This window comes from Coffea eugenioides, chromosome 11, assembly GCF_003713205.1.
Source record: "Coffea eugenioides isolate CCC68of chromosome 11, Ceug_1.0, whole genome shotgun sequence".
In the NCBI taxonomy this organism is placed as follows: Eukaryota; Viridiplantae; Streptophyta; class Magnoliopsida; order Gentianales; family Rubiaceae; genus Coffea; species Coffea eugenioides.
Genome location: NC_040045.1, coordinates 45,017,701 through 45,155,878, shown reverse-complemented (window position 1 = coordinate 45,155,878; position 138,178 = coordinate 45,017,701). Strand labels below are relative to the sequence as shown.

Below are 138,178 nucleotides of genomic sequence, written 5' to 3'. Positions count from 1 at the left end.
AATAACATTCACTACATCTATTTTAATAATATCCCAATATCTTTGAAAGAAAATTGGAGACATACCGTCTGGCCCAGGAGATTTGTTGGAGTGCATGGAGAACACAGCACTCCTGATTTCCTTCTCAGTGACAGGTCTGGTAAGTTGCAGGTTCATCTGCTCAGTGATAGTCTTAGGAATACCATTTAATATCTCATCAAATTCTGATGGCTTCGAGGATGTGAACAACTTGCTGTAAAATTGAGCAATTTCCTCCCCAATCTCATCCTCAGTTGCACACCATCCTCCCTGTTCCTTCTCCAGTCTGGAAATTCTGTTCCTTTTCCTTCTACCCTTCACGACAGCATGAAAATAGGCTGTGTTCTTGTCCCCATTTTGAAGCCAATTGATTATTGCCCTTTGGTTCCAATAAAGTTCCTCTTGCTTGTAGGCATCAGACAATTGTTTCCTAAGCATCCTAATGGTTTCTTTATTATCACTACCATGTCTGGTCCTCAAAGCTTGAATCTCTTCTTTGATCTTTTTGATTTCTATCCTGCTATTTAACCTCAACGTTCTGCTCCAAGCTGAGAGGGACATCCTACATTGCTTTATCTTCCTGCTGATTCGCATACCTCTGGACCCCACTTGATTTTTGCCCCACGCCTCTTGGATTAAGCCTTCTACTTCCCTAAATTGTAGCCATCTGGGATCAAAGTGAAATCTCCTTTTTGGCTTCCTAATTCTAGGTTCTGTCTCCAGCAGGATGATGTTGTGATCAGAGGCTTCAACCTCAATATGAGTTACTCTTGCATCTTTAAAAACCTCACACCAATCAGCACTTGCAAGAGCTCTGTCCAATCTCTGTTTAATTTCGCCCTCACCCTCCCACAGGTTACTCCAAGTCCAAGGTAGACCCTCAAACCCGCACCCAACTTGGGCTACCCTTTTTCTGACTCTGTGCTCCGTTTCCTGCTTTATTGTTGTGTTGGGTTAATGGGTCCGTTCCATATTTGATATTTCCCCCTCCCAAATTTCGTGCCCAAATTACCCTTGACCTAAGCAAGTTCAGCAAGACGTTTGAACATTGAAAGGATGCTTATGGTCACCAATTTTTTGGCATATTGCAAAAAGTTACTCAGAAAAAATAGAAAACTATCCTCCAAACGCCAAAAAAAAAAAAAAAACTCATATAGGCAATAATGTATATCGAATCACGATTAGATACATAATACATACGTATAATTTGAATTTCAAATTTAAATTCAAATTAATTATTATGTTTCCAACACAGTGATAATATGCACATTATTCGTATGTAATAAATTAATAAAAAAAATAAAAAGAAAATTCCTAGTTAGTAGTTTTGGAACGAACTTGTTGCACTTTGGCATGCCTAAAATGTTGTATGCACAAGGATAAAGAAATTTGGATAAGCAATAACTAGATGTGGTGCTATAATAACTGTATGTGGTGCTATCATATATTCTTCACAAAATAGAATATGAATCAATGCGGGGAACTAGCGCAAAGTAAAGTAAACAAAATTGTTGGGAAGATTTATCTAAGTCTAATTTTGGAAGTCAACGACACCAACAGTTTCCTCGTTGATAAGGAATGTTGCACTTTCTCCACTAGAAATTTGGGAGATGCAAATGTAGTTTTAGACACCGATATTTAGTCTATGTACCAAATTGGTCCTGAATATTTCAATCAAAATAAATGTAGCCTCCAACGTTTATGATATTAGGCATATTTAGAACAATTGACAAAAATTCAGTATTAACTAACAGTCAAAATCTAAATGCCATCAGTCAACAATTTAGGCTTTGTATTTTAGGTCCCTAATATTTGGAAATTAAATCATTATAGTCTCATAAAATCTGAATAGCAGTATCGAGACTTTTAGAATGAAGCGAAACGCAAATTATAATAAAATTATATAAGATGGGTAATAAGAATTCCAGTTAAACTTCTTTTTCTTCTTTTTTTTTTATTCCATTGCATTTGTCATTCCATTAATTTCTAATATACTTCTTCTCTTTTGCATAATTAGTCTCAAATTTGGTATAATATCTGTAATTATTATTAAATAATTAGCTGATAATAATTTCTATCATTTCTTTTACCTTTTAGTGATAATCAAACGATTTACTTAAATCATTTTAGAATGTGAAAAATATATATTATAAGTAAATTAAGTTGATCCTTTTTTTTTTACTTTTGTATTCATTGGGTTGTCAATTGAATTTGAAATGAAGTTTATATATTTTATAAGATTATTAGAATTACTCATAAATATCAACGTACATGAATACCAAACTAAATATTGAAACTTTAGATTTTAACAGTTAGGAAGACAACAAGAAACAAAAAGAAGTGTTTTGAAAAGTTCCTAAAAGCAATTCATATCGGTACTCACCTTGATTATATTTTATAATCACAACTTCTAACTACAGCAATTTGAGGCCTATATCCACAAGTCATGCAAGAATTTGTGTAGTAGTCATGATAATAAACTTTTACATTAAAACTAGAATTTCCCTTTTATATTTGAGTAAATTTATTTTGTATGTTACTTGCATATTGTCATCTAATCGTAACTTATTCAACAAGAAGATACTCCTTGGGGTTAATATAATGATTATTTTTTAGGTAAAGTGTTTTCATGAAATTTTTGTAGGAATTTAGGAATACATTTTTAATAGATTGAATTCAAATGACATTTTATTTTATCTTAAAATTCCTAATTATGACTACTTGAGATTCAAGGGACCATATTGATCGAAAGTTCAAACACTGGGGACTAAAAATGTAAAGTCAAAACTTTTGACTAACACTAATTTAGTTTTGACCGTTAGTTATTACTATTTTTCCGTTAATTGTTCTAAATTTGCCCAAAATTAGAAATTGTGGGAACTAAATTTGTTTTGACTAAAACTTTAGAAACTAGTTTAGCACGCAACCAAAATATTAAGGATCAAATTTGCAATTATCTCTTTAAGTGCAGCAATCGATATGCTTATTCAAAAGTTGTGCGTGCAGCATTTAGAAAACAGGAGTGATTAGTGCCGTGTGCGGCATTCCTTTCACACAAATCATTCAGGAGTAATGAAGGACTATAATACATAATCAATTTACGGTCGTTGCTTATACATTTCAACCATTATGGTAGTGCCATCATGCATGCAGTGGAAGAAACCTACTACTCATTTAAGCAAATTAATCTTGTTTAGAAATCAAGAACCTGGAGTTGAAATACAACCTAGGTGACGAATAAAGAAGGCATATATGTCAAGAAAAACCATTTCATTTTTAAACCAAAACTGACTTCCAATGGAAAGATTTTCAGCATCAAAATCCCACCGAAAGCTGGAAATTTGTCAATCCGAATACTTGTCCAAGGACTACGTCCATATTTCTAGATGGAAATACGTTCCACCGTGCAAATGTTATGGTGACTCATGATTTGTGGGTCTTCAATGCGCATCCGATTCTTTCTTGAAATTATTAGGTTGTGATTGGAAGCATAACTCATGGTTGTTGATTATGATAATCAAAACTCCATCATTTGGCGCAAGTAGGACAGCCTCTACCTACTTTATTTGAATTGCAAATTAGGCTCTCACACTAGTAATTTTTCTTTCTTTCTTTCTGAAGAATCAAGTGTTGACAGCTTAAATACGTCTCCCAAGTCCCAAGTCCCAAGTCCCAAGTCCCAAGTCCCAACACAACATTTTCATTTCCTAGTCAACCTTTTCACCAAAAAAGAAAATTAATACTTACAAAGCAGCAAGGGTCAGTATAGTCATATTGAATTGCAAAATTTCCGACCATATCTTGGTAGAGGTGGTGGTGGGAAAAACCGGAGGGGTAGATTGGAATGACAATTAATAATAGCAACAACAGGGTGCTGAGTCAGGCTGAGGGAGGGGAAGACAATGAATAATGAGAGAGAGAGAGAATGAATCAATATGCATCCAAAAGAACGGAAAAAAAAAAAGGGATTGCTAACTACCAGAAAAAAAAAGAAAAGAACAAAATCTACCAGGAAAATGAAGAAAGTTTTATCAATTTTTAGGGGAGCATCATTTTAATTTTTACCTCTCAATAATGAAAGAGATTTATATTTTAAATATTTTAAATTATTTATTTCATAATTTAATGACGAATCTAATTGAAGACATGATAATTAAAATGGTCGGTAGAATATTAATCATAATAAAAAAAAGAAGAATAGGAGGAGAAGATGAGTAGTCAGTGATAGCAAGCGTTAGCGTGATTCCAGAAGATTTAATTCGGTGAATGCGTGCATCGAAAATTTATCATATATGCCCTGCCGCAACGTGCCTCCTCAGCTCTTGGGCCCGCTCCACAACGCTCCACGCCCCCCCCCTCCGTTTCTTTTCTTCTTCTTCTTCATATTCCTGTTCGTCCTCACATTTCCCGTAAATAATTACTAGTATTTATTTATCATCCATTTTCTTTTTCATGTATATTCCTGATCCCATCTATTTCTCCATCTCTTCTTTCTCCAATAAATGATAAAACCATTCTGATTCCATTCCCCCATCGGTTACTCTCATCCTTTTCTCTTCATCTCCGCTCTCCCTTTCCTCATTTATTTTACAGCATATATTTCTCTAGTTCCAGAACGCCCTTTTCTCTGTGGTTTTGTCTTGGGGTATGCTCCTTCTGATTATTGCATTGCTTTTTCTTTTTTTTTTCAAGTGGGTTCTTTTTTATTTTTCATTTTCTGAAATGTGCTGATTGGATTCTGCAGGATTGATTTTGAGTGGGATTGAATTCCTTGTTGGCTCTCCCCAAAGGTGACTTCCAGGTAGTTTTTTTTTGAAAGAACCCTCCTCTATTTAATCTGCGAGAAGTAGCCAAAACAGATAATGAATAGATCTTTTAACCACTGCGGAGCTTTGTAATATTTCTTTCTTAATATTTCTGAAGATCAACGTTTTCCGTTTCCTATCCATTTTCTGTTGAAAAAGTTGTGATTTGATTAGAATAAATTGGCCTTTGGTTTTCATGATTTTATCTGAAGAAAGGATTTGCTACAAATGAACCATTTTGTTGTCTTGTAGTGTTTAAATTAGTTTCGGTTCCGTTTTGTATATTTTATTGTACTAGTATATTGTATGATGACTGGAAAAAAGCGGCTGTGGAGAGAACCTTAAAAGGAAAAAAAAAAAAAGAGAGAAAAGATCTTTAACTGCTGAGTTTGTTGCATGCATATGATCTAGATGTAAATGTAGTGATGCCATGGGGAATTCCAGGTTTTGCCATTTTTTAAGCTCATCTGATGAGATGGGTGATGTGCTTGTATAGAAAATGGGGCACTGACAATGGCAGTTTTCTCGGGAATTTGATTTGTTGCCTGACTTTTTGCTCTATAAATTTGTTGTTGTGGAAAATGTGCTGCCAGAGAAGTTTAATCAGCATTCTATTTGCTGCAACTTAATCAGCATTCTGTATAGCATTAGTTATTTTTTCTTTTTCTGCAGGTAGATTATTGCTGGTCATCATAAATTTTGTTTAGTCGAAAGAGCATCCTGGTGAATTACTTGTTGGTCCTAAAAAATGTTTGAAGAAAATAATGGTAACTCATCACTACCAGTTTTTATTGATGAGAGTCGTGTTCAGTTCCCTGCTACTGCAGCAAATCAGCTACAGCTATTTGGAAACTGTGAGTTTCTGTTTATGTGACTGGCAAAGTATGACAGTTTGTGCAGTTTGCCTACTCTTTTGACTGCAAAATGACTTGATGCCATGTTGATTTTTTACCTGGATTCACATGATTTTAGTAATTCCCTGGTAACCCCCCCCCCCCCCCCCCCGGGGGTGGGGGGGGGGGCGTGTTGATGGACTTTTATATATTTAGTTGTTTGTTGTTGTTGACTTTGTTTATTCAATTGTTTCTACGTGGAGTATATAATGGATGTAGACAGTATCTCAAACTTCTGAGCTTTCACTTGCATGTGGCTTGTTGAAGTTAGCATGATATTTGCCTTAAGATACTCTTTTTTTTTTTTTTCAATTTTCTTGTAGCCAGTGAGTAAATTAGATATTTGTTGTGTATTGGTGGTTTGATGTATTTAATGTCCTCTAGAAAAAACACAACTATTGTTTTTCTTTCTTGCTATTTTGGTTCTTAATGTCTATATAAATCCTCAATATCTCTCTGCAAAGTTGTCATTAGCCTTTTTCAGTTTGTGCAAAACTGTTATTTTTTGGATCTTGTCTGTGAAGTTAATGGTGGTGTTGTCTCACTGTCAGTCCTGGACTTCTGTTTTTTTTTTTAAATTTGTCTTTAGTAATTAGATGAACCATCTTCATCAATGTGAAGCATGTTTCTGTGAAGAAATACTGCCACATATAGCATGTCTGGTAGTTTATTTAGGCATTGGCAAGAACTGGTTGGCTAATAATTGCCTTGTAACCGATATTCATAAGCATTAATTAGACAAGTTGACTTGCCAACTAATTATTGAATTTGGTAAATCATCAAAGTAAATGGTCTCTGATGGCTTCTACTTCTGCATAGCTTGCCAGTATTCCCATATTAGTTACTATCATGTAGTAGACTTAGTTGTAAGTGAAAAAGAAGCCAATAACATATTAATCGTCTTGGAGAACTTTCTTGGAATATCAAGGCGGGGCACACCAAAGCTATTCCAGTTAGATACTAAAATTTGTTTATAGGAGAAGAAAATGTAGGTTACTGCATAACTGATCATAGATAAGAGTTCTCTTTTGGATACCTTGTGCTCAAGAATCGTATTAACTATGACCTATGACAACAAGGAGAGTTTGAAAATTCCCTCTTCCATGTAGCTCTATTACTGTTTCAATGGTTGTTTTGTGCTACATATCTTCTTGTAAGTATAGTTGTTGATCACCTTCTATAACGTTTTGGTCTTATGACTCTTAAATAAATTCTGACGAGCATTTTACATTTTGTCTTTGTGTGACAGTGTCCTATGGATTTAATGCTGATCCAGTAAATTATTTTGGAAATGAGCATAATGCTACCCTTCTTCGGCCTAATAAACGAAGCCGGGAAGCAGAAGCAATTGCAAGTCAGCAGAAGCTTCACATTTCTTTGAATAACAACATTTATCATGATGAAGTGGATCGAAAGGCACGCATTCCTAACCAGAATCCTGTATCAACTGGTTTAAGGTTATCATATGATGATGAAGAACGTAATTCTTCTGTAACCTCAGCAAGTGGAAGTATGACAGCAGCATCATCAATTATCTGGTCAGCTGGTGACAGTATCAGAACTGAACTTGACCGGCAGAAAGAAGAACTTGATCAGTATATTAAAGCTCAGGTATTATTGGACTCCTCCTCTGCACAGGCAACTGTCTGTTTCAGTTAATGAAATAGGTTAAAATGCTTAGGCTTTTGCTATTCCCCTATGCTGGATAGTTTAATGACCTTATATTCTCGCTTTTACATTGAATTTCTCAGCATCATTGTTTGGCTACTCGGTCTACATTTCACTTTTCTTACATTTTGGTTTTTTAAATTTTGATGGACTCCACCACTTTCAACTGAAAGTTTACTTGATCCAGTCCTAGTTTTGTAGCCAGCATGTGTTGTTTCTGTATAATCATTCTGTCCAGAATGCGGGAATCATCTTGGTGAATTACATATGGATTCTGAATACTTTATCATATCTAGTTTTGACAGGGGCAGAGAGGGATAGCTATTATTGGAGACAAAATTTAGTTAATCCATATTTTGAGCATCCCAGGTTGTAGTAAGTGAAGAACCATAAATGACCATGGCAGTTTGTGAAGTGCCTCTCTCTTTTGTTTGTTTTTCTTTGTTGGAGAGGAATAGTATTTGCATTTTAATTCAACAATTTGATCAGGTTTCTGGTAAAGTTTTTACCCAGTTAATTATCAAAGACGCAATATGCGGTCATTTGTGGCCTATGTGGAAAAACCTGATGATGGATTTGGGAGGAAAAGTTTGTTTAAGACGCTGAGTATTTCTTTACTTTGTTGTGTGTTAATTTTTATCATGCTAGCATGATGCCTTAAAAATATCATTAGCCCTCGTTAACTTGTTTATTCATTTGGATTCTTTACTCTCTTGCATTCAGTATATGTGGATGTATTATTTACGCATGCTTTTTTCTTTTTGTGCAGGAGGAATATCTTGCCAAAGGAGTAAGGGACATGAAGAAGAGACACATGGCTTCCTTTTTAAGTGCCATAGAGAAAGGTGTCAGTAAGAAGTTACAAGAGAAAGATATCGAGTTAGAGAACATCAATCGCAAGAACAGGGAACTGGCTGAGAGAATGAAACAAGTCGCAACTGAAGCTCAACAATGGTGCTATAGGGCCAAGTACAATGAGTCAGTCGTCAATATCTTGAAAGCCAACCTTCAACAAGCCCTGCAAGGTGCTGCTGACCAAGGGAAAGAAGGGTTTGGTGACAGTGACAATGACGATGCAGCCTCTTGCATAGATCCAAACTACCACCTCAGTGTTCCCGGTGGGTCTGGAAAGTCTACTGCAGCGAAAGGGAACACGATTTGCAGGACATGCAAAGCGAAGGAGGTGTCTGTTCTATTGATGCCTTGTAGACACCTCTGCTTATGTAAAGATTGTGAAGGATTAGTTAATGTTTGTCCTGTATGTCAACTGATTACAACTGCTAGTGTCCAGGTGTACTTGGCTTGAAAATATCCAATAAAAGACCTTAACAGTGAGAAACCATGCAGTGACATCGTGGGACCTGTGATAGAGTTTGGTATTTCCAATCGATACTTTCATGAAGATTATGCCAATGTTGGCCTCTTTTTAACTTTCCAATGCACACTTGAATAGTGGAAAATTATCTACTAACGCTGCCCCGCTCATGATGCAGTTTGGCATTTCCGATCCATATGAAAGTGTGCATCAATTTTGGCCTTGAATTTCCTGGCTAAATTCTTGAACTTTCTCAAACTCCTCAATAAACTATCTGGTGTTGTATGGATGAGCATCCTTTGTTGTGGGATCAAAGGATTTCCATCTGACACTGATCCCGTCCGGTTGAGTCTCATCATGAAACGGGCAGATTTGGGAATGGTTACTAACTATTTCCCGTCCAATTGAGTCTCATCCTTTTGTTTTGGTTGGTTTAGCTCTAATATTCACGTTCATATGCTGTTGTTCCTTTGGAAGCAACCTCTGTCTCAGCCTGATGCAAGATAAATCAATGTTAATGAGAATTCCTGTCTTACGTGCTATTCTTGCTTTTGAATTTCACGAGTGACGACCGAGGAGCAGGAAAGTTTGAAAGAAAAACTTTTACCGTTTAATTGAAGGGATTAAATTTCAGAGTATCTATCCTCAAATTAAAAACTGGCAAAAAATAAAATTAAATGAAATAAAGTTTTCAGTTTCACACACCCGTATCAAGTCAGAACAAAATTCTATTGCATCTCGGAGCTCAGACTGCAACTCAAGGATTTGTAATATTCCTCCTTAAAAGAAAAACAGAAAATTTTAAAATCAATACGCGTGTAATGCAGCAGCACCAGCAGTTATCTTTCCAATACGGAACTAATAGCAGTTTCCGAAACTGCGGGTTTTTGCTTGTTGCCTTATTTGATCTTAAAAAACACAATGAGCTCAAGAATGAGTTAATTTCTTCATAATGCGCTTGCAGATTGTCGGAGTCACCTGTACTTCCCTTGAGGGATCTCGAAAACTCGAAACATGCATGAAGACATCAGTAGCTACCAGCTACCGAAATTCAGAACAATCTGCGCGCGGCATTCATCACCTACCTAGTGGTAGAGTTACCATAATAAGCAAAACTAGAAACAGTATTGACCAGTAATTAACTGCTACAGAACTCCTTCAACACAAGTATGATAGACAAAAGAGGTACTTGCATCCATACTCTCTAGACAATAAAGCCCTGATCCTCTGGCAAGGAAATTGTTATCACAAGGTGTAGAAGCAAGTGTCAAGCATCCACGGGAAAAATTACATCCACCTCAACGATGCCTCATCATTGATCTAACAAGTTCAATGATCCTATAATACTCAAAGAACAAACAAGACTTTGAACCTTCAAGCCCATTCCTAGTAGACCGATTGCCTCCTGCAAGATTATTGCAAGGGCTCCCACCGATGATTAAATCAAAACCGCCAAATGTCGACATGCATTTCTCTAGCTCATGTGCAGTGACCATTCGGATATCATGAAAGTGAATTAGCTTGCCTTGTTGATTGGTTTCATCCCACCAACTTTGAAGTATTTTTCTGCAAGTTTCTGATATCTCAACAGAAACAACATTCCTGAGGGGAATCCCAAGCCGGTGCAATGCCACTTCAGCTCCACCAATTCCAGAGAACAGTGATAGCACGCTAATTCCGTCCGGGAACATCCTCTTCAACACGGAAAGATGATAAGCAACTGTGTCAACCTGACAGAAAAATCCAAATAGTTCAGATAGACTTTATTTACTAAAAACCAAGGAACACAAAATATTCACTTTAAGATGCTAACCTGGAAAGCATTACCAAGGACTGTATACTGTTCTGTGCGAGAAATTCCTCCACCACGTGTGTGGTTTGGCGGGAAGCCCATTAGCATTTCCATTTCATGGGGTTCAAGTGGTGCAACCTTATTCTTTCCAACCCAAATCAAGTTCCATTTTTTGCACTGTTGAATAACATACTTCTTAACACCTGGTAAAGGCTCATCACCCGATTTCTCAACTGCCTTCTTTATCCTATCCGTGAGTTTAGCACTTCCAATACATGTCAGTATACAATTCAACTGCATTCTTTTGTCCCAAGAAGGCCAGTACTGCTTTGTATGTGGTAGTGCCTCATGTATGGTAGAAGGCGGGGTGGGCAAGAGTTGGGATCTATTTTCGATGGGAAGGTTGTGTATGTAGCCTCTCTTTCTTGCAGCTGCACAGAAGAATTTTGAGTCTACAAACTCAGGATCTATGTAATATAGGAAGCGTGACATTGTGTGCCAAACTCCTTTAGGAGCGAGTGCGACATTCTCAAAGTAAAAATATGGCCGGCCTTCAGCTTCATCAGGAATTCTTCTTTGAAACAAAACAGGTGATGGCTGATTTGGGACTCCAAATCCTACCATGGGATTTGGCAGATGAACTATCTCATTATCATGATCCATTGGCTGTTTCTCAAGATACTTGCGTTGTTTCTGGAGCTTCCGCATTTCATTGTCATAAAACTTCCTCTTCTTTTTTGACATGTAAACAGGTCCATTCAACTTCGGGAAACCAATGAGAAACATCGTATAAAGTTGATTCAGAAACCTGAGATCACTTGAGCATGTAAGCTCACTCAGAAAGAGAACACATACCTTTTGGTGCTGATGAATCTTATTGTCGTAGGACAGTTCTCCAAGCTGTGCATCTGTATGATACGCAAACTGAGCAGCACTGATAAACTCTACTAGCTCTGCTATTGGGGTGTCTAGGCCTGGTGGATCAGTTGATGTTTATTATGGACAAGGTACTCAAAAATCAAATAACCCCCAATAGAGAAAAGTTTACATGACCTCCAAAATCCAATCCAGTAGCACAGAAGGTTTTAACCTTATAAATTTACTCATCATTCAGAAGTGCCATTCTTAAGGACAATTCGTTCGTCTAAAATCCCCACGTTTTGCTCCTGGGGTAAAATATAAATAGACATAAAACAGTCAAACAAGTAAAACATAGAATACAAACTGCATCTATCAATAGCAGCCAAAGCCTCCTCAGCTTGGTAGCCCATCTCAACTAGAAGAGACACAGTTCTGTCCTTTTCAGTTGATAGATTTTTGAATTCCTGAACGGAAAAGAATGAGAAAAAAGATCACCATATAGTTCTATCCATGTAAAAGAGCATTATCAAAACAGGAAATTGCTAAATTGTCAAGCTTCCACTTGTGGCTTGCAATTAAGTAGTCCTTGGAAACTCCAAGCTGAACTCCATTGTTCTTTAATTTTACAATAATTTGTAATAACAGGGTAACAAAATTTTATTAGTAACATCAGTCAGTCATGTTATAACAGAAGAAAAGAAACACCTCGTTTTCACAAATTTCCTTGTCAGGGTAGACATCCAAGACATTGCTAGCTAGCTCAGCATGGCATGGATCATCAAGGACATGCTCATCCTCTGGTGATTCCTCAAAGGTCTGCAATTCAGGTACATGTGCATTATGAACACACTCTATAAGGATGAATGGAAAGATTTTACTTGCATACTAGCTTTGTCAAATCATGCTTTTGGCAGTCACAGCTTGACGACGGGTCTAAGATAGAGGATAAGCAATTGAAAAAGGTCTATCAACCAGAAGTGAAAGGATAATACTAGTGCTCTTATGCTGTATAACCACATACCAACTGATTATTCTAGGTGATTTAACATATTAGAACTGTTATGCAATTTCAAAACTAACGAGCAGCAATACTTTACCTTCAGTTTTAATCTACATGATAACATTGTTGATTCCACTATGTTACAAGATATATACTAGCACATCTTGTGAAAATGGAATTACGTTTAAGAAATAACTTTAAACACAGAGTAATTGAATAAATTTTCCTGAAATAGAAAATTATGTTTCAAAGACAACTTCTGATACAGAGTCACAGCATCAAGTTTTCTGGACTATCGACACATAGCTTATCCCCCAGCCTCAAAAAGCTTAAAGAAAAACCATGAAAACGTCATAGATCTTTACTTGAGATCTGTCTTAGCCTGCATAAGTGGATGCTCAAAAACAATAAAAACACCTGGATGCTTATGCATATGCAAGACTGACAAAGTGCTGCAAGTAACTTTAGAGAGAGCAAAGAGTTGCTTACCTTATATGCCAAAAGAGCATCCAGCACTGCTCCTTCATTTTGTCCTGACAATATCAAAACTAAACTGAATTAGATTTTTCCAATGCACAGAAACCCTATTAGCTCAAATCAGGAAAGCAAGAATTACCATTCTCCTTTACTGCTTTGATAACCATTTCCTTTGAAAATCCCATTTGCAAAAACTGATGAATGGTGTTTGAGCCTCGACAGTTACAAGAAGAACTCGACTGGAATTGACAAGTTCAGATACATTAATACGAAATCAGATGGTCCGACAACAAAATAACAACATCACAAATCCTAATAGGGAATCCACTATTTAGCACCAGCTAGCACAGCATGACAACAAATACTAAACGTTAACTGCATTCTTAAAGGTTTACACTCAGATTTTCATACCTGTTAAATGCAGTACGCATCTTATTGGGTATTGTAAGCAAGCAATGTCAGCAAAAAAGGAAGAGTAAGAGAATGTTCAAGTTTAGATCATTACCGGCGCAAAATCTGCAATTTGATCTTGATGTGAACTAGAAGAGGATATGTTATCCACGTCAAGTTCATCTTCGGTATTCCATTCAATGCTATTACTTTCAATGCTTGATGAATCCTTCAAGAAAGACAAATATATAGATGCTAAAGCTATAATGAAATAATTAAACCAAAAATGTAATTACAAACTTCACAAGTTCTATGTTTATGGAAAAGCCACCATATACATGCAATTAAGCAAGCAATACTAAGCAATGATATGAAAAGAAGAAATTGCAACAAAACTAAAAGTTAACCCAAGTTGTCTCTAAATCTGACATGCAATACAACTTCTAAGTTTTCAGTTTCTTGTAGTTTTATAGTGATATATCCCAAAGAGGATTCGCCATTCAATCTAACTTTGGAATAGCTGATAGTGAGCTAAAAAATCTAGAAAAGCACAAGTAATTATTAATAAGTAATGAACTCACACCTGAAATAATCAAGCATTCAGATAAAATATGGTAAAAGCTGCCCACGTAGGTGTTCTCTAAACAAGATATAGGCTCAGCTTACCATCTTTAACTGTAATTTGGATATCCGTAGAAGAATTACAGTCTGTGCAAAAGAATATAGCCAAATATTAGTTTGTAACAGAGTAAAAGCTCTATAAACCGAAAAAGTTTTGCCAGGAACTGAAAAGAATTTGAAGTTACAAGGACTATAACATGCACATCTAGGAACTGAAAAAGCTTCAATGTCAGATCCAAAGTAAATAAAAAATTCATAGTCAAAAAAGAAAACAATTAGAACTTCAATGGAACGGGAGAAAAGGCAAGCTTGAAAGATCAACAGTTTCATTTTTATCAAAGATCCAAACGGCCAATACTTGACTCAATCAGTGGTCAGTAATTAAAGAATCAAAAGGTAAACCAAATTTTTTGAAATCCAATAATTAAATGTAAATCCCACTAATTCTCTAAACAATGCATTCAGTCAGTACACAGTAGACATCAGGTTAATGTTTCTCCAAAGCAACTTTTAAACATTCATAGTTATGGGCCATTAAAAATTAGATTCTTCCCTGATGACTCTTGCTTAATAAGCTATTCTTTTTTGGATACAAAGGAGAGGCAAATGCCTCTTAACACGGTACTAAGCTATTCTTACAGGCATACGTAAAAATCAGCGAAATGGGCACTAACCAAAAAAAAAAAAAAGCGCTGGAACTCGGGGAAAAAAAAAAGAAAAGCAGAAAAAATGATCATTACTTGAACAGAGTTTCTTTTGCCCAAGTAAAATAAGTAAAAAAAAATTCTAAAATGTTTTGCAGCTTCATGAGTTCATCACACTCTTTTCTGGACATACACCGAACACATCAAGCATTCTACAAGCCACCAAAAAAAAAAAAAAAAAAAAACACGAAAAGTCACTAGCTTCCCATTCATTTTATCTACTTTTTTGGCCGACATAGAAATGTTCTAATTAAAACTGTATGAAACTCTGTTTTTTCAGATTTCCAGAGACCCCAATGGAATGCATGCTTTTTCTTTCATTTTCATGTTTTAAAGCCTTTAAGTTCACCCATATCTCTGAAAATTCGAGATGGGCTAAAAACCAACATCTAAATAACCACGCCTTCTTGTACACCTGGCCCATTCTTTTTCCACCGAAACGATGCTTAAATCTTCATTTTGAGACCCACAACTCATCTCGGAGTCTTTTTTTGCATAAAAAAGCCGAAAATTTAACAAAAGGCCATAAAGTATGATCGCCACCTTTGTTGCTAAGATTCAGTTCAAAAGCGTGATTTACCTATTAAGCAGCAAAAAAAACAGAAAGAAAGACCGAAGATGAGTAGAAAACCAAGAACGATGACCCAGAAGGAAGGATTTTGACCTGGAATAGTAAGGGGATGAAAATGGTGGAAGAAAGAGGCAACTACTTGAGAATATGGACGGAAATTTTCGTACACCTTTTCTGCTGCAAGTTATGCAATGCAATGCAAGTTATGCAACGGGCATGAGGAGTTTACAGGCAAGGACGGATGGAGATTCGAGAGGGGGCCACCGCCCCAAAGTCCTACAAATTTATGATTTTGTCCCCTAATGTTTTTCTTTTGATCACAAAGCTTCCTTTTGGTAAATATGAAATGTAACTTAACAATTAACGCTGATTATCATGAGTCATGTAAATAAAAGAAAAACAAATTACAAACCACTCTTTTTCCCTTTATTTCAGCCCAAATTTCTTTTTGGCCCTTGTGATAAGTGATTTCTCAAAAGCTTGCTTGAAAAAAATAAGAAGATTTCAATTACAAAAAAAAAAAAAACTCACAGTACTTCTCAATACTCCACACCTGTAAAGTCGTCATAAATTCCCTTTTCACCCAAAGAGTGGAAAATTTGTAGGTGATTGGACTTGTTTGTGACGCACCGCTAATATATATATATATATATATATATATATATATATAAACACACACACTATTACGTTAAGGAAGCAGATTAGTTGTGAAAATTATTGAGCTTAACTCATTGGCCACCATCAATATTGGTGGGAGGTCAGGGATCAAATCTTGCTACCCCACCTTTGACCACAAAAATGTGACAAACCATTTTAATTGGTCTCCAGACGGATGCACTTGAATAGACTTAGATTTATCGCAGCGGAAAGAGAAAAAAAAAAAAAAACAGACTAGTTGTGTGAGAAATAATACCCCGAACAGACTAGGAGGAGACGTCTGTGAAATATGGTACAGCTCAGCTCTTTTTGATTTCTATTTTTTTTTTTGGTGAATAGCAAGTAGCTGCCACAAAGGCCAATGCCCCATTGTTACTGTGTTAAGAGCACGTCTAATATGTGTGCAGTTTGAAAATGATTACTAATTTTTATAGATATATTAATTTTTCTACAAAATTAAATTTTATATAAAATTTTCATAACAAAAGTGTAATTTATTAGTAATTTTTCTAATATAGTTATAGTTAATTTGGTAGTTACAATATTTAAGGGAGTTATGAAAAATTATATTAACAAATGTGATTAGGTGGTTAGGGTGCAAATTATTTTTTTAAAGACAAAATTAAAAGTTCAAAAAATAGCACAAAATATTTATCCCAAATGTCACCTCTCTCTCTCTCTCTCTCCATTTATTGTATACAGATGCTTATTTCTATTTTTGGTGAGAAGCTAGCGGCCTCCCCACTATTTTTCATGTTAGTGGATTGGCTGAGTTGGCTCGGCCGTAGATTATAGTTATTTTTTCAAGTGAATTCTCCCGAATTGTTTCACTAGCCCTACCCAAATTTTTTTTTTGTGCCTATCTCCATTTTCGAAAGTGATTTAAAAAAAAAAAATCAACAGTGAACTCCATCTACTCCTTAATAACTCGAACTTGAAATCTATGGGTGACACATAAATAAATTAGTCGTCTAAAATTAGATTTATTTGGATAATTTATTATTTACACAAATGTATTCGCTTACATTAAACACAACATTTTTCAATTACTTTTTTATTTTGCATACATCGCATCAAAAACATTTTACAATATATTTTTTAAAAAGTTATATCAAATAATTTCCCATCCAAACACACTCCGAATGAAAGTTAGGAGTATTAGACAATCTCCATATAAAAGTTTTAACAACTTAAGAATTGTACTCGTGGAGTTGAGCATAAATTTTTTTAAACAATCAACCAAAGCTCTGGTCATATATATCTATATTTTTTAAAACCTTCCACCCTTCTCACATTTTTTAATTGTTAAACACAAGATTTGAATCCTAAATCTAATAACTGAAAAAAAAAAAATCTAAAAAACCCTCCCCTGCCTAGCCCAATGGTTAGCTCATTACTTATTGTCTCGTTTTCTTCACTCAAAGCTTGTCATTCGAGTTGTTCATCGGCTCTATGTAGTCGTTACTTTATCCTCAAGGGTTCTTGATGTCGTTTTCAATTTCTTCATTCCCTGTCATAATATGAACGAATCTCAAGCCACCCAAAATTCATCAAGTACAAGACGACAAGATAATACCCTAACACCTACTTGTTTTTCATCGTGGCCTCCCAAGAATGACTAAATGAAACAAATAATCACATCGCATATCGAATATGTCTTTAAAAATCGCAGAGTTTTTTTCTTTTTCAGACGCGTAGAGTTGAATACTACAATTTAGTATTTAAAATTCTTTTGTTCATCTTATAATATAACTCACCAAATACGAAATGTTTCACATGATTCACATGGACCATCTCCAACCAAGAACCAGGTCCACAATCAAAATTTACGTGAGCCCACCTTCAATTCAAGCCCCACGTTTTCCTTCCTGCCAATATCCTTCTAAAGAAGCCGTAATCAAGACCACCTCTGGTTTGAGGCTTTGAGCAATCTTTGGTCTGGGCACTGCGGCCCTTACCATCGAAACAGAAGCTTAGGTCCGTTTGGGCAGTGTATTTTCTAGATATCTGTCTAAAATTTTACTCTACTTCTTTTTCATCAAATAAAACTTTACTGTATAATTTATTGGAGTTTCTTTTATTATACAAAACTAGTAGTTGAAGCGCATCCAGCGCACATGCAACCAATAAAAAGATATTAATATTATTTTTTATTTGCAAGTTGTAGTTTAAAATAATTCAATTGGTTTATTGTTTTATAGAAACGATAGCAAGGAAAGTGATAGTTAATATAACAGGGAGTGGTTGTAGGAGGTAGGTAGTTAAAATGATGCAATTGTGTTTTGGAAATAATGGTAGATTCTACAATACATTATATGTTATAATTTGTTTATGCAAAATCCCTTCCTCCGCTTTATGTATTGCAAGATAGTTAAAAATAGTTTCATTGGCTTATTATTTTAGAGGAGTGGTAGCATTCTGTCAGGGAAGTGATAGTTAATTTAATGTGGAAGAGTTGTACAAGATAGGTAATTAAAATGATATAATTGTCTTTTAGAAATAAGGGTAAATTAATTAAAATATATTGAATAACACAATTTATTTACGCCAAACCCCTTCTCTCGCTTTATATATATTAGTCGAAAACACCCAACATCTTGGGTTGACAGGTACTAAATACAATACAATTGAGTTCAGTTTTCAGGTTCCAAATACAATACAATTGAGTCAACAGTTACAAAGACGATGTAGGTCTGCCTAACTTGTACTGTGCACTAATTTGACTGTGATTAACAGGAAGTGTGCTCTTTAAAGACAAAAACAATTTTTTGAAATAATTGCAAATCCAAACATAGCCCCTATTTTTCCAAAATACCCCTTGTTCCACTCCAACCACCACCTATGTCATTGGCAACCTTCACCACCCACCCCCACTATCTACCTCCACCACCAAAACCTTATTTAATATAACAGTTTTTGCTTTATTTTAAAACTTGTGGGTGGTAAAAACTAAAATACTACTAGTGTAGGTAGTGTTTTATCAAAATTTTGTCCTCCTAAAACACCCCTCTAAAACAATGCCAAACAGACCCGAACACAGCTCGTGTAACAATCGCCCTGTGTTCTGTTTGTTTCAGAAAAATACCCGGAGAGGGATGGATGATGTCCGTGACCAATGACGGAGCTAAGGGGGACTAAATTTTAAAAATTTTAATTTATAATATGTAAATATATGCGTAAAATAAAATTGATCCCCTCTAATATTTTACAATTTTAGGTTTTTTATAAAAGTTTATAATTAAAATTAATATTTAAATGTCATATATTTGAATGAATAGAAATTATTTTGAACATAGCATATTAAAAACATTTTGGCTAGAAAAAAAATCCTCGCTCCGTCGCCGACCGTGACGTAGCCGCCCGTTGTTTCTGTGCTGCTGCCAGCAAAAGCTACTGTCAATCTTAATCCAGACTCGAACGCAACGGACAAAAGTTTCGTGGCACATTTGTAATTAGCGAACAAAGACGTGTTTACGGTTAGCTGCATTTTCTGCCGTTTAGCTGCCAACAAACAACCACAGCGACACCACACAAGCTTCTCCTCCATTGCTCTTCTCTCAGGATACGGCAATCTCACGCCTCCAGGAATATTAGCAGAATTCAAGGTAATTCCTATTTTGAATGCTAATATATCCTCAAAACTCTCAACTCTTCGTATATTGATATAATGACCACCTGGGTTGGTTACGTCTTTCTGATTAGTGCTGTGGTTTCGTGTTTATTTATTTCACCATACCATATTTGCATGACTCTAAAGAGTCGCAAATTCACTGGATTTTATTATGCAGCTGATAAGTAGTAGTACCGGGTAGGCCTTCTTTTTTGGGCTTAGTATTCTATTGTATGCTTTGAATTCTAATTGCTAATGTGTTCTGCTATTATCTTAGTTTCTGATTATGGTAATTTCTTAAGTGTTACTGGTAGTGAGTGAATTATGTGATCTAATTCAAGCTGTTATCCCTTAAACTGGAGATGGTAGTCTGTTTTTCGCTCTATCAAGGACGTCAGCTCAGGATTCAGACTAGATGAAGCCTGGGAAATTCAAGTCTCTTGTTTAAATATAGACACAAATACACATAGCAAATTGATACGATATGAGGAAAGCCATGTGCCAACTCTCCTTTTACCCTATTAAACTTTTGGGTGCTTCAATAAAGACCGGAAACATATTTTTCTGAGTAATTATTAAATTGATGCAAACTTGATATATTACACGTGATGCTTACTTTCCCGGTTTTCTGCTTTCGGTTTGTGCAAATCGTTCGGTATCATGCATTCAGTGCATCTATACTGGTTTGATATAATTTGGATGTAATTTTCTAAATCTTGTTTTGGAGAGTATAAGTGGGTTGTGGTGGCTGGTAGTTGTGATTGTTGATCGAAATTGTTGCTATGAGCAGGTAACGCTTTTCGAGAATAGGGAATTGTCTGTGTGTCCTAAAGGAAGCAATGGGATCCGAGGGGACAAAACAGACAGTAACAATTCATGTGACGGGATTCAAGAAATTTCAAGGGGTTGCGGAGAATCCTACCGAGTTTATTGTCAATAACTTAAGAAGCTATGTCGAAAAGAGAGGATTGCCTGCTGGTGTCAAATTAGGAAGTTGCCTAGTTCTTGAAACTGCTGGAGACGGTGCACTTCCAATGCTTTACAAGGTCTTGGAGTCTGTGGTCCCTGTGGACGGTAGTTTGAGTGATGAACGAGTTGTTTGGGTCAGTTTAAAAATTGCTCATGATTTCGAGAACTGAGGATCATACTTTTATTTGCACTTTTCAATTTGAATTTATTTTAACAACTTGATGTTTGAGAGATTTCAATTTAGCCACCTTTTTTTTTTCTGATTTTATATGGCTTCTTCGTCTTTCGTTTTATTTCTAATTTATTTTTTCCTCATATTTTTGTAAGAAATGTATAAGATTTTGCAATTTAGAAGTCCTACTTCACTTTTTTCAGCTTCACCTGGGTGTAAATAGTGGTTCACTGAAATTTGCCATTGAACAGCAAGCAGTAAATGAGGCCACTTTTCGTTGCCCTGATGAACTTGGATGGCAACCTCAGGTGGATATAATGGTTTTTGGATCGAAGTGATGTTGATTCAACAATGGTTGAGGCTAATGTTTTCTTTTTTCATCCAGCAACTGGTCATAGTTCCTGGAGATGGAGGAATAACTCAAACTAGAAAGGTAATTTTCCTTTGTTGTTTGCTCAAAGTCATTGTCTTGTTTCATGAGATGCACAGTTCCACAACTGGTAGTTACTATATGTTAGATAATGTGATTAATAATTAGCACTTAATCATGATATATAGCCCAAGTGGTACTAACATGACCTGGGCATCCTGTGATTCTGGGTTCGTTCAAGTGCATTTTGATTTGATAATGGACAAGTCATTTAGCATCTATAAGGCATCTTGCAGTTGAATCATGTCAGTGAAGGAAAGTAGATAATAAGAAAATAGATGAGCTTCACAATTTGAATGCTCCAAGCCAGCATCTGCATTACCAGTTAACTGATTAAAAGTTGCTGAAATTTCTGCCCAGCTGAAGACTAATAAAATGCAATTGCCTGCTGCAGGACATAGTTTTTCAAGGATTTATTATATTTTTAGCCATCCGTACAGAGCTTTGAATGCACGTCATTTTTAGCGAAGAAATGCATTAGTCGTCATGTAGTACTTGAGTAGACACTTGTCTGGAGTTGCTTCTGGCAGTTAAACAGTTGACCTTGAGGTGCTCGCTTCTGCCATGCTGTAGTTATCATCAACCCTAATTTAAGACACCCTGAAGCAACTTTGTTTTCTTGTTGATTTGGAAAAATCCCATAATGGTTTAACGAATTTATGTGAATGACTTAAGCCAACCATTTTCTTCAGTTGCTTTGTATTCACAATTCTCTCTCTTATTTGTCCCTAACTTAATTTGTTGTGGTTGTTGAAGACATCTTGCTCTGTTGACGCAATTCTACAGTACTTGAAGAAGAAGGGCCACGATGTGACGATATCTTATGATGCAGGCCGTTTCGTTTGTAATTATGTATACTATCATTCTCTCCGTTTTGCAGAGCAGAAAGGCCATACGTCTCTTTTTGTCCATGTTCCTCTGTTTTCCAAAGTTGACGAGGGGAAACAAATGCAATTCACACTAGCACTTCTGGAGGCTATAGGATCGAATTGTTGATATACTAGCTTGAATTTGACATATACTTTCTTGTGTTTCTGTTGTTTTCTTCTTATGTAATACACACTGATGTGTAAAACAAGAAGGTTTGGCTTTCCTTCGGTTACTGATCCTGGAATGTCTCTGATGTTTCTTCTCAGACTGAATATATATATATATTCGGTGTTCAACAAATAATTGCATTTTATAACTGGACTTTCCATTTGAAATTAAATTCTTCTACTGCGTATAATGTTGCGGTGCAGGTAAGAATTTTTCATTTTTTTCCCAGATAAAGAAAAGTCGTTCGTTCAAGGGAAAGAAGAACTATATCTTTAGCATCTGTCAAAAGAAAACTACTAGTACTTACTATCTTTAGCATGGACAGAGCAAAAATTATGAAACCAGGGGACCTTGCGAGAATGAAAAGAACAACAATAGTAACTAGCCTGCATCCCTTCTCTATAGCTTGCTGTCATGGACAGAAGAAAAGAGAATGTGGATTAAAAAAAAACGGCAGATATAATTTAAATGATGAAATAAGCAAGCGGAACAATTTGTAATTGGAAAAATTTAACGAAGAAAAGTTAAAGCATTAGCACCGTGCTTTAGCTTAAGATCAAATATCTGGCATTGAAATTCTCCTGGAAAATGGGAAGTTTCTAGCTTAAAAATAATACCCTTTACTGTTAGCGCCGCTCACTATGGAAAAACAGAGGATGCAAATCTGCAATCCACTTAATTTTCTCCACTCCAATTAAGTGACCTCAAAAAGCCTAATCAAGGTTCCTCTGTCTCTCTCTCTCTCTCTGATTGCCGATTCAGCTCATTGGTTATGTAGGTACAAGTTCCAGTGATGACCTGCGCTCATGCACAGGTGGGATCCTCGTCTGTGACCTTATGCACAACATCAAATAAAAGGATGCAAGTCTTCTAAATCAGGAAAACGGCGGTGGGCTTTCTGGCGATTAAGCATTTTGGCAGACTTTTTAACGGAAAAAAATTTTTTTTTTTGGTTTACTGGTCGGTTTCACGACTATCAGTACATTGGGGGGCCTGTGGATGAAGAGTAAAGCGAAGGTCTTTAAACATTTTTCAAACCTTACACTTGAAGTGTAGGCATATGGAGAGAAAGTGTTAATACCTTCATGTACTTTCAAGCCAAGCCAGATATTACCACACACAATTTCCCTCTTTCAATTCGTAATCTGAAGATATATATTAATCCCCAATGGCCTCATTTTGTTTATGTAAATCAAACAGTCTAGCAAAGCACTCAGAACCCATAAAAAGATGGCCAAGAAGTTAGTTTTTATTTGTGTGCTTGTTTTGCTTAGTCTGACAGGTAAAGGTGGAGCAGGAGCAAGGTTTTCGGAGGAGGCCAACATTTTAAGGAAAGTTGAGGATTTTGACGTTGAAATAGGAGGAGGAGATGACGATGTTGAGTTCCTTGAGGAGCCATTTTGGGCAAGTGAAAGAGGGAACAAGGTTCTCGTCAATGTGGATACCTTTGGTGCTGTTGGAGATGGAGTTGCGGATGATACCCAGGTGACTGACTATACACAACTTCTTAATACTCTCTTACCAGCAGCAGCGTGTTCTGATAAAAGTAAATGCTCGAAAGTCCAGTTTCTTTCATTTGCTGATATGCATGAGAGAGGTTAGAATATGAGGGGAGGGTTCTTATGGGAATTTTTCTTTTTGTAGGGTAACAAATTATATTTTAAGAGGCTAACTGGCTTTTTACAATAACTGGATCATATATTTTATAGGTGTTTAATCTGTCAAGATTAGAGTGTTCCAATGCAATGAATCGAAGCCCAAACAGATTATTAGCTGAAAATTGTCTGATACCTATTTACAGACTGGTTGACTGATCTGGGCTATGTATCTCAATCAGAAAAAAATACACTTTACTGAAATATCATAGAAACAAAAATATGACAGTTTAGTTCAGTTTAAGATAATCTGGATTTAGACTTTTGGACATTGCGATATATTTACTGGAACCAAATTTGACGGTCATTTGAACCAGCCTAATTCATGATTCTATTAGACATATACTTAACTGGTCACTTCTTGCAACTTCTGGTTAAGACTTTCGCTCTATACTCTTTTCAGGCATTTGTAAAAGCATGGAATCAAGCTTGTTCTACACGAGGATCAGTGCTTTTGGTTCCCCAAGGGCGGCGTTATCTAGTGAATGCAACACGATTTAAAGGGCCTTGCGAAGGCAAGTTAGTGTTTCAGGTAGTAATTTGTGAAAATCTTTACTTGATCCTTCGCTGCATTGAGAATCCTTTTTTTTTTTTTGAGTAGGGGAGGGACGAGATTTAAGTGCTGCATTGAGAAGAGAATTCTAATCTTGCGACCACGTCCTATTTGAGACTTAACTTTTTTTTTCCCTCCCCCCTGTGCTTATGTTTATTGTGACTAACCAACTGCTCTTATGAACTTCAATCCAGATTGAAGGAACAATAGTTGCACCAACCGAGCCCAAAAACTGGGATCCAAAAAACCCACGACTTTGGCTTGGTTTTTACAATGTCAGCAAAGCTCTCTTCCAAGGTCATGGAGTAATTGATGGCTCAGGAAGCAAATGGTGGGCAGCATCCTGCAAAAAGAACAAGTCTAATGTAATTCTCATTTGTTACTAACATATGTATTGCCTACGATTGCTTTAGAGAAATACTGACATTTTGTTTTTGTTGTTCCTTTTCCTTTTGAAAGCCTTGCAAAGGAGCTCCAACGGTAAGAGTCTGATGATGACTTCAAACAATTACACATGAATGATCCTTGTACAGAACAAATAACATTTAAATGATTTGTTGGGGGTAACTATTTAATGCAGGCGTTAACTATAGATTCAAGCTCAGCAGTTAGGGTGAAGGGCCTTACAATTCAAAATAGCCAACAGATGCATTTTGTCATTTCAAGATCAGACTCAATACGTGTAACAGGTGTAAAAGTTTCCTCTCCAGAGGACAGTCCCAATACTGATGGAATTCATATCACTGAATCAACTAACGTGTTACTCCAGAATTGCAAAATAGGAACAGGTCCTACTTATCTGCCTTATTATCCTCTCATGATTTCATGAGATAGCAACATTCGAGCTTGTGATAGATCATTCTCAAATCCATCTGCTTCATTTATCTGATGAAGACGATCTAGCAATTTATTGAATTGGATATTCAGTTTCCTATTCTATCAATTAGCTCTTAGGTAATCTAGTTTGTTTCATTTTTTGTAAATTCCCGATGAAATAAGGTGTGAAAGATCGAAATGTAGAACTCAAATGAGTGGCTTGACGAGTACATTTTACAGAAGGCCCGCATAAGAAATCCACTTTTGCATCTTACTGCATGTTTTTGAGCTAGCGTCTAGGGGACTAAGCGCTAACATAATCATTTTGGTGATCTGTAGGTGATGACTGCGTCTCAATTGTTAATGGAAGCTCTGATATCAGGATGAAGACAATATATTGTGGACCTGGTCATGGTATTAGGTATCTTAATTCTTAGAAGTATTTCTCAATCAGTTAAGGCTCTTTGTAACTACAGTTGAGTCTCAAACTGCAGCATCATATTTTCACGTTGAACCAATTAAGTAGGGGAACTTAAAGTCGAGAAGCTTTAACACGGTACTGATGAGCCTCTTTGTTGAATGGCACCAGTATAGGAAGCCTTGGGAAGGACAACTCTGTTGGCATAGTGACGAAAGTGGTTCTAGATACGGCGTTTCTTCGAGGTACTACGAATGGCCTCCGGATCAAGACTTGGCAGGTAGCTTTTCCTTCTGAAGTCGTAGCAGTACTTAGTATTATGAAGATACTAGTTGTACATGAATGCTGCCACAAAAATGGAAATGAAAGCTTTGGATCTTATTTTCTCCTTTCGAAAAGGGTGCAGCACCTCATTGTCGCTGCAATTTCAGCAAGGCTAAATGTGTTTTAACTAGCTAAGACAGGATATCAGCATGCTAAGTCCAAACTTTGTGGCATGCAACAACTTGAATTCACTCCCTCAAAGAATGCTTTCTCTTAGATTGCTAACTGACAAGAAGAAAAGGAAAAGTGAGGATAATTTCTTGAACACTCTCTCTAGTCCTTCATAAAAAGACACAATAATAATCCTTTAGAAAAAGAGACTATTAGAAGAAGTTAATTTCTGCTAATCATAGCACGTCCAGTGCTCAGTGTGGTCTTGCGATGAGATGGAGAATGATTAAAAATGGTAGCTCTGCAGGGAGGATCTGGGTATGTTCGAGGGGTACGATATCAGAATGTGAGAGTAGATGACGTTTCAAATCCCATTATCATTGACCAATTCTACTGTGATTCGCCGACGCCTTGCCAGAACCAGGTATGATTCACCCTCCAGCTTCATGGTTTTCCAGAATAGCTGGTTAATTGGGAACCAGAAGGACTTTGTATTTTCGGCTCTCTTTGGTGAATAAACTCTGAATGGTACTAAAATTGAACCAAAAAAAAAAAAAAGTGCAGGCAATTGTTTATCTACTCATCCTTAAAATATCCTGACAACGACTTTTTATATCCAGAGTTCTGCAGTTGAAATAAGTGAAATCATGTACAAGAACATTAGCGGGACTTCCAAAAGCAAAAACGCCATGAAATTTGCATGCAGCGACACGGTTCCTTGCAGCCACATTGTGCTGAACAACATCAACCTAGAATCTAGGGATGGTACTGTAGAGACTTATTGCAACTCTGCCATAGGGTTTGGGTATGGATACGTGCAACCCTCTGCGGAATGTCTGACCTCATCAGACAAAGAAAAAATCATCAAGCAGGAGCCTGAGCTTGCCCAAAACAGCCAAGGCTATCTCATTCACACTGAATTGTGATGCAGATGCGTCGTGCAACTGCTACTACATGACTATATATACTGGATAAGTTCTACGATTAGGTGCGGAGGATAATACTAATAGTATACCATTGGTTGGAGTCACCTGAGATTTCAAGTTCCCATCGAGATTTTAAAGTATACCATTGTGTCTTCTAACTTTACCGGGATCATGCTGAATCCAAGTCAGGAGACTAGTAAAACAGACTACATTATTGTAACACTATATAATTTTTTCCGGTTTAAGTTGTAATACGATATTGTTGAAAATTTTCAGTTAAATGAGATTGACTACAATTATGCGAAGTTTTGATCACCATCGTACGTGCATGCAAATTATTGAGAAACTGTTCCCCTTGAAGTCGGTTTTCTGATATCTGGGAACACCAAAGATTCACTTGCATTGCAGAGCGACAAAAGAAACATCCATTGTCATTGCACATGAAGATATGTTGCAATATGCCAATCTATAGAACTTTACAAGAAGAAAACTAACAGTAAGTAGTTTCGCTGGAGCAAATAGTAATGTACTTGTCGGTCCAATTAAGATTTGATTAATGCTACCAAAAGAAAACATCTTCTTTGCTCTTCCTACCTAAAAGGACCCGATCGAACCGACCCGATCCTCCTTTTTTTTTTTTTTTTTTTTTTTTTCAAAAAAAAATTATTTTTATTTTTATAAACTACTTGAACACTAAAAACAGTACGTACGTGGACTAATGCATTAACTGAAGTACTGAACTAAGATACCAAATGAACAAGATACTACTGTCTTGTAAAAGATCTCCTGATCGAGTTTGGAAGGATATGCTTAGAAGATTTTTAGCAGGAAATTCCTGAAGTTGTTGTAGGAGGCCTTTTGTGGTTTTGTATCAAAAGTACTATAAAATTGAACATGGACAGTATTATATGTAGTATGGAAGGGAGCATTAATTAAAGTGTGCCTGGCCTTTTGGTGTCCCAACAAATGTTTGTATGTTTGATAGGATTGACATAGGAGTAGATAGTATTAAACTTAAGAAGGAGGAGACCAAATTAAATACGTGCCTGTAATTTTCAAAAAAGCTGGGCAGGCAACAAGAAGATTTTAGTATAGTTGTTAGACCCATGATTTTCAAAGAACAAATCGACAATCAACAACATAAAATCCCTAATTTTATGGCTAATTGTTATATGGCATAATAATCCATTTCCTACATATGAATATGATAGGGGGTCCCACTAATTTTGTCTTCTTTTCCCAAGTGTTTTTACTCGTCGTCCCCCACCTCCAAACGCAAAAGATATATGCTAGTACTAGTAGTATATATGACAAAATAAAAAAGAAAATCTGGGAATCCAAACTGGGTCCAAAATGCAGTTCCCTATTCCCATTGGTGGCTGTGGGAGGCCATTGTCACTTGTACAAAATGGGATGTGAGGGGCCTGCCTGAGCCCTGAGCCTGGCCATTTTTTTTTTACTTTGGAGGAACATGTTGGTAGTGACATTATTATTATTGTGTATATGAAACTTACATTAATATATACTTTATCCTTCATATATATATATATATGTTTTAACTTTTGGAATATATATATATATATACACACCTAAACCTAATCCTTGATGTACGTACCAAAATTACTTTTGCTGTAGATTTATTTATCCATCCATCAGAAATACAAGAAGGTGTGTGTGTGGCCCCAGGATCAGTGAAGATGATGATATTGATGGTGCACGTGCTTTGGTGTACTGCTGATTGCTGATTATGTGGGTGTACTGCTGGGTCATGAGAGCTTCCTTGCATTATTGGCCAAGTCATGCGGTCGGCACCCAAAAAGCAATCAGGCCTCAATCAAAGAATATATATACATTTATTGCAGAAACATCGATCAGTGTCCTCAAAGAAATCCGTGAATACCATTGGATATGGTTTCTGTTGTTGGCCACGAATTGATAAGAGCCTAGGACATCGAAACAAGCAGGTGAGGACAAATCAGTTTTTTTTTTGGGTTTCGATATACAATTTTAAAAAAAAAAAAAAAAAAACTTGATCATTCACAGAATAAAAACAAATTGTCCAACTGAAGTTTCACATGCTGAACAACAACAAACACCACCAAACCATGAACCAAGAAAACAACGGCACCACCACAACAACCAAATTATGTATTGGTGAATCCATTTCATCGCTTGAAAATGGCGGCAACTTATTATGTTTCCTCTAAGAATTGGAAACGTTATTGCTTTCAACACACGTACTTCCTCAACAATCCGTGAACCCACGACACCTTTTCTTTTTCCCTCTCGTTATCTCGCTACGTTAGGCCAATCTCAATGCTGTGGAAATTTCTAGTATATATGGATCAAGAAACACATGCTAGCATAAATCTGTTTGCATAAAATCTGATTCTCATGTTTACCATTAGGGTGTGCGTGACAGTAGTACTTGACCAGTTGACCACATGCTCGACGTACGTGATCTTCAGATACAACAAGAGTGCGTGGTTAAGAATAAAAGATCGAATTGTCTCTTAATCAGTCTGATACTCATCCATCCAGTAATTTGCAATTTTTTTCTTCGGTGTATATAAATAAATTGTAATAGGGGTATGTAATAATAAAATAAAATTTTACTTTGATTTGCATCCCCAAACGTTTTCCCACGGACGGGGAAGAAGATTGAATTTGAAGCACAAAAAAAAGTTTGCAGCCGCAGTCGGTCACAAATCAGCAATCAGTAAGCTCAAAACATCCCGTGCGTGATGAAATTCACGAGAGGGCCCCAAAGTTCACGAGAACTCATGTTTCTCCTACAAACAAAACAGAAGGCTTAGAAGGCCCAACTCATCGCTCTTAATGCACGTGTATTAATGTTAATGAAATTTATTAAGCCATTTTCTTTTCTCCTCTGTTTACAATTATTCATCATCCCATGGCATCAACCAGGAAAGATGATGCCTGCTGCTAATGGACATGTAAGAACTTGTATCCACGTAATTCCGAGTTTAATCATAATCAGTACAGTATTTTCTCTTTATAAATTTTATGTAATTAAGGATTAGAAGGAAAGATAATCAAGGGTTGTCAAATCTGATCTTACGCTAGGTTTAGTGGACTGCACAAAATCCGAGGTCTGATGTAGTCCATCCATGAAAAAGCTCCACTGTGCAAGCTGAGCTCTGTCAATTCAATTCCGTTCATATAATTTTTATTATATTTGGTGTAAGCTCGTACAATTTTGGTGTAATTGCCAGCTTAAAATTTTATGAGATTATACCCGATATATACGAATCTATTTGAGCTGAATAAAACTCAACTTGTGAGACCGTTGATCGATTTATTTGATAGATCTATCTAGGCAGCAGGTCTAATTAAATTGCTATGTTTCTTCAAATATTTCCTAGCTCTAGCTAACCCGTCCCAGGGAAGTGGCTTCCATTTGATGTCTCTTGTTGAAGTTTATAATAATATTTGTTATGGAGAATAGAGGTCTAATATTTCTATAATAATAAAAAAAAAACAGAAAACGGCACCAGATATGGCATCACTCGCAATAATTTGAAGGGATGTCAATTACATGAACGAAAACATACTAAAATCACCTTAATGCATACTAAATTAATTTTATACCAAGTTTTAGCTCGAAAAAGATTAATATTTTCTAAGGTATGGCTGCTGCTTTTTCATTTTCCTCCACCATCTGCTCTTTCAAGGACGCAAGTTCTTTGAACAACATCAGAAAAAAATTCTGTTTGGATCCACTAGTTTTTCAAAAATTTTTAAAAAGTACTTCTAAAATGTACTCTAAAAAGTAGTCTAAATTTTTTTTAATATTCAAAAAAATTCCAAAATATATTTTAAAAACTCTACTACTCTTAAATATTCTAAAATATTTTCTAAAAGTATCCCAAAATATACTCTGACTACTATAGTAAAATTTTTCAAAAACATCCTAAAAAACAGCTAATCCAAAAACGGAGACTTTTCCAAAACATGTGTCTGGAGGGTTTATCTTCAAAGACCACTGAATTAAGATATTCCGTCTGTGGCTTGCGAACAATGGGATGAGATGTTCAGTGGAAGCAGATTAATTGAGCACGAAAGGACCTCCGAATACTAGTTGATTGAACAGAATGACATCACAATTTATTAAAATTGTCTGTGTCACACAATACAAACAGAGAAAAAGAAATGCTACTCCTACCACAGACGTCGAAAACATTTATTGATTAAAAATACAGGACATCAACGACAAGGGCGAGTACTTGATCGTGCACTGGTGGGTTTCCGTTTTCGATCAAGCTGAATCTGAAGCTCAAATGACGTACGTACATTTGCATAATGAAATGGGCACAAGACACTTCCAATATCATGCATTATTGGCTTAAATCACAATCAGCAAAATTTGCTTTAAGACGTGAGGGGCTAAACATAACCTAGCTCAATTAGGAGGTGCTTGATTCCCAATATATATATATATATATAGGCCGTGGCCATTCCCCTTTGCTTGTTTAGTTTGAAAGTGGAACGGCCATAATTCAGCCAATGAGTTGATCATTTTGGAATCTAAACCAAAAGTAAGGAATGATTGGAGAAAAATGTCTTAACGCTTTAATTTCGATTGAATTCCATAGTGCTGTACCTAATATTTAGTACATTAACTGGGATACCCGATTCTGATCCTCATCCTCATAGGTGGAACCATTTACCCAACAACATCCCCTTGAACCTATTTGACATTAAATGCCAAGTAAAACGATGTTGAGGGTGAAGCTGCTGGAAACTGATGTCGACCCGACATTGGTGAATCTAACATGGCCATCCTTTGCGGTAGATGACTCACTATGTATGGCTGTGGTCTGTTCTGTAGGGGGGGCGTGAAATGCATTAGTGCGTGAGAGAGATTGAATATCAAGAAAAGTGAAGGAGGAGGTCAAAGGACCCAAGGCGATCGCGCTGGGCGATCAATCTGGGCTCGTGCGTGTTTCCCTTTCTCAACCTCTGAGCAAGATTTTGCAGGGCGTAATAGTGTGGCTGAAGCAAGGAAGGATAAGCCAAGTTTAACTACAGATATCATTTCGCTTACATCAAGTCATATATTTTCGTCAGTTTGTTGAAATTCTTAATTGCATTTGTCAACTGTCGCGCTTTTTTGTTCGGCTAATACGTATGTGTTGTTGAGAATGTTCCTACCGTGTCATTTTGTAGGGCAGTTTCCTGTTTCCACTACTCTGATTCCCTAAATTAAAAGAAGGAGAGGAAAATTGTTAACATAAACACAGTAGAGAATATTAGAGGAATTGCAACATAAAATAAATTATGCTGCTACTAACTACTAACAGCTTGCATTCTTTCTTTACACATTCAAGAAAGCTCCTTGCTCACAAAAAGTTAAAGACATGCACACCTAGCTACATTCCATTATGACTATCATAATTCCCAACTTTTGGTTTTCTCTTTTGCATTTTCGGTTCAGGAAAAATAAAAATGAAGAAGAAAAGAAAAAGATCATTCATTTAGCAAAACTACATTAATCGGTCTCCAGCTCCCAACCACATATTATATTATAGTGGTGCCAATTTCGCCTTTCCGCTATGTATTCAGTAAATTCATCAAGTTCATACGTACGAGCCCCACAACCCTTTCCAACCCAGAAAACATTGCAAGCGAGGAAGAAACGAAAAGGGCATTGGGGAAATGCCAAAAGAACCATCAAGGGAAGAATATGGAAGAAAAGCTAAAAGGGAGGCATTGAAGCTTAGACTTATCAGAAATGAGAGGGGATTTGAGGCTTAGGCCAGCGGGAGGCCAGTGCTGCCGGTTCAGAAGACAAAGTACAAAACTGAAGCCCGTGAACGTTGCATGTGATCATAAAGAGCTGTTATAATCAGTGCCCTTGACAACTTATAGACCCACTCACGTGTTCTTTTGGCTTTTTTAAATGCCATGGAAAAAAAAAAAAGAACAGCATTAACTATATCAATACCAAACGTCGCTGGTAATAACACATTCCATGAAAGAATTGCAGAGAAAGGTACTAATATTAAGACTATAGATGATAACTGTGGAGTGTGTTGGATCCGATAGAAGATTTCACCAAATGCAAAAGCACCCACAAAAGAAAAATATGCACCACACGATATTTTGAGATTGATCACATGATTACAGGTCATGCTTAACCAAATTAAAATGCGAAGATGAACAAAGAAAAATAGCTTCATTACACCAAGCTACCCTTCTTTCTTTTTTTCTTTTTTTTTTAACCAATGCTTAATTTGCCATGGTTTTGAAAAAAATTGGAAGACAAAGGCAATAATGATGATGCTACTTTGAAAACAAGTATATATAGCAACTCAGATGACTTTATTTAAGAACTCAATATTCAGGACATTAATCAAATGGCTAAAAGTGATATGAGCTACTAAAGCGCTCAGAGTCTAAATATTTGCGCAATTCAGTGCCTCGAATTTTGTAGTTATATAAGCCAATAGTTCTTAGCATTGTTTAGTGGAACAAAATGCCTAAACAGGCAATGAAAAAATTAAGCTGATAGGTTCTGCATGGGACATTGGACGAGACACATTTTAACATTACATTTCCGCATGCCAACAAGGGACCTCCGAGTTAGTTTTAGTTACTATATAAAAGTGAAAACAAATTCACAAAAAGTGGAAAAAAAAAATATTACAAATAATGAATGAAAGAGAAAAAGGAGAATTGAGAATATAACATAAATGCCTAGCATTATCAAATAGTGTTTGATCATCTACCTAAGGACTTAGACTTTTATTAACCTATAAATCCTCCTTTCTATATAAACCCCTCCGTTGGTTATACTTGGAAGTAGAGAACCCAAACCCCCCTACCCCCTCCTCCACCTTTTCTTCCCCAATATACAGCAACCATGGGCTCTATCAGCTGCAGGCACTTCACATTCTTGCTGATCATTGTTCTTCTTATTTGGTCTTCAAGCATGGAAGGTTGCAATGCAAGAAGAGGCAAGCATTGGAGGCACAGCAGAGGCATTGGAGTTTCTTTGTCCAAGAAGAAAGGAAAAAATCATGGCACTAGTTACCATCATGGCCATGTTAACAAACCGAAAAAGAAAACTCCATCTCCACAAGCACCACCGGCATTCTCGCCACCCTCTTCAACACCATCACCAAGGCCATCACCTCCCATCCTCGCACCAAGGCCACCACAGAAAGGTTATGGAAATGCACCTTCTACTTCCATCTTCAATGTGTTAAATTTTGGAGCCAAGGGGGATGGAACCACAGATGATACCAAGGTAATTCAAATTATTTTCATGCTTTTAACTTGGACAGCAAAGCTTACCATACCATGCATTGATAATGCGGCCATCACTCGATAAAAAGAACCTGGACCACCGCCACCACCACCACCACCACTCGTTTCTTTTTCTTTTCCTTCATCACTGGCAGGAATTGACTAACTAAACAAATGAAAGCATTTCAATGCAGTCACCCTATCTATGCTCATAAACTTTCGTACTAAACTTGCTTCATTTCAAGCACAGTGAGCACCATGCATGTCACTTCTAAAGCAACTTTATTTATTTATTTATTTTTTTGCATCAACAATTGTTAGTACACGTGGCTCTGAAGTCTGGTATCAGAGCCAGATTCTAAGGAGAAACCTGGTATCAGAGGGCATATGGTCCGATACAGAGTCACTCTAATTAATTATAGTGAATCCCACAAGTATTTAATGTATGTACCAAAGGCTTTAAATGTTGCACATATACAAGTGAAGTTCAAATTCTTCAAAATTCATTAACTTCTGCTAGTCGATCAACAACACATTAAGTACTCTGTCACGATCCAAATGCATCGTCGTTTTCATGTCATGATTTCCAAGTGAGAATATTCATCAAAAAAAAAAAGAAGCATCCTTTCTTTAGGACAATGTAGAATGACAATAATATATTTACAAGACGAGAGAAAAGTAGTGTGACCCATCCATGCCATGGTAGCCAGCCAGCCAGCCAGTTCAGAAAGCCCTATCGTAGAGGGTATTATATTATCCCCTTGATTCTGTGGTCAACTTTCATCATAATCAAGTTCGATCGCTAAGGTGAGGACAAAAAGGTAGGTAACTGTGACATATTCTAAGCTGCACAGAATTATATAGTGGCAAAAAGTAACCGTAAAAAGGACGGCCAGACACTTGCAAACAAAATCATGGAGGGACCACGCATGTGATTCTCGTTATGGCAGTTTGCACCAGAGATACTAAGAATAATTGCATGTATGCTGATATAATCTTGCCTAAATTTTGTATAAAAATTAGAAAAAGAAAGACGAGGAGCTATAGAGAAGGAAGAATTTTTATAGTTAATTCTAACCTGAATCGTGGAGGCTATTAACGAATTGAAACAACAAACACTGATGAGTCTCTCGTGGAATAATAATATTTATATTACAGGCGTTCGAAGCAGCATGGGCAGCCGCTTGTAAAGTTGAGGCATCAACGATTATTGTCCCATCAGATTCTGTATTCCTTGTGGGCCCAATTTCGTTCTCTGGCCCTTATTGTCAGCATGACATTGTATTCCAGGTAAATTCTTCCTACAAACATCTGCAGAGAAATGAAGAAAATTTTAGTCACTTCTGAACATACTGAAATGTTTTGATTCACAATTGATTCAGCCCCCCCCCCCTGATTGCCACCAACACCCAAATGCCCAATGCTCATGATTACAGTAAATTTGATCTGTATGACAATCCGAAGCTTCAATCACCAAGAAACATGATTTCAGAAACTTTAGATGAAAAAACCAATGACATATTTCTGCCTCCAGCATTGCATTATAAAATATTCCACCCCAGGGTGGTCTTGTGTGGTCAATCAGGTTCTCTACCTAGGTTGAAGACTCGCCTCCCCCTTCCTTCCATTAGACATTTCTGTAGCAACTCATATCACAGGTTACCCATAACTAAGCCATCAAATCTTTTGCAGTTAGATGGCAAAATAATTGCACCAACAAACACTCGTGCCTGGGGCTCAGGTATTTTACAGTGGCTTCAGTTTACAAAGCTGGTGGGAATTACAATTCAGGGAAGTGGCACAATTGATGGAAGAGGTGCAGTATGGTGGCAAGATTCCCCACTTCAAGATCCTGTAGACAGCGAATCAAAACTAATTGTCCCGTTGAACGGAACAGTAGGAAGAAACCCATCAATTCCTGTAATTATCACTCTTCCTTCTCACTGCTATCTGCATCAGGTCTATTTTGTATCTGATTTTAAGTACAAATTCTTTGCACCAGATCCAGGGCTCTCTAGGTGGAAAAATGCCGAGCATAAAACCAACGGTAAGAGCAACTACAACAATCAGGACTTCAGCCTCGAACTTCCTGACCCTTCAACCTTTACAAATCACACTTTCTTACTGCAGGCACTAAGGTTTTATGGAAGCTTTAATGTGTCCGTCACAGGCATAACAATTCAAAACAGTCCTCAGTGCCACCTCAAGTTTGATAATTGCATTGGAGTTTCAGTGTATAACTTCAGTGTTTCATCTCCTGGAGACAGTCCCAACACAGACGGAATTCACTTACAGAATTCAAGAGATGTGCTTATCCGTAGTACCAACGTTGCTTGCGGTAATGCATAGTCAAGTTTTTTTTCTAACAATTCATTAGATTAACAAACAAAATAGAATCTTTAGTCAATTGATTTAATTGTGTAGATTCAGCATTTGACAATTATCTAAATTAGTTCTGCACCTTATCCAGTAAGACAACTTGTAAATTCCAACCTTTACATTTGCCACCTGGAAGCATATACATCTATTACTTGCACCTAGTTGACCACCAGTTTTCTGTCCGAGGCACAACAACACTTGTCACAGCCTGAGTGTTAAAAGAGAGATCCTTCACAGGATTTGTTGGTCAGCCCCACAAAGAGAAAATAACATTCCCTTACCACATGTTTTCCTCATTTCTACTCGCTGTCAAATAGCACTTCTGTTTATGATTCTACTAGTAGATAAGGAAGCTCTAAACCTAAACAAGGGCAACTCTAACAGATAACATGAAATAAAATAGAATTCTTTGCACAGGCCAGTCTTAAGACATAAAACCTAATAACCAAGCCTTAGAAAACTTCTAACAAGAGGATTGTCTTTGCAGGAGATGACTGTGTATCAATACAAACTGGATGCACAAACGTGTACATTCATAACATAAACTGTGGACCAGGACATGGAATCAGTATTGGAGGCCTAGGAAAAGATGAGACCAGAGCTTGTGTTTCGAATATCACAATCCGAGATATCATTATGCATCAGACCATGAATGGTGTCAGAATAAAGACATGGCAGGTATGGCTACCCTCCCAAATTTGTCTGGTTCAGTAGAAAATTCAAAATTCTGGAAAAGAATCTGAGGACAATTGAAGTTGACTTCTGTCCTTTTTGAAATTTTTTTGAATCAACGATGTTTTTTCCACTTCTGATAATAAAGGCAATATTTCTATAAATACCCCTAATCTGATAGAAGATTTATCTAACTTGGATATTACTTGTACAGGGAGGATCAGGTTCAGTGCAAGGAGTTCTGTTTTCAAACATTATAGTGTCCGAGGTCCAACTTCCTATTGTAATTGATCAATTCTACTGTGACAAGACTACATGCAAGAATCAATCATCGGCTGTGGCTCTATCAGGAATCCACTATGAGAACATAAGAGGAACATACACAGTAAAACCAGTGCATTTGGCATGCAGTGACAACGTTCCCTGCACGCAAGTAACTCTAAATGATATTGAACTAAAACCGCTGCAAGAAAGCTACCATATGTATGACCCCTACTGTTGGCAGACATTTGGGGAGCTGTATTCTCCTACTGAACCTCCAATTGAGTGCTTACAGATTGGTAAGCCACCAGGCAACAGGATTCAAGCAGATCATGATTCATGTTAGATATTGTATATTGGTTGCATTTATTTGAGTGGTCGGCCTCTTTCTTCCGACCCTTTCACACCATCAGTAGAAATTAGTCCATATGTTAGAATACATACTATACCGATATTATTAGTATTTACCAGGATATTATGAGCTTCATTGGTTCGATATACAACAATTTAGTAGCTTAGAGTGTGATAGTAAGAAATATTGAAGCTTTGTCTACTATGTTAAATATGTCAGCAGGTCAGTTTGACCTACAGCTTGATAATGTATCTGCTACGCATAGTGCAGTTTTAAATCTATACAAGTGGCTACAGAAAAAAGGAGCAAAAAAGTATAGCACCTGAAATCTTCAGTTCTTAACAACATACAAGGATGCATGGATAACCAACATGTAAAAACCAATAATCATATCCTGCTCAATCAAATTCATTGGAATGGTAAAACATATTTCAAGATCACAGTCATGGAAAGAGTATCCAGCAACTAAAATTAATTAATGGAAACAACTTGGAGAGAAAGTTGCAGGGGGGATGGGGAATGCCTGGAACAAGTATACCTGCAAGGACTCCGGTAGTTACGAGACAATCCAAATAGCAAGCAAAGAGAAAGTAGCAAGACTGTAGACATCAAATATGGCATCCACGTTGCCATTGAAATGCTAATGTTCCATCCCGTCCATATGGGCAGTGCACATTTGACTGCATAATCCCATTGAACCCATCAAGTTGCTTTTACCAGATTCTACTTTGACAGCTCTGCAGCGTCCTTCTTCGAAAGGAGTATGAACCCGTCAATGCCAGTGTTTTTGGCAACTGCTGCAAGAAGATTCCAAAAGATCTACTAGTGCCTTAGAGCTAAGCTGAAAGCTGTTATTATCATTAGAAAACCTTTTAGAATCCTCTTCAAGCATGACAGTGTTGAATAAAAAATGAGTAAATCTTATATACACTGACAGTGTATACACTATCATCGTTAGATTCATGACATGTCTGCAAAAGTTGAATTTCAAATTCAAATTTTGCACAGTTGTCACTGTCAGTGTAGGAAAGATTAATCCATAAAAAAAAGGAGGCAAAAATTTTTAAAGCACCAACATGGATCAGGGATTAACACTTGGATACTGAAAGTCATTAAACTACCTTATCCAGAAAGACATAAATTTTCAATAACCTCCATGTAGATTATGCATACTCTCACTCACAAAAGTATCAGAGAACAACCAGTTTATATGTATTCAAGTATCTCTTCAAGTATTACTCAAATATAAAGCCATCCAATAAATGTAATTAAGTACCCTCAAAAAGTTGAGACATTGGATCCATAGTAGTGCAGTTATAGTTTTCTCAGAAAAAAAAATGTTGTGAGTGATTTTGTTCCCTTGAACAAGTCAAAAAGGAGTTTTATTCCAAGAAAAACATAGCTGTCCCTAAACTTGGAGCAACAGTAATAACTCGCAATAGGTTTTAAACAATAAAGATAAAGCAGTAAACAACATTCAAATACTTGTAGAAAGTTTGAGTTGGTTTTTAGCATACAAATATACCTTGATTCAACCTATCATAAGAAATGGAGAAATGTTCACTATGGTGACAGAAGAACCCCGCATAGGCACCCAAATATGCCTTCTAACCCAGTGATCCGTTTGCATCAGATCCTTCGTACACTAAGAGGTGCCCATTACACACCATATAATCCTTTTCCCAGAGACCTGAATGCATGAGTAACTAGTTATGCAAGGAGATGGTGTAACAAGGTCATCCTAAGTCGAGATAGCAAAATAAGTCTAAACTAGAAAGTGTAAATAGTGCTCTCAATTATGCAGAGAAGTGAACAGCCATCTCTATTACATCTGATGACTCCTCTTAAAGGTCCGGGCAGGCCCCGATCAATAACCCATCTTTGTAATCCTCCATGCTAGAATTTGCCCTTCCAAAGTGATTCAAGCACAAGAAATAGAAGACTTTGACATTACAATGTTAATTTTTTCGAATACATGCAAAGTTTTTCTTAATTTATGAACTGGATTCTGCGGGGACCAGACTCTTCCATGAGCTTCAGGGTAGATGCTTGTTAACCTTTTATCAAGAAGCTGTATTGACTACAAATGGAATAACAGTAAGTGGTACATTTTGAAAGTTAAATACATCATTCAAACTTCCTAATCCCACATACCAAAAGTTGAAACTGGCAAATGTATAAAAATATTGCATAAAGAGCCAATTATGGTCTGATTACTATGATAGCAACCTGCTGACAAGCAAACCTTAACCATTTCCCTAACTCTTACAGGTAATTGCGTTTATACACGTAACAAATGCAGTGAAGATATATTCCAATATAACTTGCAATTCAAATAGATCAATCTCTAAAGAATTCACACGCAGAAAAACTAAAATTTTTAGAAGAACAAGGTATGAAATTCATGAATTTCACTTCAATGAGATCAATTCACTAAATGTGTTAGGCCATTAGCTGCCCACATGTTTTCAAGTTATTATATTCCAGTTTCAGATGTTCACGGAGATAAGAAATTACCAGAAACTGTAGAGAAGCCATTTTCTTCAGAAAACATTCTGCTTTCCAAGGCTTCCATTTGCTTCTCAGGCTTGTGCCATTCTTCCTGTTCTTGGCGACCCGGTAACTGGGGGTCAACTAGAAGACTGGAATTCTTTTCAGTCAAAGTTCGTCACCGTCAGGTTGTTTTTCTCTGCTAGTGCTCCCCTCTGTTTTTTTTTTTTTTTTTTTTTTAACTTTTTCTCATTAAATACGTATTTTATGCAAAGGCCGACAAATTTGTTGGAAAGATGGGCTCGTGGAAACCCAAGAAACCATTAGACAAATGGGCCTTTGGTTGGAAGAGGACCAACCCTCCATAACAGACCCAATACGGGTCAATCTCACGGGCTTTTCAGTTCCCTGAGTTCACATTGCATACCCAACCCGAACCGCAAAATCCCCATCCGTTATCCGATGATCCAATCAAATTCTCCTATCAACTCAGATAACGTTAATGCAAACATGTCTGTCATCGTCAACCTCTTCACCACACAAAACTCTACTCCCGCCTAGTTATCATCAAGTACCATTCCACTTCCTCTTCATTTACACTTTTCATAAAACATCATATTCAAGAAATTAATTGCCTCTGATTTTTTCCAAGCCAGCTGCAAGAATGGCAGGCATGGCTGGGAAGGATGTTGAAACTATGAGAAGAAGAGTGGCCTCTGTAGCTAGCCATCTCATGCCGGCGTCCCATTTCAATCCTAGTCATGATAGTGCAATTGGGTTCTCAAGCTGCAGCTCTTCTATGGACGACAGCTACCACAAAAAGCATGGGGAAGTCCCTACTCATGAGCCAATTTGGAGACTCATTGCTAGTGATGAGTCTGGCAAGGAGTTTACTGACATTATTTATGAAAAAGCTGTTGGAGAAGGCATTGCCAAGGTCTGTTAAAAAAATCATCATCAAGTTGCTGCATTTGTACTATTAACAATTAGGGAAAATAATTCACACGGAATTGCATGCGTTAGTGTTTCAGTTCGTCATACTCCTCAGAAAATTACGTGCTGTTTGTGGAAACATTTTACTAAGAGAGTGGTGTAGAGTTTCAATTATGTTCTTGTTCCAAAGGGAAGAAGGGAAGGAGTTATAGAACCACATTGAACTAAAGAAAATGTTCACCTTTATAGAACCTTAATTTGTGGTAATTCTTTAAATTTTATGGAAGCGAATGCGGGACAAATCCAACCCTCTTTCCGAGATTAGGAAGACAGGCCCTTATCCACTGAACTATATTTCACCTTCGTTTTCTACATAAAAAGGTTCTATTCCTAGTTGAGAGCTAATATTTTGGTTGGTTTCAGGTGCTATTGCTTCTTTTGCCAAATCATTGCATATGTATATCATTTATGCTGAATAGCTGCCTTTGATCTGTTCTTTCAATTGTGAGTTGTAGATAACAATTAACAGGCCAGAGAAAAGAAATGCCTTTGGACCACACACAATTAAGGAACTTATTCGTGCATTTAATGATGCCAGGGATGATGGATCTGTGGGGGTCATAATTCTCACAGGAAAGGTAACTTTCTTGCAAGCATGTTTGAGATTTCCATAAACTATGTCATAGGTTTCTTAAATAGTTGGAAGTTACATCGTATGAATGTACAAGTTCAAGAAGGTAGCATAGACTGAAATATGGTATTAGAGTATAGTTTATTCATCAATTTGCCAACCTTTTCTTAGTACCTTCTCAGTGCCCGTTGATACATGATCATAGATATGACATACTTAAGAGACAAACTTCATCAACAAATTTATGGTGCAGTCAAATTTTGTGTTGTAAGTAACAAAATTATAGGAGGAAATCCTCTGATAGGTTGGCGGATACTTATCCACATATATTTGAACAGGGTATTACATAATCAACCATGCAAAAAGAGCAGTTGATGATTGCTCATTTTGCAGTCTTTTCTAGAGTTTTTCCCCTGGTAACATAGAAAGTAAATGTTGGGAAAGGGTGAGGAGGGGGATGGGAGGTTCCATTTTAGTAGTTTCAGTTTAATGCAGTGACAGTTAAGTGCCTCCTCTCTTTTTAGGTCTCACAGGCTAACAATTCAAGAGGTTAATAAGTTTTACATACTTTTAAGCAGGGTACCAAGGCATTTTGCAGTGGAGGTGACCAATCAATGAGAAGCAAAGATGGCTATGCTGATAAGGAAAGTTTTGGTCGCCTCAATGTTTTAGATTTGCAGGCAAGTACTAGAATTCAATGAAAATCTACATTTTGATTGCATACAATCGCTTGCTTTTGGTTCTCTCAATCTAATGATGTTAAGCTCAAAACACCAGAAGAGAAATCCTTTATGAGAAACTTGTAGTAATGATATCTTGTATATGGTCACTGCTTTCTATTCATCATAGTTTCTTCCTACTTTTCTGCAGGTGCAAATTCGTCGTCTACCAAAACCAGTAATTGCTATGGTAGGCTTTACTTTGTCAATTGGGCAGCCTTTTTAAAATCAGATTTTACTGTAACATTTCTTTCAATGTTTTTCTATATGTATGATCTTCTCCTTGAAACAAGGTTGCAGGTTATGCCATTGGGGGAGGACATGTGCTGCATATGGTCTGTGATCTAACAATTGCTGCAGAAAATGCTATTTTTGGTCAGACAGGTCCTAAGGTGCTTTATCAATATTGCTGTCTTATGTTGGCATATAAGAGAATTGTATACTGTGCATAAGCTGAAGTAGACTCTAACTTAATTGCTGATTTCTCCCAGCAAGCTCACAAGAATTGTTATATTTAGATATCTGCACGTGGTTGGACAAAACTAGTTTTAAAACCAATAATAGAGTTGAGAGACCAATTGGCAGAATGTTAGACTTATATATGGCTGATTTTTGGCATGCAAAACTGGTTTTTCATAAGATTTGCAAAAGGCAAAATCAAGCATTTCCATGTCTTGTCAATAGGAACTGCAAAGAAGCTAGAAATTCGCATTGCTATATCTGCAGATGTGACCATTTGATGCATATATCTAAATTCTGCTTCTTCAGTTCTCCATTTGTTGCTTAACTTAAGTGTCTATGGCATACGGAAGTACTAGGGTCAGAAACCTGATCGAGTTATGCAAATTGCAGGTGGGAAGCTTTGATGCTGGCTATGGAAGTTCGATAATGTCCAGATTGGTGAGTTTTGGAGCTGGACAATCCTCTTATCATTGCATTGGTTTTCATAAACTTGTGAAAACATAGTAGCCATTAAGCTTCATTTTTGTTAACTCAAACTGGTCAGCTTGTTCAGTTTTTGAAAACTCTGATGGGCATGTTCAATACAAGGATATGTTTTTTGCCCAGATAACATTTGTACTTATCCGTCAATAATTCTGTTTACTCATTTTCTCTGTTAGGTTGGGCCAAAGAAAGCACGGGAAATGTGGTTTCTGACTAGGTTCTACACAGCTTCTGAAGCAGAGAAAATGGGACTCGTAAATACTGTTGTCCCAGTAAGTTGATTGATGGCTAAATATCGCACTCATCCTCTCTTCAGCAACGTGGAAAAAAAATAAAAAGAAAAAGAAGAAATTAGGAATATCTGTAGAATACCATGCCCAATTTCCATTGCTTCTGAACACTATGCATTTTGGTAACAAGTAAACCACTCTTTCCACATAATTATTCATACCTGTTGCATTGTAATGTTGATCTTCACGTTCTCAATTATCTAAAAATTTGACTAATTCTATTCTCCAGCTAGAGAAATTGGAAGAAGAAACAGTTAAGTGGTGTAGAGAGATCCTAAGAAATAGCCCCACCGCAATTCGAGTGCTCAAAGCAGCTCTAAATGCAGTTGATGATGGGCATGCTGGACTTCAGGTATGACTCAAATTTGATTTTTGGTACTACAAGACAAGCTCAGCATCTCGCATGGCCTCAAAACTTTTTGACTGTAATCAGTAAAACTGAGACTGATTCCAGGATGATCTGCATGCTCCTCCATGTCTTCTTTTTCTTCCCATTCTTTGCTGTCATATGCTCGAAATTCCCTTTCACAGGTCTACAGAATAAAGACAGGCCAATGCTTCACTGAATCAATGTTTTCTGATTTACAACTTGTATCTGCGATGCAGGAGCTTGGAGGAAATGCAACCCTGATATTTTACGGAACTGAGGAAGGTAACGAGGGGAAGAATGCCTACTTGCAACACAGACCACCAAATTTTTCAAAATTTCCACGCCTACCTTAGCATCCTTACATGTTTTTTTCCTCTCTTTCTCATTCTTTGTGTTGTACACTTTAATTTAGTCTCATCACAAATTGAAGATTCTTGTTAGGTCCTTGAGCTGAAAATTCTTATATGTTCTTTTGACCTTGTGCTTAACAGAGCACACGGAAGTATGAAAGGGGCTATTCTTGTACGTACTGATTCTAATGTTATCCATGAACTTTGCATCATTCTATTCAATTTTAAGATGATTTTGCCAAATTAACGTTATATCAAGCCAAAGTTTGTGTGTGTGTCTGTGTGTAAATTATTGGCTCCAAGAAAATCACAAGTTATTCTGCAGATTGTGACTGGCTATCAAATTTATAAGACAACAGAAAGATGTGGTAGTGCCATTATTTCAAGCTTGTGGAGGCCTCACAAACAATATGTAGACTTTTTAAGGGTCACACTGGAAATTTTCCTTGGTACCAAAACGTCATCGTGATTTTTTTTTTTTTTTTTTTTTGTCAAAAGTCATTCATTTATATCATCAAAATCTTTGATACATACAAAGACATGTACATACTAGCTGGCAACTGCCAGATAATCAGTTTGTGCAGCCGTAGAGGTCCACACAGGGAAGCTATTCTTCCACCTAGTTTCGTTGATAAGGTTAGTGGCGAATTTCGCCAAACCATGACTACATGTGTTGATTTCTCGCTTAACAAAGGAGAAAGTACAACGCCAAAAGGAGTTACTTAATGTCCTGATATCTCTCAGGATAATGTTGATGTCAGATAGGTCTTCACTCCAGTGGTTTAATTTGTCAACCAGAACTTTGCAGTCAGAAAGTAGCAAGATGGACGTCCAATTTTCCTTCAATGCTTTGAGCAAGGCAGTTCTGATAGCATGAGCTTCCAAGGTTGCAGCCTCTCCTTTTAAAGAGGTTGGGATTGACCATGTAGAGATTAGATTGCCCTTATTGTCTCTAGCTGCTATACCAATACCAAACTTGTCTCTTCGTTGGTCCACTGCTGCATCTGTGTAAATGATAGTCGAGTGCTGCTGTTGGAGTTCCGCAGTCTTATCATGACTATTCAACACAGAAGTGTTTTCTGGTTTGTCACAAGTGTTTAGGAGGTTTGCCTCTTTAAACTCAAACCAATCCGCCATGGCATATTGGGAGTTTCGGTAACCTTCCTGGTTGATCAAGTTAAAGTTCCAATTATTTCTTGCCTTCCAGATATGCCAGAGTAGGTTGGTTGTCATTTCAATGTGAGCTTTGCCATCTGCCCTTTCTCTAGCCTGTTGTAAGCTCTCCCACCATGACCAAAAGCTTCCTTTCAAATGTTCCAGACCATCCCATTGGATAGGGAAGGTCTTCCAAATCTGCTCACTTGTCCTGCAAAAGAAGAGGAGGTGTTCTAATGTTTCTGCACTTTCCCCACATCTCCTGCACCAAGGTTCTCCTTTTCCTGTTCTTTTGAAAATATTGTCGTGGGTGGGAAGGATGTCATGTAGACATTTCCACAGGAAGTGTTTAACCTTGTGCTTAATATTGAGGTCCCAAACCTGATGCCAAATTCTGGAATTCTGCTTATTCTTACTAGTGCTTTCCTGTTGCAGCAGTCTTTTGTTGTTTCTTTCCATTCTTTCCTTGGCTTTGACATAACCAGTTTTGGTAGTGTATTCACCATTTGCACTGCTGCACCAAGTGTATCTGTCCTTCCCGCCAAATAAGCTAATTGGGATTGCTGTGATTAGTTTGGTCTCTTCAGCAGAGAACAGGGAGTTTATAATGTCAAAATTCCACTTGTGGTCATGAATCAACTCCGAGACTTTGTCATTTGGACAATTATGTGGCTTAGGTGTGGAGACTTTACCTGAGCTGTTTTTGAGCCATCTGTCCTTCCAAATTGCAATAGTGTTGCCATCTCCAACCTGCTTCCTTAATCCACTTTCCAGCATCCCAATTGAACTATGCAGACTTTGCCAGATCCACGAAGCTCCATTTTTTGCGTGTGCATCAAGAATAGATGAATTGGGAAAATACCTTCCTTTTACCACTTTACTAACCAACAAGTTTGGATTGGTAAGCATTCTCCAAACTTGTTTGGCTAGTAAGGCGGTGTTGAAGCATTGAATGTCCCGGAACCCAAGTCCTCCTTTCCCTTTGACATCAGAAATATCAGCCCATTTCTTCCAATGCATTTTCTTTTCTGTAGAATCACTTCCCCACCAGAATTTAGCCATCATCCCGCATAGCTCTTTACACAGTCCAGCGGATAGTTTGAAAACTGACATTGCATATGAAGGGAGAGCAAGAGCCACAGATTTGAGTAATACCTCTTTGCCCGCAGAACTCAGCATTTTGCCTTTCCAACTTTGCAGCTTTTTGCACATCCTGTCTTTAATGAACCTGAAGACACTATTCTTTGATCTACCAATCACCATGGGCAAGCCCAGGTATTTGCTTTGATTGACAAGTTGGATGTTGCCAAGTGGTCTCAAGGCAGCTTCTGTTCCTGCTTGTGAAATATTTTTGCTAAGGAACACTGATGATTTCTCAATATTTATTTGTTGTCCCGAGGCCCATTCATAGCGCTTGAGAATTCGCATGATCTCTGTAGCTTCGCCATTGTTAGCTTTGCAAAACATAAGAGAGTCGTCAGCAAAAAAAAGATGAGAAATTGTAGGACCTTGTCTGGAGATTTTGATCCCAGAAATTCTTTTATCCTCAGTGGCTTGCTTAAGAAGACGAGAAAGGGCTTCAGCACAAAAAAGGAAAAGATAGGGAGACAGAGGATCTCCCTGTCTAATTCCCCTAGTGGGACATACATAGCCTTGTTTTTCCCCATTAATGTTAAAACTGAAAGACATGGATGACAAGCAACCGTGAATCCATTTAATCCACCTTGGGCAGAAGCCCATTTTACCCATGACAGCAAACAAAAACTTCCACTCAACCCTATCGTACGCTTTGGACATGTCAATCTTAAGAGCCATATACGCATCCTTACCTCCCCTCTTATTGTTGAGCCAGTGAATGTACTCATGTGCAATAATGATATTGTCTATAATTTGTCTGCCTGGGACAAAGGCAGCCTGAGAATGACTGATACAACCACCTAACAAGGGCTTAAGTCTATTAGCCAGAATTTTAGCAATGATTTTGTAGACAACATTACAAAGGCTAATGGGCCTGTAGTGGGAAAGATTGACAGGAGTATCAATTTTGGGGATGAGGGTGATTAAGGTCTCATTAAAGGCTTTCAACATGTGGCCAGTACTGAAAAAGTGTTGAATTGCCTCCACTAAATCAATACGAATAATAGACCAAAATCTTTGAAAAAAGATGGGGGACATACCATCGGGTCCTGGTGCCTTGTTAGGATGCATGGAAAAAAGTGCTGCTTTGACTTCCTTTTCTGTGACAGGTTTGGTAAGCTGCAAGTTCATCACAGTTGTAATTGTCCTGGGGATGCCCTTCAGAATTTCCTCAAAGTCATTAGGCTGTGAGCATGTGAACAGCTTGCGGTAGTACGTAGCCACTTCCTCCCCAATTTCTGCATCATTTTCACACCATCCACCTTGAGCTTTTTGAATTTTAGATATTCTATTCTTTTTTCTCCTGGTGGCCACACAAGCATGAAAATAAGCTGAATTCTGATCCCCTTCCTTCAGCCACTTGATTCTTGATTTTTGGTGCCAGAATTGTTCCTCTTTTTTATAGGCATCAATAAGCAGCTTCTTGAGTTCATTAGCCATAGTTGACTTATTGCCTCCATTGGCTAATTGGGCTTTTTCTAACTCTTCCAACTCTTCCTTCAATTTCTTGATCTCTTTTTTACTATTGCTATTAATCCCCCTGTTCCATTTGGTGAGAGCAGTTCTACATTCTTTTACCTTCTTAGCTACCTTAAAGCCTCTGGAACCCTCTATCTGCTTATTCCAAGCATTTCTCACTATTCCTTCCACCTCAAAATACTGGAGCCATCTAGCATCAAAATGAAACCTCCTTCTTGCCTTTTTGGGTTCAGGATTTGAGTCTAAGAGCACCATACTATGATCAGAAGCTTGGTTCTCTAAATGCATTACCTTGGCTGACGGAAATGTAGTGACCCATGCAACACTTCCCAACGCTCTATCCAGTCATCGTGATTCAATCACCTATACTATGGTACGGCATCTTATCTGCATATCACGAAGTCGTTTATCACGGGTAGAGAAAGCGTTGTATATTTCAAGTTCTCGAATCACGCCATCTTATAAACTGGTCGGACTACCAAACTTTTTTTTTTTTTATATATATATATTTTGTCGAAACGATAGGATTTTGGACTACGAAACTTGCTTAACTAAGGTGGCGTTTGGTAAAAAGGTTTCGGAATGGGGAATTGGAATAAACCCCGTGATTCATGTTTGGTTCACTACTATCGGAATTGAAATTTTGGAATGATAGCTAAAAATTTAGCATTCCACCATTCCTTAGTAAGTTGGTGGGTTTTGTCCAAAACCCAAGCGTGATTCCAAAATCTTATAATTACATAATATTTAGTATAATTAATATTTATATTACAATATATACATATATATATATATATTTTATAATTATATATTTTATTATAATATTAGTATATTATATAAATATATATTATAATTATTTAGTTAAATATAATAATATTATATAAATATATATTATAATTATTTAGTTAAATATAATTATAATTATATAATATATTATATAAATTTATTAATATTATATAATAATATATTTATAATATATATGTATATTTATAAATGTATATAATATGTGCATATAATTATAATATATACATGTATATAATATAAATAAATTATATAATTATATTTATATTTATTATTTTAAATATAATAATATATAATAATAACTATATTTAATATTAATATGCAATATTTATATAAAATATTAGTACAATTAATATTTATATATTATATAATTATAATTATATATTTATATTATAACATTTGTATAATTATAATTAATTATATATAATCTTTAATTTAATTAGTTACAAACTTATAATAATGATATTATTATATTATATAATTATATATTATAATTATTTAGTTAAATATAATTATATTTATATAATATATATTATAAATTTATTAATATTATATAATAATATATTTATAATATATATGTATATTTATAAATATATATTATATGTGCATATAATTATAATATATACATGTATATAATATTAATAAGTTATATAATTATAATTATAATTATTATTTTAAATATAATAATATATAATAATAACTATATATAATACGTAATATATATTATATTTATATAAAATATCAGTATAATTAATATTTGTATATATTATATAATTATAATTATATATTTATATCATAACATTTGTATATTTATATTTAATTTTATATATAATATTTAATTTAATTAGTTACAAACTTATAATAATATTATTATTAATTATATGTATTATATAATGTATATTAATTTATGTAATAAAATTGATATTATCAATTATACTAATAATTATACATGTTTACTAATAGAAATTATTAATTAGTTATACTAAATTTACTAATACTTTTATACTAATATATTTAATTAGTGAAAATTTCTTATATCCCATTTACAAAGAGCCAATGACTATCATTTACGATGTGGTTTATAATATATTTATTATATTCCATTCCGAAAGAGCCGACGAACCAAACATCAACTATAGTAATGATACACATTCTAGGTACTTGAACCAAACAAATGTATTGGAATGAATGACCTCATTCCAAACCCAAGATATCCGATTCCGAATCCGAATCCGACTCCGATGTGCGAACCAAACGCCACCTAACTTTCTTCTCAACCCGTCTACTCCAGCATCAGTCCCGGGCTGCCTAGTTGTTTTCTTCACGAAAACTTGCTCACTTCTTCTTGAATGCTGTATTTGGGACGGTTGCCCCAAATTGCCAAGCAATATCAAACTCTTTGCAGAATTGCGATTCCAATTCTTCAGATTCTTCTGTAACTAGTTCTGGATTAAGTCCTTCGTCGCCAAAACAAATAGCAAAGTTAAAAACGAGAAAAAAGAAAATCGTAACTTTTCTTAAACTGGGAATTACTATGAAGAGACAATGAGCGGGAACGAATTCCGCTTCTTCTTATCATGCGACATCAATCTTCCCGTCACTTTTCGAATCGAACGGTTGGAAGGGAAATTGCCCTCTTCCAGAAACCCCGATTCAGGTAAATTAACTTCACCTGCTCATGCTGGTACTGCTAAAGTTGATTCTTTTTCCTACCTATCAAATAGGGTTTTATTCTCGAAATTGGTGAACATAAAACACAAATTAGTAATATGTCTATATGCACATATACGGCTCAATATTTGGAGCTGCTTATCTGCATATACTTATGCACTCTCTCTCTTTTTTTTTTGTTTCATTTTCTAATTCAACAGCTGATGTTGATTCAACTTTAGAGGAAGGAAGGCCTGAGCTGTATGTTGAGTGTACATTGTATCTTGATGGAGCTCCATTCGGACTTCCCATGAGAACTAGGTCATTCTCAATCACATTTCATATCCAGAGAGTGTGTGTGCGTGCGTGCATTTTCTTTTTCCTTTTTTTCTGTAGATTTCAATTCTTTGGAGTTTGGTAGGTCCTTTTGTTCTGTTAGTAATGAAAAATCTTTGATTGTCAGACTGGAAACAAAAGGCCCATCGTATTGCTGGAATGAGCTTATAACATTGAGCACGAAATATCGGGACTTGACTGCTAATTCACAACTTGCATTCACTGTGAGTCTGCAACGCCTTTTTGCATTTGAGATATACCTTAATCATAATCTTTTGCTTTGCTGACAAATTTTCACATTTACCTGCTTCATTAGCTCAGTAGAAAAAGAAAAGGACAAATAATTAGAAAAGGCTTTGCCTTGTGATGATCATCTCAAATTTTGAAAGACGAGGATCAATGTTGGAATCATGACCATTGGTAGTTCTGTGGAAATGAGATGTCTAGTTTAGGACTGCACCAAGTGAGAGGAAGGTGCTTTAACTAATTAGATGTTGGAGAGCTTTTTTGTTTTTTGAAAGCTAATTTCTTTGACCCATTATGGCAAAAGATTTGATCACTAGTGTTATATATTTGCACGGCAATTTTATCTACCTGACTCTTCTCTTGTTGGTAATATCCTTACAAATCAGGTTTGGGATGTTTCACGTGGCAAGAGTGAAGGAGTGATTGGTGGGGCTACCATACATCTATTTAACATGAAAAAACAACTAAAGACAGGGAAGCATAAGCTCAGGCTGTGGCTCGGAAAGGAAGCAGATGGATCTGTCCATACAAGTACTCCTGGAAAGGTTTTTATTCTTCATTTACTAGTGAATAATAGCTTTTTTTCCCCTTCCCAAGGTTTTACCTTGTCATTATTAAATATTTTGAGACTCTTTTATTTGCTCACACAGCTTGTCTTCTGCTAGGTTCCGAAGGAGGAACGTGGAGAGTTGGAGCGATTGGAAAAGCTTGTAAATAAGTATGAGAGGGGACAAATTCAACGGGTTGATTGGCTGGACCGGCTTGCATTTCCAGCTATGGAGAAAATTAAGGAGCGAGAGAACAGTAAAAATGGAAGTTCTCATGTATATTTGGTCATTGATTTTTGTAGTTTCGAACATCGAGTTGTCTTTCAGGTAGCTGTTTTCAAGTTTGCAGCAGTGCATTCTTTTTACTCTTGAGTTTGAGTGAATCCTTCCTGAGTTTGAATAGCTTAATTTCGTATTCTCCTTCCTGAGCTCCATTGTTCTTTGACTGCTTCCTGTAAACAATTCCTATTTTTGTTACCCAGGGCTGAAAAAGAAAAATTTGAAAACTGATACAACAACCGAACAAACTTTTCCCGATAGGGTTGAGTAGACAGGAGGATAATGTATAAAACTGAGATGGGAAGCAAATAAGTGAAGATTTTGGCAAAGGAGATCCCAAATTATTGGAACTTGTTATCCCTCTAGAATAAAAAATGATGGCTCCAAGCAATGGGAACAATTGGAGGAATTTCCGGGAATTTAAGATAGATTTTAGAAAGGAGTTGGTTTGTATCGTCATTATGCAGAAAATAGGTTTGGTTGACAAGTGGTTTTGTTCAGGGACCTGAAAAACTATTGTTGGCTGTGAAGTTGTTGTGAAAGACGTAGTAATTGGATCTATTCTGCTTATTTCCCTTTTGGCAATCTAATGTGCATATGGGAAAGGCCAATGCTTTCTATTTTACTTCTTTTTGTGAATAAGAAGCTTTCCTTTACTAAAGGAATTGGAAAATATTTCACCTGATATATCTTTATATCTTTATTATACCTGTTTTTGGTTTCTAGCATTTAATTATATGAGAGACACTTCACACCCATTCAATGTCTGGGATTTGTCTTTTAATTTCCTGGCCTTTTACTTACAATGTAATTCTTGTTCCCTTGATGAGTAGGAATCAGGGGCAAATTTCTTGATACCATCTCCTATAGCTTCAACAAATGAACTGGTTACTGTATGGGATCCGGAAGTGGGGAAGATTAATCCTTCTGAGCACAAGCAACTAAAGCTTGCAAGGAGTCTAAACCGCGGCATCATTGATAGGGATCTAAAACCAAGCATTACAGAGAGGAAGTGCGTACTTTATGAAGTCCTAACATTACCTTGAGTACTTGCAGTTTTTCATGTCATTGGATAATTGTGATGATATCTCTCTCTCTCTCTCACTCACACACGCGCTTGCGCATGCACAATCGTGTGTTGCAGAAACATATTATGCAAGTGCACACTCACTCCCAAATTGTAGGAGTAAAATTGTGAAAGCATTAGTTTTTGCAATTTATTTATTACAACCTTGTACCATCCTGTTGATACATTGTGATAGTTTTTCTCGTCCTTTACATAGATTCATTAATGAGTGTGTTTGGATTGAGATGATTTGAGATAAAATAATTTGCTTCATAAATTTCAATCACCTTTTTATCTCACATACATCACATCACAAAAAGTGCTACAGTAATTATCTCAAATAAATCATCCAAATAAACTCCTATCCAAACAAACTATTTATGTTTTACCGTGTTATGCTGTTTCTGTTTCATGTCATTTTATTGATGTTGATCTGCAAGCTGTTGCGTGGTTTGTTAGGTCGATACAAAGAATATTAAAGTACCCTCCAACAAGGACTTTGAGTGGAGATGAAAGGCAGCTCCTTTGGAAATTTCGTTTTTCGTTGATGTCCGAGAAGAGAGCTCTTACAAAATTTCTGCGGTGTGTTGAGTGGAGTGATGTACAGGTACATCTGCATTCTTCCTATCTTCCCATCCTACTTTGGTTGTCTCAATTTAGTGAAATGTTGTATCACAAATAATTATTGATTCTTTGTTTGGTGTAATTTCTTTTGCCCTGCCACCTATAAATCCCATTGAACCTGAGAAAGCAACTTCCTGCATGCGGGAAGGGACGTGGATGTTTATAGTCATTGAATATACATTCAGTGAGTAAGTTTTATGGACCTGGACCATAACATTTTGGATAATTAGCTATTGAACTTCTGGTGTCTGTTGCTATGGATGGATGTCATTGAGTTGCAAACCTGATTGTTGTTGTGTATAAAATTTAACTTCCCCCTTCTGTTTCATGTTTGTACTTCCTACATCCATACTTATTTATTTGCTATATCCTTCTTGCTCTCTATTTCTCTTTAGCTTTTTTTCCCTTTTTTTTCTTGTAGATGGTGTTTAAGGGTTAATTCCTGATCCTTGTTCATGGTTTGCTTGTATGCTTTACCCCTTTTTGTGACACATGCTTAAGACAATACATGCATTTCGTGTAGAAAGTCTTGCGATGATTTATACTTTTGTTTTGGCAGGAAGCAAAGCAGGCATTGGAACTGATGGGAAAGTGGGAACCAATTGATGTCTGTGATGCATTGGAGCTTCTGTCTCCTGTGTTCGAAAGTGAAGAGGTGAGTGCTAGATGCATGCTTGCATGTGTGTGTGGGTGTCTAGGTCCATTCCTGAAAGATACTCTACACTGTTAAATTTGTGTGTAACCTTTTGTAGGAAGTATTTACTTCCTAGAGTCCTAACCATGTGAGTTCTGGTGTTTAACCTTTTTTAGGAAGTAAATACTTCCTAGAGTCCTAACTATGTGAGTTCTGGTGTTTAACCATTTTTAGGAAGTATTTACTTCCTAGAGTCCTAACTATGTGAGTTCTGGAATTACAATAGCCCATAGTAAGGTCCATTGCTCCTTAAAAAATGACTATTCATAAGTTGATTGGCATGAAAAATCAAAATTGCTTTTGTGCATTATGGTTGCAAACAGATTTGCTTAGTCTTAGGGTGCTTCATTGTCATTATCCAACAGGTCCGTGCATATGCTGTCAGTGTACTTAAAAGAGCCGATGATGATGAGCTCCAGTGCTACCTGCTTCAATTGGTTCAAGCTCTTCGGTTTGAGCGTTCTGATAAATCTCGCTTATCCCATTTCCTTGTGCAACGGTGTACGCTTGCTGTAATATACATGAGAATCTTCAATAAACAAATGTAATCTATATTGCGGCTTACTTGTAAATGTATCTGAAACTAACGTTGCTTGTTTCGGCAGCATTGCGCAATATTGAGCTGGCTAGCTTCCTCCGCTGGTATGTTGCTGTGGAACTTCATGATCCTGCATATGCAAAACGTTTCTATTGTACCTATGAGATTTTGGAAGAAAGTATGCTCAAGGTGATTTGTGGATTATCATCACAGAATCAGGAGACTCAGTTCTTTTGTTTATCTTTCTATCCCATACTTTTAAATATCCTAATATTACGTTTCATTATGAATAAACGATTTTTATACTTGTTTCAGCTTTCGAAACTGTGAGATTACATTTCTCCAATTACTCTCCAAAAATTGGGAAGTTCTAGAATTATTGTGAAAGCTAATTTGATTATATAGGTCGTACTCAGTTTCTTCTACCAACTAGAAAAATATTAATGTGTTTGCATCTACTTGAATGTCTGGTGTGGGGGGAACATTTACTGTTGTGCAAGATTTCTGCACAGTATGTAAGACTAGGCCCATTGCTGTTTTTAAAGGTATTTCTCTCTACTTGTTGTTGCAGTTGGGAGTAGTTGCAAATGGAGATGAAGATGGTTTCAAGTTGTGGCAGAGCTTGGTTCGCCAGACAGAATTGACTGCCCAATTATGCTCCATAATGAGAGATGTTAGGAATGTCCGTGGAGGTACACAGAAGAAGATTGAAAAACTCAGACATCTTTTATCCGGCCTTCTTAGTGAGCTCACCTACTTTGACGAGGTAACTACTTTTTCTCTACTATCAGTACTTTGATGAGGTGATCATGTGACAGAAATTCATAGGCTTTCTTGCTCAAACATTTTCCTTCTTGAGCATGCATGTGATGATTATGGTTTTAAATTAGTTATGTTTCATACTTTCAGCCAATACGATCACCACTGGCTCCTGGAGTCCTCATTTCAGGGATTATACCATCAGAATCATCAATATTCAAAAGTGCGTTGCACCCATTGCGTCTGGCTTTTCGAACAACAAATGGTGGGATTTGTAAGATAATATTTAAGAAAGGCGATGATCTTCGGCAAGACCAGTTGGTAAATGCTAAATATTTTTTTAACCAGATTTGAATTTTACTAAGTTTAGTTGATAAAAGTTTTCTTTTAGGTTTGTGATAAAACTTGTGGGCTTGCCAAATGGTTTGTTGGTTGCATACTAAACTGTACTTTGTTCAGGTCATCCAAATGGTAACACTTATGGATCGTCTGCTTAAGCTGGAGAATCTTGATCTGCATTTGACCCCATACAGAGTTTTAGCAACCGGACATGATGAAGGCATGATGGAGTTTATACCATCCAAATCTTTGGCACAGGTACCTAATATTGGTGTTGATTCTGTGTGGTAAATTTTTTTTATTGTGGGACCTCCTCCCAAAAAAAAAAAGGTTATTTTAGCCTGCTATTGCCCTTGCATTTTTTAATGGCACTGATGCACTGTCTCTCACCTTTATTTGCTAGTTTTAGGTGACTGCACGAACCTCGATTTTTCAGGCTTCTTTGTTTCAAAGAATTTCATGTTAATGTTTTTGGAGGATCAATTGCAACTTCCTTGTGGATTTCTATGGGAGTCCTCAGTGACTCAGTTCATGTTGTGGGGACAGCTAATGACAAATGTTCCTTGTGTTGTGCGGAGTAACTTTGAGAATCTGAGAAAGGCATTACATGGGCTTAGAATTTCTTTTAGTTTGCATTTAAATACCTTAACTAGTCTGTTGATGCTATTGTAACCTCAATGACTAGGCAGTGAACTAGTTAGCTGCTGGCTAGCTGTTATCCTATCATGTTTTTGAACCTCAGGAGTAAGTTGGTTATCTTTTTATATGTTTACAGGTAATTTGAGGGGCATCACTTTGGTTCTTCTATATGCGCTCTTATTTGTTTTGTGAGTTACTGATCAATTCCATGATTTTATGAATATTGTTCCTTCTTGGTTTCAGATTCTTTCAGAGCACCGTAGTATCATAAGCTACCTTCAAAAGTTCCATCCAGATGAGGATGGACCATTTGGGATTACTGCAACATGTCTTGAAACATTCATTAAAAGTTGTGCTGGTTATTCAGTCATCACATACATTTTAGGCATTGGAGATAGGTGAGTGTTAATGATGATTGCTTTTTCTGGTCTTACCATCATAAGTTCGTGCATGCTATGTAAGTTTTGGATCCTCAGCCATTTGAAACTGAATTTTGAAATATAAATTTTCAGTATCTTCCTTTTTTTCTCCGTAAACTTTGTTGTGACTCTGTCTCTCTCTCTCATATATACTGAATTTGAAGTATGAATTTTCTCATATTAGTCAGAATTCTAAACTCCTATGATTTTCAGTGTTTTCCCATTATCCTCCTACTCTATTGCAAGCATTTGCTTTTGAATTCACACCACAAGTTGTTTGCGCAATTTTGTGATGGCAAATCAAGATGAACTTGAAGAAATCGTGTGGGATCCATAAATTATTCTCGTTATCATCTAGTGGGATGTGCTTTCTCATCACCTTACATCCACAATTGCAATAGTCTGTCTGATGAAATTGTTGCTGAAGTTTGTTTTGGCAAAGGGGATGGATTGCAATGAGTTTATAGACACGTATAGAGTATCAGTCACTTTGATTGGCTGCCTGATGGTAAAACTTTTGCATTGTAGATGTTTGCAGTGTGTTAAAAGCTATGATACTGGAAGAAGTGTGCTATTGTTGTGTGTTTTATCTGCTTTGACTGTGCAACATCATGCCTGTGTCTTGAGATTTGTATGCCGAGTTATTGCATTTCCTAATGGATTAATTTTGTTGGCTGATAGGCACTTGGATAACCTTCTGCTTAGAGATGATGGTCGCCTATTGCATGTTGATTTTGGTTTCATTCTAGGTCGGGATCCAAAACCCTTTCCACCACCCATGAAACTTTGCAAAGAAATGGTTGAGGCTATGGGAGGAGCTGAGAGGTATTCCCGCTGATCTCTAAAGTCTATCTGTTTGTTCGGTCATGATGGTCTTTGAGTTTTGAGAATAATTATGCTTGTATGACAAATGAAGAAAGAAACCCATTTCTTGCAGCGATTAGGTCTCTTGGGTGGTGGTGGGATTGTCGGGGAAAATAGTTCTGAGGATATGTTACATTTCATTTTCCAAAATTTATTTTCTTGCAGTCAATACTATACGAGGTTCAAATCATACTGTTGTGAAGCATACAATATTCTCCGGAAATCAAGCAACCTTATACTGAATCTGTTTCACCTGATGGCGGGTTCCAATATTCCTGACATAGCTTGTGATCCTGAAAAAGGCATTCTAAAGGTGACGCTGCTGTTTACTTGTGCTCTATTGAGAATTATTGCTAACATTTTATTGAGGTGGTTTTTGAATCCTTGATATATAGCTTCAAGAGAAGTTTCGGCTGGACTTGGATGATGAGGAGTGCATTCACTTTTTCCAGGATCTCATAAATGAGAGTGTTAGTGCATTATTCCCCCAAATGGTCGAGACCATACACCGTTGGGCTCAGTATTGGCGCTGATTGGGCAAGCACCATAATAAGACGGAAAATTGCCGTTCCATCTTGTTATCAGCACCATGCCATGTTCGGTCGGAATGGTCACCCGTGTGTGTGTGTGTGTGTTTGTGTATATATATATATATACACACGCATACATGTCAGTTAAAACCAGGATCTTTTGATTTGCTCAGGGACAGAACCATATGGTGTAGTAGTTTCTAATCTTGCAAACATATTTATTAATTGTTGTAGACGGGCGGGAATTTTGTGGTCAATGAAATAGACCCATATGGTATGGTATGGTATGGTATGGTATGTTAGTTTCTTCCGGAAGAGAAGGTCGCAGAGCATTGGTCCACATTGGACAGCTAGCTATTCGTCTCGTAGTTAAGCAAATCCATAACGTTTCACACGAACGAAAGCAATCCATAACAGCGAGCATAACATTATTATATATTTTCTCATACTAATTTTTTTCCAGGAAGGATGGTTTAATGAAACCCTAATACTACTACTACTTCTTCTGAAGACTTCGTGAGAACCGACACGTGGCATCATCAAACAACTGGTACTGAAAAATCCAACGGTTGGGAATGCATTTGCCGCGGTAATCTAATGATCTACCAACTCATCAGTACTGGCAGTTTGCGTTATTCGAACTGGAACCAGATGGCAATCCAGTAAATCCAAGAACATCCTCAACTTGGGGCCTGTGGGCGTCGCTCTTTATTTAGGACCTCAAGTTGAAATTCCCATTCCCCCATAATTACGCGTTGGTCTCAAGCTTTCGTTTTTATTTTCGAGTCTCTCTCATCACCTCAGATCCCTCTCTTCCCTCTGTCAAATCCTTCCTCAGGTAACTAGTTTTCTTCTCAATTTTGGTGCTTTCTTCATTTTCCCCGTCGCTTTTGTCGATTTTGTACGGTTTAACTGTTTATTCAAGGTGCAACTCGTGATTCCTTCGGCGATTACCCAAATTTCTGCTATTTTTTGAAATTTTCGTAAAGTTGTAGCTTTAATTGATTGATGTTGTGAGTCTGATGCCTTGTTTTTTTAATGATGCGTAGGATGTAAATGTGATTTGTTGATTCGTCTTGGAAAATTTCTGTTTTCGTGTTGGAAATGACGAGAATTTGTGATTTTAGCTGATTGATGTTGTGATTTGGTGTAGTCTATGAATCATGCGCCGGTAATCAATGTGATGCCTTGATATGTCTAGGAATTTCTTCCGAAATTATCTCTAATCGGTTGATTTGAATGCTTGCGTAGGTCATAGTTGATGAGTTTATTCTTATTGGAATTGTATGACTGTAGTGGTGATATTTCGGGGAAATTTATGATATTGAGCTGATTATGAGGTGGTTTGAGGTCATTTATTGCTGATTTAAAGCACTGCTTTGTTTGCTTTTCTAACATTTTCCGGAAACTTATAAGCTTAATTTCTTTATCGTTTGATCTGAGACGAAGTTATATTTTTTTTGGATCTACAGTGTGTCATAAGCAACACTAACAAGTTACCCCATGTGAAAATGATAGTAATGTATTGGCTTTTGGTGTGAATGGCTTCTATCACTATGGAAGAAAATATTGCTTTTGGTATGATTGTAATGTGGTGCTGATGTTAGTTTTTTATTGGATCCTGTTGTGTTTCTGATGTTAGTTTTTTTCCTGGATCCTGTTGCTGATGTTGTTTTCCTATATAAATCGTTGAATGTCTGGTTATGTGAAACTGTTGCGGTAATAGGTTTTGTGTGTTCAGTCGTGTATAAAAGGCAATGTGTATTTGTTTGTAATCCATGAAATGTTATGCAAATGAGCAGGGATCTTACATAAGAAAGCATAATGGGGCTAACATTCACGAAGCTGTTCAGCCGGCTTTTTGCCAAGAAGGAGATGCGCATTCTGATGGTGGGTCTTGATGCAGCTGGTAAGACCACCATCTTGTACAAGCTCAAGCTCGGAGAGATTGTTACCACAATTCCCACCATTGGTATGAGCTCTGTCATCATGATTAGTGAAATTGCTGCTTCTTATATGTTCTGAATTGTTCTTAGATTTCCTCAATTGGAAACTCTAGCATGAACATGAAGATGAAGATGAATGAGTGTATTTGGAACAGTTGTCTTTATGTGTGTGGTTTTCATGATCATCCTCACATGCTCTTTTGTATACAGATCTCTAAGATTGACCAAAGTTTGAATGAATCATGGCTAACAAAATGGCAAATTAAGGCTAACAAAATACCTTTCTGATTAATTTTTTGAATAATTTTCCAACAATGTGTTTTGTTTAATCACTTTATCAATTAAGGGAAATCTTCAGTGATCTTAATTTTTGCATTTTCTGAAATCCTTTAGTGTGTGTGTGAGTAATCGTAAAGATTTTGTGTATCAATTTTTCTATCTTTGTTGTCTATTGGTATTCCAACAACTGTTGCTGAGCTTGATTATAAGCTTGTCACAAATTTACAAGGAGTCCTGTATAGGTTTTTGGGTTTTGCTACAAAGAAGCTGAGCTTGCAGTAATTGTTCAGTTCTAATTTGCAGGTTTTAATGTTGAGACTGTTGAGTATAAGAATATTAGCTTTACTGTTTGGGATGTTGGGGGTCAGGACAAGGTAACTGCTACACTCATTTGCTCATATTTTGATTGTTAATATCAGGAATTTTCCCTTGCTATAGATTTATTATTTTCTCATTATCTTCGCTGGTTACAATGTCCAATGAAGAAATTTGTGCTGACGTTTGACAGATTCGTCCTTTGTGGAGGCACTACTTCCAAAATACTCAGGGTCTTATATTTGTGGTAGATAGCAATGATAGGGACCGTGTTGTGGAGGCAAGGGATGAATTACACAGGATGTTGAATGAGGTACTGGCCCTTTCTGAAGTATATCTCTGCTAATAATTGAGTAACTTATGAAACAAAAGAGTAATAAAAGTTTTTTTTTGGGAGTTTTTGGGGGTGGGGGGTGAGGGGTAGAAGTTGCCTGCCATCTTACCTTGAGCAAGTAGGACGGACAATCTTCCTCTCTCATCATGGTAAATGGTTCCCTTATTAAGCAGGTGATGCAGTAGCTTATGACGTTTAACCCAGTTTCACGTAAAAGGACGCTGTAGTTAAATACCCAAGATCCTTTTTGTTGATACATATGCATGCAGGATCTATTTTTAAGGACAATGAATGGATTGCAAAGGTTCATATGCTTAGAATTAGCATCTGAACCTGAAAACTTAATTGCTGAAACCAGAAGCAAGATCTTTTCAGAATTGAGTTTTGAAGTAACTTGTGAATACATGTGTAAATATGTTATTGAATGTTGATCTCCAATGCAGGATGAGCTACGTGATGCAGTATTACTTGTATTTGCTAACAAACAAGATCTTCCCAATGCAATGAATGCTGCTGAAATAACTGATAAGCTTGGCCTCCACTCCCTCAGGCAGCGCCACTGGTAAATTTTGCAAGCATGAGGCTTTTGTCAATATCTACACATTGATCCTGTATCCTCAAGTTTTGGATATATTCTTGGAACTTGCAGGTATATCCAAAGCACCTGTGCAACTTCTGGAGAGGGGCTCTACGAAGGCCTGGATTGGCTCTCTAACAATATTGCTAATAAGGCAAGTACTTATATGTGCATTTACAGTTACTGTTTTACAAAATTCTTAATAATTTGCTTTTCGTAAATTGTTCTTCTTTGCTTCTAATTTTTCTACATCATTGCAGGCATAAAGTGATGTGGTAACATTTTGATGGGTTGATCCTGGATGCAGGCGGCTTTTTATCTAGTTGTTTCTGTTGTCATGGTCGTGGATTTCAGTTTTGAGTCCTTTTGTATCTTTCAAGTCACTATTTGCAATGCAATACTTGGTTTTTTAGTAATTGCTAGTGTTTGTCTAGGTTTGGGTACTGCTATGGAAGTATGAGCCTGTAAACAGAGATTAACTTGGTATCTACTTCGGGTTTTGCCAATGCCGTCATAGTTATATTCTTTATATTGTTTGTCATTATTATTATTGTTTCTCTTCATTGTGAAAAGCTTGCCAATATTAATTACTTGAGTGTAAGGCTTTTTTTTTTCCCGAAGTTTGTGTGAAGTATTTCTAGAACTTTGAGTTGGTTTTTTTTTTTTTTTTTTTTGTTTTTGCGGGCAACTTAAGTTGGATATCAATATTGTAGTAAAGATTAAAACTCTTTTATTTATTGTAACTGGATGCCCTTTCTTATGAGAGTATTGACTGCGCGAGATGGATTGAGTTTTCTATTTTTGTTTTTTTCTCTTTCGTCTTCACGAGATGGTCGGAATAAATTCATTTGAATGACAAATTGGTACATTCCGGGTTTGTTATGTTCGCTTCCCTGTCTTCCTCCGTCGTCTCTTTCGTCGTTTTGAATGTGGCAATAAGTTTGGGCTCGTAGCGGCCTGAGCGCTGTTCATGGTCCTTTAGGAGTAAAGCTAAGGATATGCTGTACTATATCAAAGGTAGGTGCAAACCATCATAAGCTGGCAATGGCAGCGGTGGAATTGCAACAGAGTAACCAAATTTGTTGATTTTCCCCCAAAAAGTCCCGGATTTGAAGTAAACCAAAGCACGTATTCGCTTGATTAGTAAGAGTTTTTGTATTCTTTTTTTCTGTAAGAGTTTATGATGGTAGAATTTAGAACAATATTTTATTAGCATTTGTCCCTTCACATTAAACATTTGGTTAATCTACGATAAAGCTCGAATATGTTAGAATTGTCAAAAAAAATTCAAAGTTCAACACGAAATTGTAATTACAGCATCTAACAATAATGATAAAGGAGAAAATTTAAAATGATGAATTCTAAAAACTTCAACTCCTCCAGCAGTTTAATCAACTTGAAGACCTGTAGGAAAGGATATAGCCTTTGTAATAGCGAACTTGATGAAATATCAAATGAATATAGACTTGTAAAAACTTGCACTAACACTGAAAAGTTTTCAAATTGCACATCTAGAATTTGTTAGTGTAGTCCAACACACACACACACATATGTATTGAAAATGGAGTAGAGGGATGAGTGCACAAGACTAGAAAGAAGTACGATTGGCAAATGACAAGCATGCCACCACCACACGAAAGTAGTAGCCACTGTCGTGTGGTTAGAGCTTTCCTTTCGATCGGGAGAGACATGAGCAAACGTACTCATTATTTGTGCTTTAAAGTTGCTGCCACAATTCGCGAAGGCCAAACTTATTCACTACAATTTTGTCGACTTTAGAGTTTTCGAACTAAATACAAATGGCCCCCAAGAATCCTGTTTTCTGCTGCAGTTACCTTCAACCCTCAAAAGCTTCAGTTGCATGCATGAGTGCAAAAGAGTATACTCGTAACGAGTCAAAATGTTTCGGTCCACTTGAAAATCTGGCGGTTTGTAACTTGTCCCTCAAAATATCAACACATAAAACCAAAATACAACTCTTTTTTTTTTTTAAAATAAAAACGAAAGAAAAAAAGAATTTTCACGAGTCTGTCTAGTCATGAGCATTGTTCAACCAACCAATGAAAAAGTATTCAACTCACCCAGTCTTGCGTTATGCTTATAATCATCATTTATTGTCCTTTCCCTCTTTTTTCTTTCTGTATACGTTTTTCTAGTAAACTCATCTATCATAAAAAGATCCATAGAAGAACTAATGTTCTTACGGCTCTTGTTATATTTTATTTTGTGGCTAAAAGTTTTTCCAACCTGCATCGTCTCTCGATTTTCTGATTTCTCAAACTCTAACGAAGTCAATCATACTCCTAGTGGCTGAGCAACAATTATTTTCAGCATATTTAGAAAACTACACCACATTAAGCTGTCAACCCTAAAATCTTCATCTTTCACGCAAATGTTTTTGTGTCTGAAACGGATAATACTAAAAGGTAAGTACATAGCTTCCCATTTGTGACCTTCTCCAGATTGGTCCTAATTAGCATGCACTTCAACAACATATGTATCCAAATTCCAGACAATGGACAACTGAGAATTCACTTGTTCGTTACCAAAAAAAAATTCTGTCTAGCTCCTGCCACATCCCACAAGGACCACCAGTATCTGGAAATCTCGAAGCGTCTTCTCACCTCTCAGGTTTGAGATTGAAAAGATTCGCAAACTGAGAGTTTGACACTTGGAGCCCAAGTGCCAACCTGTGGTTCCAACTCATTGTAATGTTTCCCAGTAGTTTCTTCTTTCTTTGGTACAGTACATTTTGGATACAGAATCCTACTCCTTAATCTGTACGTACGCACTCTATGATTGCTCCATATTCCCACCCATTCTTTTACCAATCTTTGTCCTTTCCTCTCCACCAGGTCCTGGAGATCATCATCTGTTCACCATGGAGTTTTCCATCATAATTTCAATCTTTTGTCCTTTGCTTCTCCAGATTGGTCTTTCCTCTCCACTGATAAGATTCTTGCTTCGTGGAAAGTGCAGAACTCAAATTATGTGTTTGTGTGTGTGAATTCAAACTCCCTCGTTAATCACCGTCATAATCCTATCTGATAATGCATCACAAATTACTTACTTGAAACCCAACACAAGTTCTTGAAGAATTTGAACTAGAGACAATTCTGAAGTTGCTGTCCATCAAGCTAAATGGATTAGATTCCTCGCGAAGATCACGCTGCAACTACTGCAGAGGCTCAACTATTTATGCTAAAGGTGACTGAATACCACTCATTTTAAATAAGTTTTGGCTGACGATGAATCAAAACTTTTTCAGGAAATTTGGATGCTGCTCCCTTATTTGGTAGCGACACTTCTTTTCACTTCATTACTCGTGTGAATGGATAAAAACACCCTTACTCTTCTTCTTTTTTTTTTTTTTTTTTGATAGAAACCCTTATTTTTCATTTCAATTACAATTTCATTAAAAGGGACAGTTGCAAGTTCATCAACTAATAGGAGTATTATTGTCTATTTCACATGATCAAAAGGTAACATTTCCCAGTTTTTTTTTACCACATGTGATGCATCTTAACATTGATGTAACCAAATAGTATTGCATAAGGTACGATTAATATATACCAAGTCGGTCTAATGTCAACTACGGATCATTTATTACATCTTAAAAATTCCTGTAGGTGTAGGGCACTAGCACTCATTTTGTGAATAATTTGCCCCCAAAGTATTTTCTTTTTCATAAATCATTTCCCCGACGTCCTTAGAGCTACAACGAAGGTCCTTTTTTTATTATTATTAGTGGGTTCCCTATAATTTCAGTTGAATAAACATGACGACGTAATTTTTTGGCCCATCCATAGAAAAAAAAAAGAGTCTACCACCTTTTAGGTGTCAGTATACGAGGCATTAGACATTTTCATGAATTTTTTAAGTTGGTCCAGTTTAATTTCTTGTTTAACCTTTTTCTTTCCTTATCCAAACCTATCATTATCTTTTAGACAACTGGATAATATTGAATAATTACCGTCAAACTCTGGATGAAAAGAGGTTTGCTCTTTTGCCACTTCATTTTTTATTGTTTATCAAGTTAACTCATTCTTTTTCTCGCACTTTCAAAATCTTTGGCAAAAGCATCATTAAGTAAATCTAAATGTGTCTATATTCTGACATGTTTATCCAAACGCAACGAAGTAGTATTCAATCAGCACTCCCTCAATTATTTTGTTCTAAGTGGGCTTCTCTTTTGTGGCCGGTAAAGGCCAAGATGTGATTCCATTAGCAACACATTAAACATGCATGTATGTTTCTCGAGGAGAGAATTATTGATTTGAAAACCTGCAGTTTCTCGAGGAGAGAATTAACTTTTTGTTATACATCCAATTAACAGCGCATGTTTATACTAAGCTAACCTCGAAGCCCAGCCTTGGACTCCCGACTTCCTTGTTCTTCTTTAGTTGGCTCTTCTCACTTTTTTCATTCATTGTTGTTTATTTAGATAAATAATTGCCTTGTATTTCAGTTACATAAAAATAATGCACTTACTTTTGTGTTGCAACTTCTTCGTTTATACACCAATCTGGGGAATTAGAAGTACTTCCAACAGAGACCATTTTTTTTCTCCACCATATACCTTCTAAGGAGGTAGGAAGCAAATAGTGAGCTCTTTTATCTGGTCTTTGAGCTATTTTCTTCATATGGAAGAGAATTAACACGATCTATGGGGTTTTAACTGAATTGATTTTGCAGCAAATAAGATCAGAAACTTACGATAAACAATGGAATGACCCTTGAAGAAGACTGAGGAATAGCACTTTCGAGGAGGCATGTCGAACAATGGTGGCTGAATCATAAAACATGCCGTGGGTACTAAGGAAAGAATCCCTCTTCATCTGTCCTGCTGAGACACCTTTTGGACTCTGTGAACGGTAGCTAAAGCTGGAGCAGGACAAGGAATCGAGAACATCAGTCAGGGTCAGGGATCCAACTTGTTCATAAAGCTGATGGTATATTCTTCTGAAAATGATTGCCATCATCTTTTTACAATTCTCTTCAATCATTTGAACGTTTTACGAATATCCTTTCGGTGGGATAGACCTCCACGCTTTCAATCCTGATCATCGCTCGTGATAGTTTCCACCCAAACGTTCATCTGGTTATTCATCAATGGGATGTTAAGTTCTTGAAAGACAAATTTAAAAATAATAATAATGATAATGATTCCCATGTATATATTTGTATATTCTTTCTAATCCCTTCGAATCTACTAAAAAGGAAATTAATTTTGATACATAATGGTTCGCGAACCATGGACCTCATGTGCTAAAGACGGCCTTAATTTATTCCACTCTTGCAATTTACCTTAGTTTGATGGATCATAATTGATACATAGATATGCAAATTTACTGCAGATTTTTGAAGGTAGTTGTTCAATGAGTCTATTTGTAAAAATAGTTCCATATTTATTGTTTTTTGACTAGTTTATGTTTGTTTGAGTTTTGTACATCATATTGGGATTTGTGTAGAGTTGTTTTCTGCACTCTTTATATATACGGAGTAGTTTAATAAAAAATCTAAATTCATTTTTTCGAGTCTCAATACAAGTGCTAATAAGCTATTTTCTTTTTTATTTTCACTATGAATTACAAGTGTTGGTGTTGTTTCTTAATTTATACTCTAAAATTTAACAAGGAACCATGCAGGCTAAATTCATTGAGATTTTTCTTGTTTTTCCGAATGATTGATTAAATTCCAAATTCTTGCATATTTTGATAAGTTATTGAAAATCGATATCGAGAATTTGATCGCATTACCTGATTATCATCACCTCGGGGATGCTGAGAATCCTCTTTTCGCGTTTGTCATTACCATCATAACATGCAAGCTTCTGGGATTGCCATCTGCACAATTTCCATAGAAATTCTCCCGCCTGCAAATTTTGCCTTCTCCCTCTTCCCCTGTTGCTTGGTAGCCATTTACTGCATGGTCTGCGTCCAGATGTTGAACTCTTCTTCCTCGAAGTGATTATTGCTTTTCAGCAACATCAATACCTAATTTTTGTTTCCTTTGTTGGTTTCAATTGCTGTTCGTTGTATTGGTTCTTGCGGACGCTCAGTTCTTCAAATTCAGCACTGCCACTTTCTTAATGCAAATGTTCCAATAATCCAAGGATAATAGTAATATAAATAAGGTAATTGAGAAAGAAGCAAATTGATGGTGTTGAGTTTCGATCTTCTATGTTTTAGAATACAAGAATGATGCGTTTACGATTATATGGGCTACAAGTTCAGAAGGTCGATGGCCGGCCCTCTTTCTTTGCTTTTTCATTTATTTTGGTTACAAAAAATAGGGAGTTTCTGGTATTCTAAAGAAGTTTCTAGGTCAGTGCATACCAGTAAGCAACTCCCCCCCCCCCACCCCCCTAAAAAAATTGGAAATTTGAGGCTAAAATATTCAATATTTTAAGCAAATTCAAGACTGTTTCAACATGTGACATCGCTCACAACAGCATCATAGGTCAGGCAGTTTTTCCTGTATGGATTTTAACATGCATTCTAGCAGCTTCTCCAAGACGTCATTCTAGCAGTTTTTTGGGTTGTTGATCACCGAGACGTCTTTAAAGTTTTGGTGGTGATAGGAGGTCAAAAATTCAATCATTGTCTTTCTCCAATCACTAGTTGTGGCTTCCTCTCCTCCTCTCCTTAGATTCGGCTATTATACAAACTGTTCTTATTATTGGAAAAAAAAAGAAAAAAATGTAGCAGCTTCTCCAAGCGGGTGGGTTTCTTTTACTAATAACGAAAAGAAAAGAAAGATTGTGTCGGATTTATGGGAAGGGAAGAAAAACAAATAAGACGAAATAATTGCGAGAATGGATCTGACCTGAAAGTGTGCGATTAATGCATATCACAAATGTACATGAGAACTTTTGATCATCATAAATGCACATCATAATTTGTTGTTACTGAATAATCAATGTATATGATCATATCCCTAGATTCATTATTAGTCATCAAGCGCAAAAGGGAATGTGTTTTTTTCCTTGATTGTCGTGCTTAAGCTACAAGATGAAAGCCTCCATAGTATAGGGTGTAGTAATTTTCACGACATCGAAGCATAGTTTATCTACGCCCCTGTGTTTCCTTTTCTTGATCCAATCACATATTTATTGACTCCCAAATCCGATTTTAAATTTTGATATCAGACCCGAAAAAATCTTTCTAATAAATATTCCGAAGACAAGGACATCCACTCCAGAGCCTTGTCATTTCCTTACCCTCGATTTCCAATTAGGAAGAATTAACTAAATGCGAAAAAGACTTTAATACGATGACCATTTTGCAATTGACTCTCCCTCATTGGCTCCATTCTAGCAAATCCTATAAGGGTAAGGTGAGCTGCAAAAAATGGTCGTCATTCATTCGTTCCTGTCAAATTTAACAATGACCCATGACTTTAGACAATTTATATTTTCCTGAAATGAAAAGGAAAAGGAGAATAAATTATTTATGAATTTCATTTATGGTTCATTTAGGCTGCATGTGAGATTCCTATTTTTGCTATTTAAGGAGGCTGAGGATGCCATTGATGAACCCAGCAACGAAGGCATCCCCCTCCTCCTAGGTTTTTGCTAATTTACTTCCCCAACACTCCTCGAAAAGCATTCCCATCCACCCCGACAACATCAAGCTTAGCCATGGCCCCTCAAGAAGTACCCGCAGAAGCCTTCACCGCCGCAGGGAAAGTCTCAACACTCAGCAACACAGGCTACTCGAAGAGAGCGTACGTTACATTTTTAGCTGGAAATGGTGACTACGTGAAAGGAGTGGTTGGATTGGCTAAAGGTCTGAGGAAGGTTAACAGTGCCTACCCCCTTGTGGTTGCCATCCTCCCAGATGTTCCCGAGGAACATCGGGAAATATTAAGGTCACAGGGTTGCATTGTTCGTGAAATTGAGCCCATTTACCCTCCTGAAAATCAGATTCAGTTTGCTATGGCTTACTATGTCATCAATTATTCCAAGCTCCGCATATGGAACGTAAGTAAACCTGAAAAACATTTCAAGTCTTAGTCTAATAGGTCTACCAGATGTGTGCATAGCCATTGCCTGCCTATGGTATCATGACTCAGTGAAGCGTATCTGTTTCTGCTTCCTGTTTGTGTGCCAAAATCTTCTATGGCCCATGTCACTTGGATCAGCTTAGGTTAAGCTTGACCTGCACTTGATAGATAGAATCTTCCTTAAGAAACAAAGAAGCCCCAAGACAAAGGCTGAGAAACGCAAAAGCCAGAAAATATCCTTTTATATCCTAATTTCATTATTTCACCACAACAATAAAAGAAAAAAACCATCACCGCCACACTCTATCTATATAATCAGGAGTGATGCTATAATATGTTACAGTAATCCTTAATCCACAGCTCTATGTTTAAGCCGTTCTAGCATTTCTGTTTTGTATTTTAGAGCAATCATATTTGGGTTACTATTAGGAGTGACTAATCAAATAACTGTGGTCATGACAGTTTGAGGAGTACAGCAAGATGATCTACCTAGACGCAGACATCCAAGTTTATGACAACATCGACCATCTGTTTGACGCAGCAGATGGATACTTTTATGCAGTGATGGATTGCTTCTGCGAGAAGACATGGAGTAATTCCCCACAGTACTCCATTGGATATTGCCAACAGTGCCCGGACAAAGTTACCTGGCCAGCTGATATGGGTTCACCTCCTCCTCTGTATTTCAACGCTGGCATGTTTGTCTTTGAGCCCAGCCGTTTGACCTACGAAAATCTGCTTGAAACTCTCCAAATCACTCCGCCAACACTATTTGCAGAGCAGGTCTGATACATCTTTGCGGCCACATCCATTTATTCTCTCTCCTTTGACTATCTAATTTGACTACCACTTAATACCTTTTCCGTGGTCTTAACTAGAATCCATACTTCGGTTAGGTTTGGAGGTTCTTCTGGAGTTTAGGTTTGTAAAAATCGTAGCTCTAACTTCGGTTAGAAAAGGTCAAGAACTAGAATCCATACTTCATGCACCACGGACCAAGTTTTAAATACTGATGGTACAATTTTTCTACCTGGATGTGGAACAGGATTTCTTGAACATGTTCTTCCAAACTACGTACAAACCCATTTCTTTGGCGTACAATTTGGTTCTAGCGATGCTTTGGCGCCATCCGGAGAACGTGGAACTCGATGAAGTTAAAGTGGTTCACTACTGCGCTGCGGTATGCAATTCCCCTATATATGCACGCTTTTTATCTATTGGCAGCAATGAACGATAGTCCTTGCTAACTTTTATGACATTTATCTGGTATTATTCAATGAAATAGGGATCAAAACCATGGAGGTACACAGGCAAAGAAGCTAATATGGACAGAGAAGATATCAAGATGTTAGTTCAGAAATGGTGGGATGTCTACAATGATGCTTCCCTTGACTTCAAGGCTGAAGACCCTGTCCCAGAGGAAGAGACCTTCTCCAGACCATCAATCATGGCCTCCATGCCTGAGCCTGCATTATCCTACGTCCCAGCTCCCTCTGCAGCTTAGAATAAGCGTAAATCCAAAGACTTGGGAGTGTGTGTCCAACATTGGTGCAAATCAATCCTATGCTTTACCGTATACTTTGGCCATATATGTAGTTCAATGCTGGTTTATATCACAACCAAATAAATATCTAGCATTGAAAAGGAGCGTGTAATTTCTCTGTAATTCACCAATAAATCGCAATCAAATAATCTCTTTCTTAATTGTGTATCGAAAGTCTCATGAAAATATATATGCTGATATTTTAGCTTCGAAAATGACATTTTTGACATTATACAAAGAAAACGGGCAGCTGAAGCTGTCATACTTGGAAGATATAGGGCCTAATTCCACTACTGAGATAGTATCCAGAATGTCAGAATCAGCAGAGTAAACCGGGAGAAGTTGACATTTGTCCCATCGTCTGGGTTGAAAAATGTTGATCACCACTATCCCCAGTAATCCATAGTAGACCGAATATGTCCTCAGGATTTTTAGAGAGAAAAGTCACTAAAGATCAGTGAAATATATCATAGACCACTGTGGCAAGGAATGCATAGTTGAAAGCATTAAATGAAAAAGATTGCCACTGGTAAAAACAGGCAGACAGTCGATCTCAGACTTCAATTTGGGAGATTGCGGGTCACAAAATCAAGATTCGTTTGGCTTCAAATTTCTCTACAACTTTAAGGAGCTAAACATTTCCTCACCATCTTCATAATCTTCGTCTTGGAAGTCCAACTGGAAGCATTCATTTTGAAAAAGAATAGCTGCAGGTTCTCTGGTTCGTTGGGCCTTTCTGTCATTTGAACCTATGGCTGATAGTATCTTGTCCTTTATGCAGTTTTCAAGGCCACTTGCCTCGAGTTTTTGGCATTGCAATCCAAGAACAGAGAAGCACTCTTTTTTGAAGTTGATGTCACATGATGACAAAACTAGGCCAGCAATTGTTTTCGCAAGATCAGGTGCATAATTGCAAATCTGAAGAAAGGCAACAAGCTTTTAGATTAGCTTAAAATTTGATGAAACTGACGAAAGAAAAATTCGGTCTTTAAGAATAGCTGTTGACAATGAAAAGCATGCACATAAGTCATTAAATAAGTAGCCTCTAGAAGCAAAAGCACTCCACTAGAAACAGTTATGCCAAATAAAAAATTAGGATTGAGATTTAATTCGGTCATGGCCTCGAAGGAACTCAATAAGAATTCGTTCAGTAAAATTTACCAACGTAAAGTCTAAGATTTCATTGTCAGTAAAATTTACCGATGTCAAGTCTAGGTTATCATTGTGCTGTTATTGGAAAAACTGAATACGTTTCTAGAAGAGCAATACAATCAGAGGTCCTAATGGAGGAGAAAACATACCTTAAGTGCATGAGAACTTAGAAGAGCCTTATCATTGGTTTCTTTCAGTTCATCGAGCGCAAGCTTGAGAGCTTTTCTGGTGAATGTTTTGTCTGCTTGTCTGTTACCTGCGCTAGGTACCATCATGACATTTTTATCAAGTTAAGAAATAGACGCGTGTAAAATATGCCAAATATAGATATCACAATAAATGGTGAAATATCCTCAGATCTTTAGCAGACTACAATGGATATTCTTTATGGTAACTGTGGAGGGCAATGTCAATGTGGAAGTTTGGTGGCAGGTTTTCCCATTCCAGAAGTGCAATATCATCTTGATCAGTAATCCTCTTCAGGGTAAGACCATAATCTTTCCACTTGATGCTTGTCAATGCATCCAAAGATGGTTGGGGAATTGAGCAAGGTGTGAAGTCCTTAAAAAAGAAGACCTGAAGAAAGATATTCACCATCAAACGTTAACCCAGACAAACACAAATGCATTAATAGGTTTTCTGTTCAACTTATTTTTTTATAACATAGGAAGGAGATTTTACATCATTAAGCTAGCATACTACATTTCTTTGGCACCGACAGCTGCATTATGTCATAGACAGACCATAAAAATCCTTTTCACTTTCTGTTGCCTAATTAAGAAGATAAACTTTGTAAATCTTTGCCCATTTCAATAGATTGTATAATTTGGTTGTCAGAAAATGGGGGAAAAGAAGGGACAGAAAGCTAAGAAACCATAAGCATTCCCTCCTAGAGTTTCACATCTAGTAGAACTTTGACAAGAACCATTTCAAACAACACACTCCCCTCAAGTAACAAATACTGGCTGACAAAGTTGAGTTGGACATGGTAATCATTTGAGTTGTGAAGAGCAATCATTTTCAACAATTACCAGCGAAGCATTTGCAAACATGTCAGATAGCCCTACCCACCTATTTTCTCATAAATTTTAAGCAAAACTAGCATGACATGTACATGCATGTTGGGTATTGCAGCAACAACACTGTTACAAAGCATTTCTTGAAAAACGAATAAGATTAAGTCTCCTTATTAGAAGCACCAACCAAAGAAGCAAAACATGGATCATGACGAACCTCTGTTCTTTTGCCAGAGGGCCTGCAACAGGCAGGAAAGGCTGGTTCTGATGTTTCACTGATAACAACGACAGCTTCCATCATCTGCCTTTTACTTTGACTTGTACCTGACCTTTTAGCCATGCCAGTTCCAACCTTCAGATGTTCCCTGGACCATAATAGGATACCTATATTGTTTACATGTTGTGTGCTAAATTTGGATTCTAGCAATGCATGTACAGGAAAAAATTTTAGGTCAACTTGATTCTTGAGAATTCTTTGTCACCAAAAGAAAAAAGTTTTTAGGACAAACCAGTATCATTCAAATTAATCTTCAAATACAGGGGAAAGCAATAGATGAGTGATGATTTGACACAGAAAAGAATACAAACTCCTTTTCTTCTCTAAAACTGCTTCTTCAGGGCGTAAGTGTCATTACCAACAATAGTATTCAAAGCTCAAATTTGTTTAAGGAGAATACATACTGAAGGAACCCAAAAAAGTTCCTGTATGTGGAAAACTCAACCTTAGAGTGTTTGCATATTGGGAAGTGAAATCGATTGTCAAAATTGACCTAAAATGAATGAAACTAAAGTCATGAATATGGTAACAAGAAAAACAGAAATATGGCCCTGAATATAGCTGACTAGGAGAGAATTTTGTTTCTTTAACTGAATATGAACACCTCTGAGTTTCCAAACCATCAAATTCAGTCCATTGAATGGCATAAAGCTACAACATAACAGGTTATAGCATACAGAAGCTGGAATTTCTCAAAAACTTACGCAGTTGAGAAGCATAATTGACAAAAATTTTCCAGTCTATTTCCATGCTTGAGAACATATTCTTCAAGGCCTGACTTCAGACGTTCAATGTTTGTGGCAGAAGAAGGGAGAGGACTGCAGTCAACTGCAAGAACACAACTCTGTAACTGTGAACCCCGTACACCTAGACTGTCCACCAATAATTCAACAGCAACTGTCTGCAAAAAAAAGTCACTTCATCATTGTAACTGGTCTGCTGAATTAGCCTTAGCAAGGGCCTGGTTTCAGGGTAATCCCGTAATTTGCATGTGAAACCTGATTATAATATATAATACTGTGAGAAAGACACTAGGGGTTGAAAATCCCTGAAGAGTTGCTTACTGTTGAAACATTTATAGTGAATACAGTTTTTCCAAAATTATGACTACATCTGATAAACCCAAAACCCTAGGCAGCTCTGGCCTATTGAGCTCGATCTAGCATGGGCCAACGTAAAATATCAACAACATTCATCCGGGGTTCTTGTGAAGATAGAAGAGTTGCAATCCGCAGTACTTTTCTCTGACATATATCCTGGCCAGCCAAATTCCCTCCCTATACATCACATGCTCACAGGACCAAATAAAAAAATAATTGTAAAGCGCGATTGAAAAGAAACTGAACAAATGGAATGAGTACAAGTTCTGATTCCAGGATTAATTACGAGTTTCATTGAATATATATTAACTGCAAATTACACCTCTACCATAGCTAGGAAAATTTTCAATAAGTTTGTTAGATAAATGTCATAGAAGAAAAATATCGGTACCATTTGCAAACGGCGTAATCATTGCCAGTGTCCATTGAGATAGCAACCAACTCAAAGTACATCAGTTAATCATATAAAAGCATAAGAATGAAAGATTCAAGGACCAAGTCTAGCATTGTCCCCGAGACCAGTAGTGGAATTTGCACATCTGACCAGCATAAATCCATGATATGCTCATGATTACATGACCATGCAACGTTCTTTTAGAATACAAAATCGCAGATGCCGTACATACAAATTATTGAGAAGGGTGATTGGAACGTACAGGTAATTTCACCATGGACATCTGCAGGATAAACCATAAGAGAGATAAGGCGAATAACAGGTAAGATTCAGTTCGCACAATGCCATGCTTTCAGAAATAAGCAGGCAGCTTCCTTGATAAAGAATGGACATAAAGAATGTAACCTTATGGAGAAATAAGCTTATGTCACTCTGCAAGTCGTTTAAACTTTCAGCTGTTGATAGCACAGCTTCAGTCCCACTACAAGAAGAATTCAAACAAAAGGAAGAGGAAAATAATTGAGAACAATGTCTTCAAGAGAAAGGAAACTACGGTATAGAAGATGGCATGCCTGAATTTTGCACCACATTTCGAAATTGAAGATAGCTTTGTCAGCCTCCCTGAGGAGATGGTTTCATTTATGTTCAAGCTGAAAGTATGGATTTCATTATCAGAAATGCCTGCAGAAGTGGCATACATTGGCTTAGAATTACCGATAATTCAGGAAGGTACAATGTGAGTCATGTCTTTCTTGAGATCAATCTAGAAAAGAAATTAGGTTTCATTAGCCATTCCATCCCTTTGTTTCTCAAGCCATTTGCAGGTGTCCGAGCCGATCGGTCAGACGATGACTACTTCTGGCTGATCGTCATTCCTTAGTGATTGAAAGAAATGTTAAGCAGAAGTTTCAAAGTATCTAGAACTTTTTAGTCCTGGCCCAAGTCAAAATTATCAAGCACGTTCGAATCTGAAATAGTCCATTTTATTGAAATACCTCCCCTTAGATAAGACGCTTGGTAATTACGCGTTTGATGGTAATTATTATGTCAAAGCTATCTTTCAAGCATTTAAAAGAAACATTTTAAGAAAACGGAACTCACCCGTAGTGGTAATAGTGATTACTCCATCTGCAAAGCCAAAAACCAAATCCACTTTTCAGGCAATTGTCCGGTCACATGAAGACGAACTAGTTTTGAGCTTCAGAAATCACTAACTTGAGAAATAAGGATGTCAAGCATGTTATTCTCATTTAAACTCACCAAATTTGCTGGCAGATATAGGATTAGTCGCATATCTTAGAGCTTCAAACTCTTTCAGGTTGCATCCAACACCAGTATCAGAAACTGTTTATAGCAAAACCCAAAACAAAAAAAAACGTCGTTTAACCACGCTAATCTCTACTCCAATTTTTTTTCAAAAAAAAAAAGAAAGGACACTAAAGCTAGCCAAGTCTTTGTTCAATTTACCTTTCAATCTCTCCAAAAAAAAACAACAACAACACTTTGGCTACTTGTTTAATCATTTTAATCAGACTAACTTAGACTATTTTTAAAACTGCGACCAATTCAAAAATCACGGTCAGGTTTCGGTACTTGAGCAAAAATATGGGGATATAAGGAAATGAAAATTACAACTAAAAAAAGATAAACAGTAATCGATCGGCGAGAGAGAGGGAGAGAAATCGAGAATGATGCCTGAAATTCGAACGAGCGGAGGATTGAATTCTGGACAAAGTTTCAGAACGATTGATATTCTGCAAAGCTCATCGGACATCCGGCATCGTTGAATTGCGCAGAAAATTAACTGTGAAAAAAGTTAATTTCAACAACAAAAAAAATTATTATGAAATATCATCATTGATATGATGAAATGATGGAAGGAAACGATCGTCGCAGAAGAAACGGTTATTAGAACTCACATGTTTGCAGAGATTTTGCACGGAAGAGACCTCCATTCTTCTTAATCGTTTCTTCCGCTCCACTGACCAGTGACCGCTCCCTTTGTTAGTTAGCCTGCGTGAGTATGTGTTTTCCCGCGCAAGCGCAGCAGGAGTGGAAGCTGTATCCTGAATTCTGATTGGTCCTTGAAAATTTGAATTATTGATATTCTTTTCTCCGTACTTTTATTAGGGGATAAATTTTTAAGGGAGAGACGGTTGCATGGGTTGTCAAGTTAAGCTCCATTCGGTTTTTTTTTTTTGTCTTTTCTGAAAGAAGTTTAGTAGTAGACTAGTAGTCCGCAGCTTGAGATTAATAATATTGACTCTTATTCTAATCAAAGTTCAGACTGACTTTTTGGCTTAGCCAGTTTTTCTTTTTTTTTTTTTTTTTTTTTTGGTATTCTGGACTGTATGCTTGTGAACCCAGATGCACAACTGTGATTGGATAAAAAATTACTTAAATAGTTTTTGATGAAATGTATGTGAAATATAAAGTGATTAAAAAATAAAATTATAATTATACTACTTTTTGTTTTGTGTGTGCGTAAATAATTAATATTCAATTCAAACAAACCTAAATAATTAATAGTGTTTAAGCAGCTGCCTGTGTTAATTAATACTAAGTAAAGCATCTAAGTATTAGTGTATATTACTCTGAAGTTGAAGCAAATTGAAGGAAGGATTCCACTCTCGACATTTATATATACTAGTAGTAGTATAGTATAATAAAGGGAGAAGGAAGAAAAGGAAAGAGAGAGAGAGAGAGAGGGAAGAGGGTAGTTCTTTTTGACTGACACGTGATTTGGGGCGTTCATTCTATGGTTTTGCTGACTTGGTCAAAGTTTAAACGGTCAATAAAGTAATGGGGTTATTTATTTGGACTTATAATTTCAGGGCTCTTATATTTTTTTTTCTTTTGTGGTTTTATACATAGTTGGGGGGTGGGGACAAACCGATTACTGAAAAAGTCATATAGTCTAACTTATACTAAATTCCAGAGTAGTACATGACCTCTACAGTGTTATACAAATGCGGGTGAAAAATAGGAAAACATGAAGGGTAATCCATACTGGCTTTATCTCTTAGCAGCGGCCGGCCTACTGGCTTGCCCTTGTGGGGTTGCCATCCCACATCGGTTTTGGGGGGGTTGGGTTGGGTAGTTATAAGTCTCATGGGAGGCCTTCAAAAGTTGCCGGCTTTTGGAGGTTCTTCTGGGGTTTAGGTTTGTAAAAGCCGTAATTCTAACTTCGGTTAGAAAAGGTCAAGATGAAGGGTAATCCATGAAATGAGAAAGAATTGCCTTTTGTCATTATAGTCTGTCCATTAAAATTAAAGACCCTAAGAAGCTGTTAAAGACTTTTTTTTTTTTTCAAACGTAAGTGGGATGTCCAAGAAGCTGTTAAAAAAGTGTTCAACTATAAACCTCAGCTCGCATCATCTGACTACAAACAATACGGGTCGTTACTCACGATGGTCACCAAAATTGTAGGTAACTTCGGTTAGAAAAGGTCAAGATGAAGGGTAATCCATGAAATGAGAAAGAATTGCCTTTTGTCATTATAGTCTGTCCATTAAAATTAAAGACCCTAAGAAGCTGTTAAAGACTTTTTTTTTTTTTCAAACGTAAGTGGGATGTCCAAGAAGCTGTTAAAAAAGTGTTCAACTATAAACCTCAGCTCGCATCATCTGACTACAAACAATACGGGTCGTTACTCACGATGGTCACCAAAATTGTAGGTAACTTCGGTTAGAAAAGGTCAAGATGAAGGGTAATCCATGAAATGAGAAAGAATTGCCTTTTGTCATTATAGTCTGTCCATTAAAATTAAAGACCCTAAGAAGCTGTTAAAGACTTTTTTTTTTTTTCAAACGTAAGTGGGATGTCCAAGAAGCTGTTAAAAAAGTGTTCAACTATAAACCTCAGCTCGCATCATCTGACTACAAACAATACGGGTCGTTACTCACGATGGTCACCAAAATTGTAGACGAACAAATTAGTCCCTAGTCATCTAATAATCCAAAAGGGGACAGAGAGAGAGAGACAAAGTCAAAGGAGCCAAAAATCTGATATTTATCTGTGAATGTCAATCGAGTATAGATGTGGTTCAAATATGACAAGCGATACCAAATTAGATAAAAAAAAAAAACAAAAAGTGTCCAATTTCAAAAGATAAAGTGCACCCTTTATGAATTTACTTTTCTTTAAATGGTACGAGGATAATTAAATTAGATGATAAGATGAGAAGGATTATCAGTAAGATGTCACAAGTTCAGAATTTTCGATTTGTAAAACTTTTCAATTAAAAAAAATAGCAACGGCTAAAAATTGTTTTCAGGTGCAAAATCAATACTTGTGATTAAAACAATCAACAAATGTGAAAATTAATAACTAAAGAAATGTGTGTTACACCAAGGATTGAAGGTGGTTAGGACGCGGGTTGAAGGCGGTGGCTACACTAATTGGTGGTGCAGAGGAAACGGTGAAGCAACCGCCAAAAGTGTTGAATGAAAAGGGCAGAACAGGAGATGCTTACAGGAGTGGGAGTGCGGAGTGGGGACCCGTAGGCATGCTGACTTCTGAAGGGGTAATTTTGTCATAAAAAGAAAACTCGCTCTGGCTGGATAATTACTGCTCTGGCAAAAACATCAGCTGGAAAACAAAGGCAAATTAAAGCGATTAATTATTACTTGTTGACTAACATATTTTTGGAAGCCTCCAAGATGGATGTTGGGTCATCACGCCATCGTTTTCTCTGTACTATATCCAATTAGTGTTAGGTAGAGTCCGCATTCGAGTTTGGTAACCCAACTTAAAACAGAACAAATTGCTTTATGCATGCCTTATATATATATATATATATATATATTTCCCAAATCCGTGGAGAATTGATCAGGGATAGAGCAGATTGAGCTGGTGGCAGATCATAAGGGAATTTTGATTCTTGACTCTGTTTAAAATGGATAGAAATGGAGTAACTGAAGGAGAATTCGAGGAGAGAGGGATGAACAAATGTGCCGAACAAGTATCACACCTGGCTCTTGATATCGGAGGTAAGCTCGAATTCTGCTTATTTCGATTTGAGATTTGTTGTTTTTCCTTGTACTTTCCTTCTTGGTTGGATTTTGTGTTTTATCTTCTGTTTTCGAGAAGTGTATATATCTATTTGATACTGCGAACTGTTGGGTGTTTAATCGTATGATTTCATGCACACAACTATTTGATCGATTACCGTTGAAAGACTAGTTATAGGATTCGTGGGTTTTCATTTTCCTGGAACATGTGTGAAGGTGTGAAGTCTAGGTACTGGTAATTGTCTTACTGTCCCTGGAGCTAAAGTTCTTGTGCCAGTCAATAAAATTCCAAGAGTTTGAATGGAGGAACTGAAATTTCAGTAGCTCCTTTACCTTTGTCTGATTCTTGGGCGTCAACCGTTGAACTTTTCACCGTTAGGATTATGGAGCAAGCATCCAGCCACTGGGCTACTACCCTGACCATGACTGGAGTTCACTATAGGAGTTCTCTTTGATTCTCACTGAGAATAGATTGTGCTATAAATTGTTTGTCTACATGGTAGATGACATCCTTAGTATTCGGGAATTATAGCAAATGGAATGAGGACAGAGGTTGCTGCACAAAACGTTTCTTGGCATTATATTCATTGTGTGACGTTGCAAAATAGATCACTCCAGCAAAAAAGAGCCAAATTTTTATATTCAAAAAGCTTCTAAACTGGCTCTTAGTTTGTACAGCGTAAAATAGATCCATGCTATTTAGCTGCCGCAAAGCTGGAATTGAACTTATAGCCAGTTTATTTGATAACCTGACATTGCAATTATTTATAGATGCAAGAGCATCATTTGTGATATCTGCTGTACAGGAACAGCAGGTAATTCCTATGTTCAAGGATATGAACCATAGATTCATCAATTTTTAATGTGTACTATCAGTTAAATTGGCATTAGAAGGTCTAAAGCATGTATAGTCTGCCTTGTGACGCTGCAAATCAACCTTGGCGTCGAAAATTTAATTAGCTTTAAGCACTTAGGATTGATATATCTTGTCTCCACTCTTCCTTTTAATAAGGTGCCAACATGATCATCAATGCTCTTTTTTTTTCACTTGTTCTAGGCTCCCTCATCAAGATGGTGTACTTCTGTGGAGAAAATAGTGGCTCAGAGCATCAACAGGGAATTTTGTCTTCAAAGGAAAGTTGTGGACTTTCTAATGGAAATACAAATTGCTCAGTCCTCGGAGGAAAGCTTCACTTTCGGAAGTTTGAAACAAGCAAGATCAATGAGTGCCTAGAATTTATGTCTTCCAAGCAATTTCATCGGAATGGTATGTACTTTGTCATGATGACTACATCTGTAAATTGTACACCCAGTACCACTTCATAGTCTTAGCATTATGATGTACTTTGGTCCTGAGGTATAAGACTTCTTGACTGCCTGTGGGCAACATCTTTTGTAAGGTGCTTTACATCCAAATTTGAAGGTTAAATTTTTCATTATAAAAATGACTTTTAACGGATTTTATATTGAACTTTTCCTATTAAGTATTATAAGCCTCAAAGAAACAGTTTCAATAAGATGTTATAGGTCAGTAAAATCCTATTGTGTTGGCAAGTCAAGTCAAACATTGCTGGATTTGATTTTCTTATAAAAGGATATGTTTATATCGATAATGAAGGCAAAGGAAGAAGACATAGCTCAGAGAAGTTATTTGAGGTTAGCCCTGTGATAGTGTTATGCATGTGCAATAGTTGAAGAAGACATTGTTCTCTCTTTTTCTTTTCTACTTTAATTGTTTACTTCCTCAGAGTATCTCAATCTTTATAACTACGGAGTCTGAGGTCATTCATGCTTTGTGATTGCAAGATTATAAAAGGTACTTTAAGTAGGATTGTTTCTATCTGAAACGTGCTACTAAACATAGTTTGACATTCATGCCAGCAATCTCATAATTTTTATAGCTTAAGAAGTTTCTCCTATTTTCATAGTGCAGTTATGTCATGGTATGTAATGATGTAACCTTCAGGTTCCTATTATCTAACAGAAAGCTATGAATCCAGGTGAGGATTGTCATGGGGCTTCTGTAAGTGAGAAGAATATCATAAAGGTAAAATTTCTGTTCAACATTGTCAACAAAATATTGGTAAAGCAACTCTCTCTACCATGCATGGAACTGTGACCTTTTCCCCTCGTCCTAAGAGATCATCTAAGATGAAAGATTAATTGAATAACAAGTTACAATTCCTTTAAAGGCTACAGGAGGTGGGGCTTTTAAGTTTGCTGATCTCTTCAAAGAAAAGCTTGGAATGACTCTGGACAAGGTTGATGAAATGAATTCTCTTGTTGCTGGTGCAAATTTTTTGCTTAAGGTGGGATTCCTAGAGTACAAAGATATGTTTATGATTAATATTCTTTTTTCAGGTAACAAAAGAGAAGTGTGTATGCATATACTTGATAGTTTTGCTTTTGCATGCCATTTCTTTTCTTAAGTCAATCTGTAGTAAGTGGTTTGTATTGAGGATAATTTCCTGTTTTTATAAGCTCTATATGTTTCAGCTAACCTTACTTGAGCTTGTACTGTAAGATTTTGGACTTCTTTGATTTGTATCATCACGTGTAGCCTTCTTTATTGACATCCTCACCATGAGTGCTGGGAGCTAATAGACACATCAGTTCTGTTGAATATCTTTGTTGCTTCATAGACAATTGGATGACACACATATTAATTGTTTTGCCCTCTCGTTGAACAGGCAGCCAGCCATGAAGCTTATACATACATGGATGGTCAGAAGGAGTACGTGCAGATTGATCAGAATGATTTATACCCTTATCTCCTTGTCAATATTGGGTCCGGTGTTAGCATGATCAAGGTGAGTTCCCTAGGTTATGATGATTGCGAATTTTTACTTTAACTGAAGGAAGTAATTTTGAAGTGGAGGGAAAGAAGAATAGAAATGGTAACTTATGGATGAGTTACGTAACAGCCTCCTCAACAACATGTATATTTCAGTTTTGGACCTTCAACTTGGTTAGATCACTTTAGGTCACATGGCAGGAATTTGCAAATAGGCTACTCTTTAAATCCTGTTAAATAGTAATAGGAACATAGAGTCGTAGACATAAAAGTTCATGAGAAACATGAACTGTATACTCTCTGGGATTTTTGTAGGTAATTATTAGCTGATTGGTTTGAGACTCACTTGCATATTGAAAGCAAGACAAACAGCGATTGAGATCATGACCTCTTGTCTTTGGTCCAACAAGGAGCCTTAAATACAAATTGAAGAGACAAAAGCATTATTTGCTAGACTTCTATATTGTAAATATCTGCATTTATGTATCAGGGCAGAGCGACTTCCATCTTTCGTGTGTAAGATTGAATAGGCAATCTTACAGGCTCTGAAAGTCCCATCCAGCTAAACATTCAATTCATTAGTATTTTCTTTTGAATTTCTCATTAGTTTGCATGTTGTTACTTGATTAGGTTGATGGAGATGGGAAATTTGAGCGAGTTAGTGGAACTAGTGTTGGAGGTGGCACCTTCTGGGGGCTGGGAAAACTTTTGACGAAGTGCAAGAGGTCGGCCTCGTAGATATTTTAAGGTGGTGCTTTTCTGTAATTTTTCGTTATCATCCATCCCAACAATCGTTGTTGTATCTTCATTCAGCTTTGATGAATTGCTGGAGTTGAGTTATTCTGGTAACAACCGAGTAATAGATATGCTTGTTGGAGACATCTATGGTGGAATGGACTATTCCAAGGTATTTAATGCTTTATCTATAGTCTTTTCTATTTTTTTTTTGGTGCTTTAAGCAAATTCATTGAAAGAAGATCTCGAGTCTGAAGAAACTTGAGAATTATGTGAGAAATTTGTGTTGTTGAACCTCTAAAAACTGATGCACTAATATGATTCCCAAAAATTGGAGTTCTTGGCATAGCCCTTGAGCAACATATACCTTGTAGATTGGACAGAGTATGTACATGGTTCTTATGTCTCTTAGCCTTATTATAATAATGTGTTATCTAATCAGCTGACGGGTCAACCATTTTGACAGGATTGAATAGTCACCAAAGATATGGGGCATCTATGTGATAATTGCCACTGCAAAATATGAATTTCATTATTTACATTATGAAGCAAGTAATTCGTGCTCGTAGCAAAGTGCCTCTAGACAGAATCAATATTTTGACCTTTTCTGAATTCTATTCTTGGTGATTACTTGTGGCTTTCAACAATTGTAACTATTGACATTTTTTTCTTGGTCATGGTGGTAGATTGGACTTTCTTCCACAGCAATTGCTTCTAGCTTTGGAAAGGCAGTTTCCGAAGATAAAGACCTTGAAGAGTACAAACCTGAAGATGTGGCACGGTCTCTCTTGAGAATGATTTCAAACAATATTGGACAGGTGAGATAAGAGACTTGCAAAGTCTTCTTTTTTTAGGTCGTTCACTGCATGAAAGTTAGAGAAAGATTACAGGCTTCGTGTTTGTTTTCTCCTAGAACTCTTGATTTATCTTCATCAGACCTTTATCTTCTCTTTAAAAATAGTAATTAGATTATTATTTTTGCATATGCTCAATTTTTTATAGTATTTCTTTTTTTTTTTTAGCTACATATGATGTGATTAGTTAGCTGCAAAAAAGATTCCCCTTGCTCTTTTCTCAGTTCCAAATTAGAAGAGCCATCTTCACTAGTTTCGAAGGAAGTGATCATATTCATTTCCTCTTTGTCCTTTCATTTCTCTCTGTCGTTTAAAGAAAAGAAATGATGGATACTGGGGGATAGAGAAGGGAAAGAAATTAACTGCCTGTTGGCAAAGGATTCTTAACACCTAAATTTAGCTTTTGATTCTAAAAAAGCTATTTTCTGTTATCAGTTGCTTTTAAAACCTGCTTTTAGCTTTTCTGTAGGCCAAAAAGCTGAATATCAGAAGCAGCAAAATAGGTTCTCTTTTGATACTAAAAATCTGAAGCGCTTGTGACAAGCCATAGATAACTGTCTTGTGACGATAGCAATGTCAGACTATTTGACTGTTAGACTTAGATGGTAACTTGGTGGAATTGTAATGCATATTGTAGTCCTGAACACGGAGGCTACTACACACTCTTAAACCTATACGTTAATCACTCAGCTAATCAAGTAGGTACAATGCCATTTTATTGAGAAAAATCCCTAGGGTAGTGGAGGGCTATACATACTATAAATTTCCATTGCTTTAATGTGACATTTTGCCCCATCGCAATTGTTCTTTTTCATTGCTGAGAAAGCTCAATGGTGGCAACTGCTTGTTCAATGACTTTCTGAGGTTTACTTTTGTGCTACTGATTGAATTGTATTCTCCAAGTAAAGTCAGGCAGGGTATAACAGTACCTCGACCAAATTTTGGAGCTGTGTTTGGAAGATATTCCTTTACTGCTGTATTCATGGTTACCAATGTATATCAAGTTGTGGCTGTCAGATTTTCGGAAATGAATTTTTTATTTCAAGGAAAAAAAAAACACAATACCGAAATGAAGAAGAAGTGATATGACTGCATGTCCTATTGTTGGTTATTGTACAATTTCTGATTTGTGTTTAATATTTCTTCCCCCAGATTGCTTACTTGAATGCTCTTCGTTTTGGACTGAAGCGAATATTTTTTGGTGGGTTTTTCATTCGGGGTCATGCTTACACGATGGACACAATTTCTGTGGCAGTCAATTTCTGGTAACTAACCTGCTTGTCTTCAAAACTTGACCCCAAAAACTTTTGGTACCTGCTATTTAATCTCGTTGCTTGAACTTTCTTTCAAAACGTAAGTTGCTGCAACGCTGCAAGAAGCTCCGTCGTTAGGGAAGTGTTCATTGTTTCTCATGAATGTACTTCTTGCAGGTCGAATCATTATTGTTTCTCATGAATGGACTTCCTGCAGGTCGAACGGTGAGGCAAAAGCAATGTTTTTGAGACACGAGGGTTTTCTTGGAGCTTTGGGAGCATTTATGAGTCATAGGAAGGACGGTTTTGCTGATTTGATGGCCCATCATTTAGTGGAACAAGTCCCAACGAAACCTTCACGGAATGCTGGAGGCGGCCTAAACAACAGTTCAATACTCAAAGATGTAAATGAGAACATTAGTATAGAATGCACCATGCAACTGAGCAATTGAGTTGTTAGGGCAGTTTCTGGAAAGTGGAACGCTGGAGGCGGCCTAAACAACAGTTCAATACTCAAAGATGTAAATGTGAACATTAGTATAGAATGCACTATGCAACCGAGCAATTGAGTTATTAGACCAATTTCTGATGTACCCAAACAAAAAAAGGAAAAGAAGAAGGCAATTGTCGTTGCTTGATTAGTCCATCCAGGACCCCCAAAAATTACAGCTTTCCAAGTTTTTTTTTATTATTATAGTTATGTAGTCAGTTCTGTAATAATAGAGTAGATGTTAGAAGGGGGCGCTGACAAACATCATATTAAAAGATATGACTGGTCTGTTTTGTTAAATCTTGTAATCATTAATGTAGTTTTGCTACTTATTTATTTTATTTAATAATTAAATGTGAATTTTTTGAGTGGTGAAATATGTGTATTAATTGTTCTTCACTTTTAATTATTTTTATTCTTTTACTAATACAACTTATATATAAAAATAAGGGGTATTTATGGAATATAAGTTTCATCTCTCTCCTTAAAGTATTTTTTTAATGTTACTTTTTCTAATTGTACTAATTTTGTTATCAAAACCTTAACCTTAGAGGAGGTTTGTACAATTTTGCAAACTTTAGGGGAGGCTAGTGAAATTATGAGAAACCTCAGGGGAGGTTTCTGAAATTATCCCTAAGAATAAAGACAAAAAAAATCTAATGTTGGACTCCGGAGCTGATAGTTGATGACTGAACTCATTCCTTATTGGCCCAGGTTCATCTCTCTCTTCCTTGATCATGTCTATGTGAAGTTTACAGGCCCTTCCAAACAACTGTTATTGTTTATTAACGTGTTTAATAGGCCCAACTGCAAGGTTTTGAAAGAGATCATGGCAATATTGTGTGACATAACCCTTATGAACTTGATGAAATACGGCTTCTGAACGAGTAGAGGGTTGATGCTTATTTTTTTGGTAAAATATTTGCTGTTACATAGCTGGAAATTTGATCCTTTCAACAAGGGGGGAAAAATCAATTTCACTTTCAGCTGAACAAACTCGTGGATGCATAGCTTTTCGAATGAAAGTCGACTGGTGATTGTTTAAATGTCAAAGCATGATGTTTATTTATGCACTTATGAGCATGCGAAATTGAGGCTGGCAAATTTTGAATCCTTTTTTCATTATAGTGGGTGTGTGACTCTGCTATGAATCATTTCATTTTTGAGAACAGGTAAGAAAATTTGAAAGGCAAGACTAGACAGTAGGCACTTTTACTGCTGGATCCTCTAAAATTAGGTGCCCGAGGTGGGTATTAAAAACTTGATCTTTATAGACGTGGATAATCACGAAGTGGGCACATTTGATTGATGTAAAGCAATGAGAAAGTGTAAGAACCAGCTTAGGTTGATATGCTAGTTGTTATCAGCAGCTTAAACCGTGAGTTTCTTTACAGATGTTATGGCAATGATTTTGCTGTCTAAGCTGAGATTACCGAACTGCAGTCAGAAAGCTACTGTCTTGATAGTGCTTCCTATAGTAAAGTTCGCTATTTGTTGCTCAGTTCTGATTGCCAATCGGTTTTCAATAGGTGAAGCCAAGTGAAGTCATAGTGTTACTGTTTTTGCTGCTCTTAATTTTGCGAACTTGAGGTAGTCAGTGTAGAGTTTGGTGTAATTGGTTGCTTGATTCTCATAAAGTTGAATGGCTATTAACGAATAGTGGAATACCCATTGTGTGTTTGGTTTTAGTTACACATTATTGTCAATGTTTAGGTATCTTCGGCAAAATTTGGCACTGGTAGCATCTGGTTTCAGCTGACTGTGTCCCTGATATTTTCATGGCTGCTGGAGTTTTTTGCCAGATTGATGTGCATACCGTCACAAAAAATTCTCCTTCCACTGGTGTTTCCTTTACACATACTGTGCCTCATGGGGCTGAAATCTCACGTTTCGGTGGTAGTCCTGCTTCACTAGATGGTTATCCGGAATCTTCAATCAACAAGCCAGCAGATTGCAATTCCCTTAAAGATGTACACATTGTAAGGACCATAAAACTACTACCTTGCTTATCTTGGTATTGGACTATAACCTATTTGCTTGAGTTATGGCCTTCCAAGTGTTGTTTTTCGTTAATTTTTCCATTCTCCAATTCCAAATAATAAACATTGTGTTTCTTTTTGGAGGAGCAAGAAACTAACTAGAGCAATTGTTGATCCGACACTTTTCTGGTTTTCTCAGTCAGCTAGGTTGCTGGAAGATTTTCTTGACCTTGCGATTGAGAACACCAAAAACAGTTTAGAGACCTGTGGAGTCCTTGGTGCCTGCCTTGTAAGATCTATGTTAATTTTGGCCATCTACTATCATGACTGCATATTTCCAGCATGTGAAGCTCTGGAAATTCTTCACATGGCTTTTATATAAGTAGGTCGATGACCTCTTTCAGTTAATCTATACTCTTTTAGTTCACTCAGATCACATTATTTTGCACTCATTTTCAAACATACACAAAGCTTTTTTTCATTTTTTTAATGCTAATTGTAACTTCTGTCCCATATAATACCACTTAAGCATCTCGTGGTGTACTTTGAGGCACATGAGACATAATGTTTGGCTCTAGAAGATATTTTTATGGAATTATCAGCTGTCCTGCTTGAGGATCTTTTACTTGAAAAAGAATCTTTAACTGAGTAGTAGTTTTCTGCTCTTATCAAAATTTGTGCAGGAAGAGAGGAACATTTATGTGACCAATTTGATAGTGCCTAAACAAGAATCCACACCCAACTCTGTCAGTTATTTGGTGCTTAAATTACATCGTATTTGATTTGAATTTCGAATTTTCAGTGGTCTCTTTCGCAGCATTGTGTTCAAGCTGCTAATTTGGTATCATCCTTGACAGTGTCAAGCGTTAAATGAGGAGGAGATATTTGCCATACAAAGTCAACAGTCCCTTGTTCCGATTGGATGGATTCATGTATGCATGGTTTTCCAGTTCAATACTTAGAAGTTTGCTGTAGCTTGCTTGTTGCCTTACAAAATGCCCAATGATTTTGCATTTCTATTAACCACTAACTAGAATTTCAGGTTTGATTGGAATGACAGAAACTGTTGTCAGTTTGATCCAAATAAAACTGGACAAGCCGGAAACCTGTTAAATTTTACCAAACTAATGGAAACTAGACTGGTTAGATTAGTTCAGTATCAAAATTTTAAACATTTTTTGTATCTCTCATGCACTGGACAGAACCAAATAGCACTCAGATTAGTGCAGTATCAAATTCTAAACATTTATTTTGCATACCGCATAAACTGGACAGAACCAAATAGCAGTTGACCAGTTAAGCTGCCTATCTGGCTTGGTTGGATTGTTGACGACTAGCTTTTGCTTACATCGTGCTATTTTGGTTTGTGTTTCTTTTTTTGCTTTTTAGTGTATATTGGCTATTAATACTGGATTTTTTTTTTCTTTTTGATTTCATTCATACTTCTGGTTTTTGGAAATTATTATCCACTTGATAGATCTCTTTCTATTCTAAGAATAAATGCATTTATTATTCTTTCTTCAGACGCATCCTTCCCAAAGCTGCTTCATGTCATCAGTCGATTTGCACACTCAATATTCATATCAGGTAGGTAAGTTCAAGTTTTGTGGTGCTGTTTTTTTGGTGTGGGTACATTCGGCTGGTTTTACTTCACTGGAGACCCTTTGAAATTCTGTAGTTTACTTCCCAATATTCTGTAAAGATCTATTGACCAAAATCTTTTTAAATAATCTGCAAAACTACTCCACAGGTATTGGAAACTGCAGGATCCTTCTGGAGTAAATATGCTAACGTATCTGTAGATATGTGCTTATTTTACCAAAAAGAGGCTATGCTTACTTTCTGATAGTGTCTTGGGCTACCAATAGCATTATAACTTTAGCTAAGAGATGTGTCCGTTGGTTGTATTTTGTATTTTGTTCTTTTTCAGGCTTCTGGTAAATTTTGTCAATTTCTAATTTTTTTTTCAAATTTTTAAGGTTATGGTACCTGAGGCTGTTGGCATTGTTCTGGCTCCAAATGACGAGTCAAGGTAATCTAAGTCCATCACAGATTTGCAAACTCGTCCAAAGAACCATCAACAATGGAGGTTTTCTGCAGATTCTTTTCATGAATATGAATGTTCGTCACACTGGCACATTTCACATTTTATAAGTCAAAAGTTACATTCATTCTTTGATTAGTCCTATTCAGTAAAGGAAGTCGCATGCTGGATTGAATATTTTGGATTTTCAGTTTTGAGTTTGGAGGTAATACTATTTCACGCAACAAATTGCATGCAGAAGCATAAAGGGCACACTTAGCAAGCACTCACCATAATTCATACAGGACAATAAATAAGAGAAATTCACAGAACCAACTTCAATATGTAACTTGGACTTGGTTGATTTATTGGATGTTTGACCACACCTTTTAGGTCCCACTTTCACAAAGTTAAGGTGCAATGTGCAAACTTTCTTGGATGTTAACTGACATGAATGAGTTTTTGATCGTTATATATATATATATATATATATATATATGTCTCAGGAAATATGGCGTATTTAGACTGTCTGACCCTGTTGGGATGAGCATCCTGAAGGAGTGCAAAGAGAAGGGATTTCATTCTCATGCACAACCAGCTGACGGAAGTTCCATATATGAGAACTGTTCCAATGTCTATATGAATCCAAATCTGAGATTGGAAGTATGTGATTTACGATGAGGCTGCCGTGACATCTTGCCTTCTTTCGTCATTCATTCTATGTTTCGTGGAGTATTAAAATACTCAAAAACAGACTACGGTGCAGGACAGGATACATATGATCAAACACTAAAAAGAAAAGTGGTTACATTCAGAAGGGCACATTTCTCTGTGTGGTGTGTCTGTTTAAGATTCCAGTGAACTTGATTTGTGTGTATATTACAATGTAGCTGAAGATTTCAGAAAGTTTCTGAGGAATGGAACTTTTTATCGTGGTGTAACATGTGTTTGTCTTCCCTTGATACTAGGTTTTTTTTTGGTCTTCCTCCTCGTCACTTGATTTGATGTTTCTGGCCTCTTATGCCGTAGGACCAAGAATTTGTGCCTCGGTGGTACTGCAGCCATGATCTAGTTTTTTCAATATAACTCAAAGTTGTATTAGCAATTTATTTGTCTTGTGGCCTCCTTGCTGATAAACAAAACCTTCATCTTATGTCTACCCCGCCTGCATTTTTCCATCTAGAGAGAGTTAAAGCTTTTTCTGCAATGGTCGGAGCAGAACGATTCAGCCAGGGAGCCCGTGAACCATGGAACAATGTACCAAAGGTTCCGGTATGAATCAATCATCGTGAACTTGGAACAAATCCTAAAGCCAAATAGGCCAACGACCATAATCCATAAGAATGTTTCTTTGAAATTTTTGGGCATCTATGGTTAACACATTTTCTACTTACATCACATTTTTAAAAATACTACAATGTTATTTTTGCTTAAAAACTCTCAAACAGTACAATCCAAAGTTTCATTTCTCTAGTAACTTTTTTGGTCCATTTCCAAGTTGTGTAGGTGCTCAACAAGTAACAACCCTTGAACCAATCTACCTGTGTATGTTACAAATTTAGAAGTATATATATGCATCAAAAGAGCAATTTCCCAACTTTGGAGGTTATCTCATCTCCACTCACCTAGCCTTTTTCCACAAAACAGTTGTTTGTTTCAGATTAAAGTTCAACATAAGCAAATACTCCAACAAATTGGTAAGGTCCCCTAAACTAGATGCCCCGCAGAAATGTTCCTCGTTTGAATTTTGATTTTCTAATAGAAAATTTTTTTCATAAACACATTTTTAATCATTTTTTTATTTCATATACATCAAAATATTTTTTTCAACCATCTTTTTATCTCACACGTATTAAATCACTACAATATATTTTTCTATAAGAACTCCGTATAATTGCATCTCCAATCGACAATTTGGCAATACTTGTTGCCATTGGCCTCACAAGCTTACAACGTTAAACTGCTACGAAATTCACAAGGAATCCATGCCAAAATTGTGTTCCACCAACTCATTTTTGTCTCCCGCAACCTCCCCACCTCTTTCCAGGACACAACCCAAATTCCCCCCGCGCCCCCCCCCCCCCCCCTCCAAAAAAAAACCAAATAAAAAAAATCTCGATGACAAATTCAACATATACCTAAAATGTAACAGTAATGAAAATGTGAATTGTGAATGAAAAATCTTATTTCCGTGCTTCAACTGATGGCAGCAAACAGCATAAAGCCAAAATGCCAGAGGACACAACTAATACAATCGGAGATTTACATAAACTCAATCAGTGATGAGTTTTTCAGATTTAGGCCTATTACTAAAGTTAGGCAGTGGTTATACATATTTTAGGTAGATACAAGAAAATCAATGAATGGGGGGAGTGTTTAACTTACACTCAGCAGATTAAACAAAAAACATAGGAAAAAAAAATCCTATATATATATATATAAGTCTTGCGATTAGAAGGGATGCACGTTCCTTGTCAGACCACCACCATGGACATTAGTGAATAAACCAACAAGCTCCGGCCGGTAAGGGAGATACGAACGCCGGCGGTCGCCTTCTTTGGCTTTACTCCTCATATACACCTCATGAGGTGATAACGCCGCCGTTTTACTCTTCTTCACTTTCTTCACCTTTTTTGCTTCCACTCCAACGGCCCCATTGTTCCCGTTGACTTTCTTTAACGGTACACCCTCGGCCGCCTTCTCTTCCTTCCTCGCGCTCACCGCCGCAGCAGAAGGAGCCGCCGCTGACGGCGTCGGGTGGTTCAAGAAAACAAACGCATCTCTCCCATTACTGTTACTCCTATGCACAAAATCCTTAAACCTCCAAATCTTCGAAAACCCCGTTGAGCTACTCTTCTTACAACCCTTCGGCGTCAGCGCCTCCACCACCTTCTTCGACCACTCACAATAGGGTCCCACTGCTTCCTCATCGGCCGTCGAGGACGATGTCGTTGCTTTGAAAACCATCATCCTCAGCTTCTACAAACACGTTTTTAACGTTGGGCAAACGATCTTTCAACCTTAAAGTCTCCAAATCCTGCCCGTCACCAACACCACCACCCAACAGAATATCCCGGTTGAACAAGGGGTAGACCGGCCTGATCTGACCGTTATCAAACGCGTCCTCAGCTGAAATAGTTGAGAAATTTACGCCATCAAATGCAAAAGAAAAATCATCTTCGTCTTCATCATCATCATAATCTTCGTAATCTTCACCGTGGGATTCTATTTCTTGTTCGTTTTCTTTACCATCTTCTTCGTCGAGCTTCAGGTGCTTTTCGAACTCTTGAGTGATTCTCTGCATCTTTGGTTTCTTTCTGTAGCTTCCTAAGATTCTGTAAGAGCGATTCTTGCTGGAATTATGGAGAAGTTTTGGAGGAGAATTCTGTTGTTATATAGCAGTAGTAGATAGAGAAGAGGATAGAGGGATGAGAATAATGAGGGGAGGGATGGGCTGGTCAGTAAGGGTGGTATAAATGGGGAGGTGGAGGTTGGTAGTTGTGCTTACACACGTAAGTAAAGAGATTTAGGTAGGAAGGTACGAAGTTTGGTTTGGTCTGTTACTTGCAAAGTTTGAAACTTTGAATTGACATTAAATATTGTTTAATATATATGTATATATTTTTGTGTGCTAAAAATAAATTAAATTGAGTGAGATGATTAATGTGTTTTTTTTTTAATTAGGATGAGATTAATTTGGCACGTCATTGACAGTTACAACCATTCTGGAAGCTTAAATTTTTTAAGCTTCGGCATTAAAGATGATGCACTTGAGGAAATTTCTTGTTAGATTGGACCATAATTTCTTTTCAAAAAAAGGGAAAAAAAAAGGATAGGACCATGATTTCGCATTTGAAAATTAAAGGGCTTAGACTTTTCAACAAAAAAAATAAAGAAAATAGAAAATGTAGGGGTTTTGATTTTCTCACATACATCATCCATGACAAAATGTAAAAACATATACTTCTCTAATGTGATTTGAGCTAAATGTCAACTATATGCAAGTTTTTCATATGGAAATGCGTTGTAACATCCTCATTTCTTCATTTGCTCAATGTCGTCTCGTCCATCTTTTAGACTTTTAAAAAATTGCTACGGCTTCTCCCATGATTCAAACAAATGAAAAACGCCTAGTCATAGGGCATTTCGGTACCATTTTCTAGTGTTAAGTTTCGACTTATCTTTTTACCGTTATCCATTCTTGTCAAAAACCTCTTATAGAGTCATCCTCTAGTTCAGTTATTTTATTTATTTATCTGTCTGTGTATGATAAAAAAAAAAATGTGTTAGGTGAAGACATTATCATATCTAATAGTAAGTGCAAGTTGAGGCATTGTTTGGTTTGTACCTTCTTGGAATTTTCTATTTTTTAGATTTTTTGAAACTATTTTCTTAACTTAGTGCTTGACTTTTTTTTTGATCTCACGTGCAATGCGTCTCGAAAAATTGCTATCCATATGAATTTGAGCCATGGGCTTTGGCTACAACAATTCTACTAATCGAATTACATAAAAGGGCCTATATATTATATAAACATAATAGAATGTCGTCCACAATAGTCCGCGCTGCTTGAGGAGACTTGACCGGATCAGTTTTAACCTGGACCGAATCTAGTATTATACCTGACAGCAACGTATAAACAGGCCAACGGCCACTGAGGTGTTATGTATAACGCGGGCAAGTCATTTTCCTTTTTCTCTGGCCATAGACTTATCAAAGTAGAAAAGATCAAATTAATGACGGTCCGTCAATTTTGGTGGTGTGTGTTTTGCCTGTTTAGATTGTGTGATGAGGACGTGGGGAGCTTGGATGGCAAGCAAAATATAATAATAATAATAATAATAAAACGGGAAGAAGAAGAAGAAGAAAGTGAGAGGAAATGACCGGAGGGAGGGGTGGGGCAAAAAGGTTTCCGCGTTCACGTTGTAAATTGCGAAATTACTCGTTAATTTAACATACAACAACACGTGCGGTAATGTTGCCGTCTTGCAATTTGTCTCGAATTGTAGTGGGAGTTCAGCGCATTGTTAAAGAGAGAGAAAATTCTTTGGCTTTCGTTTTCAATTTCGATTGATGATGCTTAAAAGTAACGCGGTTCTCCTATTTCAACTTTTTTTGCTTCATCCCCTCAGCTGCCCACGTGTGAAGCTGAAGCATATTCCAATCTCCACCAGCTATCTGCTGCGTGCTTTTCTTTTTCTTTTCTTTTTTTTTGAATTCCTTTCACATTTCTTGACTAATGTATATGTAATTGAGAATTCTTCTGAAATTTCGTTTTAGTATTCAAGTTGTTTCCACATTATTATTTCACAGGACTGTGAATAGATTTTCAGAAACCAGTTAATAAATGTAAAAGAGGGGGGCAGGTGGGGAGGGGGGAAGAATTAAAGAAACAGCAGTGTAAATCTTCTAGAGATGAGCTCATTAATGATGACGGACGGAGCAGTGTACATTGAGGTCAAAGTCTGACTTTTGAGCGACGAGTCATGTACTAGTAACTTGTGCTGCTGTGTGAGCGTTTAAATATGTGAATTATTTTAAATAATTTTTTACTTGTATCATAAGTATATTTTTTTAATATATTTTTTTTGTATTTTTAATTATTTTTTATTTTATATATATTATATTTAAAAAATGTTACAGTAATTATTTCAAAAAATACACTCTGTACAAACACATGTGACATGATTGTTTTGTTCAGAACATCAATAGATAGATAACTAGTGTAATTGTACCGGCTAATTTCTTAGATTATACGGACAAAAAAAACAATCCACCAAATGAACCTCTGACAGGGTGTTTCTCAAACTATACGGGTCGTGCTGAGTCAGCATGGCCATATAATATTTTTTGGACTAGGTACGTTCGCGTCTGACACAACAGACCAGCACTACAAAATTTTCTGCAGACAGGATTTCGGAGAGAAGACGAAAGAATGCATTGTTATTATTATTATTATTATTATTATCATCATTTCACTCTTTCTCTGCATCAAGATCATCACCGTCATCTTCGTCATCATCATCATCTTCTTCTTGTTCGATATAAGGCTGTGATGATATTTCTCTTTCTTTCTGAGTTATAAATCGGGCATGGAGTTTACGGGTCCCGTAACTTGGCTGGGCAAACTCCTGATGGCATTATTTGAGATGGGTTCTCCATGCTAAAATGCACCTGGGTTTGTAGCCATGGCGGTGCTCCTCCCTCTTTGCCTGACCTTTTGACAGATCTGAGCCTTTCTTTTTGTCTGGTTTTGCTCGTCTAGTTTTAGCTTGAGAAAACGAAGCAGCCGAGAGATAGGTTTTTGCTCCTTCTCTTTGCTAAGCTTATGATTTCTTCATTACCCGGTTCGAGGTTCCACCGGGTCGATTTTTTATTGACTATGTTCTGAACTGCGAGCCCTGAAGAAGAAGAAGGGATATTAGACAGAAAGAATGAGGTTGCGGAGTTTCTAAGGGTGGTTACCCCTCTTTCTACAATGCCGATGATTCTCAGCAATTTTTCGCCAAAAAAAAAAAAATCAACAGCCCTTGACTGAAAAGAAAAGGCAATAAAAATAGAAAAGCTATTGCGCGGTTTATACACCTAGTCATCGTCCTCGTTATGGTTATCCTGCTCATCCTCATCGGCCGTCATCAGCATCAGCAGTGGTCACTACTCATAAGGCTGTGATGGTACTAGAAAATTTTGTTGTGTTGGAATCTGTGAATGGAGGCAACCGGACCCGTATGTTGGCTGGGCAAAACCCAGATGGCATTATTTCAAAATGGGTTCTTTTCCTCCTCGTCACATGCAACTGGGCTTTGCAGCCATGGCTGTCTCCTTCCTCCTTTTCCTAATTTATTTATTTTTTCTATATTATTTGAGCCTTACTCACTGATTTCATTTTGTATCTCCCGTGACGTGCCCAGTCAGCACGTCCCCGTCTGACACATGCGCAGACTTGGAGTCAGTTTGGTCAGCCGCGGACGTGCTGACTGTGCACGTCCGCGTTTGACACATGCTTAGACCAGAAGCAGCTTTTTCAGCTGCGGACGTGCCCAGTCAGCACGTCCGCGCTGACACCCTCTGCAGTCTGCACCACTGAATTTTTTGCAGACAAGATTTCGGTGAAATATTTAATTATGCGGCCATGCTGACTCAGCACGGCCGCTATAGAATGAGAAACACCTCATTTTAGAGGTGTATTTGACGGTTATTTTTTTTAAATACAAATATTCTAAGGAATTAGCCAATTGTACCGGACACACCAAATGATACTCTAATTGGTTAAATCATGCTCCCATATACGAAAATGAAAATCAAAAGTCACGTTTGATTCTTCGAGACTCCAGTTATTAATTACATAGACATAGAGATTGCTTGGTTATTAATTACATACATGTCCAAGAGAATCAAGACTTCCCTCAAAAACAAAAACAAAACAAAAAAAAGAGAATCAAGGCTCAAATTGCATACAGTGCTTGGTTATAAAAAACTGCAAGTTCAGGTCAAAAATTTCCTCTCTGCGAGTTCAAGTCACAATTTTCCCAACAGGATCATGAGTTGTGGCTGAAATGGGGCAGGAACGGTTGTCAGTGACAACTGACAACCGTTCCTGAAGGTTTACGGCCACGATGTGGCCTCAAAAATTTGTGCGGCTCAGATTACACCATGTAACTCGATTTTCACGCCATGTGTGGGACCCACAAAAAAGTGTTGTAAAATTACATCGTGTACAATGGAAGTTATGCGCCGTGAAAAATGAATACAACCCGCACAAACGATTGCACCTGCAACCGTTTGTGCCCCTTGTCCTGAGTTGGCCTAATCAATTGAATTAGTCAAATAGAGCACCGAGATTCTGAGAAGATAATTGGCAGGACACGTGAGGGAGCATCAAATCCACCAAATAGCTACTACTATTCTTGTATATAGAGAATAGAGGTGGCAAAATGGGCGGGATGGGCGGGATTTGCTTGGGTTTGAGATGGAACCGAGTCATATGGGTTTGGGCCCAACCTTACCCATATGTGTTTTGGGACTAACTTGGGCGGGATCATTTTGGGATGGGTTTAGATTGATCCCGCCCAATACCCAAATCCATTTTCTACATATTTTTTTTCCTTTAATTCATTTTTTATTTTATATAATTTTAATATTTTTGATTTATTAAATTTCTTTTAGTTTTATTAAATAAACATGCAAGTGCTTTATACTCAAGATTCCCACCAAAAATTGGATTAACAAATAAAGGAAAAGATAGATATACAGCCATATTCCAACATATATCAAGATGGCCAAGGTCCTTAGGATGTTGAATATTTATCCTTATCATTGTCCAAGGATGACAGGTCTAAACTAACTGAAATGTTGGAAATTCTTGTGGATAATGACTAGGAAGACTACTAGATTATATTCGCTAGTATGACTATAAAAATTGTTAAAGATAATTTTTGAATCTAAGATTCCGTTTGGATTGACTTTTTTTTCAAAAAATAAGTTTTTCAAATACAATGTTACAGCAATATACAATAACTCAAGAAACATCCCATCCATATTAATATATCAAATATTTCAAAAAAAATTTATAGTAAAAATTTTTTATATACACTGCTACAATAAAATATTTCAAAAACACCTACCAAAAACAGTTAATCCAAACGGAGCCCTTGCCATTTGAGCCCAATGGGTACCCAAGTATTTCCCATCCTTTCCCATTCATTAATGGGTATAGTTGGGATGTGTCCCAACTTAAACCCAATACCAAATTATAATAATCCCGCCCATCCCGCCCAAAGTTCCTTTGGGCATGGGTAGCCCATTGGGACTTGGGACAAATTGCCAGCTCTAATAGAGAATTTAAGATAAGAGAAGAAAAGGGTGATTGACTCGGTGGTGGTCAGGTGGCACCACCGAGACAATCCACCAGTGCTGACACACTGAAATTTTAAGCAAAACAAACGAGGGACAATTAATCATAAAGGGATGAGCTGTGTTTGGACAGCCATTTTCCGTGGAAAAATTGTTACTTTTCTCGTGAACATATTTCTCTATTGTCTTTTTACCTCGTATACATCAAATCGTTACAGTATTTTTTCTACAAAAAATTCAGAAAAATGCAATCTTTGTGTGGATAGAGCATTGTAGCACTTTTTGTGATGTGATGTATGTGAGATAAAAAGGTGGTTGAGAATATAAAAAGGGGACGAAAGAGTTTCATATTTTTCTCACACAAAAAAAAAAAGAAAAAGAAAAAGAAATTAGGCTTCCAGCGCCTTTGAGTTTTCGTCTTCGCCGGTCAAAACCTCGGCTCCAGCAGGCAGTTACAAAGATTGACTTTGACCCATCTAAATATGTTTATGAAACTTCTGAAGTTGAGAAACTTGAAACTGAAAGAGTGGACACGGCCGGGTGTGGGGCGATGCACCTGAGTTGTTGACGTTCCCTATCCAATGGAATTATTCAAAATTTGACACTGCTAGTAGTAGAGTATTATTAACACTACTCAGTTTTCTATTTATAGCATTTCCGAGTTTTCATTTTTTAATGGTCGATCATTCAATCATGTTGTACCATTATTGTGCACGTGGGAGCAGGATTTGAATTTTGGACCTTAGTATTTTACTTGGTCGAAAGAACATGGGCCATAATTGAACATGGAAGCTTCTCTTATTTCTCTTGGTCTTCGGTTAAGACATTTTATAATGAATGGATGTATTTAAGATCAAGACTATTAATGCCATGGAATAAGATCAAGAATGGATGTATTTAAGGAAAAAGACTATTAATTGAGATGAGGTATACAATTGATCAAAACCAAAGAATCACTTTGCTTCACCCCCCGTTTTTTGTGAGTAGATGGGCACAACATAATAGTTGGATTGCTTATAGACGTGCTTGAACAAGACATAAGACATTTTGCTCAACTGGAAGACATCCAAATGCTAAAATCTATTTGTTTATGGAATGCTCATTCATTTAGCTGGATAGATCACGAATGTAATATGATAAGTAGAAGGATTAGTGTTTATGCTACTAAGTTAGTGCAAGATGAGGAATATCTAAATTCTCAATGTCTAAAAACATTCTTGTAATGCTCAATATGGGCATTTGCTCAAGTTCTATAGGTTGTTTTTTATATCAATAATATTTCTAACGTTTCCGTAAAAATATATATATAGATGTGCTTGATAGATATAGGTGTGAAAATGTGTGATTCGAATGAATTATAATCGAGTAATAGATGTAATTGGGTTAACTCATTTATAATGATTTAATAAATGGGTCAATCTATTTATACACATATAATATATTTAATCACCCATTTACTACTCATTTGAAATTGTACTTATTCTTTCTTTTTTTTTTGCATGTTGTTTGACAAAGGATAACGATATTTTATTGATATTAGTTTGGTAGAAAATTCAAATTTATCTGCTTAACATCTACTAAAATTTAAATTTAAATGTATAATTATTTTAAAATGGATATAAATGGATGAGCCATATCAACCACTATCCACTAATTACATAGGTTTAATCGGGTATTTATTTACACCCATTCGAAATTCATTGCATATTCAAATCCATTTATTAGTATATGAGTTTGTACGTATCAACATAATTGGATTATGATGAGTTTGGACGGATAAACATGATTGAAATGTAATTAACGCTTATATCAATAGCGGCGGACTGAAATTTATCCATCAAAATCCTGCAAACAGACAAAAATGCAGAGACAATCAACACCAAACATGAAACAACTAGCACCAACAAAAAAAAAATGAAGAAGAAGAAGAAGAAGAGACAACTAGGCGGGGTTGGAGACAGCAACAAGTATTTGCTCGTCAACTTCAATTGCTGAGTGGGTTATCCCGAGGGAGGAGAAGGCATCTCTCAAGGCCCAAAACTCAGCACCTGAGTTGGAAGTCCAGCCCACATTGCAGCGCCGTAAACAGCGTCTGCGGAACTTGAGTTAACTAATGATGACCCATCATTATGCGAACGAGTTATAAATATCCAGCGGTGACCCTCCGATCCAAAGGCATAACTAGTTGTACTATAGTCTTTCTTCTTTTGTTCAGCGGTTGTGGCCCTTTTGAAAGAAAATCATGCTACTTGCTCAATTGTGGATCCGTCAATTTATGTCTTTCCTACCTCCTGTCTAATTTGCAGGAAATTTACCATCCATTTTTCTCTAGTTCTCAATGATGTCAACATCATAAGATCAAGCATTTCTCGTGTCATGACTTTTGAGTACTGGACAAGTGTTAAGTAGTTTTTTGTTGCATGAAAAGATGTGAGAAACTGAAGAAAGTGAGTTATATTCTCCTTTGTAGTATATGTTTAGACGGCAAGAGAATTGAAAATTTTTCTTGCATTTTTCTACGGTAAGTGACCAACAACATTTGCAGCACGTTAAAGTAAAAATGGTTAGCTAGGTAGAAGAATTTGAATAACTGTCATTGATCATCATTAACTTATTGTTTTTTCTCAAATTTTTTCTAAGTAACCAAACAGAAATAGGAACTTTTCATTTTCCTTTTATTTCATTTTCTTGTAGTTTACTTTTCCACACAACTTTCCAACTATTCAAGTATAACCTTTTTTCGATTAAAAAAAAAAAGGAAAGATTTTGAATTTACAATCTCAAACCTACGATCCCATCTCTCATTACGACTCAATCCAACCTTCCTCCCCTATTCAAACATAACCTTAATGCTAGTTAAGTACATCAAAAACTTCAATTGCATGATCATATAATAAATTCATCATCGTGAGGGTAATTTTTTGCCAACTAGTGAGGAAAAGAAAAACCATTATTGTTATGGTAATCTTGATAAACGCCTTATTAGATTATTAATGCAGTACTAGTAGTGTGTTTACATCCGGTCATGGGTCTACCACTCACTCACTTTTAAGGCAATTTTGCAATTCACGAGAACATATACGTTAATGTAATTTTCTTCGCTGTCATTTTGCGAGCCAAAATATCAACGCAGTGCTAGTAATCTGCAACGCAGGAGAACAGATGCTTAAAATATTTCTTCTGCCCAGGGCATATGACGCAGCGGTTGAGAGATCCGCCTTGTGTTGCTGGTTTCTCCACTGACCAGGTTCGACTCGTGCCCGTTGTATTGCACATCCTGACTCGCCCAGAAAAGTTGTATGGAGCTGTTGGCTTCCCTCCGATTTGATCTGGGCATGTTTCGGATTACCAGAAATTTTTTTTTTTTTTCTTCTTAAGTCGTAATCAGCGACAACATAGGCAGGGGAACAGGTGTTTTCTTTTAACACGCAGTCCCCTGTCATGTCATGTGGGGGGAGTTGGAGCTGCCATGTCAACTCATATTCTCGCAAGACTTCACCCTGAAGAGAGAATAGGCCGACACGGACTCCCCGCGCCTCGCCCTTTCCTCTCCTTTTCATTTCTTATTGTGCTCGTTAATTCCTCATTTAAATACAGTAACAGCCCCAGCTAAAATTATCCCTTTGGCAAAATCTCAAGCAATAATATTCCATCTAGCTCATACATACCCAAAATTGAATTCGGAGCAAAATATTCCTCAGGAAATTCAAGAAATCAACCATGTCTAAATCAAGCAAGTCTCTCTACCCAGAAGTGATCGAATCAAACCCAGAATCTACTTCACAACTCTTATCGAACGCAGATCAAAGAAGACCCACTTCGTCTTCCTCCTCATCATCTATCTACCCTTCTATTGATTTGAAAGATCTAGCCCAAAATCTTTTCCGGACGACGACGAAACCACGACGTTCAAGTTGAGATTCAGCAGGCTCCGACAGTCAGAGGAGTAGCTTTTGAGTCATCCGAGGAAGTAATTATCAAAATCCCAGGTGCTATACTGCATTTGATTGATAAAGAGCAGAGCGTTGAGCTGGCAATGGACTCGCTAGGATCGTTGTGGCGGTGCTCGCTAGGATCGACGAAATTCAGTGGCCCTTGGCTAAAGATGAAGCTGCAGTCAAGCTTGACGAATCCCATTATTTTTTCACTTTACGAGTCCCACCCGAAAGTACTGACGGTGTGTGGAGTGAAGAGAATGTTTTGAATTATGGGCTGACAATCGCTGCAAAAGGGCAGGAAGGATTGTTGAGGGAGTTGGATGGGGTATTGGAGAAGTACAGTGCATTTAGAGTGGAGAAGGTGGCGGAGAAAGGGGCGGCTGAAGGCTGGTGGGCGGTGGCGAAGGATGTCTCGCCGGAGGAGATGGAGAGAGATAAGAAGAAGGGTGAGTTGGTGGAGAAGAGCTCTGCTGCGTATTGGACTACGCTGGCTCCTAACGTGGAGGATTACAGTGGAAGTGTTGCGAGGATGATAGCGGCAGGATCAGGGCACCTGGTGAAGGGGATATTGTGGTGTGGAGATGTTACAGTGGATAGGTTGAAGTGGGGAAATGAGTTCGTTAAGAGGAGGATGGGCGCGGGAACAGAGTCTAAGGTCAGTTCTGAAGCTCTTAGGAGGATGAAAAGGGTCAAGAAGATGACAAAAATGTCCGAGAAATTGGCTACGGGAATACTTTCGGGGGTTGTGAAGGTGTCTGGATTCTTCACGAGTTCAATAGCAAATTCAAAGGCAGGCAAAAAGTTTTTCAGCCTTCTTCCTGGAGAGATTGTGCTGGCATCCTTGGACGGATTTAACAAGTTGTGTGATGCTGTTGAGGTTGCTGGGAAAAATGTGATGTCAACCAGCGCAGTTGTAACAACTAACCTTGTTTCTCAGAAATATGGGGAACAAGCAGCGGAGGTGACACATGAAGGACTAGGTGCCGCAGGGCATGCTATTGGGACTGCCTGGGCTGTGTTCAAGATTAGGAAGGCTCTCAACCCCAAGAGTGTAATAAAACCTTCTACTCTTGTGAAAGCTACTGCTGAGGCCAATGCTGCCAAACTTAAGTCTGAACAGAAAAAGTAACAGGAGATGTATGCTCCTATATCTCCTCGAGAATTCTCTGCGTGGCCAGTGTGTGTTGCTTGTGTTAGTAGTGTAGGCAGTGGTTTGGTTTTCTAATCCCGCTAGGGGATTTTTCTTGATACAAGAGAATGTAAATGCTAATGACATAATTTTCTCTGCTTTGAGGCACTTCTTCACTCCTAATACTTTCCCTGCATCCCTTTGTTTTGCTTAGAAATTCATTAACTAGACCAGTTCGTATTGGTTTCAGAAGGAACACGAAGTATAAGCTGCATTCAGTTTGTCACCAATATCGTTTGCAAATTCTGACTTTTTAGCTTTAAGCTAATAATCATCCAACCTCTTACTTTCTAATCTGTTTCAACAACAATAATATTAGTTAAAAAGGTATAAGAAGATTGACAAATAATGGCATTGCCAGCATCCTGGTGCACATCACGGAACTGGTTTAATCTTAAACTTAATTCAATGTGTATTTTTCATGCGTTTGCAAACGATTCAACACGTGTCTGTAATTCTAAATAGAGAATACTTTTCGCTTAAAGGTTCTTCTCAACATCGAGTTGTTGAGGATTTCCCAGTCCTTCAAGTGTCTATTTCTAGCGTGAGCCTGTGAAAGAACTAAAGCAAAAGCAAAAGAAGTAAAAAGTGTTTAAAGAAAAAAAGGGATAAGTAGCATGGGTACCTGTTAGATCTGGCCTAAAGGTACATCTTAAACCTGCATTCCTGACTTCATTCTAATGGAGAATTCAGTCCATCCACGGAAGATCAAGTCCTGCAGTTCTTTGGGACTAGAAGGCTAAAAGTACAAGCTTCGGCCTTTACTGGTATTACAAATAAGTTAATGCTTACATACAAGTCTCAGCATTTAACACGCCAGAATAGTTATTATGCTAAATGATCACATACATAGCGCTCTTTGGCTTTGCCAGGCTCTCCTCCAGGATGACTGTCTTGATCAGCCTTTGATTCTTCTTTCTTCAGCGCACATTTTGGATGGAGATCAAAGTTGCATTGATCGCATAGGTAAGACCATCCATGTCCTATCTCCTGGCAGCCCTCACAAACATATGCAGTACGGCGAGCAAGTATCAGCTCATGCTCAATATGGTGTTCATGCTTCAGTTTCTCAGGCCACCCTTTGCCTGTTCCTCTAATTGCTTTACACGCTCCTCAGTGAACGGGTAGGCATCTGCTCCATAAGCTTGTATAAGCTGCCTGGCTTGCGTACTTACTGTCCTCCCATTAGGTCCAATTGCTACCACAGCTGGAATGCCTTTGATCTTGAACCTACGTTGCAGAAGCGCCTTTCTCTCATCACCAAATGGAAGTGCTAACCACGGCATGCCTGAAAAGAAATCATCAAAGGATGATTGATTATGATCACTCGAGATGAAAATTACTTCAAACGCATCATCCTTAGCCTTGATTTCCTCGTACACCGCAATGAATCGAGGTAGAAAATGACGGCATGGAGGACACCAGTGAGCTGAAAAATAGAGAAGAATGTTCTTCCCAACGAGTTCAGAAACTGGAACCTAATTAAGAAGAAACAAACTTCAAACAATCAGGACAACGTTGATTGAAACAAAGATCACCTCCACTTTGATTAAAGAACTTAAAGCCACTACTACCTTTGATCCATCTTTAGAGATGACAAAGTCCTTATCTGCAGAAATAAGAATAGACTCCAACGTCTGTGCTTCAAGTTTTGCCTTTTCTATCTCAGCAAGCTTAGCAAACTTTTCAGGCGTAAAAGGGTAGGCCTCATCACCATGTTCTTCAATTGATTCGACCACATTTGAGTGGAGAGTCTTGCCATCTGGACCGATTACAACTAGTGTGGGAAGGGTTCTAAGTTCAAAGTGCCTCACCAGTTTATCACAGGTCTTGTCCTTAAAAGGCAAGGCCAACCATGTCATGGGTTCATAACAATTTTTGAATTCTTGTTCATCATCGTCTAAAGACACAAGCACAAGTTCAAAAGCTTCTCCTTTCTCTCTAAGCTTCTTATACACTTCTAAGAGTCTATCGGTGAAATGAAGGCATCCTCTGTCAGAACTCACTGAGAAATACAGGCCAACTGTTTTTCCTTCAAGCTCCGATACAGGAATCTAGTAAAACATAAAGGATATGATGATTCGTTAATTATCAATCACTAGCCACCTACCTAAAACCACAACATATAATCCAAAACAGAAACGTGGATAATGAAATTCAAGAAAAGAAATCATGTTTCACCTTGTTTCCATCATTTGAAATAAGATAGTCACGCGAATCGTGCGTCAAGATAGACATTAAAGATTGTTCCCTTCTAGCTCTCTCTTCTTCCTCTTTCAAATCATTAATTCTTTCTGGGGTATACGGGTAGCCATCAGCACCATAGTCATAGATGATCCTAACACCCTCTTCAGTAGAAACCCTCCCACTCCCATCAAGGATCACCAGATGCGGAATTCCCCTGACTTTGAACAACTCCTTCAGACTTTGCCTTGTCTCCGACTCAGCAAAAGGAAAAGCAAGCCATGGCATTTTTTTGAAATAAGCATTGAATGATTCCTCGTCTCTATCAGAAGAGATGAAAACAACCTCAAAATCAGCATTACTGGAGAGCTCATCATAGACTTGCACCAAATTTGGGGTGAAACGTAGACAAGGGCCACACCATGAACCTGAGAAATATAATCCGACTGCCTTTCCAATCAAAGACTCGATTTTTACCTACAAAAAACCGATCACGATGCTATTTTCAGATGCATTCAGAACAAGCTCTTGAAGATTCAATCTAAAGATTCTATTAAAAACTGGGACAAGGTACTCAACTCAACGAAATAAAACATAATTAGCGGCTAGATAAAGGACAGATAAGAAATGGGCCTTTGCAAAGGAAAAAGTACCTGATCACCATTATTTCGCACAAGAAAATCTCTCTCCGGTGAAGAAAGGAGGGAGGTAATATCATGAGAAACTGTTTCTTCATCCTTGTTCAAAGCCATCTCTAGTCTCAGTGGTTGATAACTCGATATCTGCAATAGTCTGGATTGGTTTATACGTAGTGTAACAACATATACATATATTCCCAGACTTAAATTATGCTACATAGTACTGCAGGTAGATGTGAACCGTCCAAAAGCAATCGCTCTTGATTGGCAACTTAACCAGAGATGACGTGGAAAAACATGTATTTAAAGACTTAGAGAGGAAGGAACACCCCAGTATTATCATCGCTAGCCACAAAAGTCAAAAGTACAGCAGCACTAGCCAGCTAGTTTGCCTTTTATTTCTCATCTCATGGGCTAGTAATACACATCTCCTTTTTGCTACTAGTTGGTGTCGAGTGATCGCTGATTGATGAGTATGCTTTATCTATGATGGGGATATTCTTGTCGATTGGTTAAGATGGAAACCAGAATTTCCCACTGTCTAACACCTTAAACGCTCTCCGGAGCCGGCCAAGATTGATTGATTGATTGAGCAATTTGTCCTTACCATTGTTACTATTTCATCTTCTTTACACTAGATAAAATGTACGCTCTATCTTTCATCTTAATACTACTGAGTGTGTTTGGACAGAGGAATATTTGGAAACTTTTTTTAAAATAACGCTATAATCATTTTTTTTTTTTTTTTTTGTAATGTGATACGTGAAATAAGAGATAATTGAAATATGTATGTAGAAGTGTAGAACGCAATCAAATAATAATTTTTTACAAATTATTCCAAAATTCTTCTAAAGTTATTTCTACTTTTGTTAACTGTAAAGCATTCAGTAGGCCTTTATATTGGGCTTTTAGAGTTCTAAACCTTCAACAGCTCATCCTCGAATTAGGCCTTCCATAAACTAGAATCTTGGGCCTATTTGGGCAGCCCAATTTGAGCAGAAGTAAAATCATCACTAAATATGCTGAAGTGGGCACAGTTTTGTTCTTCGTCACAAATTATCTTTTTACTTGTTCAACAGAGTCAAGTCTGCTAACACTACTCATTTTTACTTACCAGACATGATTCTGTTGAATAAGCAAAAGATAATTTCGCACCAAGCGCGTATTAAGCAGCAGGATTTAGGGCCCAATTACGAATTTCTCCAAGACATCTGCGTCTATAATCATCAGTTGGGGCAAAATTCGATCCAATTATTCAAAAACAATTTACTATACACGTGTCAAGTCTTAATATGCAGTCAAAATCGACGACAGAAAATTTTTACATGCGGTCAATTCTTAATTGAAATGAATCCCTGTAAAAGAACAAAAATGAAGAATATTATTCCGAGATTGACTTCAATTATATCAGAGAAGCTCGCGTATAGAGATGATATCATACCAAGTTAACGCTTAGCATTCCACAGAAGAAATGCTACAAAAAAGCAAGCAACTCAAGCTATGTATAGATATAAGAGATCTATTACATTGCCACCACTGCCAACAATACTAGAAATTACAGTAACCATTGTTTAAAACTTATTTCTTCCGATGGTGGAAGAAGGAAATAGATGTTAATAGAAATACAACCCTCGTGTGATGTGTATATATATATATATACACACCTGGACTATAAACATCATATAGAAACTGCAAGATTTCTGCTTATACTTGTTAGGTATCCGCAAAAAAATAGGCAGAATCTTTGCAGCTATCAGCCTCTCAAGCTTTGTAGCACACATCTCCATCGCAAATCCATCCTTCTTTCTGGTCTTTATTTGAAACTTCTGTTTCTGCGTCGCCTGTGATCTCCATCATGTCTTCTTCCAGAGCACACTTTGGGTGGAGATCATAGTCACACTCTCCGCAGTAGAATGACCAGACCTGTCCCCCCTCATCACATCCATCACACACGAAAGATTGACGCTTAGTAAGAACAAGATCATGCTCATCGTGTAATGCGTGCTTCACCTTCTCAGGCCACCCCTTTGCCATCTCATCATACTCCTCCTCGATCTCCTTCAGTCGCTCCTCCGTGAAGGGATAGGCATCAGCACCATGATATGTTATAAGATCTCTGGCTTCGGTCGTGACAGTCTTTCCGGTAGGCCCAATGGCAACTAACATAGGTATGCCGAGCACCTTAAATACTCGACTTAGAGATTCCTTCCTTCCATCACCAAAGGGAAGTGCCAGCCAAGGCATCTTGGAAAAGAACTCATCAAACGAGTTTTGATCCCTGTCGCTTGAGATGAAGACGACTTCAAATGCATCGTTCTTAGCTTTGATCCCGTGATATGCTTCAATAAGCTTCGGCAGAAAAGCACGACAAGGAGGGCACCAGTGAGCGGAGAAGTAAAGGAGTATAGTCTTTCCAACAAGATCAGACACGGGAACCTGCAAAGTGGAACTAAGCTTAGTTTATACGCTAACAGAAAAATGAAATTACTGATGAACTGCAGCAAGTTCAGAAAGATGTCGCTAACATAACCATCAACTGTAGCTGCAAATACTAAGAGTAGGCTTAAACCATCAATAAGCTGTGAGGTATGCATTCATTCTACTGGAGATGCACAAAGAGTTGTAAATAAGATTACGTCCAGTGAAACATTCTTACCGATCTAAGAAACAATAAAAAAATTCCCAAATGCCATACCTTTACCCCATCTTTTCCTATCACGAAATTGTGATCTCCAGAAACCAGAATGGACTCGAGCGTTTGTGCTTCTCGCTTTGCCTTTTCTATTGCCTCAAGCTCCGCAAACTTCTCAGGTGTGAAAGGATAAGCTTGGACGCCATGTTCTTCGATTGCTTCAGCAACATTAGAATGTAGAGTTTTTCCATCTGGCCCAATGATGACCACAGTAGGCAGGGTAAACAGCTCAAAATACCGTACTAACTTCTCACAACCCTTGTCCTTGACAGGCAGCGAAAGCCAAGGCATGTTTTTAAACCATAACTTATATGATTCTTCATCATCATCAAGGGGTATCATCACAATCTCAAAATTCTCTCCCTTTGCCTTCAACTTCTCATAAAGTTCAAGTAGTTTAGAAGTAAAAGCATTGCGACCACCGACTGTCGATAAGAAGAAGTACAGGCCAACAGTCTTCCCTTCTAATTCAGCAACGGAGACCTATCAAAGCACAAATCAGTACGAGGCTCATGCGAAGTAAAGTTGCAAGTACTGGGACGCAGATGTTTTCAAAGCTGAATATTACTATTACCTTCTTCCCATCGCTAGCAACCACATAGTCACGTGATCTTGAGACTAAGATAGTCTTCAAGGTCTGATTCCTCCTCGCCACCTCTTCCTGTTCTTTAATTTCTTTAATCCATTCAGGGCTAAATGGATATCCTTCTGCTCCACACTCTTGGACGACCTCAACTCCATCATCAGTTGAGACCTTCCCATTTTCACCAATAATCACAAGGTGTGGAATTCCCCTGACACTGAATAATTCATCCAAGCGATCACGTGTCTCAGAGTCCGAGAAGGGAATGGCTAGCCAGGGCATCTTAGAGAAATAGGCAGCAAAGGACTCATCGTCTTCATCAGCAGAGACGAATACAATCTCAAAGTCATCCTTTGGAAGGAGTTCATTGTAAACCTCTACCAGCTTCGGGGTGAAACGTCGACACGGGCCACACCATGATGCTGAGAAGTATAACCCGACCTTTTTCCCCTTTAAACTTTCTACCTTAACCTGCAAAGCCAAGGATCATGATGAGAAAACTGCCAAGATGATAACACATCCAACAGAAAACAGTATTTCACAGACAAAAACAGTAACTAAATTTTAGCACTCTTAAAAGATGAACCTTTTCACCACTTTTTTTTCCTCCAGTCTTTTCACTAATTCAAGAATAGCTAGACTAAAAGAGTAGATAACCTCTAATCAGCTGGTTTATCAAACACCATAAACAAAGCTAAGAATATCCAGGCTTTTTTCGGGAACTCGACGACAAACTGTACATAATGAAAATTTTATAGAAACAATAAGCAGTTTTCCCCCCCTACTAACAAAACTTATACAAAATCTTTTACGATGCAAGAATTAAGGGTAACCCAGAATTCCACGGATTCCGTTAGGCAATTATCTTGCCTTAGCAATCTCAAATCTTTTTTCTAATTTTTTTCGGGTGATCCGACATGTAATTCTACCAAACTTGTCTGCATGCTAAATAGTCCAAAAGCCGAAAAGGAGTCCATAATTATGCACCTGTTGGCCGTTGTTGCGAATAAGAAAGTCTCGATCTGAAGAGCTAAGCATGGTGTTAAGATCATGCACTCGTCCATTTGCTTCCTCTGCCATTGAAGTTAAGCTAATTTAGCGGCAAGCAGCCCCGCTACTTAGTGCGCTGAGCTCACTCTTTAATTTGAACAAATAAGCAAACCGAGATGCCGAGAGTGAGCGATTCTTAGCAGTAACGGAATAATTTTTTAAGCAGAGAAAAAAGATGGGAATACAAGAATGGGGTGCCGACTACCGATATGCAATCAACCTTTATTCTCTTTTGTGACTCCTCTCCGTTCATTTATGTTTCATGAATTTTGACGTTTCCCCGCCTGTAGGGCACTTGGCCCCGTAGGATGCTTTTCTTCCTTTTGTTTTGTTTTCCACGTACCAATTTCTTTGTTCCTTTGATTTTCGATTTTCTTGCCTGTTAAGAAAGCTGATTCCCAACCCAGCAATATTTATCTCTCATCTCAAAGGCCACTGTGATCACAGTTTTGAGCAATTTGTCCATAAAAGTACTACTATTACATCTTTCTAAGCTGGATAACATTTAATATAGGGTTATTATCACTTTATCCCCTTAAATTATATCACTACTATCAGTTTACCCTCTAACGTTAGCTTTTAGTCACTTCACCCCATAAGTAATTCAACTCAACATGTTAAGAAATTTTGGACAAAAATACCCTTTTATTCTATAGCATTACTACATTGTTATTATTACTTTGTTCCTTTAAATTATAGTGATATAATCACTTTAATTCCTAATATTATTTTCTTGGCATTTTACTTCATCGTTAATCTAACTAGTATGGTAAAAAAAATTTTAAATATATTTACCCTATATATATAATTAAAAATAAAAAATTTAGAATGATTATTTTCTTTTTTTTCACTTTAAGAGATCCAAAAATATAAAAATAAAAAGTTTTCTCAAAATTCTTTTTTCACACTTATTAATACTGGGAAAAGAAAAGAGATAGGAAAGAAGGAGACAGAAAATTAGATTTTACAAAAAAAAAAAAATTAAAAAAAGTCTAACATTATCGTATTAATTTAAAGTTGTTGGGATTAGAATTGAAATCTGGTGGTAAACAGTAAAGTGAAATAATTTTAAAATAATAAAAGTATGTAATTCTTTCTTATTTGTATTATCTAAAAAAAGAATTGAGCTCTCTCTCTCTCTCTATCTCTCCCTCCCCCTCCCCATCTTTCTATTTTTTTTAATATTAATAAGATTGTCAATAAGATAGAAATTAATACTTTGACTTTTTTTCTTAATACTAAAGAGGAGAAGAGCTGCTCTAAATTTTTTATTTTTTTACTATACAAAGAGGATGACACTTTCTTCTAAAGTTTTTTAACTTGCTAAGTTGGTTTAATAGTGAGATAAATTGCCTAAAAAATAACTTTATGGGGTAAATTGATAATGAAACTATAATTTATGGGGATAAAATGATAATAATTTTAAGGGCTAAACTTGTCTTTTTACTTTAATTAACAAACTCCGTTAAATTTGACTGTTAGTTTTGGGGTAAAGTGACTAAAAGATAACATTAAGGAGGAAATTGATACTGACACCGAATGTTAAGGGGGTAAAGTGATAATAACCCTTTAATATAAACAAATTTATTCCGAAATTCATCAACTAAGTTGTTAATTAGACCTTCTCTAAAAGTTCTAAACCAGAGATTGAGATTGTCCCCCGTATTTGTTCCACATCTCATCCAGGCTCAAACTACTAAGGCTCGAATTGGGCCCTTCTGATAACATGATACTGTACTCTCAATTTGGGTAGGCCCAATCTGAGAAGAAGTAAAAGTCTTCACAAAGAAAAGCTGAATTTGGCACTGATCTTCATCTGGCATTGATTCTTCATCCTTGTTCAAAGCCATCTCAGGTCTTAGTGGTTGATAACTCGATATCTGCAATAGTCTTGATTGGTTTATACGTAGTGTAACAACACGTATATGTATATAGTATTCCCAGCCTTAAATTATACTACTACTACATAGTACGGCCAGTAGATGTCAACCGTCCAAAAGCAATCGCTCTTGATTGGCAGCTTAGCCAGAGAACACGTGGAAAATCATATATTTAAAGACTTAGAGAGGAAGGAATACCGCAAGATTATCGCTAGCTTCAGATCAGCACAAAAGTGAAGAGTATAGCAGCACTAGCCAGCCGGCCCTCACATCTCTCGAATTACATACGAACGCTACTAGGCATGTTAATGGATTGAGTATTACCCAAATTTAATTCAGATATAATATATTTTGATAGAATTTGAATTTAATTTCTTAAATTCAGATTCTATTTAAATCCAAACCCTATGAGAGAATCATGGATCTAAGTAGGATTTGTTTTTTTAGAATTCATATTCAAATCCTGACCTGTATCAGATCTTATCCAAACCCATATTTTTAAGCAGTAACGGAATAATTTTTTAAGCAGAGCAAAAAGATGGGAATACAAGAATGGGGTGCCGACTACCGATATGCAATCAACCTTTATTCTCTTTTGTGACTCCTCTCCGTTCATTTATGTTTCATGAATTTTGACGTTTCCCCGCCTGTAGGGCACTTGGCCCCGTAGGATGCTTTTCTTCCTTTTGTTTTGTTTTCCACGTACCAATTTCTTTGTTCCTTTGATTTTCGATTTTCTTGCCTGTTAAGAAAGCTGATTCCCAACCCAGCAATATTTATCTCTCATCTCAAAGGCCACTGTGATCACAGTTTTGAGCAATTTGTCCATAAAAGTACTACTATTACATCTTTCTAAGCTGGATAACATTTAATATAAACAAATTCATTCCCAAATTCGTCAACTAAGTTGTTAATTAGTCCTTAATTTTGGGCTGGGCTCTAAAAGTTCTAAACCGGAGATTGAGATTGCCCCCCGTACTTGTTCCACATCTCACCCGGGCTCACACTACCTAGGCTCGAATTGGGCCCTTCTGATAACATGGTCCTGGACTCTCAATTTGGGTAGGCCCAATCTGAGCAGAAGTAAAAATCTTCACAAAGATAAGCAGAATTTGGCACTGATCTTCATCTGGCATCGATTCTTCAACGCGCATCGTGATGATTCTTACGCAACCTAACACCCGTTGCCGGAGTCTTGAATGAGTAAAAAACATATCTTTGCACCAACGGAATATATACAAAGCAGCAAGATTCAGGACATAATTATGAATTTTCCTAAGACGATACTTCTGTATCTATAATCATCAGTTGGAACAAATTCGATGCAATCCATCAATTTATACACTGGTAGAGAACATCAGAATATGCCTTGCTTTCAAGTACTATGAACCATGCAAATAAACTACAGACCAGCAAATAGCAATAGAGTAGAAGACAGCACAGTACTTAAAACTAATTAAATGAAAGGTCGTAGGCCTTGACACCATTTACTCGAAAGATCCCAAAATGCCTTTCAAACTCCTCCCCTCCCTTCTGATCCTCATCAAACAGGTCGAACAGGAAAACCTCAACACCGACTCCCGGCCTTTTAGGCGTCCCAATATTGTTCAAACCCCTTCTCGCAACATTGCCATTATAGGCCAATGCATTCTCGATATTCGCAGCAGCTCCACCTGCTGTTGGCCACCCTGTCTCTGTCACCACTATTGGGATGCCTTGAAATCCTTCCCTCTCCATGGCATACGCGAAAGCATCGATCGTTGCATCAAACATATTGTCATATGCCAACTTCTGATCCGCATGAACGGCAGAGGACCTGAAGAGAGCGTAGTCTAATGAAACGGACTGCATATTGTTTATGTAGCTGAAAAACGGATACACATTGACCATCAGGGGCGATCCTGTGTCGCGCAGAAATTGCAAGAGTGGGGTTAGGACTGAGAGGAGGTTCGGATCAAAAGCTCCGGCTGATGGTGGATAGGAGTTGGATAGTACTGTTGCAGCATGAGCTGAAGAGAGTTTGATTGTATCCGCGAGGCCTAATGCTTGAAGAGCTTGGTGTAGCTTACGGATTGCAGGAACAAGAAACGGTGAGTAAAATGGATCTTTTAGGAGTACTTCATTGCCTACGGCTAGGTATCGAACCTGGCTTGGAGAAACATATGCAAAAATGTTTGATTGGAGCCAATCCAATGAGGTGGAAACCATCCCATTAGCGAGTGTGGGCAGGACTTCGTTCGGGACACCAATCATGAGCTGAATTTCTGTCCCTGAGAATGGCTTCAGTGCTTCTGCATCAGCATTGAATAAACGAACTCTTGAAATGCCATTGGATCTGAGGAGATCTACAACATCCGAGGGAGGTGGGAGATTGATCGCGACGCGACCATAGCAAACCCCCACCGGTGCCCCAACTGCAAGAATTAATGATGAAAAGAAAGCCAAATTGTTACTGATATTGAGGACAAAAATCGACTCAAAAACTATAGCAATTATTGATGTCCAAATTCCAACTTAGCGGAGAGTTCCATCCAAACCTGGTGAATCTGGAAGCAAAATGAGTAGAGAACTAACAAACACCAGAATGACATGAATTTTCGTTCTTGCCATGACCATGCTTGGATATCGAAAAGATGCTAGAGCACCTTAGATTAAATATAGGTGTCGGAAGAGCTGCGAACAATGTTTTGATGCAAGTAAAAAGTTGGTTTCGGACCGTTGGTTTAACTTTTTTTCTTTTTGGAACGTTTAAGTATGATTTTGGTTCGAAGCAGTTTAGTTTGAGTTTGTTGCGATTTACTTCACCCAAGAAAAAGATAGCAAGAGGGGACTAACAAATAAAACTCTTGGTGCATTTGTAGGGAATTTCATCCATGAGCAAATCAACGGCGTGAAGAGAGCAGCAAAAAGTCGGTGAGAGAACTGAGAGGTGACGAGAGCAGAAAAAGATGATGATTTTACTTCTTTCCAGATTCAAATTAAAGATATAAAGCAGGAACTACTTGGTGTTTGGTTCATACATATATATCATGCAAGGTTCAACTGTTCACCCTCTTGGTTCGGATTACATTGAGCCCTTAAAAGAAAAATTATGTCAAATGAGGTGGGCGTGCACATAATTGGAGTATTCTGCCATCTTAAGCCTAGCACCATTGATGGATCTTCCATTAGTAGGCCGGAGCCTTCACTAGGGAAGCAGCTCATCTACTTTTCTTTAGGGGTCCATAGTTATTATAAATCCATGCGTGAATTGTCATAGGTAAGGATGAGGGCAAATTGGTTTTGTCACAAATACTGAGAAAATAAAGGTTGAATTGGAATAGATTGTCCACTAATCGGAACTTCATGCCCCTGCTGATTTATAGTCAAGTCATGCTAACGTTACAGGGTCCTATACTGAAGCCAAGAGAATACATATCCAGCTTTCCTTTTCATCCTACAGGCTCCCCACTAGTTTAAGTGAAATTATTGGCACAGACAATGATTGTTACATCTGTCCCATTGTAAACAACTACACGATCACCTATTATCCTCTTTTCATGATGACTCGTGCAGACTGAATGGCAAATGCATGCAGAATGACTACTTCTGCTCTTGAAAAAAAAAAATACTGGGAGTTACCACAATATATGATGTTTGCACCAATGAATCTAGTAATGTTGATTAATAAATTTAACCTATGTAACGTAAAAATGGCAACTAAAATCTAGCAACTCAGAAGTCTATATATATATACGTGAATATAGTGATGTTGGTTCATGAATTAAAGGAAATTAGCAAGTATATATGCAGTTGTTTTTGAATGCCCCAGGGAAAGAAGTATGAAAAGAGGGTTGGTCGTCCACTTCGTATCTTGCATAACTTTTGTTACCCCCTGTTTCAATTGGACAGGATGAAATCAGAGAACACCAACTGTTATCCACTTCAAACCACCAAGTACAGAACCTTTTAAGAATTCTTGTGTGAAATTACAGGTAGTGTGTATGTATACTCGAAGGACACTTGGCAGAGTATATATTACAGGTGGTGCAATGGCCCCCCAAAAAAAAAAAGAACAATAAAATTAAAGAAGAGCAGGAGAACATTTGGGAAAATTATGAAGCTAAGTAATCGGAAATGTTCCTCCCCATGTGGTCAAAGGCTCAAAGCTGATGGAATGATTCTTGAAGCTTAGAGAACCGAATGGGAAAACGAAGGGAATAAAAAGACGAACAAGCAAGCATATACCTAGGTAGGTGTTCACAAGTGGGGTTGAATAGCGAAAGCTTCTTTTTGTAATGGAGGATTGCCCGTTTCTTAAAATTTTGAAAGCTTCCCGTTACTTTATATCCTACAGGGTTCTGCATAATTATGTTTCACGCCATAGAGAGCTTATCATTGGTCTAATAATTGTAGAACATCAGGCCCTACACCAGCCTACCACCACCAGCAATCAGGATCCTCCTGCTTTGCTAGTTTGCTAAAAGCAAGGAGAGCAAAGAGCCAAAGGCGCAATTCTACCTAAATGTGTTAATCCTTCACATATTTTAATCTACACCATTTCCTTTAGTTATTATGCAAGAAATGAGCATTTCTCTACGTATGCTTAAAGTTGGTTTTTGTAGCAATTTTCTCATATTAATTCATGGGGTTCGCGTTCTTTCTCTTGCAATATACTCTGTTGTTATTCTTGCAGTTCGCTATCTCAGGCACGCACGACTGTATCAGCGTATCTTCAGCTCCATTTTGGTGCATCAAGCCTTTCAGAAAAAAGAGAGAAAAAATCTTGAAGGCCTAAAGGATGTATGAACCTTCAGCGTAATGGAACTCCGATTCCTTCTCCATTTGCACGGGGCAACGAGAATTTTCATTTTTCTATACAACTTTCGAGTGCCCTGTGAGATTGTTAATATTAGAAACTCCAAGAGATATATCTTCTGGATTCGGTATTGAACCCAAAAAAAAAAACAGAGAGAGAGAGAAGGGAAAGGCAAATGAAGTAAAAGCACGGGTTTGAACAGTCAATTTCCGACTAATTTCCACTGCTAAAGGCGGCCTTTGACCCAGAAAAGCACGTAGAGACCCATCGTGGTGCGTGCGGCTGCTAAAGCACAACTTGAGATGATAATTGCAGGTATATGCATGGAGAATGCTCCAAAAAGTTTTGCCATTAATTTCGTAATGATTCTCCTGTATATAATAACCAATCATGAATCATGAGTTAATTTATGAATTTTGTTGAGAGCAACAAATATACTAGTATTTTATTTTCTTTTCTCTACAGCAAGACCAGTAGAAGAACTGGTGAAGGATGAGAATGAAAACAAACTGTTGCACAACAGAAGAAGACGTTTTAGAGCATTGGTTCCAATTCAATTTTATACTAACTTCGTTTAAATAAAAAGTGTAAGACTTCTTCGACAAAGTGCAAAGCTTGGATCATACATAGGGCAGTCCGGGGACCATTGCAAGAACTCAAAAATCAAAAGAGCTAAGAAAGCGAATGTTGCTAGGCTCTCTCATGGTCTTGGGGCATTGAGATTGTGGTGATGTTCAAAGTTGCCAAAATCTTACTTTCTCTCCTAACAAAGCAACAAAAATACCCCTTCTTCCGCTGTAAAAGACACGAGGAATATCTTTAGCTGTATCTTTAATCCTCTTTAATAAAGAACACTCCCCACTTTTTTTCGAATTCAATAAATAAGAAAACCCCACATTTTAAGAATCAAATGTTTCCACCTCCCCTCCTGCTCATTAGCCAATCTCTTCTTACTCTAATTCCTCCGTCACACTTCACCTAATAGTCCTGCCTTTGTTTGCACTCAAAGAACACAACCTCCAAAACTTAATCCTCCCTCAAATTCTCAATCTTTAGGACAATATACCCTACCCTTAGCCCAGATATAAAACAAAGAAACCATGTCACAACCGGTCGACGTTTATCCCAGTCCTAATATCCCAACACAATCTTCATCTCATTCAAATGGATCATTCGGCCCCGTCCTCATAGTCCTGGGAGTGATACTCGTTCTACTTCTTATTTCTATTGTTCTCGGACGCATTTGCAACCGGCGCTACCACAGCTCGAAGGGGGAGCGATCCCACGGCCATTCATCGCACAAAAAGGCAAAAACAGCTAAACCAAATGGCAAGTTTCACCATCAAGCAGGAGGTGGGGACATTGAATTTGGATTTGACAAAAGATTCGCATCCGCTAAAGTTGCTGCCAATGGAGATCATTTCGCAGTGCCTAAGATTATGCCCCATGGGCGTGAGCCCAAAGGACCAGTGAGATTTGCAGATGATCATATAGAATTCACAGCCGGTCCATGAGAATTCGGAATACAATACGAGGATAATGGAACCACCTCGTACAGTTAGAATGGCTGTTTGGTCTTTCGATTGTGCCTTTTTCTTTATTTCGGATTACACAAGTTTCTTGGATTAGATGATGATTACTATTAATTAGGCATGGGGTTCTTTTTCTTTTTCTTTTTTGTGAAAATTGTAATGGTCTAATAGGGATCCTAGTGACAAATGGTGGAATTTACGAATGGCTCATTCAATTCACAGGCTCCAACTCTCATATTATCTGCGAAGGACGACAACTATCCCCGCGCAGTCTTCTCTATAATATCGTTCCTTTTCTTGTTTACATTTTTTCTTTCTCTTTTTTGTTTTGATCTCACATCTATGTATAGTTCTTGCATGAGTCAGGTGAAAATCTGAAGATAAACGTTGGACTTTCGAAAATAATTGAGTTTTCTTCCAATAAAACGAATTCTTGGATTTTAAATTGGTTATGAGTGCAAAGACACGAGATAAGAACGCTAAAAGAAAAAAAAAACATAAAAGCTCTAAAATTAACATCTACGGGCTTAAATTACACACGAGGCACTACCATATAATTGCGTCCGAGCAGCCCACGAGTACAGATGATGCCCTCGGATTCTTGACACGCGCACACTATGTAGGCATGTCGGGTTATTTACCTAAATAATTCAAAAAAAAATTATTTTTTGGAAATCCAACATTAGTTCAATTTTTTTTTTTAAAAAAAAAAATCTTCTAACCATAGAGATTTCATCATTACAAGCAACGACTTTGAAGTCGTTACTTCAAATGGCGACTTTAGAGTTTAGCGTTGGCATTTTTTTTATCAGAGTCGTTATTTTATACAGCAATCTTAGATTATTTATCGTTGATCATTACTTTGCACTAATTTGTTGGTCCTAAACCTATTTAATATTAGAATTTTTAAGAAAACATTGAATTATTCAGGTAAATAAATCAAGTTTTACTCACGTCCAACGTATTTTCAGGGGTCTAAATTCATTTTCTCTGCCTAGATCCAAACTCGAAAGTCATTGTGTTGTGTGGAATACGAGTCTTAAGCAATCACGTGTAAATTCATGTTTAGACTGTACTTAGACCCATTTGTGCATAAGCATGTGCAAAAAAATTTTGCATCCATACGTTGAAATAACTTAATCTTATTGTATGAGGATGTAACAATAGAAGTAGTGTAATTACATCATGGTATTTTCTTAATACGTTTAGGGTTCAAGGGAGTTATGAGAAGACGATGAATAAGCATGGCACATTAAAAAAAAAAAAAATCGCACTAATTGAGCAAGATTTTGGGGATTTTATGTTGAAATTGAGTTCAAAGTCGTGCTTTTAGTTATGATGAAACAACAAAAAATAGCTAGCAGTACCTAATGGACTCAAACCACACGGGTTTACTCAAGTCGAGGTGAATAACGCTTTCTTTCCTTGTTCGAACCATATGAATTTCGGAATTTCTCACACAATTCCCGGATTATGGATTCCAAAATCGGTCTGTAACCTGGTAAATACTTTTTCCAAAAAAAAAAAAAAAACTTAGTAAATACAAGTATGATCATCCTTCGAATACAAGGAGTCTCCCAGAAATGCCATTTTCCTATCAAGCATGGACTTGTGAAATCAAGAATCAACTTCTCAAGTGAAATGGCACTATCCATCAAATAATGGGCGAATTGGGCATCAGTCTTCTCCAGTCCAATCCAACCAACGAATTCGATCTCCTTTAGGCTCTGATGACGATTTTCCCCAGCTTGCTCCTTCCACTCTTTTTCACAGTCTTCCAACGATCTCAAAGTCTCAGTTTCCAGTGGCCAAAACCATTCAACCCTATACTGCCAAGTACCAACCGAAGTACATTTCAGGCTTCAACTAAAAATAGAACTCAAAGTTCTTTTCGAAGAAATAAAAACCCGAAGGACCCGCACAAACGTGTTTATGTGTGCATATTTAACAGGCTGATATGAAGCCCCACAATCAGTTTTAAAAAATTGAAATGGCAAGTTCCAGTTTACCTTCAATATTAACTTGAGCAGGCGAGGAGATGCACGTATTATCGAACTCAAGAAGAGAATACTGTGATCTGCAGGTACTCTAAACTTCAACTCCAACTGCTTGAGTTCACTTAACTCTGGAATATCTTTCGGAAAACTCATGCTTCTTGAAGGTTCCTGAACTCAAAAATAGTACATAGCACAAAAGGTGCGTCACAATTAAGCAATGTGACCAAAAAACAAGTAAACAATTGCAGAATTCAAGATGATAAATGGAAGTAAACTGACCATCACCCTCAGATTCAATTCTAGTTGCTGGAGACCTGAGAAAGACCAGATTCTAGGAAACTTCACAAATAACATTTCACAGTATTCAACCGCAAGGGAAATTGAAGAGAATTCTGGAACGTTTATGTTAATCATGGGGCCAGCATATTTAAAAGAAGCAACACTCCTGGCTGAAACCTCAACATCCTCCAACTTCAAACAGTATCTGATCTCCAAGTGCTTCAACTTGAGTGATTGACGAGCAGCAACTCTGACTTTGTGCAAATATGCAGCATTTTCCACCGTTAATTGCTCCAGCAATGAACACTTCGATAAGAAGTATGCAAGATCATCTTCAGTAATGGAAATAGATTCAAGCACAAGGAAGTTAGCCTGTCGAAGCTCGTAAAGTCAAGAAAGTTAAGATGCAATAACCAAGATGGGAAGGTGAAAGTAGGGGTGAGCAATTACGGTAAATACCGATTTACCGACCGAAATCGATTTCAATTTGGTAATTCGGTAATTCGGTCGGTAAATCGGGGATATAGTACTAGTTAAAATCGAATTAGGTTCGAAAACGGTTTTAAAGTTTTTGAATTCGGATATACCGAATTCGAATTAATTTCGGTAAAACGGTAATAATATACCGTTTTCAATTTCGAAATTCCCGAATTAAGTTACATAGGAAATAGTTCATTATGTCCGATATTCATATTGGTCCAATTTCATATTTTCAGACGCGGTGCCCTAATTCTAAAGCCTAAACTCGCTACTTTTCTCCAGTCCTCTTCCGCTCTTCGTCCCCTCTTCCTCTCGCTCCTCTGCACTGCCGCGGCGCCGTCCCATCTTCCTCAGTTCCCCTCTTTCTCTCGTTTCTTCTCCTCTCCTCATTCTGCTCAGTCCTCTCCTCAGTCAGTCCTCTGTCCTTTCTTCTCCTCAACTACAGAAAGCTCAAAACTCACCCCTAGACTCTTTCTCAGTTTCCCATTCTGACCGAGGTTTCACCATTGCTGACCGAGCATCCACTATCACCAGGACCACAGTTCGCTAGTGCTGATTCCAGTGAAGCCTTGGATAAGCCTATCAGGTAAATGGGTTTATGAAAAAGACTCAATAATTGGATTTTCATTTGGTATTTTTTTTTATTTTGGTATTTGATTCTGGATGTCGTTGTTTAATTTGCTAGTTTTTTTATATGGGCTAATTTAATTTCAGTGGAACTTGTATGATGTTTGATGCTCAATTTCCTTCTTGATTGAATCTTGATAAAAGTTATGAGTTTTTGAATTGGATAAGAGTAGTTTAGGTGGATTGGATTCGAATTGAACTAGAAAATTGGGGATTATTGGAAAGCCCTTTCTCTTTTCTCTGAAATGGAAAGATATGGCATAGTTGCAGATGAAGTCATTTATGGTTTACTTATTAGAATATATGAAAAACTTGGTTTGTACGAGGATGCTCAAAAGACGTTTGAAGAGGTGGAGAAGCTTGGCCTATTGAGTGATCAGAAAACATACACGACAATGGCACAGGTCCATCTCAATTTTGGAAGTTTTGACAAGGCTTTGAGCTTAATGGAGAAAATGAAATCTGCAAACATTTTGTCATCAAGGCTTGCTCTAATTGTCCTCTTGCAGTGCCATGTTAAGAAGGAAGATTTAGCATATGCTGAAACTACATTTCAGGCTTTATCTAAGACTGGGCCTCCAGACGCTGGTTCTTGCAACTTTATGCTTAATCTGTTTATGAAACTTGATTTGATGGAGAGAGCAAAGCATTTTGCTATGAAGATCAGGAAAGACCAGGTAGAATTTGATATGGAGCTTCTCAAGACAGTCATGAAGGTTTATTGCAAGAAGGGTATGATAACTGATGCAAAGAATTTAATAGATGACTTGTGCAGAACGAAGATCCATAAAAGGTGCTTCAACAATTGTGTCCATCATCAATATTATATGAGCAGAATCATATAATAGTTGTTTGGCCCACTTTAGAGCATCCAAGCTAGCTAGACTAGAGCCCCAGTTTGAATCTAGATAACTTGCGCTAAACCAGTAATGAATCACCTCTTCTTTTTCTGCATTGTGATGTTAATGCTTCCTATATGGTTTCTGTCTTGAGTTTGTTCTATGATAAGAAAGTGACTGGCTTCATTGAATTTGCTCAGATTTCATCTAGTTGGTTCTGAGTTGGTTCTAGTTGATTTTCTCAGCGTTCATTGAATGTTGTCCTGAGTTGGTTCTTCAATTTCATCTAGTCTTTTATTTCAATTTTATTGCTAAATGATTGTTGCACTAAATTGTATAATTTATTTGCTCAGATTCTCGCAAAACTTAAGGTATGTCTACTACTAATGATGGTGAGAGTAATCCAAGTCACAATGAGCTAGAACAAGAAGGATCATCTGGAGGTCTTCTTCCTAGTCCTACAACACAAAGCTGTGAAGAATCTGGTTTTGGCAAGAAAAGAGGAGAGTACAAGAAGAGGTCCAAAGCTTGGGATCATTTTCATGTAAAGCATGTGAATGGAGTTCGTCATGCAATTTGCAAATACTGTGAGAAGGACATAGCCGCGGATCCCAAAAGTCATGGTACGACTCCCCTTAATACTCATGTAGCTAAATGTCCTCTAAATCCTAAAAATAAGTACACTGGCCAGGCTACTTTGTGTTTGGGTGAAACTGAAACATTAGAGGGAGAGGTTAAAGGGGCACTCATAAGTTGGAAATTTGATGCGGAAGCCATTAGAAAAAGCATAGCTTATATGGTAATTGTTGATGAGTTGCCATTTAAACATGTAGAGGATAGAGGTTTTCAATACATGATGCGGACTACTTGTCCATCATTTAGAATTCCTTCGAGGTGGACTATTTCTAGAGATTGCTATCAGCTGTATTTAGATGAAAAAATTAAGTTGAAACATCTCTTGAAGAATAACAGTGGCAAAATTTGTCTAACCACAGATTCTTGGACATCCATTCAAAGGATAAACTATATGTGCCTCACTGCCCATTTCATAGATAATGATTGGAAACTGAACAAAAAGATCCTAAATTTCTGTCCTATTGCTAGTCACAAGGGAACTGAAGTTGGTAAGGCCATAGAAAAGTGTCTACTAGAATGGGGAGTTGATGATATCCTAACTGTTACAGTTGACAATGCAAGTTCCAATGATGTAGCTGTCAGCTATTTACGAGGAAAACTTCAAAATTGGGGGAAAGCTGTGTTAGGGGGGAAATGGACTCATGTGAGGTGTGTAGCTCACATAGTGAATCTAATTGTTAATGATGGCATCAAAAAACTGGGGGATTCAGTTGATTGTATCAGGGCAGCAGTTAGATATGTTAGACAGTCACCTTCTAGATTGAAAAAATTCAAGGAATGTGTTGAAATTGAAAAAATTGAATGCAAAAGATTGCTCTGTTTAAATGTCTCTACTAGGTGGAATTCTACATATCTAATGCTAGACACGGCTCAAAGGTTTGAGCGGGCTTTTGAGAGGTTCGAGGAGCAGGATCCTTACATGCTTCAAGAGTTAGAAAATCTGCCAACAAAATCTGATTGGACAAAAGCTAGATTCTTGGTAATTTTTTTGGAGAACTTTTATCAGCTAACTGTGAAGGTTTCTGGTTCCAAATATGTGACTTCAAATAATTTTTTCACTGATATTAGTCACATACATGGCATTTTAATTGAAATGGCAGCAAGTGATAATGAAGAATTAAGTTCAATGGCAAGATCAATGAAGGAGAAATATGATAAGTATTGGGGAAAGATTGAAAAGATGAATATGCTGATTTTTATTTCCTCCATGCTTGATCCTCGAACTAAACTTGAATACCTTGAATTTGTGGTTTGCCAAATGTATGGTGAGTCCGATGGTACAACAATAGCTGGCCTTGCAAAAGATGCAATGTTTGAGCTGTTTAATGAATACAAGATGCTCAACACACCTGCCTCAAATTCTGTGTCTCATGTTTCTTCACTTTCAAGTGAATCTCAAAGGAGTAAAACTACATTTTATGGACATGGGGATGCCTCTAAAACAATCACTGATCGGTACAAGTTGGAGTTTAAGAAGAGAAAAATGGAACTTGGGGGTAGGGATGCAAAATCTGAATTAGAGAAATATTTGAATGAGGATTGTGAGGAAGATGATGAGAGATTTGATATCTTGTTATGGTGGAAGGCCAATAGCCTTAGATTCCCAATCCTTTCAAAACTTGCTCGTGATGTGTTAGCAGTCCCAATTTCTACTGTGGCCTCCGAATCTGCTTTTAGTACCGGAGGTCGTTTTCTTGATACATTTAGGAGTTCTTTGACTCCTAGAATTGTGCAAAGTTTAATATGTGCTCAAGATTGGTTTCGGTCCTCCAAGACAGAATTAAATGTAGAAGAAAATCTGGAAGAACTTGAAGCCTTCGAATCTGGTATGCTATCAAAATTTTTATTGCAAAATTTGAAGTATTTCTTTATTTCTAATAATTGCCTTTATGATACTTCATGAATTTTGTTTGTTCTTGCAGAGTTGCTGAAGACCGGAACTGAATCAACTGTAATTGACCTTTGAGAGGTCACAAATGCTGAAGTTTGAGAGTTGAACCACCTATAATTGTTTGTTCTTGTGGATTGTGGATTGTTTCTAGATAATTGACCTTTATGATTTCTGGATTGATTTCTGTAATTTTTGATTGTGGATTTATGATTTCTGGATTTGTGGATTTGTCATTTCTGGATATGTATGAAGTTTGGGATAGTTAGTAATTTTGAAGTTTTCTAGATTCTGTTTGGATTTGTGATTTCTTAAGTAATGCTGTTTTGAACTGGTAGGCGGTAGCTACTGGGAAGAGGTTTTATATGTTGTGATTTGGTAGTGCAATCATCTGGCTATTGTGCCTATGGACGTGATTACTACTTCTATTTTTTGATTATTTTGGTGCAGCTTTATGAATGATAATTGTGAACAGGCAGACAGCACTTATTTTATTGCTAGAAATTATTTTATTATACAAAGCAAAACAGGCTGCGATTGCTTCAGGAATTCGGACAATTCGGTCAATTTGTGTTTACCGAATTCAATCCGAATTGAATTCGAATTCGAAATTTGGTAATTCGAATACGAATTAGGTCGAAATATCCCAACACCATTTACCGAAAATTACCGATTTCAACCTACCGAATTACCGGATTCGAATTCGATACTCACCCCTAGGTGAAAGAACTATCAGTACAGCCGACACATCCGTCAGCCGAAGACAAATCCAGTTCAAGTCTTTGAACCCTTTTCACAATGGCCAAGTAGAGCCATTTATTCAGAGCAGCTACATTAGACTTGCCCAACACGAAAGCAATTCTTAATCCTTTCAATGATGAACCCTCGTGTGAAACCAACACTTGATCTACCCAATCTCGTTACCTTCGTGCTTCGGTTACGCGGTCTATTTCCAAATGGGCAATGAGCCTTAGAGTGTCTGAAGCATCAAAGTCCAAACTACCGGTGAAATGTTTCCACAGTTTCCTCCATCTATGAGAACGGACACATGTTCTAGCTGCCTCTCTCATCAGCAAGCTTGACAGAATGATCATGAGCACATCATCTGGCAACTGACTAATCCAATCCTGTAGACAACCATGTTCGCAAGACACAGTTTGTAGATTCATTAAACATCAAGCTCAATCTAAAAGATCAAAGCCATTAATTAAGCAGTTCCAAGAAAAATTTTGACTCGAAATCTACTTAGGTGTGACTTGTTAGTTGTAGGTCGCATGCTTTTCAGGACAAACACTTCAGTAAGTAAAGGCAAAATTTGGACTGTTGCAGAAATTTTTTTATATTTTTTGTAAATAAATTTCTAAATCATTATTTTATTTCATATACATCAAATCGTTACGATACTTTTAAAAAAAAAAAAAGAATCCTAAAAATAGGAATCCAAACCGGATATAAGTGAACAGATACCTCAAACATGCAATGCGCATAGAAAATGGCGACATCTAGCTACATAAAGCATGAAAATACATACCGTATAAACAATCTTATACAGCTGACAATGATTTTTCCTCCTTTTCGTATTAAAAAAAAGGCTTCTTTTTTTTTCAAGCATAAACAATTTGCTTTATAAGAAGGCATCGGTACCAGGCACACAAATATACAAGTAAAGAATAAAATTCAGTCTAAAAGAGGAATTACACAAGTTTGCTTTCACCTTCTTGTTTGAAGTCGTCTGTGTATGACAGGCCCTGTTCTCGGTTTCCTCCATGTTGTAATGATTTTCTTTATCCAAAAAAAAGGGACAAAATTACATGAAAACAAAAAATAAATCAAAAAAAATTACACGATTAAGATAACAGAACAATCAAAACGGTTTTCATTGAATCAATCTAATGTACCATGATTCTACGAATTCTCAATAACTCGATCAAAGTTTCGATATTCCTAGGTAAACTTTTGGGCTACGAAGAGGAACTCATGTACTAGTACTTAAATCAAGACAAGATAGTAGGCATGGGAGTGGTCATAACAGCGGACATGGTTTGGATTTGATTTACTAAATTCAGACCGAGATCGAGACCCAGACCCAAACCACCTAAATTAAATTTAACTTTGATCGTATCCGTCCAATACAGAATGAACTCAAATAGTCTAAAACAGAAGAACATACCTAAACGGCCTCTCCGTAGAATATTTGGCAATTTTACCGACCAAATTTCTGAACGATTTCGGAATCCATAATTGGAAATTGAGAAATTCTTAAAATTCATATAGTTCGAATCAGGTAAGAGAGCGACATTGGGGTTTTAAATTCGAAAAGTTAGGGTTTTGAATTCAATAAATAAAATGAGTACTCTTATACACAGTGTTCGAATAGGATAATAATACGTAGTACTATAACAATATTAATATATTATTATTCTATAGTTTTCACATTGTATTCAATTCAATGTGGTATACTATATTATGTCGGTTTTCTTTTTGTTTAAATTCAGAAGTTAAGAATGTTGTATTCAAAAAATAAAATAAATAATGCTATATATATAATAATAATAATAAATATAATATTACATAATATAATATAGATTTTTCTATTGTATAGTTTTAAATTACGTTCAACATGATAGATATCATACAATATTATGTAAATTTTATATGTCCAAAAAGAAGAAAAACAGTCTCTGAGATTAGTGCCACTGGCTATTTGGTCCAATGGTCATCACCTTAATGGTGATGCTGGAGGTCAGGGTTCAACCCTCGCCTTCCACAAAAATTTGTCATAACATGTGGCTGGTTTTAATTGACCAGAGTCTCTGAGATTAGTGCTCAATTACTGAAAACCTTACAGCTGGACGCACGTGATAGTTTGCACCACGTGCTTCAGTAGGAGCACCAAGAAAAAGGGTGCCCAAACCGTCCAGAAGCTGAATTCAGAAACAGAGCAAACGGCAAGTTGTCTGCGTCTCTCATCGGCTGAATCTGTATATAGTGGTATCATTTTTGTCTGAGCTAATTCTCTCGTGTTCAAAGATTTTCTGCGTTGCGTCGGCTGAATCCATAGATAGTGGTATCATTTTTGTCTGAGCTAATTCTCTCTTTCATTTGTTCAACTTCTCTCCAATAAAATGCAAATACGCGCTGAACTAAACTCTATGGGCTTCAATATTAGTTGATATTACTGTATGTATGTTCTGATTCTTTACTTTCCAGGGGTCGTGGAGTAACTACGAAAGATCTTTTGTCTATGTCTATTATGTCGGGTGATTGGTAATTAAGCTATGTTCACATTATATGGCCTTAAAATTGATTCCTTGGACATAATTGAGGTGGCATTATGGTGTTTTATCTAGTCAATACATCGCTTAGTTCTTAATTTTTCTTGAATCTTGAGTCTCTTGACTAAGGCAGTACTTATACCTAGTCCTACTGTAAAGTTCTACTGAGCAATTTACAAAATAATGGTTGTTTTTCTTTAGATTGATGTTTAATGAGAATGTTCATAGTAAACTAAAAGCTAATAAAACTGTCCCCTTTCCAAAAAAACAAGGAATATCTCAAGCAGAATAAGAAACATATAGACCAGATTATGGCATTAATTGTTATGAAAGTATAGGAACTTGGAAGATCTGGAGCAATCTTTGAAGGACTAGGTTATCCGCAGTTTCTCAATTCGTGTCCAGTTGGTTTCATAGGCACCAGATTAGTGCAACTGCAGTAGATTTCTATCTGTTTATGCCAACGGGAAATTCTGGAAGCATTTCTTGTACGTGTTTGATTAAAGTTCCCATTTAGTTTGGAAGGAAACAATTGGAAAAGCTTAAGTTAACGTTAGAAATCCACTACTTTGTCCAAGATTAGTATTCCAAAATGGGATGTCTGGAAGATGAAAGGATTTGTCTTTTGCAATTGTTTCTTGTTGATGTGAGCTTTCATGGGTCAAGCTAGTTGCTAAACCATGTATTCATACCTCGAAGCCTCTATGGGCACTGAACGTCTACCTGTGCCTGATATTTTGCAAGATTGGTAATCCTGGTAAATGTCTGTTGAAAATGTGACGATTTGTTTGTCGTTGACTAATTGTAGACCAATGTGGCCTTGATGGGTGATGCTGAAATGCCTCTTTAATATCTTGAAGTCTAATAGACCAAAACATCTGACTATGCTTGGTTCAGAATTTCATGCCTTTCTAGTGAACTTCCCTAAGCAAGTGCAAAAGTATCTGAAGGTCAGTTATCTGTCTCAAAAGACTTCAAAATTGGTAAGTTGACGCTTTTTTCATTGATGAGTGAAAACAATAGTACGATCTTATGCTACAGTTAAATTCTAAGACATCAAAGGAAGATGACAGAACCACAAGCTCAGCCAGCACTGATAGCAATGACAAAGATTCATCAATTGCCGCAAAAGTCAATTTGGAGAAGCAGTTGCAAGCTTGGAAAGAGAATCCAATTTGGGTTAATTCTACCCCAGAAATAAAGGTACGGAAGAGCAAACTGTAAATACGAATACAACACACTTAGTTCAAATCAAATTTTGAGAAAATTAACGCAGCCCAGACTGCATAAAACTCTTCATTGCCCTCTGTGTAAATATTGAAGAGTTACTTATATGTGATTCTGAGTGTGATAGTTGATACTTATTTCTACTTTGATGAAGTCTATTAAGGTTTAATTTCAGCACCAAATTCATGCAGGTTAGTGTTCCTAAAGGTTCTCTTTGCAATTTGAATGTGAAAGTAAATATTGGGCTGCCTCCAGATGCTGTATATGACATTATCATTGATCCGGATAACAGAAGGGTCTTCAAGAACATTAAGGTGGGATTGTCTATTTTGCTGTTCGGTCACTGTGTTTCTTTCTGATTATCTACCACCTGTATCCTGAATTTAGTGTATATCTGGATTTTAAAAGTTTCAGTGGAGAACTCTTCCTCAAAATTTTTTCTGCTACTAAAGTTTGGACTGTGTCTGTACCAGGAAGTCATATCAAGGAGGGTATTAGTTGATGAAGGTCTAAGGCAGGTGGTTGAATTGGAGCAAGCTGCGCTGTGGAGGTTTCTCTGGTGGTCGGGAACCATTTCTGTTCATGTATTAGTGGATCAGAACAGAGAAGATCACTCGGTAAGGACATTTTAGGAGCTGATTGGATTATTTCTTCTGAATTTCAAGTGGAAGCAATCATTTACTGTCCTTCGGCAATTAAAAATTGCAATGGAATTTAGAATTCATGATGATCAAGTAAGTCAATAATGTGCATAAAAAGTGAGAGACTAAATTTTTGCCTTACCCGAACTAATTATGTTTGAGATGCAGAATGCCTGCAATGTAATCTTACAAAAATTTTTGAAGCCGTTGATTATGCAGTTTATTAAGGGCAGATGACTGTTGCTGTGTTAGCATTCACATGTTAAACTAAGCTTGTCTCCTTTTTAGTACTTTGTTGCCTTAGAATACTATTTTCATTTTCTTGTATCTGCTTGTTCCCTTCAAAATGACTAGATGAAGTTCAAGCAAATCAAAACAGGGTTCATGAAAAGATTCGAAGGTCACTGGAAAGTGGAACCTATACTGGTGGACGAACAATTATGCCATTCCGTCAGACCTAAAACTCTGGAGGAATATGGTTCATGCACTAAAGGCAAAGGAAGGATTGCATCAGAAGTGAGCTTGGATCAGCTTATACAACCAGCTATTGTCCCTCCTCCCCCTTTTTCTTGGTATCTTAGAGGAATCACGGCAAAGACCACGGAGATGATCATAAATGATTTGGTTGCTGAAGCTGCCAGGATTAAAGGATTCTGCACAACTGAATTTTCTCAAGTTCCACTTGGGTCATCTGAGGGAAGTTTTGATGAAGGCATGCCATCATCTGACATTAAAGAAAGATGGGCTTTAAGAAGGAGAAATGCAAAGCATTCTCGTAGAAGGCTTTCAGATGGGAGTTGATAAATTGGTCAGGGTTGTTCAGGAATCTTAATGTCTTCGATAGCGTTTGCAATTTTTTGTACTTTTCTTTCTCAAGACTTCCTGTATTATTTGGTTATCTGGTTTCAATAAAGCAAATGTTGTCTTTTGAGAATTAATTTTTTTTTTGTTTTCAAGAAATGTATTTTTGTAAATAATATGCGATTTTTATTCTAGGTTTCTCGAACATGATTTCCCCCACCTGGGGATCCATACTGTGAGTAACATTACTAGGGTCTTTTGCCCTGAAGAATGTTTCCAGCATGTGATGATAGTTCACAAATATTTTTAGTAGAACAAAATCTCAATCAGTTCGTGGAGAGATAGAGATATGAAGGGAAAATGAGTTAAAATGCTAATAAACTTTCTGGAAGTGCCAAAAATTAAAGCGTAAAGAAACAAATCAACAATACGGAAATCCAAATGACTAAGAAAAAAGTTCGACTTAGCGTTATCTTTTGGATTATGATGTTCAAATAAAGTTTTCTTTGGCCTAAAACTTGCAAATTTGATCAATCTAAGAAAGCATCCAGTCATTTACGCATGGAGATGGCATAAGAAGATAGACCTATAACCCGAGAACTTTCTAGTTTCTTGTGGCCCCGAATGGGAAAATTGGAAGCCACCAAATCCAAAGATTTTAATAGATTGACATCTGTCCAGGGAGCTCGCAGTCTCTGGTGGCAAACTTAAGCGTCTCTCTTTCTACGACGTGGCAAAAGAGATAAGCAGGGCTAACAACTGTTTGGAAGAAGAGATTTATCTCATGGAAACTCTCCTCTCCTCCACAACTCTTCAACTCAAACCCACACCTCTTCATCTTCAACCTTTCAATTCTTTTTTTCCCAAAGAAACCCTTTTGAGTTCTTCTGTATTCGAACTAAAATATAGCAGAAAATCAAAACTTGGTGTTCATAAAGGCACATTGTCTCAAGGGCCAGGTTTTAAAGTCTTTGCTAGTTCCCAGGCTGCACCTGCATCAGCTGAAGTTTCAACAAGCTCTTCAATACCCCCTTCAATGAAGGCTTGGGTTTATAGTGAATATGGAGGAGTTGAAGTTTTGAAGTTTGATGACAATGTTGCAGTGCCTGAAATTAAGGATGATCAAGTCCTGATTAAGGTCGCTGCAGCTGCTTTAAACCCTATTGATTTCAAGAGGAGACTTGGCAAATTCAAGGCCACTGATTCACCTCTTCCAGTAATTTACTCTCTTTTTCTAATCACATACTTAGCTTGTAATACAATTTTATTCAGTCTATCTAAGTTACATTTGGGGTAGAGTAATATTAGTCCTTAGTTTCTTCAAGAATAATTTGTCTAGGTAGTCTGTTATAGGCAACAAAATTCTATTGGTATTTTACTCGAATTGAGCCAATGTATGATAAAAATGGTACGGACAGGTCGGCAGATTTTGTTAATATCGGGTAACTGCCAAGTTGGAATAAATATTTCATCCCCTTAAAAATGGAGGCTTTATTAGTGTAGCCATGATCACTTCCCAGCAAGTTTGTAGATATGTGTAATCCTGAGGAAGAGGAAGGACCGCTATGGAAGGACTTATCTGGTAGGAAATTTTGAGCATTTTTTTTTATTTTTGATACAAGTACTAAATATGCGCATTATCTTTAGTTTTTTGGGTTTTTTTTCTTTTGGAGGTTGGGGGTGGGTTGGGGTGTTGGGATTCTAGCTTAAATTCTTGACGTTGGAGAAGAAGTGATATGGGAGACGTCTTGTTTCCTTGGTTTTAAGTTGAAAGCCTGATGCATGTCACCCGATACAGAGATATTGGCGTTGCATGCAAATGTAAAAGAGTTTATGACTCTGCTTGTGCTTTTTTAATAAGAAATTCTAACACGTCTCCATGATTACTTGTGTTTTTGGGGCTATCTAGACCGTTCCAGGTTATGATGTTGCTGGTGTGGTAGTTAAAGTGGGTAGCCAAGTAAAGGGCCTTAAAGGAGGAGATGAAGTATACGGGGATATCAATGAGAAACCATTAGAAGGACCTAAACAGTTTGGGTCACTGGCAGAATATACTGCTGTGGAGGAGAAGCTATTGGCTCTGAAACCCAAGGGCATTGATTTCGTTCAGGCTGCGGCTCTTCCTCTTGCAATAGAAACAGCCTATGAAGGCCTGGAAAGGGCTGGATTTTCTGCTGGCAAATCCATCCTTGTTTTAGGAGGTGCTGGTGGTGTTGGATCCTTCGTTATTCAGGTGCATGACTAAAGTTTAATGACCTACCTTTACATTTCGTTGAATTTTATGAAATGCTACTTAAACATATTGCTGCATATGCGGAAGCATTTCTGGCTTCTAGTTTATTCAGCGAGTTACAATGATGACATCTTCTCTCAACGCTACCTTTATGCACTGGGTGCTTTATACGTCAGAGGTGACTAGATAATAATCCTTCCATTCCCTTTTAAGAGCCAAGAATCAAATCCACTCCTTTGTTATATAGCTTCATAGTTATTTCAGTTCGTGCAAATATCAAAGCTGATACTTCACATCTGTTAGGCAGTTATATATGTGCAGATGACTAACAACAACAACAACAAAAAAGAGGGTTCCAAGGATGCATTCACTGCACTACTGCAGTGGCTAGATATTAAACGACCAGACAAAGGAATTCGGTGTTATTTCACTGTCTTTTGCTAAATAACATAACCTTTCCTTGTCTTTGTGTGAGGCAGCTGGCAAAACATGTCTTTGGTGCTTCGAAAGTAGCAGCTACTTCTAGCACTGGAAAATTGGAATTGCTTAGAAGCCTGGGTGCTGATTTGGCAATTGACTATACCAAGGAGAACTTTGAAGACCTACCAGAGAAATTCGACGTGGTTTATGATGCAGTTGGTAAGGAGCCATCTAAATGCTTACATTAGAATATCTCTAATCCTCGTAAGTATTAACAGTAACCTGAGTGAATCGAACTAACTACTAATAGATAAAAAAGAATGTCATTGTCACGGAATATGTTTCATGGACAAAACAGCATTTCGGGATGAATTGGAATTGTAACATCACGAGCACATTAAATCCTGAAAGTGGACAATAAACAATTGTGGAATGTTCGACAATTCCTTCCATAACCAACGCAACTCCCCTAGACCACCAGAAGGATTGCCGCTCCTTATCAATGAACTGTATGTAGTATGCATGTTTAGGGAACCACATATAGTAATGAGTCTATGGAGACCATTTAGAGCATGTGAGTGAGAATCCTGAAGAGGTCTAACTATACAGAATCGCATGCTAGAAAACTGTATCAAACAGTCAATGAAGATTGTGCTTTTAAGCAAAATCTATATCTGAAGATAAACTTCATAGAGACTCTGCAAGAAAAACTTGATGCTTCAAAATGATCTGGCCTTTTTTTTTTTCCTTGTGTAATCTCCAAAGCTTAAGACTTTGAGTGTGATAATCATCAGATGCTGTCGATGGCTGTCGGTTCTTCTAATTGCTGCAGATATTTGAAATGATAAAGTAGAATTTGTAACTCGAATATTATTCTGCGAAAAACTTACAGGGCAGGGTGAGAAGGCAGCAAAGGCAGTGAAGGAAGGGGGCAATGTGGTGTTCCTAACTGGTGCCGTCGTGCCTCCGGGCTTCAGATTTGTGGTGACGTCTAATGGTGGAACTTTGACAAAACTCAATGCATTCCTTGAGAGTGGACAAGTGAAACCAGTAGTGGATCCCAAAGGACCATTCGCGTTTTCAAAGGTTGTTGAAGCTTTCTCTTACCTTGAAACAAACCGAGCTACAGGAAAGGTAGTCATACATCCAATTCCATGAGACGAATACCCAGGCTGTTGATGGCATGACATCTATAGTTATAGTCTGGTAAGGACCAAAAGCTCCTTGATTATATATATATATAAATATTTATGGCGCAGGTAATGGTGATTTAGTTAGATGCTAGTTGTATCTTGCGACCTTTTTCAACGTCGGTAACTCGTTCTTTAGCATGCTAGAGAAAATAATCCAAAAGGAAAAAAAAAAAAACAATAGTAAATGAAAATGAATACATGGATGGATAAGAAGAGAACCCCATGCAAATTTTATAATTGCTTGCTGACGAGAAGAAGAGAGGTGTATCAATTTTAAAATCATAATCATAAGTTTCATTTATTTCAATCGAATTTAAAGTAATTATGATTAAAGTAGGAGGAAATTACAAACCATGTCCTCAAAAGACATACTAGTATACAATAGCAGCTTAGAAACTTTTATTCTTGTCGCAAAGGGAGAGAAGCTAAGCTGCACAAGGGTTGATGACAACCCTAAACCACATCACCCCTGCAATTAATGTGGTTACTTAGTAAAATGACAATCCTAATATGAATTTAATCAATGTGAATTTGTAAGGGACGTAAAAATACACTTTTAAAAGTGAGGGACGAAAAAAGTCATTTTATAAAATGTAAAAAATGTGAGGGACGTTTTGAACAATTTTTCCTATATTATTGTAAATTCAAGATCCCATAACTCAAAACATCCTTAACGAAGTGCCCGCCTTGTAGTGCTAGCGTTCTCTGCCCCAAAAAGAAAAAAACAGAGAAAGAAAATCAAGATTTTTCGTCATTCAACAGCGATATACAGCCCAAAATAGAGCCTGAAGCTCTACTATTTTCAAAATATGAAGAATTGTTTTCCCCTGTGGTAATGATTTGGTGGTACTCATCTCTCGTTTTATTGGTTTGGTAAAGAAATAACGATGGATGAATACCTCATTCATTCCTCCAACTCCAAGATAGATTATCTATCAGAGTAGGTTTAATCCCTCAGAAACAGCACATAGAGCCGGGTTTGATTCCTTAAAAACAATCAAATGACTACTACATGGTAGAAAGACTGACCCAAGTGGCGAGTCCCCAAGTACAACATCCGTACCGGAATGTCCATGAGTGCTTTGGTCCCTCCACAATGGCTATGTCCGATGACCAGAATTTCTCTACCTGACAAAATTGGTACCTTTTGATTTAGAGCCCACGACACAACGAATGTAAATCCTAAAGCGCGCACAACATGATTTGGAATGATTTATTCATTTATTTACCTGAGTCCAGGAATGCCATGTAATATATAGTATGACATATTATTATCTCTTTACGTCAGTCAAATTGGACAAAAGAGCGCCAGATCAATGGTCAATTGTGTTTGGGAAAAAAAAAAAAATGGTCAATTGTGATGATTCACAAGTTGCCTCAGCAGGGGTAGCTGCGTTGGCTTCGTACTACAAGTACGTTACAAATCAGACATGCAAAGCGGAAAATCATAAAATAGTTAGTAGTAATATTTTTCATAGCCGTCATTGAGTAATTCCTTGCGTCAACTTTTGACCATCAAACAATTTTTTATCACAAATTGACCATTAAACTAACTAATCAGTACAATCATAGTCATTTTGTGGATTTTGGCTCACAATCTACCAAAAAATCAGAATGCTTAGGGGTATTTTTATCTACCAATATGTGTTAATTATATTGGATGA

General features: G+C 37.2%; 17 protein-coding genes, 1 long non-coding RNA gene and 2 pseudogenes across 29 annotated transcripts; 13 read left to right on the top strand and 7 right to left on the bottom strand.

Moving 5' to 3' along the window:
- The first annotated feature begins 4,376 nt into the window (after positions 1-4,376).
- On the top strand, positions 4,377-8,895 carry LOC113754037 (probable BOI-related E3 ubiquitin-protein ligase 3). 2 transcript variants are annotated; one of them, XM_027298352.1, is made up of 5 exons: positions 4,377-4,663; positions 4,763-4,819; positions 5,500-5,677; positions 6,966-7,327; positions 8,154-8,895. In XM_027298352.1, the coding sequence occupies exons 3-5, from the start codon at positions 5,572-5,574 to the stop codon at positions 8,688-8,690; spliced, it is 1,005 nt and encodes a 334-aa protein (XP_027154153.1). In that variant the 5' UTR covers positions 4,377-4,663; positions 4,763-4,819; positions 5,500-5,571; the 3' UTR covers positions 8,691-8,895. The 2 variants fall into 2 exon arrangements, with proteins under 2 accessions (XP_027154153.1, XP_027154152.1); XM_027298351.1 differs by having other exon boundaries at positions 5,496-5,677.
- Positions 8,896-9,923: 1,028 nt separating this feature from the next.
- LOC113752703 (DNA (cytosine-5)-methyltransferase DRM2-like) lies at positions 9,924-11,598 on the bottom strand. The gene is made up of 4 exons (XM_027296782.1): positions 11,595-11,598; positions 11,347-11,465; positions 10,513-11,253; positions 9,924-10,429 (listed from the first exon to the last, which is right to left on the bottom strand). Exons 1-4 carry the CDS (start codon positions 11,596-11,598, stop codon positions 9,998-10,000), a joined length of 1,296 nt encoding a protein of 431 aa, XP_027152583.1. The 3' UTR covers positions 9,924-9,997.
- Positions 11,598-19,319, bottom strand: LOC113752702 (DNA (cytosine-5)-methyltransferase DRM2-like). Its single transcript, XM_027296781.1, has 7 exons — positions 19,119-19,319; positions 13,886-13,927; positions 13,335-13,448; positions 12,969-13,068; positions 12,842-12,885; positions 12,058-12,168; positions 11,598-11,816 (listed from the first exon to the last, which is right to left on the bottom strand). Exons 1-7 carry the CDS (start codon positions 19,317-19,319, stop codon positions 11,598-11,600), a joined length of 831 nt encoding a protein of 276 aa, XP_027152582.1.
- Positions 19,141-22,059, top strand: LOC113753405 (pyrrolidone-carboxylate peptidase-like). Of its 2 annotated transcripts, none has more exons than XM_027297548.1 (5): positions 19,141-19,377; positions 20,173-20,485; positions 20,775-20,831; positions 20,909-20,956; positions 21,710-22,059. In XM_027297548.1, exons 2-5 carry the CDS (start codon positions 20,222-20,224, stop codon positions 21,947-21,949), a joined length of 609 nt encoding a protein of 202 aa, XP_027153349.1. In that variant the 5' UTR covers positions 19,141-19,377; positions 20,173-20,221; the 3' UTR covers positions 21,950-22,059. The 2 variants fall into 2 exon arrangements, with proteins under 2 accessions (XP_027153349.1, XP_027153347.1); XM_027297546.1 differs by having other exon boundaries at positions 19,144-19,377; positions 20,727-20,831.
- Positions 22,060-23,204: 1,145 nt separating this feature from the next.
- Positions 23,205-27,099, top strand: LOC113753979 (probable polygalacturonase At1g80170). The gene is made up of 9 exons (XM_027298270.1): positions 23,205-23,476; positions 24,050-24,178; positions 24,394-24,564; positions 24,659-24,679; positions 24,780-24,987; positions 25,355-25,436; positions 25,605-25,713; positions 26,176-26,292; positions 26,489-27,099. The coding sequence occupies exons 1-9, from the start codon at positions 23,222-23,224 to the stop codon at positions 26,792-26,794; spliced, it is 1,398 nt and encodes a 465-aa protein (XP_027154071.1). The 5' UTR covers positions 23,205-23,221; the 3' UTR covers positions 26,795-27,099.
- A 6,461-nt stretch (positions 27,100-33,560) lies between these two features.
- LOC113752959 (polygalacturonase At1g48100-like) lies at positions 33,561-38,058 on the top strand. The gene is made up of 7 exons (XM_027297027.1): positions 33,561-34,067; positions 35,225-35,356; positions 35,759-35,986; positions 36,069-36,113; positions 36,197-36,404; positions 36,933-37,123; positions 37,332-38,058. The coding sequence occupies exons 1-7, from the start codon at positions 33,681-33,683 to the stop codon at positions 37,722-37,724; spliced, it is 1,584 nt and encodes a 527-aa protein (XP_027152828.1). The 5' UTR covers positions 33,561-33,680; the 3' UTR covers positions 37,725-38,058.
- On the bottom strand, positions 35,294-40,420 carry LOC113752960. 2 transcript variants are annotated; one of them, XR_003464941.1, is made up of 4 exons: positions 40,248-40,420; positions 39,256-39,420; positions 38,269-38,578; positions 35,294-35,377 (listed from the first exon to the last, which is right to left on the bottom strand). It is a non-coding gene; the product is annotated as an uncharacterized LOC113752960 (long non-coding RNA). The 2 variants fall into 2 exon arrangements; XR_003464940.1 differs by lacking the exon at positions 39,256-39,420.
- A 318-nt stretch (positions 40,421-40,738) lies between these two features.
- On the top strand, positions 40,739-44,701 carry LOC113754323 (1,4-dihydroxy-2-naphthoyl-CoA synthase, peroxisomal). The gene is made up of 9 exons (XM_027298706.1): positions 40,739-41,157; positions 41,669-41,791; positions 42,363-42,464; positions 42,655-42,693; positions 42,797-42,895; positions 43,356-43,403; positions 43,625-43,720; positions 43,968-44,090; positions 44,345-44,701. The coding sequence occupies exons 1-9, from the start codon at positions 40,885-40,887 to the stop codon at positions 44,459-44,461; spliced, it is 1,020 nt and encodes a 339-aa protein (XP_027154507.1). The 5' UTR covers positions 40,739-40,884; the 3' UTR covers positions 44,462-44,701.
- Positions 44,702-50,307: 5,606 nt separating this feature from the next.
- LOC113753155 (phosphatidylinositol 3-kinase, root isoform) lies at positions 50,308-58,848 on the top strand. The gene is made up of 17 exons (XM_027297254.1): positions 50,308-50,687; positions 50,902-51,001; positions 51,144-51,240; positions 51,649-51,807; positions 51,928-52,137; positions 52,923-53,101; positions 53,615-53,762; positions 54,339-54,434; positions 54,839-54,974; positions 55,079-55,200; positions 55,583-55,777; positions 55,921-56,091; positions 56,230-56,367; positions 56,992-57,146; positions 57,849-57,992; positions 58,197-58,344; positions 58,427-58,848. The coding sequence occupies exons 1-17, from the start codon at positions 50,576-50,578 to the stop codon at positions 58,562-58,564; spliced, it is 2,448 nt and encodes an 815-aa protein (XP_027153055.1). The 5' UTR covers positions 50,308-50,575; the 3' UTR covers positions 58,565-58,848.
- Positions 58,849-59,249: 401 nt separating this feature from the next.
- Positions 59,250-62,575, top strand: LOC113753156 (ADP-ribosylation factor 2). The gene is made up of 7 exons (XM_027297255.1): positions 59,250-59,399; positions 60,364-60,533; positions 61,090-61,160; positions 61,295-61,414; positions 61,879-61,997; positions 62,085-62,166; positions 62,273-62,575. Exons 2-7 carry the CDS (start codon positions 60,386-60,388, stop codon positions 62,276-62,278), a joined length of 546 nt encoding a protein of 181 aa, XP_027153056.1. The 5' UTR covers positions 59,250-59,399; positions 60,364-60,385; the 3' UTR covers positions 62,279-62,575.
- A 6,962-nt stretch (positions 62,576-69,537) lies between these two features.
- LOC113751752 (galactinol synthase 1) lies at positions 69,538-71,723 on the top strand. Its single transcript, XM_027295869.1, has 4 exons — positions 69,538-69,996; positions 70,482-70,802; positions 71,065-71,199; positions 71,305-71,723. The coding sequence occupies exons 1-4, from the start codon at positions 69,655-69,657 to the stop codon at positions 71,521-71,523; spliced, it is 1,017 nt and encodes a 338-aa protein (XP_027151670.1). The 5' UTR covers positions 69,538-69,654; the 3' UTR covers positions 71,524-71,723.
- LOC113752701 (type 2 DNA topoisomerase 6 subunit B-like) lies at positions 71,627-77,456 on the bottom strand. Its single transcript, XM_027296779.1, has 12 exons — positions 77,421-77,456; positions 77,197-77,305; positions 76,762-76,845; positions 76,603-76,629; positions 76,074-76,182; positions 75,907-75,982; positions 75,764-75,784; positions 74,712-74,908; positions 73,948-74,095; positions 73,088-73,290; positions 72,864-72,975; positions 71,627-72,480 (listed from the first exon to the last, which is right to left on the bottom strand). Exons 1-12 carry the CDS (start codon positions 77,454-77,456, stop codon positions 72,178-72,180), a joined length of 1,425 nt encoding a protein of 474 aa, XP_027152580.1. The 3' UTR covers positions 71,627-72,177.
- A 2,707-nt stretch (positions 77,457-80,163) lies between these two features.
- On the top strand, positions 80,164-86,976 carry LOC113751200 (pantothenate kinase 1). 4 transcript variants are annotated; one of them, XM_027295123.1, is made up of 10 exons: positions 80,164-80,492; positions 81,571-81,780; positions 82,514-82,560; positions 82,706-82,822; positions 83,204-83,323; positions 83,938-84,032; positions 84,121-84,214; positions 84,729-84,860; positions 86,049-86,161; positions 86,367-86,976. In XM_027295123.1, exons 1-10 carry the CDS (start codon positions 80,399-80,401, stop codon positions 86,599-86,601), a joined length of 1,257 nt encoding a protein of 418 aa, XP_027150924.1. In that variant the 5' UTR covers positions 80,164-80,398; the 3' UTR covers positions 86,602-86,976. The 4 variants fall into 4 exon arrangements, with proteins under 4 accessions (XP_027150924.1, XP_027150925.1, XP_027150927.1 ...); XM_027295124.1 differs by lacking the exon at positions 86,367-86,976 and adding an exon at positions 86,255-86,357; XM_027295126.1 differs by lacking the exon at positions 86,049-86,161 and having other exon boundaries at positions 86,367-86,476.
- A 346-nt stretch (positions 86,977-87,322) lies between these two features.
- On the top strand, positions 87,323-91,571 carry LOC113751379 (AMSH-like ubiquitin thioesterase 2). 5 transcript variants are annotated; one of them, XM_027295370.1, is made up of 8 exons: positions 87,323-87,353; positions 88,353-88,618; positions 88,818-88,907; positions 89,302-89,364; positions 89,476-89,550; positions 90,143-90,205; positions 90,598-90,650; positions 91,148-91,571. In XM_027295370.1, exons 2-8 carry the CDS (start codon positions 88,418-88,420, stop codon positions 91,320-91,322), a joined length of 720 nt encoding a protein of 239 aa, XP_027151171.1. In that variant the 5' UTR covers positions 87,323-87,353; positions 88,353-88,417; the 3' UTR covers positions 91,323-91,571. The 5 variants fall into 5 exon arrangements, with proteins under 5 accessions (XP_027151171.1, XP_027151173.1, XP_027151170.1 ...); XM_027295372.1 differs by lacking the exon at positions 87,323-87,353 and adding an exon at positions 87,424-87,552; XM_027295369.1 differs by lacking the exon at positions 87,323-87,353 and adding an exon at positions 87,424-87,672.
- Positions 91,572-92,841: 1,270 nt separating this feature from the next.
- On the bottom strand, positions 92,842-94,079 carry LOC113753741. The gene is made up of 2 exons (XM_027297978.1): positions 93,662-94,079; positions 92,842-93,612 (listed from the first exon to the last, which is right to left on the bottom strand). The coding sequence occupies exons 1-2, from the start codon at positions 93,943-93,945 to the stop codon at positions 93,093-93,095; spliced, it is 804 nt and encodes a 267-aa protein (XP_027153779.1). The 5' UTR covers positions 93,946-94,079; the 3' UTR covers positions 92,842-93,092.
- Positions 94,080-102,943: 8,864 nt separating this feature from the next.
- On the top strand, positions 102,944-104,807 carry LOC113753358 (annotated as a pseudogene).
- A 388-nt stretch (positions 104,808-105,195) lies between these two features.
- On the bottom strand, positions 105,196-111,978 carry LOC113752700 (annotated as a pseudogene).
- Positions 111,979-114,908: 2,930 nt separating this feature from the next.
- LOC113752915 (glucan endo-1,3-beta-glucosidase-like) lies at positions 114,909-116,501 on the bottom strand. Its single transcript, XM_027296965.1, has 2 exons — positions 116,186-116,501; positions 114,909-116,062 (listed from the first exon to the last, which is right to left on the bottom strand). Exons 1-2 carry the CDS (start codon positions 116,262-116,264, stop codon positions 115,101-115,103), a joined length of 1,041 nt encoding a protein of 346 aa, XP_027152766.1. The 5' UTR covers positions 116,265-116,501; the 3' UTR covers positions 114,909-115,100.
- A 13,146-nt stretch (positions 116,502-129,647) lies between these two features.
- LOC113751453 lies at positions 129,648-132,805 on the top strand. 2 transcript variants are annotated; one of them, XM_027295470.1, is made up of 6 exons: positions 129,648-129,715; positions 130,808-130,949; positions 131,041-131,202; positions 131,418-131,540; positions 131,700-131,843; positions 132,222-132,805. In XM_027295470.1, the coding sequence occupies exons 2-6, from the start codon at positions 130,830-130,832 to the stop codon at positions 132,666-132,668; spliced, it is 996 nt and encodes a 331-aa protein (XP_027151271.1). In that variant the 5' UTR covers positions 129,648-129,715; positions 130,808-130,829; the 3' UTR covers positions 132,669-132,805. The 2 variants fall into 2 exon arrangements, with proteins under 2 accessions (XP_027151271.1, XP_027151270.1); XM_027295469.1 differs by having other exon boundaries at positions 129,670-129,791.
- Positions 132,806-132,874: 69 nt separating this feature from the next.
- On the top strand, positions 132,875-136,689 carry LOC113752698 (2-methylene-furan-3-one reductase-like). The gene is made up of 5 exons (XM_027296778.1): positions 132,875-132,903; positions 133,350-133,884; positions 134,578-134,901; positions 135,381-135,540; positions 136,214-136,689. The coding sequence occupies exons 1-5, from the start codon at positions 132,875-132,877 to the stop codon at positions 136,477-136,479; spliced, it is 1,314 nt and encodes a 437-aa protein (XP_027152579.1). The 3' UTR covers positions 136,480-136,689.
- The last annotated feature ends 1,489 nt before the right edge of the window (positions 136,690-138,178 follow it).

Bases quoted from the DNA above. Each gene is read 5' to 3' on its own strand.
- LOC113754037 (XM_027298352.1), top strand. From the start codon at position 5,572: ATGTTTGAAGAAAATAATGGTAACTCATCACTACCAGTTTTTATTGAT. The intron at 5,678-6,965 runs GTGAGTTTCTGT...TTTGTGTGACAG, and splicing joins GCTACAGCTATTTGGAAACT to TGTCCTATGGATTTAATGCT. The intron at 7,328-8,153 runs GTATTATTGGAC...CTTTTTGTGCAG, and splicing joins ATCAGTATATTAAAGCTCAG to GAGGAATATCTTGCCAAAGG.
- LOC113752703 (XM_027296782.1), bottom strand. The intron at 11,254-11,346 runs GTATGTGTTCTC...GGTTTCCCGAAG, and splicing joins AGATTCATCAGCACCAAAAG to TTGAATGGACCTGTTTACAT. The intron at 10,430-10,512 runs GTTAGCATCTTA...TTTTTCTGTCAG, and splicing joins TCCTTGGTAATGCTTTCCAG to GTTGACACAGTTGCTTATCA.
- LOC113751200 (XM_027295123.1), top strand. From the start codon at position 80,399: ATGGATAGAAATGGAGTAACTGAAGGAGAATTCGAGGAGAGAGGGATG. The intron at 81,781-82,513 runs GTATGTACTTTG...CTATGAATCCAG, and splicing joins CAAGCAATTTCATCGGAATG to GTGAGGATTGTCATGGGGCT. The intron at 84,033-84,120 runs GTCGGCCTCGTA...ATCTTCATTCAG, and splicing joins CTTTTGACGAAGTGCAAGAG to CTTTGATGAATTGCTGGAGT.
- LOC113752698 (XM_027296778.1), top strand. From the start codon at position 132,875: ATGATTTCCCCCACCTGGGGATCCATACT. The intron at 132,904-133,349 runs GTGAGTAACATT...ACATCTGTCCAG, and splicing joins CCCACCTGGGGATCCATACT to GGAGCTCGCAGTCTCTGGTG. The intron at 134,902-135,380 runs GTGCATGACTAA...TGTGTGAGGCAG, and splicing joins TTGGATCCTTCGTTATTCAG to CTGGCAAAACATGTCTTTGG.
- LOC113751453 (XM_027295470.1), top strand. From the start codon at position 130,830: ATGCTGAAATGCCTCTTTAATATCTTGAAGTCTAATAGACCAAAACAT. The intron at 130,950-131,040 runs GTCAGTTATCTG...CTTATGCTACAG, and splicing joins AAGTGCAAAAGTATCTGAAG to TTAAATTCTAAGACATCAAA. The intron at 131,203-131,417 runs GTACGGAAGAGC...AAATTCATGCAG, and splicing joins ATTCTACCCCAGAAATAAAG to GTTAGTGTTCCTAAAGGTTC.
- LOC113752915 (XM_027296965.1), bottom strand. From the start codon at position 116,264: ATGGTCATGGCAAGAACGAAAATTCATGTCATTCTGGTGTTTGTTAGT. The intron at 116,063-116,185 runs GTTTGGATGGAA...TAATTCTTGCAG, and splicing joins TTTGCTTCCAGATTCACCAG to TTGGGGCACCGGTGGGGGTT.
- LOC113752701 (XM_027296779.1), bottom strand. From the start codon at position 77,456: ATGGAGGTCTCTTCCGTGCAAAATCTCTGCAAACAT. The intron at 77,306-77,420 runs GTGAGTTCTAAT...CTTTTTTCACAG, and splicing joins TGCAAAATCTCTGCAAACAT to TTAATTTTCTGCGCAATTCA. The intron at 74,096-74,711 runs GTAAGTTTTTGA...ATTATGGTCCAG, and splicing joins CAATTATGCTTCTCAACTGC to GGAACATCTGAAGGTTGGAA.
- LOC113753155 (XM_027297254.1), top strand. From the start codon at position 50,576: ATGAGCGGGAACGAATTCCGCTTCTTCTTATCATGCGACATCAATCTT. The intron at 55,778-55,920 runs GTAACTACTTTT...TCATACTTTCAG, and splicing joins AGCTCACCTACTTTGACGAG to CCAATACGATCACCACTGGC. The intron at 57,147-57,848 runs GTGAGTGTTAAT...GTTGGCTGATAG, and splicing joins ATTTTAGGCATTGGAGATAG to GCACTTGGATAACCTTCTGC.
- LOC113751379 (XM_027295370.1), top strand. From the start codon at position 88,418: ATGGCTGCTGGAGTTTTTTGCCAGATTGATGTGCATACCGTCACAAAA. The intron at 89,365-89,475 runs GTCAGTTATTTG...CATCCTTGACAG, and splicing joins AAGAATCCACACCCAACTCT to TGTCAAGCGTTAAATGAGGA. The intron at 90,206-90,597 runs GTAGGTAAGTTC...CAAATTTTTAAG, and splicing joins ACACTCAATATTCATATCAG to GTTATGGTACCTGAGGCTGT.
- LOC113752702 (XM_027296781.1), bottom strand. From the start codon at position 19,319: ATGGAGGAGAAGCTTGTGTGGTGTCGCTGTGGTTGTTTGTTGGCAGCT. The intron at 12,886-12,968 runs GTAATTCTTGCT...TGATATTGTCAG, and splicing joins CAAAGCAGTAAAGGAGAATG to GACAAAATGAAGGAGCAGTG. The intron at 12,169-12,841 runs GTAAGCAACTCT...CCTGAATTGCAG, and splicing joins ATGCTCTTTTGGCATATAAG to ACCTTTGAGGAATCACCAGA.
- LOC113751752 (XM_027295869.1), top strand. From the start codon at position 69,655: ATGGCCCCTCAAGAAGTACCCGCAGAAGCCTTCACCGCCGCAGGGAAA. The intron at 69,997-70,481 runs GTAAGTAAACCT...TGGTCATGACAG, and splicing joins CCAAGCTCCGCATATGGAAC to TTTGAGGAGTACAGCAAGAT. The intron at 71,200-71,304 runs GTATGCAATTCC...TCAATGAAATAG, and splicing joins TGGTTCACTACTGCGCTGCG to GGATCAAAACCATGGAGGTA.
- LOC113753741 (XM_027297978.1), bottom strand. From the start codon at position 93,945: ATGCAGAGAATCACTCAAGAGTTCGAAAAGCACCTGAAGCTCGACGAA. The intron at 93,613-93,661 runs GTTGAAAGATCG...GTAGAAGCTGAG, and splicing joins CAGGATTTGGAGACTTTAAG to GATGATGGTTTTCAAAGCAA.
- LOC113753156 (XM_027297255.1), top strand. From the start codon at position 60,386: ATGGGGCTAACATTCACGAAGCTGTTCAGCCGGCTTTTTGCCAAGAAG. The intron at 61,415-61,878 runs GTACTGGCCCTT...TCTCCAATGCAG, and splicing joins TACACAGGATGTTGAATGAG to GATGAGCTACGTGATGCAGT. The intron at 61,998-62,084 runs GTAAATTTTGCA...TGGAACTTGCAG, and splicing joins TCCCTCAGGCAGCGCCACTG to GTATATCCAAAGCACCTGTG.
- LOC113753405 (XM_027297546.1), top strand. From the start codon at position 20,222: ATGGGATCCGAGGGGACAAAACAGACAGTAACAATTCATGTGACGGGA. The intron at 20,486-20,726 runs GTCAGTTTAAAA...CACTTTTTTCAG, and splicing joins GTGATGAACGAGTTGTTTGG to CTTCACCTGGGTGTAAATAG. The intron at 20,957-21,709 runs GTAATTTTCCTT...TGGTTGTTGAAG, and splicing joins GAATAACTCAAACTAGAAAG to ACATCTTGCTCTGTTGACGC.
- LOC113754323 (XM_027298706.1), top strand. From the start codon at position 40,885: ATGGCAGGCATGGCTGGGAAGGATGTTGAAACTATGAGAAGAAGAGTG. The intron at 43,404-43,624 runs GTGAGTTTTGGA...TTTCTCTGTTAG, and splicing joins GTTCGATAATGTCCAGATTG to GTTGGGCCAAAGAAAGCACG. The intron at 44,091-44,344 runs GTATGACTCAAA...TCTGCGATGCAG, and splicing joins ATGGGCATGCTGGACTTCAG to GAGCTTGGAGGAAATGCAAC.
- LOC113752959 (XM_027297027.1), top strand. From the start codon at position 33,681: ATGGGCTCTATCAGCTGCAGGCACTTCACATTCTTGCTGATCATTGTT. The intron at 35,357-35,758 runs GTAAATTCTTCC...AATCTTTTGCAG, and splicing joins AGCATGACATTGTATTCCAG to TTAGATGGCAAAATAATTGC. The intron at 35,987-36,068 runs GTAATTATCACT...TCTTTGCACCAG, and splicing joins GAAGAAACCCATCAATTCCT to ATCCAGGGCTCTCTAGGTGG.
- LOC113753979 (XM_027298270.1), top strand. From the start codon at position 23,222: ATGGCCAAGAAGTTAGTTTTTATTTGTGTGCTTGTTTTGCTTAGTCTG. The intron at 23,477-24,049 runs GTGACTGACTAT...TACTCTTTTCAG, and splicing joins GAGTTGCGGATGATACCCAG to GCATTTGTAAAAGCATGGAA. The intron at 24,565-24,658 runs GTAATTCTCATT...TCCTTTTGAAAG, and splicing joins GCAAAAAGAACAAGTCTAAT to CCTTGCAAAGGAGCTCCAAC.